Genomic DNA, 144,179 nt, shown 5'->3' with positions numbered 1-144,179 from the left:
TTGGTTTTTAGCCTTAAACTGATCTGGAATTTCCCTTGACACCTCTAAACTATCTAAATTAACTCTATCCTCCTCATTGTCAAATGCCAGGGTGAATAGGATGGCCAATTGGACCAGAACATGAGTCCCTTTCCACTTTTTGGGCAAAACTGGTCAGAGGATGCCCTTTCCACAATACCACCAAAGCCCTGCTTGTGGGTGGTTAAACTGGAGAAATTGCCAGTACTATCCTCAGTCATATCCCATGCTTGGGTATACAAAACCATGGTCCCAAGTTCCTGGAGCCCTTCTTCCCATCTAGAGAGACAGGCAGAGTGGTTTTATGAATCAAGGTGTGAAGCCAGTATGGCTTTGATTTTTCCACCCCTGACTGGAGGGAAAAGAGAAGACAATATACTACAACTTTCACTAAGAGTAGTATTCTGAGAAAGGAGTACCAGGCACTTGAACTCCTTAACTTATTCCTACCTTCTTATCAGAAAGGGCACAGGCACAGTGGATCAGCCAGTGGCACAAGCATAAAAGTTGCTTTTGTTTAGACTCTGGACTTTATATTTGACATTCCACCCAGGCATTTGTATATCACCACCCTTATGGCTTGCTTCAAATTTTCTGTTCTGTCCACCCTGACAACTTTGGGATTATTCTGTATTGGGGCTATTGAAGAATTCTAAGCATCAAATGTTAGGACAGAAGGAGAAGACCCCTTCCCTGCAGGATGTAACATACCCCTGGCAAAATCAGAAATCCTCTCTTACACCAAACTGCTTCAGCCCAGCATCTCTTTTACCCTTCATCAGCTGTCTTCTTGCAGTAACTTTTCATTATTCAGCCTCCACTCTCCAGCAAATGTGTTCTTGTATAAACTCCCCTTATTTATAATATGCCTCCAGCCTTTGTAACCCTGCATGCCTAAGTCAGCCTTTAAATGTTAAATATTACCCATGGGAAGCTGCCAACTCCAAACTTAGACCCCTAGTTCTGAAAACTAGCTAATAAGGACTTTCTTAAACCTTGCCCCTTGACTCCTAAGCCTTAAAAACCCTATCACCCCCACCCCCAGCTACCTTTTCTCTTTCTCTTGAAATGTTGCCTGGGTAGTTATGCTTTTTCCTGAAATTTAAGCTTTTGCTGAAACTCTTTTATGTCACCTCCTTGGTGAATTTGCTGGGTTTGCCTTTCATCAAACTGTACAGTTTGGGCTTTAAACCTTCAGTTACATTTACTACCAATTTGATTGGACTTGTTCCATCCCCAATTTGAAATATTATGACTCTCATTTTTAAATTGGGCCTCAGATCCCTCATCTGTCCTTTGACCAGGGTCACTATTAATTATGCTGGGTTAAAACACAGACTCCAAACCCCCCAAATCTGAAAACCCCCTTTATCCCCCAACTATTGTCTCTTTAATGTGATTTTTTTTTACATTGGCAGGCAGCAGGAAATGAACCTGGGTCTTCGACATGGCAGGTGAGAATTCTGCCACTGAGCCACCATGGTCCACTCTTTAAGCGATTTAAAATCGCTTAAAGAGTCCAAAGTTGGAGTTATTTCTCAGGAATCAGACTTATCATCTGGTTCAGGTACTGGTCCTTTCACTAGGGTATAGTAGGCCTAGCCTTTCTCTGTCATCTGCACGACTGTCTCATTGTCAACAGAACTTGATACTGTCCTTCCCAGAATGGTTGGAGTTTGGGCCACTTCCACAATTTGATGAGGATCCAATTGCCAGGTTGGGGTTGATGGGCAGAAAATTCAAGAGGTGGGATGTGGTCAAGCAAGCCAAGGTGCCTGAGGGATGACCGAGTTGAGGACAAAGCCCATATCTAATTCTTTAAGGAAGAAGTCCTTTGCAAAGTCAGCTACTGGCATGGTTTGTCCTAAGGCAAAATTCTTCTCTGGCCTTGGACCCATAAAACTGAGAAAAAGTTATTTTGCTCCTAACATTCAAAGGAGGGACAGCCATAGGATACATATTCCCATTTACCTACGGAAAAATTGGAAGGAACACAGAGTCACCAAACCCAAGCAGTTTCCAAAACCTATAAGACAAACTTCATTAGATTTTAAAGTCTAAGAGTAATTTATCTTCAGGCTTTAGAAAGCAGTAGCCCCACCCTTTTCAAGGGCCTATACAACAGCCCACCTCTCTCTGAATGTAACCCTGGTATTCTAGTTTGCCACCTGCCAGAATGCAGTATACTAGAAATGGAATTTTTTTTTAAGGGGAATTTAATAAGTTACAATTTGCAGTTCTAAGGCCATGAAAATGTCCCAATTAGAGCAAGTCTATAGAAATGTCCAATCTAAGACATCCAAGGATAGATACCATGATTCAAGAAGGCCATTGAAGTTCTGGGTTTCTCTCTTAAGTGGAAAGGCACATAGTGAACACAGGATTTCTATATAATCTGGAAAGGCACATGGTGAACATGGTGTCATCTGCTAGCTTCCCCTCCAGCTCCCCAGAAGGAAGTATTTTCCTTTTTCATCTCCAGAGGTTGCTGGCTGGTGGGCTCTTTGCTTCATGGTTCTGCAGCATAGTCTGCTCTCTCAGAATCCTGTGGCTTTCTCTCTTGTTGTTTTCTAGCTTTTTCCAAAGTGCTTCTTACACAGGATCTACTTAAAACCAATCAAGATTCACCTGGTATGAGTGGAGACACATCTCCACCTAATCAGGTTTAATACTTACACTTGATTGAGTCACATCTGCATGGAAATAAACTAACTAAAGTTTCCAACGTAGAGTACTGAATAAGGGTTAGAAGAAACTGTTGCTCCCACAAGGTTGATTAGGATTAAAAGATGGCTTTTCTAAGGTACATAAACCTTTTCAAACAGGCACACCTGGGGGAACACTGGGAAGAACACATCCCTCTCAGCTCCTCCTTCTCCAAGCATTGGGACCACACTTGGGCCCTCTGTCATTTTGAGGGCACATGTTCAATCCCTCCATGTGGTGGCAGCCATGCTTTCCCCAATTCCCAAAGAATGTGCTCAACCCTCTCTCCAAGGCCTGGGGCAGCACCACTCCTCCACTGCACAGGTAGAAGGCCCATCCCCGCCATCAGGGAAAGCACACCCTCTCCAATCAACCAGGTGGGTCTGCTCTCCTGGTCCAAGGCCTTCTGACTTCAGACCCCAGCCTTCATAGTTTTTTTTCCTCCAAAACCATTCCCCTTAAATACATCCCTTCCCAGTCCCTTCCCTGCCCCTCCCAGTCCCAATTGGCAGTGACCTTCTTCATACAGTTGCTGCAACACTCTTGCCACCCTTCTATTCAGCAGTTTTGGGTCATGCCCATAAACCAGTCCCATGTGTATTATTAGGTTCCTTCCCAAGAAGCTATTCCCATTCTGGAATATACAGCGGGGGGCTTATTATTTGGTTATCTTCCCAATAGATATCAGCAGGTTTTAAAATGGGGACTTTACTTCCTTCCACTTTTACTCCTGAAACTGTGAGGGAGCTACCAAAAATTCAGTTCCCTTTGCTATATGGGTCACAGAAGATCGAGCTGTCCTAGTGTCCACCAAAAATGTAATTCCTCCCTGATATGGGCCCACCTTTAGATTTATCAAAAGCCCCCAGTGGGCTCTTGAGATGAGGAGGCTTTAATCTCCCTAATTTTTAATATTCATTAGGGGTTGTGTTAGTTAGATTCAGTTGTCAACTTGGCCAGGTGAGCATACCTAATCTTGTTGCTGCGGACATAAGCCAACGGTACGTGAACCTCATCTGTTGCCAATTACATCTGCAGTCGGCTAGGAGGCGTGTCTGCTGCAATGAGTGACGTTTGACTTAATTGGCTGGTGCTTAAATGAGAGATCACAACATAGTCCAGCCTGGCAGCTCGGCATTCCTCATCTCAGTGCTTGCAGCTCAGCCCAGGCCTTTGGAGATACAGAAAGAAGTTACCCCGGGGAAAGTTGTTGGAACCCAGGGGCCTGGAGAGAAGACCAGCAGAGACCATCCTGTGCCTTCCACGTAAGAAAGAACCTCAGTGGAAAGTTAGCTGCCTTTCCTCTGAAGAACCAACAAGATAAATCCCCTTTTATTAAAAGCCAATCCGTCTCTGGTGTGTTGCATTCCGGCAGCTAGCAAACTAGAACAGGGGTATTCTATGGCCTTCTTTCTTTAAATTCAGGCATTCCCTTTTAAAATGACCAGATTTCCCACAGTGACAACATCCTGCTGAGTCTTGTGCCCCCTTCGCTCCTTTATCCCCTTTGGCCCAGACTATTTCACTATTTCACTTCTGCCTCTCTCCTCCTTACTTTATGTCTGATTCTTTCTTGGCCATGTGATCCGCTGTGTATCAATATGATTTTACCTTGTTGTTTCTACTTTCCTCTTCCCTTCTCACAAATGACTATCACCAATGCATGGCAGAAGAACCATTTAGCTAAATGAATTGGTTTTTGGCATTTGGTGAGCAGCCTAGGGAACATCCAGCCAGCGTTTGCATTGGCCCCTCAGCCAAGCCCATTCCTGGCCCATTCCTGTCACTTGTCTCCACCACCAGAGGGTCCAATGGCCATGCAGTCCTGGGAGCCCAGGGGTGGGCCACACATGGTGGAGGGGTTTGGAACTTAGAGGAGGGAGCTGGGCAGGTGCTGAGCCCATGCTCTCAAGACTAACTGGCCCATGTTTAACTGCTGTTCACATGGAACTCTTCTCCACTTCAGTTTTCAATGTTCTAGTTTAAATATTTGCTATTACTACCAAGATCTGCACCTGTGGTGGCTCCACCCAGGCCTGCACCTTAGACTTCAAGACTCACTGCAGCAGCCCTCTTATTCATCACAGCATAGCATCAGTGGGTTTGGGGGGTCTGGGTGGCGCCACGAGATGGTAGCAGCCCATCCTGCTCCCGTCCATCTCATGCATGTCCCAACCGCTGGTGATGGCCATGGCATGGGCCCAACGCTCCAGCACCATTCATTTTCACAGGCCTGACACGGAGCAGTTTTGAACACCCCCTCTCACCTGCTTCCCACCTCCCTCTTATACAACACATCAAAGCAGACAAATAACAGACAAAAGCCCACACCTGCACCAAAGAAGGAATGGGTGATTCTGCATCTAAAATAAAATGTGGAAGCAAAGAAAAGAGACCAATTGGATCTTAAGGGCTGCTATCATCAGTAAAGTTGAATACAGCAAAAACATCACAAGTAAAATACACTCTGAGGCTTTCTTAATAACTTTTTTAGTGGTTGGTCCTTCCATTTATCTTTTTTTTTTTTTTGGATTCTTTCTGAGTGTTAGCCCAAGACCCGTTTACATCCTTGGGCCACAGGACTATCAGGGTCCATCCCTGAATATTTCTCTATTTGGTCTATCAAATTTTGGAGGTATGCAGAGGGTGTTTTGTTTAAGTTCATTTCTCAAAAAAAAAAAAAAACACATAATACCAGAGAAAATTTTATCAGAAAAGATACATCTTTAATTTAACTAAGAATCCTTTGTGTCTCTTTAATCATCCAACCTCTCCTTGGCTCAGCTACTTGCCTAAATCAATCAGAAAGCAGGTATCTTTTCTGCCAACTCAAATAATGTCCACATTATTGCTCAGAAGTAGTTGGCAGGTCCTGTTAAGGGACACCATAACCCTCCTAGGAGTCCAATTCCTGCACTGACACTTTCATAAAGACTGAACTCCTAAAGGAAAATGCTCCCACATCAAGATAGTTTTACTCACCCATTTACTTTACTCTTATTAGTAGTAAGCCTGCAATTCTTGCATTTGGCAAATGGATTTATTATAGAGAAACCCCAATTCTGCATCAAGTGGCCACATTCCACTTTGAAATAGTTCTATTGAACCAAAGGGGCAAAACCAGAAAATTACCAAAATATTAGTAACTCTGGGTAGCTTCAAGTCCCTTTAAAGGACTAAAAATCACTGGAAAGTTTATGCTGTGTTTTTCCTTGAGACCCCTCAAAGGCTTTATTTATGTTCTGAGATTTGGGTATAGCCAATTTTATCACCTGTATAGTGAAGCCTTAAAGATCTCGCATAAAGCCAGTCCTGCCCCATATTTTGGCCAGAATATGTCAGGCAGAACAATGCTTTCTTTTGTCCAAATGTACATTTTTCTTTCCCTTGGTCTGCCAATGTTCCAACATTCTGCCTATGGACTATTCAGGGGAGTGTTCCTGGAGGGGATTTTATATGTACCCCTCCCTTTTTCCCTGGCTGGCCAACTGCCTCTACCCATCCTGCATCTTGTCTAGGTTCCTTTCCCTCAGAACCATTTTACTTCATCTGTCTCCAGCCCCCTTTTACTTATGGAGGTGGTTTGGGGTTCAGCAGTTGCTTGGTGCATCTCAGACACAGACGTTTCACCTCAGACTCATCAGGATCCATCCTGACCACCAAGGCAATACTTAATAATCTTTTTTTTTTTACCTTGGTCTGTGCACAGAGTTGCCTGGTTACTGTGAGGCAGATATCCCCCTTTTCTTCTTTGCAATTGGATTTAAGCATCAGTCTTGGGTCCTTCTGCATGATGGAGGTGGGCCCCCATGGTGGAGTCTGAGACTACTTAGTCAGCAGGCCTTGCCTTCCCTTTGTCTTCCCTGGGAGTCCCCCTCTGGAGACCTGGATTCCAAGTGAGCCCCCAGTTGTTAGAAAGAACATTGAACTTGAAAGAGAATAAGTACTCACCCGATAGTGGAGAAGAAAAGAATTTATTCGTGATCTTACAAGAATTGGCGCCAACCCAAAAAATGGTGGCTGGAGCAGAACAACTAAAAGCAGTGATATTTACCTAATCCATGAGTACCTCCCCTGTTTCTCTGCTGATTGGATACTCCAAATGTCACAGCCTATCCTGATAATCTAACTAATTTGAACTTCCTACCAAAGGTTCCCCCTTTGTTTATGTTTCACATTTTTAATGACCCTGGCCATTAAGGATTTGGTGCCAGTTCTAAACTAGCATCAGAGACCCTCCACTTTCCCTGCTTACCATCATCTTTTGCAAAGGCTAAATTTAGTTTGATTCTTACGTATAATATATTTAATCCTTTAGTTGTCCTTCTCACTATTTCTGCGTTCTCTTTCTTGTACAACTAAATTTCTATTTGTGTTTATCTGCCTGTTCAGTTTATAGTCTCATATCTCCAGATGGTAACAGCAAAGTAGCAAAAATTATTTTTTTAAAAGAGCTTTATTGGAATTGTTTAAGAAAGGAATAGGTGGTTTTATATAAATTTCATATAAATTGGTACTTCAAAAGTAAAAGAGAAAAAGAGAAAAAAAACCTCTCTGAATGGCAAAATTTAAAGCCTTAGTTTGATAATTACTGAAAACAAACCTAGACATTAGAAAGAAACCACTCATGGAATTTTTCTAAGGAGGCAGAAAAGTACAAAAGGACTGCCTCTGGGAAAAGCAAAGGCCTTTTGCAAAGGTCCTGGTCGCAGCTTTTAGTAAAATAAATGTAATTATTGGAAATAGTTAAAGAAAGGCATAAGAACTCTCAAAATCACATCAACGAGGCTTCGTTCTTCCCCAAGACCTAATCATCTAAAGCAGGAATGGTGGGAGGGCTAGATGCAGAAAGATATGGTGAGGTGTGGCTTCAAATTTTTTTTATTGGGCCTGGAGATTAGAACTGATAATCATAAAAATGATACAGAATAGGCTATGTTTGTTATTTATTTTTCAATAATATATTTGCAATGTCAACTGTACTAATCAAATCATTATTAAAATCTAAATAGCCTTGGGATAGGAGTAACTGAGAAAAAAAAACCTGATTAACAAATTTCAGTAAGTAAAATGAAAAGTCTTTGAGAAATATGGAAAAGTTTCCCCGGATTGACGCTTGGGACAAAATAAACAATTGTAGCATATTTTTCAGAACTTGTTGGCCAAGAGTGCTTTTAAAATTATTCATATTTTAAGATATTATGAAAACAAGAAGATTTTCCTCAACTTCCAATAAAATGAATTTTATGATAAATTGTGAATTGAACAAATGTGACTTTATTCTGCTTGGATATGTTCTCCATAAATTTATACTAGCTTGCTAATAAAATAAGCTAGCAGTATAAGTACTTTCTCAATATTCTTCTTAAAAATATACTAACTAGATGGATTAGGTTACATGAACTGGGCAATACATATGATAAATGATGACACTTATAAGTTATAATAAAATAAGAATATGCTAATGTTTCCAACATATTCTATGTAAGAAATCAGTCAAGTTTACTAAGGAATATAAATATATTTTTTATAACTTTGATACCTGGATTTAGAGAAATCTGTCTTATGGTTTCTTGACCATTTGTTACTTCAGTACGTGGAAGAATTCAAATTTGTAATGGCTTTGTTAATGTCAGTCAGTATATTATTGTTAGCAAATGCTGTCATGAATAGAGAACACATAAGCCTTAGCTTCAAAGAATTTATATTCCAGTTAGAATATACATATACTAGGGCATAGTATAAGACAGTAGTAATAGAAGAATAAAAATTCTGGACAAAATTAAAAAGTAGTAGATAAAGAATGACCTAAGAAGACCTCACAGAAATGATGACACTTGTACGACCTTGAATAAGAAAGTAGCAATTAAATAACTACAGCTCTGAATTGATTTTTTAGAAGCCATAACTTGATTTTGTGAACTAATATATTCCTGGTATTATTCAACACTTGGGAATAATGTTGAGAAACATTTGAGTTTTTTTCTGGATATGAATCCATTAAATATAAAAATATATCAAACTTGGGGCTTTTCTGACCTTTGAAGGTAGTGCTGAATTGACTGGAAAGATTTTAGGCGTATTGTAAAGTAATCATTTGTGTGTTCTGAGTATAAAATATAGAACTTCCATTCATTATTTATGTAGAATTTCTGTCTTTTATCCACTTCATTAGTACTGTTGTTGGAAAGAAGTATGCGGGTGTAAAAACTTTGTGAATTTATTATCAAATTTATTTCTGATTATGTGCAGCTTGGATAAATAAAATCTATAGTTAGAATGGATATATAAGGTGCTATAAAGTTTAACAAAATGGATTTTCTTTGTTATAGTCATTGTTGACTACAAGCTCTGAATGGATACAGAAAGTAGTAGAGAGTTGAAGGAAGTGGAATTTTGTTTGTTATAGCCACTGTTGACTTAAAGCTCTGAATGAATATAGAGAACTGTAAAAATGGAATTTATGAAAGTGAATTCTCTCTGTCATAGTCAGTGCTGACAAAATTTAATGTCTGTTTATCATATATTTCAAAAAAAAAAGAAGCTGCTGTGTCAAATCAGGGGTATTAGCTAAGGTTCTCTAGAGAAATAGAATCAGCAGGAGATATCCATAGATAAAAAATTCATAAAAAATGTCTCATGTAACCATGGGAAACTTTAGGGCAGGTCACAAGCTGGCAACTCTGATGAAGGTCCTCAATGAGCTCTCAGGAGAGGCTGGCTGGACAACTGTGGGAATGGAAGAGTCCAAAATCCATATGGCAGGCTGTGAAGCTGGTGGGTCTGATGAAGGGTCTGGATGTACTCCACAGGAGAGGCTTGCTGGCTGCAGAAAGAAGAGTGACTGTCTCTTTTAAATCCTCCTTAAAAGCCTTCTGATGATTAGTTCATGCATCGCTCATTGCAGAATACACTCCCATTAGTTGATTACAAATGTGATCAGCTTCAGATGCAGCCAAGTTGATCATGATTTAAGTCGATGAAATGTCCTTATAGCAACAGATAGGCCAGCATTTGCCTGACCAGACCACCAGCCACCAACACCTGGCCAAGTTGACATATAAACCTGAACATGACAGTCCACCCCTTGTCAATTATACACATGACCTTAAACCATACTTAATCTCTAAATAGAAAAGAGTAGCAGACTCATTTTTTTCCTCATCTAACAATACTCAGCTGTCACATGTACAATAGGAAATGCATTAAATCTCCCCAGAATACTGTGCAAGTCATTGGGGTAATAGTCACTCTTACACTTTATGTCTTACAACTTAAATACTATAACATGAACAAAACAGCATTGCAGTTTTCATTTCTGTAACTGATCATGTGGTTATACTTCATATTGATCACTACCTTCTTCCACTACCCATTCCATGTTCTCTTGACCCTCAGCAAACACTTAAGCTGGCCATGGTTCTTTGCCTGGTAGGGTGACCCGAATCTTCATTCTTGAACTTTCAGAGCCATTGGTAGTCCTGGCTGGATTGGGTTCTTGCAGTTTTCCATTGATTTTAATCACAGGGTATGGTAGTACTAAAAGACACCCTAAGAGATCTCCTATATTCCAAGAAAACTCTTCTTTACCTCCATTGTGTAGTTGCACTCCTATTTTCTCCTGATAGTCAGGGTCAGTCACCCCAGCCAGTAGAGTAATCTGCTTGTCTTGTTGATCCAGTGGCATGAGTAGCCCAAAGTGACTAGGTAGCAGTTGTAGATTCCAGTTCAATGGAATCATTGTTGTTTCTCCTGGTGGAAGCACTCCCCCTTCTGGAGGGATAGGAAGCAAAAATTTTCATAGTGGATCACTAAAGGTAACAGCGAGTGGTGTAACTCCCATTTTCACCCCTTGGTTCCTGGACCTATGTGTCCTGGCTAGGGAGAAACAGTACCACACAGTGGATGCTGGTTCAGTGCAAAATACACATCCTCCTGGAGAACATCACTCCAGCCCTGCAAAGTATTTCAGCCTAGTTGACACCATTATTGAGTTTTCAAAAGGCCATCCCACTGTTCTATCAATCCAGCTGCCTCTGGATGATGAAGAATATGGAAAACCAAAGAATTCCATGAACACATGCAATTCCTGCACTTCATTTGCTGTGAAGTGGGTTCCTTTACTCAGAGGAATGCTGTTCAAAACACCATGACGATGGATAAGACATCCTGTAAGACCACGGACAGTTGTTTTGGCATAAACATTGCATGAATGGAAAGCAAACCCATACTCAGAGTATGTATCTATTCTGGTTAGAACTTATTGCTGCCCCTTCAATGATGGGAGTGGCCCAATGTAATCAACCTGCCACCATTTCACCTGCTTATCACTTCGGGGAATAATGCCATATTGGGGGCTGAATGTGGGTCTCTGCTCTGGCAGATCAGGCACTCAGCAATGGCTGTAGCCAGATCAGTCTTGGTGAGTGGAATCCTTGTTGCTGAGCCCATGCTTAACCTTCATCCCTACTGTTCTGCTTTGCTGGCTGTTGGAATGCAATATACCAGAAATGGAATGGCTTTTAAAATGGGTAATTTAATAAGTTGCTAGTTTATAGATCTAAGGCCAAGAAAATGTCCCAATTACAACAAGTCTATAGAAATGTCCAATCAAAGGTATCCAGGGAAAGATACCTTGGTTCAAGAAGGCTAATAAAGTTCAGGGTTTCTCTCTCAAGTGAGAAGGCACGTGGCAAACACAGTCAGTTTCTCTCTCATCTGGAAAGGCACATGGTGAACACAATCAGGTTCCTCTCTCATCTGGAAGGGCACATGGTGAATACAGCATCACCTGCTAGCTTCTTCTCCTGGCTTCCTGTTTCACGAAGCTCCCCAGGAGGCATTTTCCTTCATCTCCAAAGGTCGCTGGCTGGTGGACTCTGCTTCTCATTGTTATGTCATTCTGCTCTGCTCTCTCTGAATCTCTTTCATTTTCCAAAATGCTTCCTCTTTTATAGGACTCCAGAAACTTATCAAGACCCATACAAATAAGCGGAGACATGTCATCACCTAATCCAGTTTAACAACCACTCTTGATTAAATCACATCTCCAGGGAGATAATCTGATTACAGTTTCAAACATACAATATTGAATAGGGATTATTCTGCCTTTATGAAATGGGATTTAGATTAAAACATGGTTTTTCTAGGGGACATACATTCTTTCAAACCAGCACATTCCACCCTCTGGACCCTACAAAAGACATGTTTTCCCCATATACAAAATGCGTTCATTCTGTAACAATATCAGAGAAACTTAAACCATTTCAGTAGCAATATACATGTAATACAAACTTAGAAATGTACAAACTCTTATCAAAGTTACTTACAGGCATGGTCTGTTGTAAGGCAAAATTATCCTCTGGCTTTGGATCTTTAAAAACTCAAAACAAATTATTTGCTGCCAACATATAAAAGAGGAACATTCATAGGATACATATTCCCATTTCCATAGGGAAGAAGGAGCACAGGGGTCAGCTGACACATACAGTTTTGAAAACCTGCAAGACAAAGTCCATTAGATTTCAAAGTTTGAGAATCATTTATTTTCAGGGCTTCTGAAAGCTGCAGTCCCACCCTTTCCAAGGGCCTATGCAGAGGTCTGCCTCGCTCTAAATGCAAAGTTGGGGTACATTGGGGAGACCACCTTTTTCTCGGCTCCACCCTCTCCAAGCATCAGGGCTGCACTTGGGCTCTCTACCATCTCTGGGGCATACGTTCAAATCCACCATGTGGTGGCAGCCAGGCTCTCCCAAAATGCCAAGGAATGTGCTTCACCCTCTCCAAGGCCTGAGGTGGCATGAGTCTTCCACTGCAATGAGGTGGAAGGCCCATCGTCTGCCTTTGGAACAAACTCACCCTCTTCACAGGCTTAGGTGGGTCTGCTCTCTTGGCTGGAGGCTTCTTGACTTCAGATCTCAGTCTTCATGGTTTTGCCTCTGAAGTTATTTTTCCTTCCATGTGTCCCTTCTCTGAATGCCCCAGTTCAGACTGGCAGCAGCTCTGTTTATACAGGTCCCACAGCACTCTCATTGGCTTTCTATGCAGTAGCCTTGAATCATGCCCATCAGACATAAGGAATTTCCACAAATCCTTCCTGGATAACTCCATGTCCGATCCTGGCTTTCTCTGAGATGGCTGACTGGTTCCACATTTGGTCAACTCCTCACGTGGGGCACCTTTTTCTGGGGTCTTCCTTCCTGGAGGCCCAGAATTTTTCAGAACTTCAATTTCTGGTTTCATTGTACTGAAGAGTTCAGTTCTTAACTTACCTCTCTCCTGTTGCATTTCTCTGTAAGCTGTGAGGAGAAACCAGGCTGCATTTTCCACATTTAACTTGGAACTCTCTTCTGCTAAATATCCAAGTTCATGGCTTTTAAAATCAGCCTTCCAGCCAAAGCCACTAGTCAATTTTTCCAGATTATCTGCCATTTTAAAGTAAGGCTCATCTTCCTTCCAGTCTGTAATAACACATACATCATTCTATCTAGGGCTTTATGTGAAGAGTCTTTAGAGTCCACATTTCTACCAAAAGTCTCTTCGAAGCATTCTAGGTCTTCTCTATTAAGCTTCTCACAATTCTTCCAGATTTTTCCCCTTATTCATTTAAAAAGCTGTTTCAACATGTTTGGCATTTGCAAACCACAGCAGCACCCCACTCCTAAGGTATCAAAATCTGTTCTAGTTTGCTAGCTGCTTAAATGCAATATACCAGAAATGGAATGGCTTTTAAAATGGGGAATTTAATAAGTTGCTAGTTTACAATTCTAAGGCCAAGAAAATGTCCCAATTACAACAAGTCTATAGAAATGTCCAATCAAAGGCATCCAGGGAGAGATACCTTGGTTCAAGATGGCTGATGAAATTCAGGGTTTCTCTCAAGTGAGAAAGCACATGGAGCACACAGTCACAGTTTCTCTTTCATCTGGAAAGGCACATGGTGAACACAATCAGAGTTCCTCTGTCATCTGGAAGGGCACATGTTGAATACGGTGTCATCTGCTAGCTTCTTCTCCTGGCTTCCTGTTTCACGAAGCTCTCCTGGAAGCATTTTCCTTCATCTCTGTAGGAGCCAAAGGGTTAACAGAAAACCTGCAGAATTTATTGGGAGTGACTGGCTTCAAATTGGCCTTGAGGAGGTCTGCTGCAAACAGCAAGCTCCCAGCTGTGAACCTTATCTGGGGAGGAAGGGGAGGAACAGGTATGCAAACAGACTTGCTTTGTTCCTACTTTCACACACGAAGTTTGGAATGTTCCCTTTTTGCTACCCAGATATCCAGGAAGCTAGATTGAAAATAATCAGCAAAAAAGCTATGAGAAATGATATAAAATAAAGCAGCTGGAGCTCTTCGGGGCTGCAGTCATCTTGTCTGTCTTCTGTGTGTGTCTGTGTGACTCATTCCGCAGGAAGTGTCTGCGTCCGTGTCTTTTATTTCACAGGGGTTGCTGAAAGACTGCAACAATCTCCAAAGGTCGCTGGCTGGTGGGCTCTGCTTCTCATTGTTATGTCATTCTGCTCTGCTCTCTCTGAATCTCTTTCATTCTCCAATATTCTTCCTCTTTTATAGGACTCCAGAAACTTATCAAGACACCCCCAAATGGGTGGAGACTGTCCTCGCCTAATCCAGTTTAACAACCACTCTTGATTAAATCATATCTCCAGGGTGATGATCTGATTATTTTCAAACATGCAGTATTGAATAGGGATTATTATGCCTTTATGAAATGGGATTTAGATTAAAACATGGCTTTTCTAGGGGAGATAAAAAATACTTTCAAACCAGCACACCTACCATCATGACCACTTTGTTCATGAACTCATTGGCAATGAAGGAGTTGCTGGGGAAAGAGGCTGACTGGTATCCACAGAACTGGTCATTTATCCACTTGATTATTAAAAGCATTCTCTGCTGAAGTCACCCTCTGGTGCACATTCACATGTGACACAAATATCTTCATGTTTCAAACCCAGTTAGAAAGGTCTTTCCCAAGGCCTCGTTGTCACCAATTTTCCAATCAAGCTCTTTTCAAGTCCCTGACCATCCAACCAAACCATTAGCAACAGCCCATGATTCAGTATACAAATGCACCTCTGGGCAGTTCTACTCCCAAGCAAAATGAACACCCAGGTGCACCAATAGAGGTTCTGCCTACTGGGAGGATTTCCCCTCACCAATATCCTTCAGGGACATCCCAGAAAGGAGTTAAAGTGCTGCAGCTCTCTGCTTTGGGGTGTTACCTGGATATCATGCAAAACCACCTGTAAATCAGGTCTGTGTTTTCTCCTCAGTCAGTATATTCACTCTAAGAAACTCTCCAAGAAGCCATATCTCTGGTGTGAGAAAGAGAAGGTAATGTGGCAGGAGTGCAGACCATAGGCATTTGGGCCACTTCCAAATGTAACCTGCCTTCAGAACCTGGTTTGGCCCTATCTCATACATGCCATTTCCATTTTATGATGAAGTGCAGCTGTGCACCCCCAGCTTTATGGCTTGGTGGGTCAGACAACACCCAGCTCATGATAGGCAACTCAGGTCCCATGGTACATTGGTGGCTCATGGTTAGGCATTCATTTTCTACCAAGGCCCAATAGCAGGCCAAAGCTATTTCTCATAAGGAGAGTAGTTATCTTCACCAAATGGTAAGGCTTTGCTCCAAAATCCTAAGGGTCTGCATCGTGGTTCTCCTATAGGGTCCTGACAAAGGCTGCAGACAGCATCTCTATTTGCCACTGACACTTCCAGCAGCATTGCCTCTGGTGGATCATATGGTCCAAGTGGCACAGCAGCTTGTATAGCAGCCTGGACCTGTCACAGAGCCTCCTTTTGTTCAGGTGTCTACTCAAAATGAGCTGCTTTTCTGATCATTCAATAAATGGGTTAGAGTAGCACACCCAAATGAGGAATATGTTGTTGCCAAAATCCAAAGAGACCAACTAAGTGTTGTGCCTCTTTCTATTGGTCATAAGAAAGGCCAGATGCAGCAAATTATCCTTCACATTAGAAGGAATATCTCAACATGCCCCACACCACTGGACACCTAGAAATTTCACTGAGGTGGAGGGCCTCTATAGTTTTCTTGGATTTATCTCTTATCCTCTGACATGCAAATGCCTTACCAATAAGTCTAGCATAGTTGCTACTTCTCGCTCACTAGGTCCAATCAACAAGATATCATCAATTTAATGGACTATGGTGATGTCTTGTGGGAAGGAAAAAAGACCAAGATCCCTGCGGACAAGATTTTGACTAGGGCTGAAGAGTTGATATACCCCTGAGGTAGGGCATTGAAAGTGTATTGTTAACCTTGCCAGCTGAAAATAAACTGTTTCTGGTGATCCTTACTAACTAAAGCTATTGAGAAAAAAGCATTTTCCAGGTCAATAGCTGTATACCAGGTACCAGGGGATGTACTGATTTGCTCAAGCAATGATACCACATCTGGAATAACAGCTGCAACTGGAGTTACCACCTTGTTGAGCTTATGATAATCCCCTGTCATTCTCCAAGACCCATCTGTTTTCTGCACAGGTTAAATAGGAGGGTTGAATGTGGATGTGGTGGGAATCACCACTCCTGCATTCTTGAAATCTTTAAGAGTAGCAGTAATATCTGCAGTCCCTCCAGGAATCACATATTGCTTCTGATTTAATATTTTGCTAAGTAGGGACAGTTCTAATTGCTTTCATTTGGCCTTTCCTATCATAATAACCCTCACCTCATGAGTTAGAGAGCCAATGTGAGGATTCTGCCTGTTTCTCTGTATGTCTATTCCAATTATGCAGTCTGAAACTGAGGAAATAACTGCAGAATAGGTCTGGGGGTCCACTGGACCCAATGTGAGATGGACCTGAGCTCAAACTCCATTGATCACCTGACGACGATAAGCCGACACTCTGACTGGTGGATCAGAGTGATATTTTAGGTCCCCAGGAATTAATGTCACTTCTGAACCAGTGTCTAGTAATCCCTGAAATATATGATCATTTCCTTTTTCCCGATGTGCAGTTACCCTGGTAAAAGGCCATCAGACTCCTTGGGGAAGGCTTCAAGGAAGATTAACAGTATAAATTTGTGGCAGTGTAACAGGGTCCTTCTCAAAAGGACCTGGCTCTGGGTCTGTAAACTGTCTCAAGTCTGGAAATTGATTAAGAGGCTGTGACGCTTTGTTTTTTTTAATTCAAGATAGTCTTCTGTTCACATGACCTTGAATGCTTTTGCTAATACAGCTCAAACAAGAATTTAGTAGACTGCCCATTAATTACACTTCTAGGTACGCCGGATGATCTAGCCAACACCACAAGTCTCTGGCATTGACTCCTGCTTTGAGTCTGCTGTCTGTTATGATAGCCACGTCCACTTTGTCTTTGGCAATTAAGTGCTGCCACCTGGCTTCTGCCAACTCGGGATCCGATCATCCCCACTGTGCTTAAGGACTCCAGTTCAGTGGCAGCAATTCCCACAGTAATATCTGGCCTACAGAGAGAGACAAATACAGAGCTCTTCAGGGATGATGGCGCTAGTCTCAAATTTATTTCTCACAATTCTGGTAAAAGGTGCATCCTCCAGACATTTCTGGGGTGTATGAGCAGGCTTTCCATGATAAATCCACTTTAACATTGCAATCTTTCTAAGCCATTGGGTCCCCTCATCTACATTATACCAGGGCAGTTCTGGCATTTCAACCTCACATAGTATAGGACATCTTTTGGTCCATGTTTCAGCCAACCATCCAAAAAAACTCTTAATGACTTTTTAACCCCTTGAGCTATAACATTTAATGCAGAATCTCTGCTTAGTGGACCCATATCAATAAATTCAGTCTGATCCAGCTTTATAGTCCTCCCACCATTATCCCACACCCTTAAAATCCATTGCCACACATATCCCCCTGATTTCTGCCTAGATAAATTGGAAAATCCATGCAGTTCTTTTGGAGTATAATGTACCTCCTCATGGGTAACACTTTGTACCTTACCTTTTGGAGCCTGTTGGGACTTTAGTCCAGTTATAGGTCTGGATGGCCAACTCCTCAGGGAAGGCTAGAGGTGGGGTGGCTATGTTCTCAGGGCAGCCCATTACAGGGTTATCTAGAAAAAACTCAGCATGATCTAGAGTTTCAACCTCTCCACCACCATCATTATCGTTACACCCCATTTTTCAGTGTTCTACTCCTTTACATTCAATGCCCTCACTTTAAATGGCACACACCACATAAGATTGAGATTTCAGTTTATGTTGCTACTCTAACGATGAGATTCTTGGTCTGATTTTCAGATATCTCAAGTCTGAAGTTACAGGAAATAAGATTTTTCTTCAGAGCACTCATGGAAATGTTTAAATCTGTCATATGGCACTTAAGTTTCTCATTTGAAACCTTAAGCTCATCCCTTTCCCTCATCAATGTATACAACATAACAATAATCAACCAACATCTCCATAGCTCCTATTTCCACAAAACTCCATAAAGTGTCAAAAACATGAGGCCCGAGAGCCTAACTTCATATAAGTGAAGCATTAGAAGAATCCAATGGTGATATTTTGACTATCTCTTTGGCCAACTCACTCCATGGATTGGCAGTGTCATTCTGATTATAGGAATCAGAGTCTTTAGTGCCTTTGAGTCTAGTCAGAGCATAAAACCAATCATAAAAACTCATTTTTAAGATTCTGTTTCTTAAGAACCACTCCCGGTACCAAGCTGTATTAGCTAGGGTTCTCCAGAAAAACAGAATCTACAGGAGATACCCATAGATATAAAATTCATAAAAGTGCCTCCCATAACCATGGGAATGTAAAGTCCAAAGTCTGTAGGGCAGGCCACAAGCTAGCAACTCTGATGAAGGTCCTCAATGAACTCTCAGGAGGGTCTGGCTGGACAACCATGGGAATGGAAGAGTCAAAATGCATAGGGCAGTTTATGAAGCCGGCAGCTCCAATGAAGTGTCTGGATGAGCCCCACAGGAGAAGTTTGCAAGCTGCAGAAGGAAGATTGAATGTCTCTTCTGAATCCCCTGTAAAAGCCTTCCAGTGATAAAATTAAGCGTGACTTATTGCAGAAGAAACTCCCTTTAGCTGATTACAAATGCAGTCAACTTTGGATGCAGCCAATATGGTCGTGATTTAAATCCATGAAATCTCCTCATAGCAACAGACAGGTCAGCGCTTACTTAACCAGACAACAGGGCACCATCACCTGGCCAAGTTGACACATGAAACTGACCATGCCACTGGGTAGTCATACAAAACTAATGTTTAGTTTTCTCCCTGTTAAAATAACATCAAGGGCTGGCCATGATGGTTCAGCAGGGAGAGTTGTTGCCTGCCATGCCAGAGACCCAGGCTCGATTCCCAATGCCTGCCCATGCAAAACAAACAAACAAACAAACAAACAAACAAAAACATCGAGTGTTAGTATGCTCTTAATGTAATGCTTATTGAAAAAATTTTCCTTAATCATCTGAGTACTTGGTCTAGAAAACAGATTTTACAGAAGAATAATAGTCTTATTAATGCTCATGTTGGCCTTCTCATCCTTTATTTCAGAAAACAAGTCTTCTCTCCGTTAAGGGAAAAGCTGTTGCAAATGATTTGTTCTCTTTTACCTTGTAAGAGTAACACGTTAAAGTAGTTTAAGCTATTGCATAGGAGGTGTTTGGGAAGTATTACAGTGGTTAAAAGGTATTTTCTATCCCGTTGATAGTTAAATTTGTATAATTAAAACATTGTTCATATATTTAGAGACAGTATAAAATTTCTAAAAAATTGACAATGCTCTCACTGTCCACGTTACACCTGTATGCTAATATGTATGATGTTAAACAATGGTATGATGTTAGTCGTAGATTTAGTTATTTTTAGATAGCTTCAGATTGTAGAAGCAACCAAATTTTCAATTTCACTGATTTGCTTGAATACTTCTATAAAAGTATATGTAGTTAACTATACATCAGAGTTTCATCTGTAGGAAAGAAAGACTTTAAAAAAAAGGTAGAGCAAATATACAAATTGTTTTTTGTCTGTTAATTACCCTAACTCTGGTAAACATGTAAATGTAAACCAGTACAAAACCTTTGCTGTGGTTTATTACTATAAAACAACTGCCCTTTGTATTATTTTCTGAAAGTAGCTTCATTTAAAAATGCTTATAAAAGCTAGAGCTTAGATTTTAACCTTTAGCTGTTATCCTTAAATTCTGAAATGCTTTGCTCTTTGTATAACCTACTAGTTCCCAGAAACTTTAAGTATCTGTGTGGCACTAAGACTCAGATTTAGTTCTCCAGCTCCGAAAGTCAGCATCAGTCCACATAGTAACAGTTAAAAAAAACTGAAAAAAGTCAAACTCTGATTAGAAATGTGATGAAACTGATCTGCTTAAACTAAGTTAAACCAATATACAAGGTAAAAAAATAAGATTGTATTTTAAAGCTTTAAACTTTTGCATGAGAGAAAAGTAAAAATGTTTATTTTGTCAAAAATTTAAATTTTCTGTAGCACATTAGCTAATTTAATCTGTCTAGTTAGTGAATTTAAATAACTTAATTCAGTTTTATTTTATATAGAACCTGGAATAAAGAATAAAATCTTAATTTTCTGTACTAGTTTTAACATAATGAATCTCAGAGTTTTTGGGTCAGAAAATGGAGGAGTGTTTGCAAGGCCTTTTGAGGAACTGCGAAAAATAGAATTACTGAACTTCCCAACCTGGAGAACTCCTGACATTTTCTTAAGCAAGAGTGGCTCTAAATTTAATAGGCCAAGGCCTCAATCTTGAGGTTTGCCCTTATGAAACTTAGTTCTGTAAGAGCAAACTGAACTTACTTATGATTAGTGCCTAATGATCATCTTCAGAAAATCTCTTGTTGCTCAAATGTGGTGTCTCTTACCCAAACACTGAACTTCCCCCCATGTGGGCCATAATTTCCAGGGGTGTGTGCCGGGTCCTGGCATCATGGAACACAGCTGGCACTAGCATTGTGGGACCTAACTGGTCGTTGCATCATGGGACATAATTGGCCCTGGCATCATGGGATATTAACTGACCCTGGCATTATGGGATATAAGTTCCAAAGATGAGCCTGGCTCTATCATCATGGATTAGTTGACCAAAAGAGAGAAAAGAAATAGAGTTTAAATGCCTAACAGATTTCAAATCAAGTTGATAAGTCATTCTGGAGGTTATTCTTATGCAAGTTTCAGCCAGATACTATGAATTGTCAAAGTATGGACAACACCAACCAACAGTATTCCTGGAAACCCTGAAAGATATCCTCCCTCTAAAATTTTTATTTATTATGTTTGTTTCTCAGAGACTAGAAACCTCCAGATTGGTCCAATGTCAGAGACGTTCTGAAATTCAGAAATATTGGACTCTCCAAGAACAACAACTGGTTTCATCATTTCAATTCTCTGCACCTTAATGACAATACCCCTGTTCAGCTTTGAAGCAGTTAAATTATCATCACCAAGATATCCCACAAGATTGAGAGATACTTATCAAATGAGAGGTAGGAATTTTAACCAAAAAATTAGGATTTGAGGGATGATTTTGATTACTGAATCTTATTCCTTTTTACTTTCTGGGATATTGGAATACACGGGGAAATGCCTGAAATCCCTAAACTGTAATTCAGATGCCCTGATACTTGAAATGATTGTAAAAGCCCTTATCTTGTGACTTTGTGACTGTAAGAGCTGCTATTCACTTTATCTGGTCACTTCCTTGTAGGGCAAATTCTCTAATGCTAATGAGGTATTTGAAGTCAGCCACTAACTTGCTTTAGCTAGTTAGACATTTGTAAATCATACCAGCTAGACTCTACTATTGAAAAATAACTTATATCTCTTCCTTTCTGCTTACACCTTTACTATTGAAGTGATCGCTGTGCCTCCCTTCCTTTCAACTTATGTTCTCCTATAGAAATGATAACGATAATACTGTCTCCTTTTCTGCTTTGAGCTGTTATTTGAAATGACTTCATCTCCCTTTGCTAAAATCATTAAAAACTTTGAACCCCATAAACTCAGGGAGACAGAATTTACATCACTAGAATCACATTGATTCTCCCACTATGTGGCTAGAAATAAACTCTTTTTATCTTTTAAATGTTGGTGATCATGAATTGGCTATTGAGCATATCAAACAAAAGAATTCACAACCTTTGTCTTCCAAATTAAATGGAGGAGTCTGGTTTCTCCTCACAGCTTATAGTGAAATGTGACAGGAAGAGATAAGCTGAGAACTGAACTCTTGGGTACAAAGAAACCAGAAATTGATGTTCTGGAAAATTCTGGGCTTCCAGAAAGGGAGACCCCAGAGAAAAGTGTCCCACGTGAGGATTTAACCAAATGTGAAACCAGTCAACCATTTCCCAGAAAGCCAGAGTTGGACACAGAGTTATTCATAAAGGATTTGTGGAAACTCCTTATATCTGATGGGCATGATCTGAAGCTACTGCACAGGAAGCCAATGAGAGTGTTGTGGGATCTGTATAAAGAGAACCACTACCAGTCAGGACTAAGAGAAACAGAGAAGGGACACATGAGAGGAAAAATAACTTCAGAGACAAAGCCATGGAAGCTGGGGTCTGAAGTCACGAAGCCTCAGGCCAGGAAAGCAGACCCACCCAAGCATGTGGAGAGGGTGATTTTGCCGCAGAGGATGGGCCTTCCACCTCATTGCAGTGGAAGAGTCATGCCATCTCAGGCCATGGAGAGAGTGAAGCACATTTCTTGGGGTTTGGAGAAAGCATGGTTGACAATACATGGAGGTGTTGAGTGTGTGCCCCAGAGATGGCAGAGAGCCCAGGTGCAGGCCTGATCCTTGGGGAGGGTGGAGCTGAGAAAAAGAAGGTCTCCCCAATGTCCCCAAAGGTTGTGGTCAGAGAGAGGCAGGCCTCTGTGTAGGCCCATGGAAAGGTTGGGACTGCCACTTTCTAAAGCTCTGAAGATAAATGACTCTCAGACTTTGAGATCTAATGGACTTTGCCCTGCAAGCTTTTCAATTTCTCTCTATGGAAATGGGTATATATATCCTATGACTCTTCCTCCTTTGTATGTTGGCAGCAAATAAATTGTTTGAGTTTCACAGGTCCAGAGCCAGAGGAAAATTTTGCATTAGAAAATATCATGCCTGTAACTATCTTTGATGAGAACTTGTACTGTTTTTGACTTTGTATTAGCATTGTTACTGAAATGCTCTAAAGTGTTCTGATATTGTGATGGAATGAATGTATTTTGTACATAGGGAAAATATATCTTTTTTAGTGTCCAGAGGGTAGAATGTGCTGGTTTGAAAGGATTTATATACCCTAGAAAATACATGTTTTAATCCTAATCCCATTTTGTAAAGACAGCCATTTCTTTTAATCCCTATTTAGTACTGTATGCTAGAAATTTTAATTAGGTTATCTCCTTGGAGATCTGACTCAATCAAACTTGCTTAGGTGGAGACGTGTCTCCATCTGTTCCAGGTGGGTCTTGATTACTTTACTGGAATCCTTTAAAAGAGGAAGCATTTTGGAGAAGTCTTCAGAATGGCATAGCCACAAGAATCAGAGAGTCTACCAGCCAATGACTTTTGGAGATGAAGAAGCAAAATGCCTCCCAAGGAGATTCATGAAACAAGAGGCCTGGAGAGAAAACCAGCAGATGCTGCCATGTTTGCCATGTGCCTTTCTACTTGAGAGAGAAACCCTGAACTTCATCAACCTTTTTGAATCAAGATATCTTTACCTGGATGCCTTAGATTGGACATTTCTATAGATTTGCTTTAATTGGGACATTTTCATGGCCTTAGAACTATAAACTTGTAACATTAACTTTCCCCTTTTAAAATCCATTTCTTTTCTAGTATATTACATTCTGCCAGCTAGCAAACTAGAACATCTGGTAACAGCTTCCCTGGCAAAAAAGGAATTAATTTAGAAATCTTTAATGGAAGCAGAAGTGGATATTTCACAAACACGTAAACATTAAATAATGCACTCAAAAAACAAATGGTTTAAAGGGGAAATCACAACAAAAATTAGGGAATAACTTGAGAATGAAAAGGAAAATACCACATACTGAAATTTGTAGGATGTATCAAAGATAATGTTGAGTGTTAATTTTATAGCACTAAATTCTTATACCAAAAAAAGAGAGATTTCACATCAAATACTTAAAGTCAATACTGGAAGCACTAGAAAGAGAAGACCAAACTAAATGCAAAGCAAACACAAGAAAGGAAATAATAAAGATTTGAATGGAGATAAATGAGAAAGAGAATAAAGAAACAATAGAGGCAATCGATGAAATAAAAAAGTTGATTCTTTGAAAAATCAATAAAATGAGAAAACTTTAACTACGCTGTCAAAGAAATAAAAGAGCGGACACAAATACAAAAATCAGAAATCAAAATAGAAAAATTACTACTGATCCCAGTGAAATAAGGACTATATGAGGATGTTATGAACAAATATATACCAACAAATTAAACAACTGAGATGAAATGGGCAAATAACCAGAAACACATTAACTACTTACAGTAACTTCAGAAGAAATAGAAGATCTAACACATTGCTGACTAGCAAATAGATTTAAGCAGATATCAAAACTTCCAAAGTAAAGCCTAGGACCACATTGACTTCACTGGTGAATTTTACCAAACATTTCAAGAAATGACACACCATCCCTGATCATGCTCATTCCTGAATGCATTCTATAAGGTCAATATCACCTTACTACCAAAGCCAAGTAAAGATATCACAAGAAAAGAACATTATGGGCCAATAATTCTTATGACTATAGATACAACCATGATATTTATGACAAACAAAAATAAATAAATAAAAACTCATCAAAAATAGAAAATATTTGTCATTGAAGAATGTTATCTTTAGGTAAAAGAATATCCTACAGAATAGGAGAAATTATTTGGAAATCATACATCTGATAAAGGTATAATATTTACAGCATGTAAAGAAAACTTTCAGCACAAAAACATAAAGATAAACAAACCAATTTAAAAATAAGCAAAGGACTTCAATAGACATTTCTCCATAGACAATGTACATTGATGAAAATGCATATGAAAACATGTTATACATCATTGGCATCTAGGGATAAGCAAATCAAAACCACAAATATTTTGGATCATATTCCAGGATATAAACCAAATGTTTGGTTACAAAGGAGGTTTCAATAAATTTAAAAAGATCAAAACTATACAAAATTCTTTATTGGATCATAGTGAAGTGAAGCTGGAACTCAATAATAGGAGGAGGGCTGGGAATGCACAGATACATGGAGGTTAAAAAAACACTCTTATAAAACAAGTGGGTCAAGGAAGAAATTACAAAAGATATCAATAAAAATCTCTAGGCAAATTAAAATGAGAACACAACACATCAAAATTTATGGGCTAAAAATCCCAGAAAAGGAAGCAGGGCAAAATGGTGGCAAAGAGAAGTGTGGAATTTAGTTTGCCCTCTGGAACAGCTGGTAAAAAGCCAGGAACTGGACAGAAAAACTGCTGGAGGGAACATCAGTGACTTGACACACATGGTACACCATTCTAGGATTGGGGAATGGCTGAGATCCCACATAGAACTGTAGGTCTCCCAAGCTACAGAGGCTGGCATCCCTCCCCTATGGGCATAGCAGACTAGATCCCTGAGGGGAAAGGAAACTTTTCTAGAAGCAAGGAGTTAGCTAAACCAAGCTCAAATTGCTGAATTAATTAACAAATTCTGAATCTTGAAAACAGGCCCCAAGGACAGATAAACCTGGCATAAGAATTAAAGGAACCAGGAGTTGAAGCCCTGGAAAATAGTAGGTGGGACAAATAGAAAACAAAAAAAGAGTCTTTTTTGTTTTGCAGCTGAAATACTGGAAAATGGCTGGTCCCCAAGAAAAGAGGACACATAAAGTCTGGGAACACATAGAGCCTCATACCAACTCCAGCTCTTGTTCCACAAACCCAAGAAGCAGAAGTCTAGTTCTGAAAAGGCTTTTTTCCCCAACTTTTTAATCACTCATTAGATAGAACTCTGAGCTCTCAGGCTCCAGTACTGTCCCAAGCAAAGGCAGAATGAAGGCATTTCTGAGAGACAAAGTAAAGAGCCAAGTGGACTATTCCCTAAAGGATGTATTTTCCCTAAGAAAAAAGGGTAGGGCTCAGCTCAAGAGGAGGCCCTCCCTCAGGGAATTCAAGCCCCAGGGGCTGGAAAACAGAAGCAATGAAAGCCTGACAACTACTTCAGCATCAGTCTCAACCACATACCTGTCAGGGAGAGGCTTCTGAAATTAAAGGCACCTTATCACTTTATGCTGGTGGGAAGTTGTGGACAGAAATCACCACATGCTGGGCAGGACAGGTAAAGCACAGAGTCCAGATGTTTCATAAGAAATGCTGACAACCTGCTGATAACCTTCAAGATAACCTCACATTGGCTATCTCTCCTCCTGAGATGTGGGCCTGTCTGGTCTGGGAAAATCTAACTGGGGTCTATAATATCCAAAGAGACCCTCCTCAAAATAAAGGCCCATACAGGCAGGGCAAGAAACAAAAAAACAAGAGCTGAAAAATTTGGATCAGTTAAACGGAACCTATGCTACAGATCTAGAATAAATTGAATTGAATTCCAAAAACAGATAGAGACAAAGCCACCCAACAAGAAAACCCTAGGTAGAAGAGTGAAAACAACCTTCAGAATAAAGTAATTAAGGAAATAAAATGCCTAGACAGCAGCAAAAATAATGTCATACCATGAGATTAAAAAAATATGGCTCAGTCAAAGGAAAAAAACAACAGTTCAAATGAGATACAGGAGTTGAAAAACAAATTAAATATGTTTGAACAAACATGCAAAGTCTTATCAAAAACAAATCAATGAGTTCAGGGAGGATATAAAGAAGACACTGGGTGGCTGTAAAGAAGAACTTGAAAGTTTGAAAAAACAAATAACAGTACTTATGGGAATGAAAGATACAATAGAAGAGATGGTAAAACAATGGAGACCTGCAACAAAAAAGTTGAAGAGGCAGAATAAAGTATTAATGGACTAAAGGATATAGGATACCTGAAATCTGCCACACAAAAATACAGGGAACAGTATGGAAAAATATGTGCAGGTGTCAGGGAACTGAACGACAACATGAAGTGCATGAATATATATGTTATGCATGTCCAAGAAGGAGAAGAGAAGGCAGAAGGGCCAGGAAGATTAATGGCAGAACTAAGCACAGAAAATTTCCCATTTCTTATGAAAGACAAAAAATTTACGGATTGAAAAAGAGCAGCATATGCAGAACAGATTAGATCACAATAGACCTATTCCAAGACACTTACAAATTAAATTGTCAAATGTGAAAGGCAAAGAGAATCTTGAAAGAAGGAAGAAGAAAGAAATTATTCATATACAGTAGAAGCTCAGTAAGACTGTTGATTTCTCAGAAGATACTTTGGAGGTTAAAAGGCAGTGATATGATATACTTCAGATGATTTTTTAAAATTTTTATTGTATAACATAACATATATACAAAGCAAAGAAATAAAAAACAATAGTTTTCAAAGCACTCTTCAACAAGTAGTTACAGGACAGATCCCAGAGTTTGTCATGGCATATGAAGTGATCCTCTCAGAGTTTTCCTTCTAGCTGCCACAGAATATAAGAGCCTAGAAGGCATATATGTATTTTAGTCATCACAATCGACTTTTATCTCTTTTGTGAAAAATAATATATACACAAAAATGCAATAAATTTCAAAGCACAGCATCACAATTAGTTGTAGAACAGATTTCAGAATTTGACATGGGTTACGATTCCATAATTTTAGGTTTTTACTTCTTGCTGCTCTAAGATACTGGAGACTAAAAGATATCAATATAAAGATTCAGCAATTATATACATTTGTTAAATCTTATCTTCTATGTATAACTCCACCATCACCTTTGATCTTTCTATCCCTCTCTTTAGGGGAGTTTGGGTTAAGGCAATTCTAAATTTTTCACGTTGGAAGAGTCTGTCAATAATATGGGATAGGGAGATGGAATTATCTGATGCTCTGGAGAGGCTGGGCCCTCTAGGTTTCAGGACTTACCTTGTCCAGGGACTCATCTGGAGGTTGTAGGTTTATGGAAAGCTACTCAAGTGCGTGGAACCCTTGTGGAATCATATATTGCTCTAGGTGTTCTTTAGGGTTGGATGGAATGGTCCTCATTGGGGTTTAGCATATTATAATGGGTGGCAATATCTAACTGAAGCTTGGGTAAAAGCAACCTCTAGCATAGTCTCTCAACTCTACTTGAACTCTTTGTGCCATTGATACTTCATTAGTTATATTCTTTTCCCCTTTTTGGCCAGGATGGAATTGTTGATCTCATGGTGCCAGGGCCATATTCACACCTCTGAGTCATCTCCCACATTGCTAGGGAGACTTTCACCCCTGGATGCCATGTCTACATAGGGAAGAGGGCAATGATTTCACTTGCAGTGTTGGGCTTAGAGAGAGTGAGGCCACATCTGAGCAACAAAAGAGGTCCTCCAGAAGTAATTATTAGGCATACCTATAGGTAGGCTAAGCTTCTCCACTACCTGCATAAGCTTCACAATAGTAAGTCTCAAGATTGACCTATTGATTTGGGTGTCCCTAAAGTATGACAAAGTATCAGGGGATTCCCTGATGGTAAAGTTTTATGGTTCCATATTTTTTCTCCCATCCCTCAAGGGACATTGCCAATACTTTTGATTATCTTCTTAATATGCTCTAGGATGTATCCAGGCATTACATTAAGCTATACAGGATGAAAGGACCTGCTTGTTATTCTGGGCTCCCTGCATTTCCATCATTCAAATGAGGTATACAGATAGGTTAGAGTACATGTTACAGAAAATTTAGGTCTAGACAAATAAAACTTTCTTCCTTCAGTCTTAAAGAGTATGTGTGTTTCTAAAATACAGACAATGCCTTCTTTACCTCTGGGTTCTGATCACTTTAACACCAAAAATGATTGTCTTCATTCTTATCTCTAAATATCAGGTTATATATATATACCTATACCTATACCTATACTTACATCTACATCTACATTATATCTATATCTACATCTATATCTATAGATGTAGATATAGATGTAGATATATATAGAGAGATATATAACAGCCTCTCAAAATACAGAAATAATAGTTACCACTCCAGACTGAATGCATCTGCTAGAAAAGCTTACAATCTAGGCCCCTGTTTTCTTATAAGCATTTTCTAAAGGAGAACATACCATAAATGTTCCTTTCTTTCTGGCTTATTTTGCCTCACCAAATGTCCCACGCATTCATTCACATCATTGCATGCCTATGACTTTGTTCCTTTTAGTAGCAGCACAACATTTGTTCATAAGTATACACTATTGTTCACCAATCTACTTCCTATTCAGGGCATGCTTCAGCCATCTGCATTCATCAGCCATCACGCACAGTACCCAAAATCCACTGTCCATGAGCACACTCAATTTTAGATAATGTCATTGTTCCGAAGAGAAAGAAAATCAATAAACACGCCCTCATCAGACTGGAAATCTAAACCTTCTCTTAACTCTCGTCCCTCCCCCTATTATTTACCTCTGCTGTTGCTGTAGTAGTTCTGATATTTTCCTTTTAAACATTGCCTATAGCATGCAATAGCAGTTCTCCCCCTGTACCCCAGATCTAAACACTCTTTGTACATGAATCATATCTTTGAGGTAGTTCTTGCAAGAACTAATTTATATTTCTAGTATTAATCATGGGGACTCATAGGTCTATAAAACCCCTTTCAATCTAGCTTGTCTTCAATATAGTAATATTACTTATAGACCCACTAAAGAACCACCTTCACTTCTATCTATTCCCTTACATTGGAGTTCAACCTCAGTAGCTAACCATTCACCCATTTCTAGCTTCTATGTATCTCTAATCCCCTAAACTTTGTATTATAAGCCTCTGATTTTACCATCACCATGGTCATTAAAGGGAAATCATACAGTATCTATTCTTTTGTTCCTGGCTTATTTCACTCAGCATTATGTTCTCAAGGCTCATCCATCTTGTTATGTGCTTCAGCACATCATTTCATCTTACTGCTACATAATATTTCATCATATGTATCTACCAGATTTTATTAATCCACTCGTCTGTTTATGGGCATTTAGTTTGTTTCCATCTTTTGACAATTGTGAATAATGCTGCTATGAACATTAGCGTGCAAATGTCTGTTTGTGTCATTGCTTTCAGCTCTTTTGGGTATATAACAAGAAGTGCTATTGCTGGGACATAGGGCAACTCAATATTTAGTTTCCTAAGGAACCACCAAACTGTCTTCCACAGTAGTTGCACCATTGTACATTTGTAACGGCAGTGCGTAAGTGTCCCAATTTCTCCATATTCTGTCCAACATTTATAATTTCCTGTTTAATGGCACCCATTCTTCTACGTGTGAGGTGGGATTTCATTGTAGTCTTGATCTGTGCTTCCCCTATAGCCAATGAAAATGGACATCTCTTCATGTGCTTTTGAGCCATCTGTATTTCCTCTTCAGAAAAACACCTATTCATATCTTTAGCCCATTTTATAATTGGATTGCTTGTTCTTTTGTTCTTGAGTTGTATGATCTTTTTGTATATACAGGAAATCAAACCTTTCTCAGATATTTGATTTCCAAATATTTTCTCCGATTGAATTGGCTGCCTCTTCACCTTTTCTGAGTCTTTTGAAGTGCAGAAGCATTTGATATTCAGGAGTTCCCATTTATCTATTTTTTCTTTTGATTTTTGTGCTTTGGGTGTAAAGTTTAGCAAGCTACTTCCTATTTCTCATTCTTGAAGATGGTTCCCCACATTTTCTTCTAGAAGCTTTATGGTACTAGTTCTTATATTTGGGTGTATGAACCCCTTTGAATTAATTTTTGTGTAGGGTGTAAGATAGGGGTCCTCTTTCATTCTTTGGGCTATTGATATCCAGTTCTTCCATGCCCATTTATTAAAAAGGCTGTTTTGTCCCAGTTCAGAGCATTTGCGTGCCCTGTCAAAAATTAGTTGACCATAGATTTGGTGGTCTATTTCTGCCCTCTTGATTCAATTACATTGATCAAAGCTTCTGTTTGTGCCAGTACCATGCTCGTTTTATCACTGTGGCTTTATAATAGGTTTTAAAGTCAGGGAATGTTAATCCTCCCACTTTGTTCTTTTTAAGGATGCTTTTAGCTGCTTGGGGTCTCTTTCCCTTCCAGATGAATTTGGTAACTATCTGTTCCAAACCTCCAAAGCAAGTTTTTGGTGTTTTGATTGGTACTGTGATGAATCTAAAGATCAATTTGGGGAGAATTGACATCTTAACTATATTTAGCCTTCCAATCCATGAGCAGGGAATGTCTTTCAACCTATTTGGATCTTCTTTGATTTCTTTTAGTGATGTTATATAGTTTTCTGTGTACAAGTCCTTCACATTCCTAGTTAAGTTCATTCCTAAGTACTTGATTCTTTTAGTTCCTGTTTTGAATGGTACCTTTCCTTAACTGACTCCACAGTTAGGTCATTGCTTATGTATAGAAACAATACTGATTTTCACACATTAATTTTATATCCTGCCATCTTGCTGAATTTATTTATTGGCTGAAGCAATTTTGCTGCAGATTTCTCAGGGCTTATCAAGTATAGTATCAAGTCAACTGCAAATAATGAACGTTTTACTTCTTCCTTTCCAATTTGGCTGCCTTTTACTTCTTTGTCCTACCTGAATGCTCTCGCTAGAACTTCTAGCACAATGTTGAATAATAGTGGTGACAGTGGGCATCCTTGTCTCATTCCTGATCTTGAGGGGAAAGATTTCAGTCTCTTTCCATTAAATATGATGCTTGCTACCAGTTTTTCATATATTCTTATTGTCATATTGAGGTAGTTACCTTTGATTCTTATCTTTTGAAGTGTTTTTATCAGAAAAGGATGTGGAATTTTGTCAAATGCGTTTTCAGCATCAATTGAGATGATCATGTGTCTTTTCCCTTTCAGTTTGTTAACGTGCTGTATTACATTAATTGATTTTCTTACATAGAACCATACTTCTATTCCTGGTATAAACTCCACTTGGTAGTGGTTTATAATTATTTTAATGTGTTGTTGGATGTTGGATTTAATTTGCTAATATTTTGTTGAGAATTTTTGCATCTATGTTCATTAGGGAGATTAGCTTGTAGTTTTCTTTTCTAATAGCATCTTTATCCACTTTTGGTATTAAAGTGTTGTTAGCTTCATAAAGTGAGTTTGGTAGTGTTCCCTTTCCTCAATTCTTTGGAAAATTTTGAGCAGGCTTGGTGTTAGTTCTTTTGGAAATGTTTGATATAATTCCCCTGTAAAGCCATTTGGCCCTGGGCTTCTCTTTGTAGGAAAATTTTTGATGACTGTTGAATCTGTTTACTTGTGACTGATTTGTTGAGATCTTCTATTTCTTCCCGAGTCAGTGTACATTGTTTGTGTGTTTCCAGGAATTTGTCCATCTCATCTAAGTTGTCTACTTCATTGCATATAGTTTTACATTGTGTTTTCTAATGACTTCTTTTATTTCTTCAGGGTCTGTGGTTACACATCCCTTCTCATTTCTGATTTTGTTTATTTGCATCCTCTCTCTTTTTTTCTTTGTCAGTTTTGTTAGTGGTCATCAGTTTTTATCATTTACTCAAAGGGCCAACTGTTGGTTTTATTGATTCTTTCTATTGCTCTTTTTTTCCCCCATTCATTTAACTCTGCATTGATCTTTGTTATTTCTCTTCCATTTGTTTGGGGTTAGTTTGCTGTTCTTTCTCAAGTTCCTTCAGGTGAGCAGTTAAATCCTTGATTTTTGCTCTTTCTTTTTTTTCGAGTGATAGAAGCATTTAGCAAAGTAAATTTTCCTCTCAGCACAGCCTTTACCATATACCATAAATTCTGATACATTTGTTCTCATTTTCATTCATCTCCAGATAGCTACTCATTTCTCTAGCGATTTCTTCTTTAGCCCATTGATTGTTTAAGAGTGTGTTATTTAATCTCCATATATTTGCGAATGTTCTTATTCTTTAGTGGTTAGTGAGATATAGCTTCGTTCCATTGTGACAAGAGAAAGTGCTTTGAATAATTTCAATGTTTTTAAATTTATAAAGACCTGCTCTGTTCCGCAGCATATGATCTATCCTGGAGAAAGTTCCATCAGCACATGTTTGGGGTGCAATGACCTATATAGATCTGTTAGATCTAATTCATTTATCAGGTTGTTTAACTTCTCTGTTTCCTCATTGATTTTCTGTCTGGTTGTTCTATCTATAGAGGAGAGTGTTGTATTGAGGTTTCCTACTATTATTGTTGAAACATCTATCTCTCCCTTCAGTTTTGCAAATGTCTGTCTCATATACTTTGGAGCTCCTTGATTGGGAGCATAAACATTTACGATTGTTATATGTTCTTGATGAGTTGTCCCTTTAATTAATATATAGTGTCCTTTTTTTCCCTGTTATGATGTCTTTACATTTAATGTCTATTTTGTCTGATATTAGTACAGCTATTCCTGCTTTCTTCTAGTTATAACTTGTATGGAAAATCTTTCCCCATCCTTTTATTTTCAATCTATTTGTATTCTTGCATCTAAGATGAGTCTCTTGTAAGCAGCATATAGCTGGATTATATTTCTTAATCTATTCTGCCAATATGTATCTTTTAACTGTTAAGTTTAGTCCATTAACATTCAAAGTTAGTATTGAAAAAGCAATTCTTGAATCCACCATCTCATCTTTTTTATTTTATTTGTCAGAGCTATATATTCTTTTTTTTATTTTTATTTATTTATTTATTTTTTTATTAACGGAAAGAAAGAAAAAAAAGAAATTAACACAACATTTAGAAATCATACCGTTCTACATATGCACTCAGTAATTCTTAACATCATCACATAGATGCATGATCATCGTTTCTTAGTACATTTGCATCGGTTTAGAGGAACTAGGGGTGTGAGGGCGATCTGGCTGCGACATCTGTCACCCCATTGATCGCCAGGGTTGATTCGGCTGATCTGGCTGGCTAGGCGGGTGTCCCCTTCCTCCCTCACCGCTCCATGTGCGTCCCTCCCAAAGCTGCGCGCTCGGTGGAAGAGGACGACCTTCCCTGCTAGAGGAAGACCGTTCTTCGGTCAAGGGTATACGAGTAGCTGCGCTCCCCTGCTAGAACCTCCAAACAAGCTCTCAAGAGCTATATATTCTTTTTCCTCTTTCTCTTTTTATCCTTTATGTTACCCTTCCTGGCACTCTTCAATTCTGTACCCTCTTCCAGACCTCCCTCTCCTGTTGTTTTCTTTTTTTTTTTTTTTCAACTGGCAAAGCTCACTTTAGTATTTCTTGTAGGGCTAATCTCTTGTTGACAAATTCTTTCAGGATTTGTTTCTCTTTGAAAATTTTCATCTCTCCCTCAGTTTTGAAGGACAATTTGGGATGGGTACAGAATTCTTAGCTGGAAGTCTTTCTCTTTCAGGATCATAAATATATCATTTTAGATCACTGCCTTCTCACCTCCTTGGTACCAGTTGAGTAGTCTGAACTCAGTCTTATGTGGTTTCCCTTGCATGCAGTAGATTGTTTTTCTCTTGCCACTTTCAGCATCTTCTCCCTCTCTTCAACCTTAGACAAATTGATTAGTATGTGTCTTGGGGAAAGCCTGTTTGGATTTCTTCTGTTGGAGTTGGTTGGGCTTCTTTGACTTGTATATTTATGTCCTTTATAAGGTTTGGGATGTTTTCCCTCCTTAGACACTCAACTATTCTTTCTAACCCCTCACACCTCTCTTCTTCTGGGACACAAATGACTCATATTTGTGCACTTTCTTTTGTCCATCATTTCCCTGAGATCCAATTCAATTTTCCCATCTTTTATGCCATTTGCTATTTTGAGTGTTTGAAATCAGTTATCCTGTTCTTCTGACTCTTCAAATCTGATGTTGTGTCTCTAGTATGTTTTTTATTTTGTCAACAAAATCTTTAATCTCTGTGATATCTGCTTTTCTTACTCATTCTTTCAAATTCCTCTTTGTGTTCTTGTATTGTCTTCTTGTTCTCCTTTATGTCCTTAGCCATCCCACCTATTTTATTTTGTAAAGGTATATGAACACTTTTTATTAGTTCTTCTAACATCTGGTCTCCTTGGGGCTTTAATTTGGTCATTAGTTTGGGCTATATCTGTCTGCACTGTGATATGCTTGGTGATCTTCTGTTGTCTTCATTGCATATAAATATCTTGATTGATTTCCTTTAGAAGTTGATTTCCTTTAGTAGTCTAAAGCCTTGTGTTAGCAGGATGGAGGTGTAGCAGGATGCAGGTTATGGGGCAGGCACAACAGTGTGGTGATATATTACATTGCTGATATAGGCACAGCTTGGGGATGTTATACTGGTGTTTGTGAACATTGGTACCCTGTGGCCAGAGAGGATGTAGCTCTGCGGGTACACAGTCTTGGGGGTGCATCCCTGGTGTGTGCTGGTCTAGGGTGTGAACCTCTTTTTTGCACATGTGCAGAGCTATGGCAGCAGGTTTGTGTTATGCTTACATGGGCTGGGGGAAGATGTGCTTTCCCAGATCTGTGGGGCATGACTGAGGGCTGTGCTCATATGTGGGTCTAGGAGTGCCGTAAACTTATGTTCCCAGAGCTGAAGGGTGTGACTGGGGGCCAAGCACATGCGTGGGTTTAGGCATGCCATAAACTAATGCTCAGAACTTGCAGAGGTGTTGCACGAAGCTATGCAACACTATGGGCTGGTGGTGGGTGTAGCCTGTTTATGTAGGTAAGTGTCCACAACCTTTATGTGCTGGTGACAGACTTCAGGGAGCAGGGAGTGGGAGGTAGTGATTGGGAGGGGTGCAGGAGAGGTGGGTTAGGTTGCACTTACAGTGGCATGTTTGGGTGAGCACACATGCTGGGGGTTGATTCGTTGGGGGTGCTTGGAGCATGGGCAGTGGGAATGGGTGATGGGGTTCAGGTGCATGGGGTGTGAGTTGAGTCACGGGTCATGGGGTACATTGGTGAAGGTAGTGCATTCAAGGAATGCAGCTTGGCTTACTTCCTAGTCCCTGTCTCCCTATCTGTGCACTCCTGTGGACTCTGGGCTTCCACATTAGGCACCTGTTCTCTGTTTCTAAGGTGCTTGGTTTTGCAACCAGGACCACTGTGCTGGTTTGAAAGGATTTATGTACCCTAGAAAAGCCATGTTTTAATCCTAATCAATCTTGTGGAAGCAATGATTTCTTCTAATCCCTATTCAGCACTATAGTTCGGAAACTTGGTTAGGTTATCTCCATGGAGATAAGACTCAATCAATTGTGGGTATTAAACTTTATTAGATGGAGACATGTCTGACCATTATGCATGGCTCTTGAATAGTTCACTGGAATCCTATAAAAGAGAAGACAGTTTAGAGAGAGTTCCTTTTGAGAATGGGGGAGAGCCACAGTAGCATGACAGAAGGACAAGAGAATCATACCATCCACCAGCCAGTGACCTTTGGAGAAAAAAGAGGAAAACACCTCCTGGGGAGCTTCATGAAGCAAGAGACCTGGAGAGAAACCTAGCAGATGCCACCATGTTTGACATGTGCCGTTTTCTGAGAAACAAATGCTGAACGTCATTGGCCTTCTGGAAGCAAGGTACTTACCCTGGTTGTCTGAGCTTGGACATTTTTATAGACTTACTTTAATTGGGACATTTTCCCAGACTTAGAACTGTAAACTAGCAACTTATTAAGTTCCCCTTTTTAAAAGTCATTCTCTTTCTGGTATATCATATTTTGGCAGCTAGCAAACTGGAACACATGCCCTATGTGGTGCAAAAGACTCTCGCAGGTCAGTTGAACTCTTGAACCACCATCTCAGTAGCCCTCCCATCCCTTCTCAACTTTTCCTTGGAGCAAGGCTGAGCTCAATCTACCCTATTCTACCATATTCCTTGGACTTTTAACCCTTATATACTATAGATTTTGAAAGAAAAAACTACCAACCAAGAATTATATACCAAGCAAGACTGTACTTTGTAAACAAGGGGGGTGAAGACTTGTCAATGAAAATATTAAAATGAAAAATGAAACAGGAGGTAGATTAACATATTTTAAGACAAACAGTGTGCCAGTTTAAATCTGTTTTGTACCCCAGAAAAGCCATGTTCTTTAATCTTCTTTCAATATTGCTGGGTGAAATCTCCTTGATTATCATGGAGAGGTGGCCCACTCAGTTGTGGATGGTAACTTTTGATTACATGGTTTCCATGGAGATAGGTCTCCACTCATTCAAGGTGTGATTGCTTACTGGAGCCCTTTAAACGGGAACAATTTTGGAAAAAGCTTTCAAGCCAATGCAGCAAAAGGCCTTTGAAGATGAAGAAGGAAAACACCCCTGGGGGAGCTTCATGAAGCAAGAACCAAGGAGAGAAAGTTAGCAGACATTGCCATGTACCCTTGCAGCTGAGAGAGAAACTCTGAACTTCATGGTCTTCCTTTGAGTGAAGTTAACGTTTTGCTGGTGCCTTAATTTGGACATTTTCATAGCTTTGTCTTAATTTGGATATTTTCACAGACTTAGAACTGTGAAATTGCACCTTAATAATTTCCCCCTTTTTAAAAGCTGTCTGTTTGTGATGTATCACATTCTGGCAGCCTGCAAGCTAGAACAGAATTTAGTACCAGAGAAGTGGGGTACTGTGCTTTGCAAATACTAAACATGTTGGAATGCTTTTTTTTTAAGTGGATAACAGTAAGATTCTGGAAGAGTTGTGAGGAGCATTATAGAGAAGACCTAGAATGCTTTGAAGAGACTGTTGGTAGAAATGTGGACTCTAAACATTGCTCTGACAAAGCTCTAGACAAAAATGAGGCGTGTTATTGTAATCTGGAAGGAAGGCAGCCCTTGTTTTAAAGTTGCAGAAAATTTATCAAAATTGACTGCTGGTTTTAGATGGAAGGCAGATTTTTAAATCCATGAACTTAGATATTTAGCAGAAAAGATTTCCAAATTAAGCGTGGAAAGTACAGCCTATTTCTCCTTGAGCTTATAGCAAAATGTGACAGGAAAGAGATAAACTGAGAACTGAACTCTTGGATATAAAGAAAGCAGAAATTGATGGTCTTGAAAATTCTGTGCTTCCAGAAAGGGAGACCAAAGATTATAGTGCCCCATGTGAGGATTTAACCAGATTTGGAACCAGTCAGCCATTTTAGAAAAAGCCAGGATTGGAGACAGAGTTATCCAGGAAGGATTTGTGAAAAGTCCTTTTGTTTAATGGACATGATCTTTGCCTACTAAATAGAAAGCCAACAAGAATGCTGTGGGATCTGTACAAACAGAACCACTGCCAGTGTGGACAAATAGACTCAGAAAAGCAACAAAGTGAAAGCGAAATGTCTTCAGAGGCAGAACCATGGAAACTAAGTTCTGAAGTCAAGAAATCTCAGGCCAGGAGATCCGACTCATACACATACTTGGGGAGGGTGAGTTTGTCCCAAAAACAGAAGGTGGGCCTTTCGTTGCATTACACTGGAGGTACACTCAGGTCTTAGAGAGTGTGGAGCACATTCTTGGGGGATTGGGGAGAGCCTGGTTACCACCACATTGTTGTTGAGGGGTTGAGCATGTGCCCTGGAGACAGCAGAGAGCCTGGGTGTGGTCCCAATGCTTGGAGAGGTAGAGCTGAGAAAACATTGTCTCCCCAATGTCCCCCAAGTTTGCATTCAGAGAGAGGCAGGCCGCTGCATGGGCTATTGGAAAGAGCACAACAGATGCTTTCTAAAGCCCCAAAGATAAATGATTCTCAAACATTGAAATCTAATGGTGTTTGCCCTGCAGGTTTCCAGAACTGTTTGGGTTCTGTGATGCTTGAGTTCCTTCCAATTTCCCTCTGTGGAAATGGGAACATGAATCCTATGACTGCTCCTCCTTTGTATGTTGGCAACAATTAACTTTGTTTTGAATTTTACAGGTCCAGAGGCAGAGGAGAATTTTTACCTTATGGACCATACTTGTAGCTGACTTTGATGAGATTTTGTACTGTTTCTGATTTTTTAAAATCTTTTTTATTATATAGTATAGCATATATACAAAGCAAAAAATAAAAAAAAAGCAATAACTTTCACAACACCCTTCAGCAAGTGGTTACAGAACAGATCCCAGAGTTTGTCATGGGCTACCATACTGTCCTCTCATATATTTTCCTTCTAGCTGCTCCAGAATATAGGGGGCTAGAGGGCTTAGATATTTTTTATCATCATAATTGACCTTTTCTTCTTTTTTTGGTGAAAAGTAACATATATACAAAAAAGCTAAAAATTTCAAAGCACAGCACCACAATTAGTTGTAGAACATATTTCAGACTTTAACATGGGCTACAATTTCACAATTTTAAGTTTTTACTTCTAGCTTCTCTAAAATGCTTGAGACTAAAAAAGATATCAATTTAATGATTCCATATTCATATTCATTTGTTAAATACTATCTTCTCTATATAACTCCACCCTCACCTTTGATCTTTTCATCCTTCTCTTTAGGGGTGTTTAGGTTATGGCAATTCTAAATTTCTGATGTTGGAAGGGTCTGTCACGAATAAGGGGTAGGGAGATGGAACTACCTGATTTTCTGGAGAGGCTGGGCTAAGTTTCAGGATGTGTCTGGACTAGGGACCCATCTGGAGATTTTAGGTTTCTGGAAAGTTACTCTAGTGCCTGGAACCCTTGTGGAATCTTATATATTGCCCTAGGTGTTCTTCAGGATTGGCTGGAATGGTCCTGGTTGGGGGTTGACAGGTTATGATCAGTAGCAAGTCCTACCTGAAGCTTGCATAAGAGCAACCTCAGAGTAGCCTCTCAACTGTACTTGAACCCTCTCTGACACCAATACTTTATTACACTTCTTTTGCCCCTTTTGGTCAGGATGAAATTGTTGATCCCATGGTGCCAGGTCTGGATTTATCCCTGGGTAATCTCCCACATCTCCAGAGAGACTTTCACCTCTGGATTTCATCTCCCACATAAGGGGGAGGGCAATGATTTCACTTGCAGAGTTGGGCTTAGAGAGGCTGAGGCCACATCTGAGAGACAGCAGAAGCCCTCCAGAAGTAACTCTTAGCCATGCCTATAAGTAGTTTAAACTTCTCTGCTACCTACATATGCTTCACAAAAGTAAACCTCATGATCAAAGGCATAGCCTATTGATATGGATGTCCCTAAAGTTTGACACAATATCAGGGGATTCCCTGATGGTAAGTTTTAACAGATCCATATTTTGTCCCTCCTTCTGGGAACTTTGCCAATACTTTTAGATTATCTGCTTAATATAATCTAGAATGCTTCCAGGCATTGAAATACTCTACAAAGGATTAAAGGACCTCTTTTTTATTCTGTGCTTCCTGTGTTTCAATTGTTTAAATGAGTTATACAGATAGGTTGAATTAGATTATGTACTACAGAAAATTTCAGTTCGAGATGAAATAAATCTTTCTTCTATTGGTCTCAAACAGCATGTGCAGTTCTAAAATACAGTCAGTGTCTTCCTTACTCCTATATTCTGAATTGCTTTAACCCTAACCTGTTCAGCTTTGTTCTTATCTCTAAATATCAGGTTACATACATAATACAGCCTCTCAAATTCTAGAAATATTAATCACCACTCTGGACTTAATGTGTCTGCTCTAAAAGCTTACAGTCTAGGCCCCTGTTTCCTTATAAGTATTTTCTAAAGGTGACCATACCACTGCTGTTCTGTTTCTGATTTTGTATTGTATTTATATTATTACTGAAGTGCTTTAAGGATTTCTGATGTTGTGATGGAATGAGCGTGTTTTGCATTTGGAAAAAACATGTCTTTTGGGGGTCCAAAGGATGAAATGTGCCAGTTTGAATCTGTTGTGTACCCCAGAAGAGCCTTGTCCTTCAATCCTCATTCAATATTTCTGTGTGTAACACTGTTTTTGATTCCTTCCATGGAGATTTGACCCACCCAATTGTGGCTGGTAACTTTTGATAAGATAGTTTCCATGGAGATGCATCTCCACTGATTCAAGGTGGGGTTGCTTACTAGAGCCCTTTAAAAGAGCACCATTTTGAAAAAAGCTTTAGAGACCACACAGCTAAAAACATTTGAGGATGAAGAAGGAAAATGCCCCTGGGGGAGTTTCATGAAACAAGAAGCAAGGAGAAAAAGTGAGCAGACTTTGCCATGTGCCCTTTCAGCTGAGAGAGAAACCCCAAACTTCAATGGCATTTTTGAGTAAAGATAACCTCTTGTTGGTGTCTTAATTTAGACATTTTCATAGCCTTGCCTTAATTTGGACACTTTCATGGCTCACAGATGCCACCATGTTCTCCATGTGCCTTTCCAGTTGAGAGAGAAACTTTTATCATCATCAGTCTTCTTGAATGAGGTACTTTCCCTGGATACCTTAGATGGAACATTTTTATAGCTTTGCTTTAATTTGGACATTTTCATGGCCCTATAATGTGTAAACTTGCAGCTTATTAACTCCCTTTTAAAAAAGCTGTTCTGTTTCTCTTATACCACATTCTGGTAGCTTGCAAACTAGAACAGACTTTGGAACTGTGGAAGAGGGGTACCTCTGAAGTTTGCAAATACCAAACATGTTGGAATGGCTTTTTAAATGGATAAGGGGAAGATTCTGGAGGAGTTGTGAGAATATTTACAGAGAAGGCCTAGAATGCTTTCAAGAGACTATTGGTAGAAATGTGGACTCTAAAGATACTTTTGATAGGGCTGTAGACAGAGATGAGGCACGTGTTATTTTAAACTGGAGGGAAGGTGGTCCTTGTCTAAAAATTGCAGATAATCTGAAAAAATTGACTAGTGGCTTTGGCTGGAAGGCAGAGTTTAAAAGCCATGAACTTGGATATTTAACAGAAGAGATTTCAAAATGAAATGTGGAAAGCACAGTCTGGTTTCTCCTTTCAGCTTATATTGAAATGTGACAGGAAAGAGATAAGCTGAGAACTGAACTCTTGGGAAAAAGAAACCAGAAATTGATGTTCTGGAAAACTCTGGGCTTCCATGTAAGGAGACCCCAGAGCATGGTGCCCCATGGGAGGATTTGGCCAAATGTGGAACCAGTCAACCTTTCAGAGAAAGCTAGAATTGGAGATGGAGTTTTCCAGGAAAGAGTTGTGAAAACTCCTTATGTCTGATGGTCATGATCCAAGATTATTACATGGAAAGCCATCCAGAGTATTGTGGGATCTGTATAAACAGAACCACTGCCAGTTTGGACTGAGATGGACAGAAAAGGGACCCATTGGAGGAAAAATAACTTCAGAGGCAGAACTATGGAAGCTAAAGTCTAAAGTCAAGAAAATTTGGGCCAGGAAACCAGACCCAGCCAAGCCCTTGGAGAAGGTGAGTTTGCCCCAAAGGCAAGGGATGGGCCTTCCACCTCATTGCAGTGGGAAAGTCCTACCACCTTAGACCTTGTAGAGGATGCAGTAGATTCCTTAGGGATTGGGGAAAGCCTGGCTGCCACCACATGGAAGGGATGAGCATTTTTCCCAGAGAAGGCAGGGAGCTCAGGTATGGCCCTGATGGTTGGAGAGGGTGGAGCAGAGAAAAAGGTGGTCTCCCCAATGTCTCCCAAGGTTGTATTTTGAGAGAGGCAGACCACTGCATAAGCCCTTGGAAAGGGTGCGACTGCTGCTTTCTAAAGCCCTGAAGATAAATGACTCTCAAACTTTGAAATCTATTGGACTTTGCCCTGTGGGTTTTCAAAACAGCTTAGATCTGATGACCCTTGTGATACATCCATTTTCTCCCTGTACAATGGGAATATTTATCCTATGAGTGTTTCTCCTTTGTATGTTGACAGCAAAAAACTTGTTCTGAGTTTTACAGGTCCAGAGCCAGAGGACAATTTTGTCTTAGGAGAGCCCAAACCTATAGTTGGCTTTGATGAGATTTTTTTTACTGCTTCTGACTTTGTATGTATTTGTATTGTTACTGAAATGCATCTTTTTGATAATGTTATGGAATGAATGTATTTTGCATTTGGTGTTGAAAGGGTGGAAAGTACTGGTTTGAATCTGTGGTGGACCACTGAAAAAGCCAAGTCCTTTAATCTTCATTCAGTATTGCTGGATGGGAGCATTTTGATTATTCCCATGGAGATGTGACCCACCCAATAGTGGGTGGTAACTTCTGATTAGATTATTTCCATCGAGGTGTGTCTCTACCCATTCAAGGTGGGGTTGCTTACTGGAGCCCTGTAAGAGGGAACCACTTTGAAAAGAGCTACAGAGCCTATGCAGCCAGAGATCTTCAGAGATGAAGAGGTAATAAAACCACAGAGAACTTCATGAAACAGGGCACCTGGAGAGAAAGCTAGCAGACACCTCCATGTTTGCCATGTGCCTTTCCAGTTAAGAGAGAAACCCTAAATGCCATTAGCCTTCTTGAACCAAGGTATCTTTCCCCAGATTTCTTAGATAGGACATTTCTATATCCTGCTTTAATTTGAATATTTTCATGGCCTTAGAGTTGTAAACTTGCAACTTATTAAATTTCACCTTTTAAAAGCTGTTCTGTTTCTTGTATATTGCAATCCAGCATCTAGCAAACTAGAACATAGACATTGGCCTGTCAGTAGTCAAGATATTTTTTCAGGATGTCTTAGTTTGGACATTTTTCTGACCTTAGAACTGTAAACTCATCATATAATAAATTTCTTTTATAAAAGCCATTCCATTTCTGGTATATTGCATTCTGGCAGCTTTAGCAAACCAATACACTAGATAAATTAAATAATTAAGAAGCTAAAAGTTATAAAATCTGCTCACTGTTTATGAGGGGTATTGGTAGGTGAAGATGTTAAAGGTATCACCTGTGTAGATGGCAGAGTGATAATATGGGTTCATTCAAACTGAGACAATTTTGAGAGGGAAAGGTCATGCTATTATTAATTTCAAGGAGATAACAAAACAGGATTCTGCTAGGCACATCAGAACAGATTATGTGTGCCTGGAGTAAGGATAAGTTAGTACAAACAGCTGAACTAATCAAGGTGTTTGAAATAAGTAATACTAAAGATTTTACTGAAGAAAAGTTATTATGTGAGACCCTTGGATTTTTTCACTAATGTGAATGTCTATGTTTTTACAGTATTTATGCATTAACCTGACCATACTGAAACCATACATAAATACTTATTTATGCCCAAATATGCACTGTTATTTACAATTTTGTTTCCTTTTCCAGTGAAGAAAACTTCTTCACTTGTGCAAAGTTTGAACAAAGAGGAAATTATCTTATATCATATATTTTATGATAAAGTTATTACTATTGGGTTTTCTTCTCATGATAATAGCATTTTATTCTTAGAAGTTGGTGGGATATAACTAATTATTCTTAATTATGTCATTTCTAGGTATTTTTGAACCTAGGTTAATAATCTTTTATTTATAAAGTATCTCCTAATGTTCTACAGAAATTAGTTATTTTAAACGTGTTAGTACTGGGCCTTTGATTTGTTAACATTGAAGTTAGTTTACACTCCTGGTATCCCAGATTTGGTGAAATTAATATTTTGTAAAGAGTTCAAATAAAACAATTTTCTAGTGTGTGTATCCAAATTTGTAATAAAATCAACTTCACATTTTAAAATTCCAGCTATTTGCTTGCTTGTTGAATATATGCCAATTGAGAGTTATAATTTTGAGTATATTTGTGTTTAGGCTTGTGCCATAGGAAAACATTACTTAAAACTTTGACCATCATTAACAATATTAACATATCAATAGAAATTGTATCTTATATACTAAATATCAAAAGATATTCTAAATCAGACACCTGAATAATTAACTGGATCAGTCTACTTAATTGGCATAAAGCAAAGATTCTAATATATAGTGTACTTTAAACACAGATATGTAAGAAAGTGATTTAACATTAATTTGAACAAAGTCCTAGAAAGCCTATGTAAAGATTAATTTGTTGAGTTGCGTTAGGAATATATCAGTCATTTCAAAACTATAGGAGACATTTTTATGCTGGCATACTTTCCATTCATATGTTCTTTGTGTTCTTTTCAATATTTCTTTGCCAATTCTAATATAGAGGTAAAAAAAATAGTTGGAATTTTCACAATACTGAATAGAGTATCTTCTCTTAACAACACTGATGATTTATTGTTTGGTGTCATTGATCTAGTATTCAAGAAACAATAGAAAACTTTACACATAAATTTATGAATTTCTTAAACAGGTGTTTTAATATTGGGAAATAGCTTGCTCATTTAGAATACTGTAGAAAAGCAAATGAAATCAATGAGAATGGAAAGTGTTTTAAACATTTTTGAATGACAGAATTAAAATATTGTTTCCCCTGGTTCATAGGAATAAGACAGTTTTAAAATGTAGTTGTTTTTTTTTAGTAAGTAGGCAGAAAGTTTATTAGATACACATGTTAGAACAGATGTGGGCACTCTCACAAGAAAGGAAAGATGAAGGAAAAGAGACATTAGGCAATGTAGAGCAATTTGCTTTTTAAAATTTTTTATTGCTATATATTATATATTCATATGTTATATAATCATCCAAAGTACACAATCAATGGTTCACAATATCATCATATAGATGTGCATTTATCACCACAATTGAGTTTTCTGTGTGTGAAAAGTAACATATATACAAAAAAGCAATAAATTTCAAAGAATATCATGACAATTAATTGTAGAACAGATTTCAGAGTTTGGTATGCGTTGCAATTCTGGAATTTTGGGTTTTTACTTCTATCTGCTGTAAAATACTGGAGACTAAAAGAAATATCAATATGATTCAGGAATCATACTCATTTGTTAAACACTACCTTCTCTGTATAATTTCACCATCACCTTTGATCTTTCTCCCACATTTTAGGGGTATTTGGGCTATGCCCCTTCTAACTTTTTCATGTTGGAAGGGGCTGTCAATATTATGGAATAAGGGGATGGAACTGGTTGATGTTCTGGAGAGGTTGGCCCCTCTGTATTTCAAGACTTATCTGGTCCAGGGACCCATCTGGAAGCTGTAGGTTTCTGGAAAGCTACCCTAGTGCATGGAACATTTGTAGAATCTTATATAATGCCCTACATGTTCTTTAGGATTTGTAGAAATTGTTTTGATTGTGGTTTGGCAAGCTATGGTAGGTAGAAATGTCTAACTGAAGTTTGCATAAGAGTGACCTCCAGAGTAGCCTCTCAACTCTATTTGAACTCTCTCAGCCACTGACATATTATTTGTTACACTTCTTTTCCCCCTTTTGGTCAGGATGGCATTGTTGATCACACAGTGACAGGACTAGGCTCACCCATGGGAGTCATCTCTCATGCTGCCAGAGAGACTTGTACCCCTGGATGTCATGTCCCACAGAGGGGGGAGGGTAATGATTTCACTTCCAGAGGTAGTATTTAGAGATAAGTCTGAAACTTATCAGGTCACGAAACTCAAGAACATAGGAAAACAAGAACATTAAGAATACAAAATAATTTCCTTGAATATATTTTTCTATCCAAAACATTACCACTTTCCCAATACTCCAAAGATATTCAATAAATCATTTTAAGGCAAAAGGGCACAGATCAGAACCATAGTAAAATTAACCCCCAACAAGTGGAGAACACAAGTCACATCTCTCTCATGGGAACAGTGGTAAAGGCAAAAGAATATCCAAACCACCCAAATCTCAGCCTGCAGTTTTGTCTTATGTGAATGTGAATGGGTGGAGTTTCCATGTTGCTTTACAGAACAATTCCATCTGGTAAGGTCCAGGCATTGGGTGAAGATGAAGAGTGCAACATAAGAAGTCATTTTGCACAATGCCTTGGTCCTCTGACCAATGCACTAGGTTTGAAAGCTGACGTCCAGTTTCAGGCTGGCAGTTCTTCAGCAAGTCTCTTCTCACCCATACTTTAAGTCTTCTGTGCCTATCACACAGGGAAGAGCTCAGGAGGGCTCTCACCATAGCAATACTTTGCTATGGGATCCCTATAGGTATTCTCATGTTACACACTCTGGGGCAAGGTCTGCATTAGGCCAAACACAATTCAAAATGATCTTCCATTGCCATGAAGAGGTTCTGGAATGCCATAGCTGTCCAGATGAGGAAGCATTTCAAGAGAAGTTGCTTGTTGGGTTGCAGGCAGGAGGAGACACAGTACTTGTAGGTGTTGCAGCAGCCGTTGGTCAAGCAGCCATCACAGTAGTATTGCCTTGTGCTAGGCATATTGAAATAACAGCAGCCATTCACTAGAAAATCCTTCCTTTCACAAACATGTCCTAGCTCATCCAAGATTAGGTGCTTCACCTGAATGGAATTATGGGACTGATTGTCTGGTTGACTGCTGTTGCCCAAATTAAACTGTATTTTTCCAGGGAATGGACTGATTATGGTCTTGAATCTGGTGGAGATTCTGATCTCTCACTGCTCTCTCCTCCTGCTTGAAGGTGATGGTAAGGAAGTAGATGAGTAAGAGCCCAAAGTCCAGGGTGAGCACCCACCTCTTCTGCAGAAGCTGTTGCCACACCATGACAACCAGATTCACCATCATGGCATGGAGCAGGGCAGGCCTGCTGTCTGGGCTGCATGGCCCCTACACTCCCAACCCAGACATTTGCGTTTCTCGATCAGCTTTCTTATTCCCATTCCCTTTCCTTGTTCTGGGCTTCCTCTCACACTCCCCTCTCTCCAGGATGGTTCCTGGGGGTAAACAGTGCATTTGTGTAGCTCACTTGGATCCACCCTTCTCCACAGTTGACTCACTCAGGTGGGGGACATTTGGCCCCAGATGGTTTGGCTGCCACCGTGTTTCCCATAAATGGGTAAACTGAGGTAGTTTGTCTGTCCAGGGCATGGGGCCTACTGATCATAATTAACTATCCTTGTTCCAGGGCTCCTTCGTGGGTTTTTTTCCTCTCCCCTCTCTCGTTGTTCTAGCCAGCCTCAAATTCCCCTTCAGAGAGTTCTCACTTCTTAATCCTAAGGGTTGCTGAAGGATGAGGGTCTGTTTTCTGTAACTGCTTCCTGCTTATGAGAGGGTGTAGGCCCTGCCTCATGGGGCATAGAACTTTCTGGATAGGTTATTTAGGCTAAGAGGGGGAGGAGCCCAGAGGGGCAGTTGGAATGGCTGAAATTTTTCACATCAGCATTGGTTTGATGTGAAAGTTTTCTAGTTTGGAAGAAATAAACTGGTGAGAAGTGTAAAAATGCAAGGCCTAACAGGTGAGGCAAGAGGTGTGGAATTTAGTTCATCCCCCAGAGCAGGTAGTAAACAACTTGGGACAGTACAGAGCAACTGTTGGGAGAACATCAGTGACTGGATACACAGGGTCCACCAGTCTGTACCAGGTGGAATGGCTGAAAGCCCACATGTAACTTCAAGTCCCCCAAGCCATGGAGGCCAGTGTCACTCTCCCACAGGTATGGTAGGGCTTACCTTAACTAAGCTCTGAATGCAGAATTAATGATCAAATACTGACTACTGTAAACAATCCCCCACACAGACAAACCTTGAATAAGTGCTAAAGGAAGTGGGCAATTCTACCCCTGCAGAGAGGAGGCAGGGCTTATGGAAAAAGAACCAAACAAAACCGGAGTCTTTTTGAGTTGGACTGCACAAAATACTGGACAAGGGTCTGACACCAAGAAAAGAGGACACATAGAGCTTAAAGATACATAGAGCCATGTAGCAATTCAAGCTCTTGATTGGCAAACATGAGGGGCTGAGGTCTGGCTCTGCAAAGACTTTTTGCTTTTTTAAAAAAAGTTCTTAACAGCTCATTGGATTGAACAGCAAGCACACTCAGGCACTGCCCAAGGCAAGGGAGGAACTAAGGCTTGTCTGAGAAACAAAGTTCACAGTTCGCAATGGATGTAGGTGGCCTAAGGGTACAATGACTGAAGAATGGAAGGGGGCAACTCTGGTATATACATAAAACAGACTATTGAGTGGCAATAAAAAGGAATGAAGTTGTGAGGCATGCAACCAGGTGAACGAACGTTAGGACTGTATGTTGAATGAAATGTCAGAAACAAAAAGCAAACTATTATCATGCCTCACTCACATGGACTAACTATATTAATAAACTTGGTGAATTGGAGTCAAGATCATGGGTTATCAGGTTGGAGCCTGATGAAAAGGGTCTTAGACTGTAAGCTCTTACAGCAGTCACATACATTCAGGAGTGATAACTGATATTTCTAAATTCTGAGATTCTGAACTGCTTGCATATAACCTGGTCATTTCCAGAAACTTCAGGTGTCGATATGACACCTGAGTCTCAGAATTAGAGCTCAGAAGCTATGAACATCAGCGGTATCCCATATAGGGACTGTCTAAAAAGGTGAAAAAGGGATCAGACTTTGACTAGAGATATGAATGAAGCTGATCTGAATTGGGCTAGGGTAGATTAGAACACAGGGTAAAGGATAATATCATCCATATTTTGGAGCTTCAACTTCTGTGTGAGACCAAAGGGAGAGGTGTTTAATTGGTGCAAAATTTATATTTTGGGGGGCACATTACCTAATTTAACTCATATGGTTAGTGTAGTTGAACACCATGGTCATATAGAATCATTAGGGCCTGCGATTTCATTGGTTTGTCCAGATTAGTGTGATGCCCTGATATGTCCCAGAGTAATTTGGGCAGTGAATAAAGAAGTATTTGCACAGTTTCCTTGAGGGACTATGGAGGAAGGAGGAAATATTCAACTTCCCCACTTGGAGAAATTCTGATATTCTCACAAGCAATAAGGACAAGCAGTTCAATGAACCGAGTCCTTGATCTTGGTGTCCACCCCTATGAAACTTATTCCAGGTAAGGACAGGCTAAGCCTACTTAAAATTTTGCTTGAGAGTCACCCTCAAATCACCTCTTTTGTTGCTCAGCTGTGGCCTCTCTCTAATCCATCTCAGCAGGTGAAATTGCTGTCTTCCTTTGTAAGTCTGATGTAACTACTAGGGGTGTTAATTTCTCTGGCAATGTGGGGCAGATCTCCCACAGTGAGCCCAGACCTGGCACCATGGGATTGAGAAAGCTTTCTTGACCAAAGGAGAGAACAGAGAAATGAGACTAAAGAATCAGCAGCTGGGATATTTCAAACTAGGTTGATAGTTTATCCTTGATGTTTTTCTTATGCATTATACAGATATCCCTTTTTAGTTTATGGTGAATTTGAGTGGCTGGAGGGAAGTATGTGAAACTGTTGAGCTGTATTCCAGTAGCATTGATTTTTGAAGATGATTGGATAATGATGCTGTTTTTGTAATGTGACTGAATGTTTGTGAAAACCTTGTGTCTGATGCTCCTTTTATCCAGGGTATGGACAGATGAACAAAAAATATGGATAAAAATAAACATAGGGGGGATAAGGAGTAAAATAAACTGGGTAGATTGAAACAATAGTGGTCAATGACAGGGAGGGGTATGGGGTATCAGAGGTATCAGTTTTTAATCTTTTCTTTTTATTTCTTTTCCTGGAATTTTGCAAATGTTCTAAAAATGATCATGGTGATGAATAAACAAATACATGATAATATTGTGAGCCATTGATTGTACACCATGTATGGACTGTATGTGCGTGGAGTTTTCAATAAAAATATTAAAAAATAAATGTCAACAAGTGGGGAGTATGGGGTAGGGATATGGATTCTATGTAGAAGAAACAGAAATGTCTCTATATAGATTATGGTGGTTAAGACATGTCTACTTACTTAGCTTGGATTGTTTCATGTGTGAATAAAATTGTTAAAAAATGAACAGAGAGAAACCCATACTAGAGAAAATGTGGAGAAAGAGATTACCTATTCCTTGTTGGTAGGGAAGCTGAGAGATGCATCTCCTCTGGCAGGCAGTGTGGTGGTTCCACTGGAGACTAGGAGTGGGGTTGCCGTATTTTCTTGTAGCCTCATTGCTAGGTACACAACTGGTGGAAGTGAGAATGGAGACATGAATGGACATTTGTACACTGGTGTTTATGGCAGCAGTGTTTGTGATGCAGAATGGATTAAGGTTACTTAAGGGTACAAGGACTGAGGAACGGAAGGGGGAATTGTGGTGTTTACTACAATGGACTGCTGCAAGAAGGAATGAAGTTGTGACACATGGAACTAGGTAAATGAACCTTAAAGACAATATGCTGAATAAAATGTCAGATACAAAAAGACAAATATTATTATGCCACATTCATATGGATTAACTATAATTTACAAACCCAGACAATTGAAGTTGAGAGCATGGGTTATCAGGTTGGAGCATATTGTAAAGTTTCCTAGATTATAAGCTCTTACAGCTATCACATATATTTAGGAGTTGTAACTCATATTTCTTAATTCTGAGATACTGAGCTATTTGTATATAACCTGGTAGTTTCCTGAACCTTCAGGCATTTATATGACAACTATGACTTAGCGTGGGAGTACTGAAGCTATGAAAGTCAGGATTACCCCATTCAGTAACTGCTAAAAAAGTTGAAAAAATGAGCAAACTTCATCTAGACTTATGAATGAAGCTGATCTAGATAAGGCTAAAGTAAATCAGAATACTGGATAAAGGATGATATCATCCATATTTTCAAATTTCAACCTCTGTACGAGACCTAAGGCAGAGATGTTTATTCAGTACAAAATTTGTATTTTGGGTAGCACATTATCTAATTTAACTTGTATGATCGGTTTACTTGAACACCATAATTACTTGGAATCTTGACTAGGGCATGAGATCTTATAGGTTAGTGTGATGGCCCAATATATCTCAGAGTAACTTTGGCAGAAAATAAAAAAAAGTATTTGTAAAGTCCCTTAGGGGATTGGGGAGAAATGAGTAAATATTCATCTTTTCCATTGGGGGAATTCCTGATAGTCTCACAGGCAGTAGGGACAATTCAATAGTCTGAGCCCTTGATCTTTGCATTTGCCACTATGATGCTTATTCTTGCAAAGGAGAAGCTAAGCTTCCTGATAACTATGCCTAACAGTCACCCCTAGAGAACCTCTTTTGTTGCTCAGATGTGACCTCTCTCTAAGCCAACTTGGAAGGTGAAGCCACTGCTGTCCCCTGTAAGTGAGACATGACTCCCAAGAGTGTCAATCTCCCTGGCAATGTGGGACCTGACTCCTGTGGATGAGCCAGAACCTGGCATCATGAGAATGAGAAAGCCTTCATGACCAAAATGGGGAAAAGAGAAATGGGACAACATAAAATCTCAGTGGCTGAGAGATTTTAAACAGAGTTGAGAGTTAATCCTGGAGGTTAATGTTGTACATTATATAGATATCCCTTTTGGTTTATGGTGTATTGGAGTGGTAAAGGGAAGTATCTGAAGCTGTTGAACTATGTTGTAGTAGCTTAATTCTTGAAGAAGACTGTATAGCTATATAGTTTTTACAATGCAACTGGGTGGTTGTGAAAATCTTCTGTCTGATTCTCCTTTTATCCATGTTATGGATAGATGAGTAGAAATATAAGGATAAAAACAAATAAATAATATGAGAGATAAAGGGTAAAAATTGGGTAGATTGAAATGAGAGGGAAGGGTAAATTGTATTGAATGCATGATATTCTTTTTATTTCTATTTCTGGAGCGATGCAAATGTTCTAAAAATGATCTCATTGAAGAATACACAACTGTGTCATGATATCGTGAGGCATTGATTGTATAATTTGGTTGGACAGTGTGTGGATGTTTGTCAATAAAAGTCTTTGAAAAAAATGCAAAAAGTGATCAGAAGCAACAGTTGGATAGACGTGAGTGGGTGTAGGAGATGTATTAGCCTAGAGAGACTGGGGAAGCAGCGAGAAAATGACCATCTTTTAGTTCTAAATGTGAATTCTAGCTGGATGGCTCATTTCTGCTTAACTGAGGAATAAGAGGGTATATTTGCTGAGTTAAACAGTGCAGGAATGAATTGTAGAAGGGGCTTGATTGATAGGGCTGTGTCTCTAGCTTCTGTGTCTGCCCAGTCATTCCCTTGAGAGACATTAGTATTATTTTTTTGATGGCCAGGTCTATGAATAACCAGTACTTTTTTTGTTGTTGGTAAGAGGTTGGCATTTAAGAGATTGCATATTTTTGGCAGTGTTTAATTGGGGTTCTGCGTTTTGTGAAAAAGGTTTGTTCTTTTTACACTGCATGAACATGCAGGATTATGAAACATATTTGGTGTTGGTATAGAAATCTAGCCTCTTTTGTTTTGTTTTTGATTTCAGGTGAGGGCAATTAATTTTGCTTTTTGAGCTAAAGTCCCCAGGGGCAGGACTTTGGCTTCACTTTAGTTTAACTGACTATGGCATACTTTCCTTCTTTTTTGCTGTGGTTGTTAATGAAGCTACTTTTAGCAATAAAAATATTTGACAAATTACAGCAGAATTTTGTCCTGTTTTCCCTTTACATACTTACTAAGGTTAACTTAATTATAAACTAGAATAAAGTTTGTATATATGCCTTGTTTCTCTTTTAAATTCCTTTTTGTTGAAGATGAAGTTCTGTCTCATAGTTCACCTGAGATACTTTTAGAGAAGCTTTAAAGTCTTGTAACCAACAAGAAAATTTGGTTGTTTAACATTATATAGATTAATATTAGGATATGACATAGACAATGAGAACATTATTGAATTTTTAGGAATTTTATATAATTTAAGAATATATGACAAATTTTAGGTTACAGAAGGAAAGAAAATTTTTAACTTTTGTAATATTTAATATGTTAAATCTATTTTTCAAAATATTTTATCATAAAATATAACATACATACAAAGAAAAGAGAAAAATGAATAGTTTTCAAAGTACACTTCAGCAGGTAGTTATGAAACAGATTTCAGAATTTGTTATGGGTTACCATTCCATTATTTCAGATTTTACCTTCTCACTGCTCCAAAACACTGGAGGCTAAAAGTAATATCAATAGAGTGACTCAGCAGTCATATTCATTTGTTAAATAATATTTTTGCTGTTTTTAAAATTTTTTTATTGTATAGTATAACATATATACAAAGCAAAGAAATAAAAAAGCAATAGTTTTCAAAGCAATCTTCAAAAAGTTGTTACAGGATAGATTCCAGAGTTTGTCATGGGCTGCCTTCCCTCCTGCTGCTCTTGAATTTAGGAGGCTAATGGGCTTAAATACTTTTATATCATCGCAATAAACTTTTTTCCTTTTTTTTGTGAACAATAACAAATATACAAAAAAGCTATAAATTTCTAAGCACAGCACCACAATTAGTTGTAGAACATATTTCAGACTTTGACATGGGTTACAATTTCACAACTTAAGGTTTTTATTTCTAGCTGTTCTAAAATACTGGAGACTAAAAGAGATATCAATTTAATGATTCAGCATCATATTCATTTGTTAAGTCCTATCTTCTATGTATAATTCCATCATCATCTTTGATCTTTCCCTATTTCTCATTGGGGTTGTTTGGGCTGTGGCAATTTTAAATTTTTGATATTGGAAGTGTCTGTCACTAATATGGGGTAGGGAGTTGGAACTATCTGATGTTCTGGAGAGGCCGGGCTAGGTTTCAGGACTTATCTGGACCAGGAACCCATCCGGAGATTGTAGGTTTCTGGAAAGTTACTCTAGTGCCTGGAACCTGTGTGGAATCTTATAAATTTCCCTAGATGTTCTTTAGGATTGGCTGGAATGGTCCTGGTTGCGGGTTGGCAGGTTATGATAGGTAGCAAGGTCTAACTGAAGCTTGTGTGTAAGAACAACCTCCAGAGTAGCCTCTCGACCCTATTTGAACTCTCTCTGCCACTGATACTTTATTACACTTCTTTTCCTCCATTTGATCAGGATGGAATTGTCGATCCCTTGGTGCCAGATCTGGATTCATCCCTGGGGGTCCTCTCTATGTTAAATCTATTTTATTATTGCCTCACATTTACAAGGTGACAGAACAATTCTTTTGTAATTGTTTTTCCTTTAAGAGTGAAAAGACTTTTCTGAAATACAGGATAAGGCCAATGTAAACATTAGCAAGGATATTATTCTGATATATAAAATTTTTATTTCTTAGAATTATCAGATGATTAAGAAAAACATTTTATAATTTTTTATTAAGAGCAGACTAGCAATTTACATTATTTTAACAGAGAAACAATTAACTATTAGCTTTGTATTAATACACAGTTTTACACAAGAACTTTCTTAAAAGGTTATTATAAATAGGGTTATTAAATTTTGGTTAGTACTGACCATAGTAGAGAGAATTTATATTTATACTAGGAATATGTTAGTATATAAAATTAACACCTCACGAGACTGTGCTCTGAGGCTTGGAGGCCAGTGAGTCCTTATAGTTATGGGGACTATTTTGGAGCAGCAATAAATGAGCAGGAAAGTCCTTGCAGGAAAATGGCAGTTCAGGGCAGAGTGGTTTCAGTGTTAATTAAGAAATTAATAAGCATATATCTCATGTTGCATGTCACCTGGGGCTCCTCTAAGTTGGTCAGAGCCATATACGGACTTGGGCACCCTCAGTGTTTTTCATTTCTGTGAGCAAGGCTCTGTTGGCCGTGCACTCCCCTTCAGGAGATAGTGCACTTCCCAGGCTCAAAGCCCATGTTGATGGCACTTGGGGAAAGACCCCAGTGGGTCTTGATGTTGAGGGTTATTCTGAGGTCTTTGGCACCCTCTTTGCCAGTGGCCTTATGATTTGTCGTTTAAGCGAGGCTCTTGATGCTTGGAGCCATCATTTTGCTGATCTTAATAAAAAAGGGTGCCCTTGACACTGACTGCAATAAAATGAGCTTGTTCCTTGGTCTTTTGCTAACCTCGCTTTGTAATCTCCCCCTCCTTGGACTTGCCTTAATTGCCAAAAATGGAAAAGACAGTTTCCAATAAGTCATTAGTGGGAGTTTACAGGCCCATGGAGAGCTTTTGTAGCTTTCTCCAAATGTTAGGGGCAGATTAGTTGATGAAATGGATATCTAGCAAAATTTGACTTTCCTGGAAATCTAAGCTTACATTAGTAATCCTCTGGGCTTCCATGAGCCTGAAAGAGGCCTGAGTTTTTCTTTTTCTCCTGAGTGATCTCTCTTAGTTTAGTAAAATTAACTGCATTTGTGGTACATTTTTCATGCCTTTTAATAAACAGTTATTTTTCCTTTAAGGCAATTGAGATATGGGCATAATATAGGCTACATTCTCTATGAGGTCCTTGTATTGATAGAGATCTATGAATATTTGGGTATATGGATTTTTGACTACTTTCCCTGTATTTTACAGGCTGAAGGATGGTATTGTAATTGGAAGTAACATTAGAGAGCTATGCTTTCCCATCTTTTAGTTTTTATTGATAGTTGGCATTTCAAGTTTTCTCTGAAATAGGAAAAAAGGAGGAGTCTTATTAGTACCAGTGTGACCATGTAGCATCCCAACATGTTTCAGAGCTGTGTATTTTCCTCTCCAATTGCCCAATCATTTGGGCACACAGGGATTAAAAACTCACTGTTCTGCCAGGGACAGCTAGCTAGTGGGTCTTTGCCAGGGGTACTGGGGAGCCAACCATCGTGTGAGGGATCAGCTGGAGCACAGATTGCCAGAGGGAGAAATATGTTTATTTGTGGGTGTTAGAAAAGAAAGGCTAGTTGAAGCAATAAAAGCAGGTTAAGTGACATTGTTTTGAAGGATGATATGACAGGCATTATCTTCTGCCCATGGAAAGCAATGCATTTTTCTGTACAGTTTAGTATAGGAAGGCTGAGAAGGGGTAAAAGGTTAGAAACATGAAGTCCAGGGAAAAAAAATTATAAAAATCTGGATTAAGCTGAATGCACTGCATACTGAATATGGATGCCAGATTTAAAAACAAACGAGCAGAAACAAGATGTCCTATTAAATTTGAATTTCAAGTAAACAGTGATTCTTTTTTAGTGTACATATGTCCCATGCAACATTTGTGACATATTTACAATTAAATTTATTTGTGATTTACCTAAAATACAAATTTAATGATAGCCTGTATTTTTTCTGCTAACTCTCATTTTAAGGAAATGAAAAAAAGAGTCTATAAAATTGACAGTCTATCATTTTCTCTGAAGGTAGCAACATCACCTCCTAAACTGTAGAAATATATGCAGTTCAAATTAACTTGCATCAAAATACCCTGTTCAAATGGAATGCAATTAATTCTGATATCGATTTAGCAATGCCACTTTCTTTGAAAACTTCCATGGATTTTTTATTCATAGAAATACATTTTTCCCATTCTTCCTTTATGTTTATTTCTCTCTCTCTCTCTGTCTCTCTGTTTAATTGCAAGCATAACATTTATTGTGAATAGATTTTAGGGAAAGCATAATGGTGCCCCAACAGTTGACAATATTCTTAAGAACAGAAAAGTAGTGTGTGTCTATGGGTTGAAATCCATTTTCACTTTGAGTGTTTTTAGGAGGAAAATACTCCTACATTTCCAGGCCTGATGAAAAACTCAGAAATGATCATTCTTGGTTGAATAAATCTGTAATCATATACTACTCAAGTTTTTCTTCCAATTGTATGTGGCTTGAGACTTACCTTTATTCCAGAGTCAATTAACTAGCAAGAACTTTTGAGGCCATGAAAGGAACTAGTCTTATTGATCATTCACTGGGTATCATGTACCATGATATCTGTTTTGCATCTGCCTTCACCGAATCTGACTTCATATTTGTGAGGTAGATATTATTAGCCTCATTTTAAAAAATAAAGAAACCACATCTCAGAGAGCTAAGGTAAACTTCTTCAAGGTAGCTTGGCATAGTAAAATAGTAGAATTGGATTTTGAGACTGGGTAATTATTAGGCATTCACTTATGTTTTCTGGTTAATCTATTGCCCTGATTTTCTAAGGGGAGTGATATTGCCCCTTAGAGCACATTTGGTAATGTCTGAAAACATTCTTGATAGCTACTAATGTGGGATGTGGGGGAGGGTGTTCTGATGACATCTATTAGATAGAAGCCAGAGATGCTGCTAAAATCCCTACAGTACACAAAACAGTTCCACAACAAAGAATTACCAGCTCCTAAATGTGGATGATGCAGAAACTGAGAATCCCTGTTGTAGAGTGCAGAACTGTACCAGATGCTATAGTGAAGCACATTTATGGTAAACTTTAAAAAGTCCCTTCCAACTATCTAGTTTATCCCAATGTAAAACAGATAAGTTAGTGAATTCACCATCACTCTACATATTCAAATGCAGGCTGGATGAATACCAGTGAGGCCTGTTGTTGGGGGAGGGTTCCCATTGGATGATAGGTTGGAATACATGAGCTCTAAGCTCCTTTCCAACACTACTATTCTCATTTTTTCATGTTAGGCCACCTGAACTAAAATAATTTAAAATGAGTAAAAAAGAACATTAACCATTCCATTATTCACATCAAACATGTAGATTATCAATATTTTGATAATGCTCTGTACCAAATGTACCACAATAATAGAATTTTATCCTCTGTTTAGCTTGAGTTGCAAAGTCTAGCTTATTGTCTATTTAAGTCTGTATAATATGAGTTTTCATATCTATGGCATTTTATATTGCGTCCCTTATAAAATGTATTCAGTGTTCATGTCTATGGCATTTTATATTGAGTCTTTATAAAATGTATTCAGTAAAATCATTTAAACTTAAAAAAAAGTCAGCAGGCAATCCTGGGATGTTCTTCCCTGGGAGATGTTTAGATTTATGTTCCCAAGGTGGGGGCCCTTGCCCCGCATGAGAGAAGTCTAAGACAATGATTCAGGGAGCACATTTGTCCTCTAGGTTTCCTTTCTCCTGAGGGCTGAAAATGAGAGCATAATTAAGAATAGAAGCTTTATATTTGGCTGAAATGGGTTTTAATGGAATTTAAACAAGGACTTTGAAGGGGGGGCTACTAAAAGAGGACTATTCAAAATATTTGCCTCCTTTCATGAAGAGTCATGAGGAAGAAGTTCTTGACAGTTTTCCTGGGCATAACATAATTTGAAAGAGCCCTTCATGGGCTTGTCTTGAGAAAAGGCCATAAAAACTGTATGTAAGGAAGTTTATCCCACTTTCCCATCTTCTGACAAAAGAGATGTAATTGTAAGATAGGGTAATAGTTGACTGTCCTATTTGTGGGCCAACATTGACCATTCTCCAGATGATATTACAACTAAGCAGTATTGCAGGAGTATATGTTTTATTTTAGCTTTGCAGCAGGAAGATCATCCCAATTTAATAGCAGGCAGCTCAATGGACTGTCAGCCTGAATACTGGAGGCACCACCCATTTTATTTAATGGTTAAGAAATGCAAATTGACTTACTTCCAATATGCCTGGGGTTTTTAAAGCTTTTTTATTGTATAATTTAATATATGCACAAAAGAAAGAAAGGAAAAAGCAATAGTTTTCAAAAGCACTCTTCAACAAGTAGTTACAGGACAGATCCCAGAGTTTGTCATAGGCTACCAGACCATCTAGCAGTTCCAGAATATAGGAGACTAGAAGTAATACATATTTTCTTAGCATTACAATAACTTTTTTCTTGTTTGTGAAAAATACTATACATAAAAAAAACTTCTGTTCTCAAAGAGTAAGTGTGGTTCTAAAATATAGACAATGTCTTCCTTCCCATTGTATTTTGAATTACCTTAATCCTGATCTGATTGGCTTTATTCTTATCTCTAAATACCAGATTATAGATATCTAAAACATCCTATCAAAATCCAGAAATAATATTATCACTCTGGACTCAATGTGTCTAGGTCCCTGTTTTCTTATAAGCATTTTCTAAAGGAGATCATGCAGTAACTGTTCTTGCATTTCTGGCTTAATTTGCCTCACCAAATGTCCCACAGGTTCATTCACATCACTGCATGCCTCACAACTTCATTCTTTTTTGTAGCAGCACAATATTTGATAATGTGGATCTGCCTCAATTCACCAATGTACTCCTCAGTCAGTGCATCTTTCTGCCACTTGCATTCATTGGGCATCAAGTATAAAACCCAAAGTCCACAGTTCATCAACACTCTTGAATTTAGGTAATTCAATTGTTCCTGAGAGAAAGATAACCAATAAACACACCCTCACCAAATAAGAACTCTATACCTCCCCTTAACTCTTGTCATCACCCCATTATTTACCCCTGCTCTTGCTGTGGTACTGCTGATGTTTTCTTATTAAATATAGCCCATAGCATGCAATAGCAGTTTTCCTCCTGTACTGTGGACTTAAACACTCTTTGTAGATGAATAATATCTTTGGAGTAGTTCTTGCAAGAACTTATTTATATTTCTAGTGTTAATCAATGGGACACATAAGTCTATACAACCCCTTTCAATCATGTTCACCTTCACTATGGTAATGTTACTTATACAACCACCCTCACATCTATCTATTCCCTTACATTTGAGTTCAAACTCATTAGCTAACCATTAACCCATCTCTAGTTTCTATGTATCTCTAAGTCCTCTATATTCTGTATTATAAGCCTTTGATTTTACCTTCACTGTGGTCATAAAAGTGGAATCATACAGTTTCTATCCTCTTGTATCTGACTTATTTAACTCAGTATTATGTCTTCAGGTGCCATCCATCTTGTCCTGTGCTTCATGACATAATTTTGTCTTACTGCTGCATAACATTCCATCATATGTATATGCCACATTTTGTTAACCCATTTGTCTGTTAATGAGCATTTGGATTGTTTACATCTTTTGGCAATTGTGAATAATGCTGCAATGAACATCAGTATGCAGGGAATCCCCTGATACTGTGTCAAACCTTAGGCATACCAAAATCAATAGGTCATGCCCTCAATTATGAGGCTTACTCTTGTGAAACTTCTGTAGGTAGGAGAGAGGCTTAGACTACCTGTAGGCATGCCTAAGCATTACTGTTGGAAGACCTCTGTTGTTGCTCAGATGTGGCCTCAGTCTCTCTAAGCCCAACTCTGCAAGTGAAATCATTGCCTTCCAGGGGTGAAAGTCTTCCTGGTGACATGAGAGATGATTCCCAGGGATGAATCTAGAACTGGCACCATGTGATCAACAACTACATCCTGACCAAAAGGAAGAAAAGAAATGTAATTAATAAAGTATCAGTGGCAGAGACAGTTCAAATAGAGTCAAAAGACTACTCTGGAGGTTGCTGCTATGCAAGTTTCAGGTAGACCTTGCTACCTATCATAACCCATCAACCCCCAACCAGGACCATTGCAGCCAATCCCAAAGAACACCAAGGGCAATATATAAGATTCCACAAGTGTTCCAGACACTAGAATAATTTTCCAGAAACCTACAACCTCCAGATGGGTCCTTGGTTCAGATGAGTCATGAAACCTAGCCCAGCCTCCCCAGAGCATCAGATCATTCCCTCTCCCTACTCCATATTAGTGACAAACACTTTTAATGTCAAAAATTTAGAATTGCCATAGCCCAAACAATCCCAAAGAGGGGTATGGAAAAATTAAAGATGATGGTGGAATTATACATAGAAGATAGGACTTAACAAATGAATATGAATGCTGAATCATTAAATTGATTTCTCTTTTAGTCTCCAGTATTTTAGAGCAGCTAGAAGTAAAAAATAATTTCAAAAAACTGAAATTGTAATCCATGTCAAAGTCCAAAATATGTTTTACAACTGATTGTGCTGTGCTTTGAAATTTATAGCTTTTTTGTAAATATGTTATTGTTCACAAAAAAAGAAGGAAAAAAAGCCGACCGTGATGATAAAAAATATTTGAGCCCTCTAGCTTCCTGTATTCTGGAGCAGCTAGAAGGAAAACTAAGAAAAATCATATGGTAGCCCATGACAAATTCTGGGATCTATCCTGTAACCACTTTTTGAAGAGTGCTTTGAAAACTGTTGCTTTATTATTTCTTTGCTTTGTATATATATTATACAATACAATAAAAAAGTTTTTAAAAAAGCACATGAAGAGGTAGAATGCTCACCTTCCACGTGGGAGACCCAGGTTCGATATCCAGACCATGCACCCACCCCCCCAAAAAAAGCACATGAAAAGATGTTCATTTTCATAGGCTATAAAGGAAATGCAGATCAAGACCACAATGAGATACCGCCTCACACCTATAAGAATGGCTGCTATTAAATAAACAGGAAACTATAAATGTTGGAGAAGATGTGGAGAAACTGGGACACTTATCCACTCTTGGTGGGAATGTATAATGGTGCATCCACTATGAAAGACTGTTTGGTGGTTCCATAGGAAACTAAATATTGAGTAGTTCTATGACCCAGCAATAGAACTACTTGGTATATACCCAGAAGAGCTGAAAGCAATGACACAAACAGAAATTTGCATGCTGATGGTCATGGTAGCATTATTCGCAATCACCAAAAGATGAAAACAAACCAAATGTCCATCAACAGGCAAGTGGGGCAACAAAATGCGATATATACATACAATGGAATATTATGCAGCAGTAAGACGAAATGACGTCATGAAGTACATGACAAGATAAATGAGCCTTGAAGATACAATGCTGAGTAAAATAATCCAGACACAAAATGATAGGCACTTTATGATTTCACTTTTATGACCAGCATGAAGATATAATCAGAGGCTTATAATACAGAATATAGGAGACTTAGAAATACATAGAAGCTAGAGATGAGTGAACAGTTAGCTAATGAGGTTGAAGTCCAATGTAAGGGAATAGATAGAAGTGAACGGGGTTCTCTGGTTGGTCTATAACAAAAATATTAACATTTTGAAGATAATAGGATGGAAAGGGGTTGTATAGACACACATGTCCCACTGATTAACACTAGAAATGTGAATTAGCACTTGCAAAATTTTTTTCAAAGATATCATTCATGTACAAACAGTGTTTAGGTCCAGGGTACAGGGAAAAAACACCTACTGCATGCTATGGGCTATGTTCAAAAGGAAAAAAGCAACACTACAACACCAACAGCAGAGGTAAATAATGGGGAGAGGGACAAGAGTTAAGAGAAGATTTAGATTTAAATTTGGTGAGGGTGTATTTACTGGTTTTCCTTCTCTTGGGAACAATGAAATTATCTAAAATTGAGACTGTTGATGGACTGCGGACTTTGGGCACTATACATGAAGACTGATGAAAGCAGGTGGTTGAAGGCTGCACTGACTGAGAAATAGACTGGCAAATGATGGCATATACTTATGAAAGAAGGTTGCAGAGCTACAAAAAGGAACAAAGTCATAAGGCACACAACAATATGAATGAACATGTGGAACATTGGAAAGATTTTAGTTTTGAGTCTGTAAAGAATGGACTTATTTATTTAAGATAATCTTGTGTATTAGTTAGGGTTCTCTAGAGAAACAATAAACAGGAAACACTCGCAAATATAAAATTCCTAAAAGTATCTCACATAACCATGGGAATGCAGAGTGCAAAATTCACAGGACAGGCTGTGAAACTGATGATTCCAATGGAGAGTCTGGACAAACTCCACAGGAGAGGCTCACTGGCTGAAGCAGGAAGAGAGCCTGTCTCTTTTGAATCCTCCTTGAAAGGCTTCCAGTGATTAGATTAAGCATCACTCATTGCAGAAGACATTCCCCTTAGCTGATTACAAATGGAATCAGCTGTGGATGCAGCTGACATGCTCATGATTTAATTCTATGAAATGTCTCATCACAACAGGCCAGCACTTGCCCAACCAGAAAAACAGGTACCACCACTTGGCCAAGTTGACACATGAACTACTATTACAGCTAAAATTAAAGATGTTGCAGTGAAAATTGTTCTGCATAAAGGTGAGAATGTGATGAGATAATATATTAAATTCCTTAGTTGTCCCTCTCAGATGTATTTCTGTTTCTTGTGTAACTAACTTTCTATTTGTGTCTGTCTGCCTGTTCATTGTATTTTCTCATACCTCTGAATGGTAATCGCAAATTAATGAGGAAAAATCTTAAAGCACACTATTTGAACTGCTTAGAAGTAACTAGGTACTTTATATAATTAAATAAATTGGTACTTCTGCAGTGAAAAGATCAAAAGCTAAAAACCCTCTGAAAGGCAAGATTCAGAAATCTTAGTTTTGCAATTACTGTAAACAAACATGGACTTACACAGAAACTGCCCCTGGAATTTCCCTAAGGCAGCAAAAAACTGCTAAAGGGCTGCCTCTGGAAAAAGCAAAGACCTTTACCTATGGCCCTGGTCATAGCTTTTAGTAAAATAAATCTTATAATTAGAAATAGTTAAAGAACAGCATAGGAACTCCCCAAAGTTCATGGCTCTCACCTAAAACTTTCAAAGTGCTACAAGCCTGATTTATTTCTGTCCACCCTATCCCTGCCCCCCAAGGCCTAACCACGTCAAGCAGTTGAGTAATTATGTACAGTCTGGATAAATAAAAATTATAGGTGGAGTGGATATGGAAGGTGATAGAAAGTTTAATGGAATAGATTTTGTTTGTTATAGTCATTGTTGACTATAAGCGCTGAATGAATGTAGAGAGTTGTAAAGAAGGAGTTTATAAAGTGAATTCAGTCTGTCATAGTCAGTGCTGACCAAAATTTAATGTCTGTTCATCATATATTTCAAAAAATGAAGCTTTTTTGTCAACTGGGTATTCACAGTAAACCAAATTTTAGTTTTTCTTCCTGTTAAAATGATATGGATTTTTAGCCTTTTCTTAATGTAAGATGGCTTTAAAAGTTTTTCCTTAATCACCTGAATACTCTGTCTAGAAAACAAAGATCTTACATGAGAATAACATCCCTGTTAATAGCCTTGGTCTTCCCATCTTTTATTTCAGAAGATATGACTTCTCACTGCTCAAGGACAAACTGTTACAAATAATTGATTGTTTCACCTTCCATAAGTAATGTGCTAAAATAGTTTAGCCTATTGCATAGGGGGTGTTTGAGATGTGCTGCAGTGGTTAAAAGAGATTTTTTAATCTTGTTACTGGTTAAATTTGTATAGGTAAAACAATGTTATTCATATATTTAGAAATTGCACAAAATTCTTGAAAATCTGACAATGTTCTCACTATCCGTGTTATATCCCGATATGAATCTATATAATGATCAGCAATGGTGTGGTGTTGTTAGTATTATTCTTAAAACACTACAGATCATATAAACAACCAAATTATCAGTTGCACTGCTTTGCTATAATATTTCTCTAAAATTATATGTGATCAGTTACACGTCAGAGTTCCATCTGTAACAAGGAAAAACTTCAAAAGAAAGGCAAGACAAACATACGTATATATATATATATCTGTTAATTAACATAACTGGCAAGAATATAAAAGTGAAACAGAACTAAAGCTCTGCTATGGTTTGTTAATAAAAAATAACTGCCTAATGTTTTTATTTGTAAAAGTAGCTTCATACAAAAATGTTTATAAAAATTAAAGCTCAGATTGTAAGCTTTAACTGTTATCTTTAAATTCTAAAATGCTTTACTCTTTGTATAGCCTAGTAGTTCCCTGGAACTTTAAGTGTCTGTATTACCTGAAACTCAAATCTACTTCCCCAGCTCTAAAAGTCCACATGGTTCCATACAGCAAGTGTTAAAAAAAACTGAAAAATATCACACTCTGAGTAAAGATTTGATGAAACTGATCTGGTTAAAGCTAAGGTAAACCAATAAACAAGGTAAAAAATAATATTATCTGTATTTTAAAGCTTTAACTTTAATGTGAGATAAAAAGAAAAATGTTTACTTTATTCAAAATTTAAGTTTTCCATAGCACACTATCTAATTTAGTTAGTCTAATTAGCTAATTTAAACAACTGAATTCAGCCTTATTTGATATAGAATCTGGAATAAGGAAGAAAATCCTAATATTCTGTACAAATTAATGTAATGCAATGATGAATTTCAGAATATTTTACACAGAAAATGGAAGAAAATGTTTGCAAATTCCTTTGAGGGACTGGGAAAAATAGAGCTATTAAACTACTCCACCTGGGGATTTCCTGACATTTTCTTAAGCAAGAGGGGTTCATAATTCAATAACCCAGCACCTCAATTTTCAGGCTTGCCCTTGTGAACCTTATTTCTGTAATAGCAAAAGAAGCCAACCTATAATTAGTGCCTGAGTCATCTCCAGAAAATCTATGCTATTACTCAAATGTGTTCTCACTCTAAGTCAAACTCAGATCTTTCCCCCTATATGGGACATAATTTCCAGGCATGTAAGCTTGACCCTGGCATCAAGAAACATAACTGGCCCTACATTATGGGGCATAACTGGCCCTGGCATTATGAGAGAAGTTCCATAGATGAACCTGGCCCTGGCATCATGTATTAGCTGACCAAAATTGAAAAGAAACAGAGTTTCAATGACTAAGAGAGTTCAAACAGAGTTGACAGGATGTTCTGGAGGTTATTTTTATGCAAGTTTCAACCAGATTGCAAACTGCCACAATATGACAACCCCCAACCAGTACTCTTCCTGGAAACCCTGAAAGATATCCTGTGCACTATAAAATTTTGTTTATTGAGTTAGTGTTTCCAAGAGTTGAAATCTCCAGATTGTTCCAATGCCAGAGAAGCTCTGAAACAGAAATAGCAGACTTTCCAAAAACAATAATCAGTTTCATCATATCATCCCTTTGCCCCTTAGTAACAATGCCCCTTTTCAACTTTGAGTCATTGCCCTGATATCCTTCAAATTGAGAGATTACCAAAGGAGAGGGAGGAATTGTAACTGAGAAATCAAGATTTAAGAGATGATTTTGATTACTAAATCATTACATAAATATTCCTTCTTGCTTTCTGGTATATGGGAGTAGACAAAAGGAAATTCCTGATTTCTGTAAATTGTAATCCAGCTGCCTTGATCTCTGGTAATGATTCTGCCCTTGTGATTGTAAAAACTTTATGACTAACCTTCATTTGTACCCAGTTATACATTTTTTCATCTTTAGAGTATTGTAGTCACTAAAGACAGTCCCTAATGTTAATTAATGAAAGGTCTTGGGTCAGCTCAGAACTAATCCACACCAAGTCCAAAGTAATCTTGTTAACCAACACTTGATCTAACCAAAATGGGCCCACCTGACATCTGCAGCAACTTAGAATTTCATGTACAAGTCACCTATACCTCATTCTGCCATTTTCTTACACACATTCTGCAACTAAGCCTGCAATCAATCTATGCAAGCTCAATAACTAGATCACCTCTAATTACATCACCTGGGGCCACTGTGATCATTATCCTAAACTCTGCCCACGTTTTCTCCTAATCAAACTGTCAGAATTACTGCAGTTCAGGGAAACAGATTTGGGCTGACAGGCCATCTGCTCTCCTACAATGTGTCTGATAATAAATTATTTCACTCTTTGAAACCCTTGTGTCAGGAATTGGTTATTGAGCAGGTTGGGCAAAAGAATCCATGGTCTTTTTCCGGTAATGCTATTTCCATCTCTTGGAAATCATGAATAAATGGCATTGTTTCTAGTAGTGAAAAAGTGGTAATCTACCTACATGTCCACTAGTTAATACATTATGATAGATACCTCTGATGTAATACTATATATCTATTAAAATGATTGTTTAGATGCTTTTTTATTGACATGGAAGAATATTCATAATAATTATGACTGAGAGATATGAACTGTAATTATAAAACCCTATGCATTTATGTGTTAAATTTGGTTAAAATATTTATGCATTCATTTATTGAGCTATATTCATAGAGCTATATGAATAGGAAAAAAACATCTGGAAAGCTGTAGAACAAATGCCAGCAATGGAAATATTGGAAATATTGTAGAAGGGGCAGTTTCTAAATTTGTGTTTGTGCTTGGCATGGCTAACAGAGGTCACATCAAATGGGGTTGAGGAGGAAAAAGATGTTCATTTATGCAGGCATGAGGACTGGGGAGATATCTCAAATCAGCCTCCCCAAAGTAATTGTTAATTGGCTTTTATAACAATGAGAGACAAAGGGAGATAATAATCCTCTTAACAGAGATCTGGGGAATTTCAGTAGTTTATCTTAATTATTTCTTATCCCACAGGATTTATATCCTGTGACACCTGAGAAAGGTGCCTCCCAGTCTTGGGAGATAGATGAACAGCTTTATTCACATCTGATAGTTTCAGACCATACATGATAGCTTACTCACATCTGGGTGCAGACATTCCATTTACATACTGCTCAATTATGAGATGAAGAGGTCCCATTAAAAACCTCCTTCCAGTTTTCAAGTTACAATCAAAGGTGTTTTTCTTAAAAGTTGTTTTAAAGGAGACATTCTAAAATTAATTACAATTTCTAGCTTGCTTACAGTTTTAAGATTATTTTTTAAAATTGCCCTTACAATTTCCCCCTTAAAATTATATTTATTTCTATACTTGGCAATTTGGCCATCTTTCTTTCTAAATAGTTCCTGCTGGATTGGGCATTATCAGTGAAATTTCTGACTTAAAACTTACAGACACTGTTGATTTCCTTTGGGGGAGCATGGATTGCTCTTGTTAGGAGTTCTGGAAGATGAAGAATGTTTCATAGATGTTTGAGTTATAATTTAAGTACATAGAGACAAAAGGCATTTAACTAGAACAAGAATAGATAAAACAATCAGGAAGATTGCATGCACAGTTTGAAGAGTCCATAACCATTATCTTATTCTTGAAAATAGTCAACTGAATAGAAACTAAAATTATTATCAAAAATAGTCATAGTCAGAATTTGATCATTTAGGTGATATAAGAGAGAAAAGATGTTAACAGATCCATCAGGAATAAAGGTATCACATTTTATTTGGGCAATGACATATCTCCCCCCTTGTGATACAATGAGGGTATATAAAGTCATTCTATTCTGCATTCCTACTTTGCATATTAAAATGAGTTCTGCATTTACTGGAGCAATGATAACTATTACTTAATGCATCTACTTTAGCAAATCATTTTTTAACTTTCATAGTTGGGATAAATATTTCAGTACATGATTATCAGATTTATTTGGCTCCAGTAAGGTTGTAACTGGTGCCTGGCTGGCAATGGTGTCACAGAACCCTGTTTCAGGTTCAGGAGTCTTTCTGCTAAAAGAATTTAGATGAATTAGAGGGCAGTAGGGATAAATAGCCAAGTTTGTTAAAGAGAAAGAGAGAGAGTATATGTTTAAGAAGTTAACAGGGATGTGTCCAAGGGAGGGACGTGCACTATATGGATTGGGTCTATCTCATTTTATAGGAGGTTTTGTTGGTTGTATGTTTCCATAGTTACCTTGGCACACCAGATGTTTTCTTTGTGGAGGTTCTCACAGTTACCTTTGGATACCAGGTATCTTCTTTGCTCTAGGAAGAGATAGATGTCCAAATTCATGGTTTACTGTCACATATACAAAATTTGTCTTTAGGCAGATGTTTAATAATCTTTATGAACCTATGCTTTCTGTAATTAACTAAGAATTTGTTTTGGGTTCCTGAAAATTCTGAGCTTCCAGGAAGGGAGACCCCAGAGAATAGTGCTCCACCTGAGGATTTAACCAAATGTGAAAACAGTCAGCCATTTCATTAAAAGCCAGGATTGGAGGTAGAGTTATCCAGGAAGGATTTGTGGAAATTCCTTCTGATTGGCATGATCCTTGCTTACTACATAGAAAGCCAACAAGAGTCTTGTGGGATCTTTATAAATGGAACCACTGCCAGTCTGGACTGCAGGGCTCAGAAAAAGGAGCAAAGTCAAGGCAAAATGTCTTCAGAGGCAGAACCACAGAGGCTGGGATCTGAAGTTAAGAGGCCTCAGGCCAGGAGAGTGGACCCACCCAAGTATTAGGAGAGGGTAAGTTTGCCATGAAGGCAGAGGGTGGGCCTTCCACCTTGGTGCAGTGGAAGAGTTGTACTGCCTCAGGCCTTGGAGAAGGTAGAGCACATTCCTTGGGGATTGGGGAGAGCCTGTCTACCACAGCTTAGAAGGGAGATCTTGATGACCTTTGAAAGTTTTAATATTCTAGGAATGCAATTAAAAACCAAGCTAAACATTTTATGAGAATTTTAAATGAGGAAGTATAAGAGCAGAAAATAAAAACATGAAAAACAGCAAAGCTCCCTAAAATGGTCTTGAAAAGATTCTGTTTTTTTGAAGATAAACAGGATTTTGTTGGTACTTCTCTACTTTAATATGACTTCTCCCTTAACAGGAGTTTTAAACAAATTACAGTGTGCTAAACATCAAAAGATATTTGAACATTGGTATACTTCTGACACCTGGAGGTCAAGTCAAACATCACAGCTAAATTCTTTCCTTTCCTTTCAGTGGGTCTGTTTTCTGCCAATCCATCTCTCCACCATTCATTCAGTCATTCACTCAACAAATATTTGTGGATCCCTAATATGATAAGCACACTTTACTCGATAACTTGACTATGGATGAAAGAAGTAAGAAACTGAGTCTTTTATTGGTATGAAGTTGCTATCTATTTAGGTGAACAAAATAGACCCTGATGGAAAGGCAAATAACCACATCCTGCTGTGGTTGTGAGATGTGTTGACACTCTTACTAAAGAAAATCATCATAATTGTGGGTACTCCAAAGCTAGAAGAGTGACCTTTGTATGGGAAATCAAGAAAGGTTTCCTTCCTGGTGGAAGTGAGCTTTGACTTTCTTGATACCTCAGCTTACTTATCTGTAAAGTAATAATAATCATATTGTTGATACACAGAGCTGGTTTCAGGATTTATTAACAGAGAGTGTTTAAATCATTTAGCATAGCACATGACATAATGTAAGCATGTGGTAAATGTTAATTATTATTATAACAAAACTAAAGATGATCAGGAAAAACTTCATGTACCTTAACTGTCCCCTTAACTTTATTTCAGGAATAATTCTGGTTCAAATTTGAATGACTTCCTTTTAGATGGAGCATAAACACATTGGATCAATACCTGTAGTTAGTTCAGTGAATAAACAAATAAACTGCCAGAAAAGAGAAAATTTTGGCTCTATTTGCAGTTTGATAGACTAACTGGCCAACTCAGTGAAAAGTCAACTCAGTGAAAAAAAATCATTCAAACTAGCCGTTTGCTTGAATAAGCTGGTTGTATGACTGCAATGATCTGTTAGTTCTGTAAATACAGACTCTGGAAACCCCAGTTAGTCAATGCAAAGGCGTCAAATAGGTTGTGTGGCACTACATAAACTGTGTGAGAGTTGACTGCAATTTTATAATTTTTAATTAATTGTTGTATTGTGGGGTTGACACTGTCTTAGAACTTGTATTACTTTCCCAACTCATATTTCGAGGATTTCTGTAAAATGTGGATTTACTACTCTATTTAAGTACAAGGTAGTTAATGCTAAGGCTGTTTAATTTCCCTTTTAATTCCATAAAATGTGAAGCAAGCTAACTGCATTTACAAGCAATTATATGTACAAGGGAGTATTAAAATACCATTTTTCTTTTTGGTTCTACAATTTGATGCAGAAATCACATTTCCTAAAAATATCAATTTGGGTAGTTAAATTGTCACATTCAAGGGTAACATAATCTGTATTATAGTGACTTTTGGCAAAAAAGAATAATATTCTGAGCCAAAAGGAAACCAAGAGCAAAGACCACATAATATTAGGAATGAATGTTTAATCTGAATAAAGGAAGATTTGAGAGAGGACTGGAATGCTGTCTTTAGATATTTGAAGAGATTTCATATACAGCAAGGAGGAGAGTTATTGTATTTGGCTTTGATGGGCAGAGTTTGGTTGAAGTGACAAGGTAACAGATTTTGATTTATCAGAGAGAAGACCTTTCTAACAATTAGGAAGGTTCAAAGTGTAACCATCTACATTAAAAATTTTTCCACTGGACTTCTCTGAGAACTAGATGGATAGATAAACCCTCCCTTGGTGCATCTACTACCACATATACTTTAATCCATTACATATTTTGGCAGTCATATGAAATGGCTGCAAGGATAGTCTCAATAAAAGTGAATGTCTGTGAGGAGAACAAAATCAATAGACTGAGGGTTTGCTCCTATGAAAAATATTTCTGCAAAGGATAAGCTAAGCCTGCTTAAAATTATGCCTAAGAATCACCCCCAGAGAACCTCTTTTGTTGTTCAGATGTGGCCTTTTTCTCTAAGCCTATTCAGCAAGTGAACTCACTGCCCTCTTCCCTATGTGGGACCTGACTCTCGGGGTATAAATCACCCTGGAAACATGGAACAGAACTCCCAGGAATTGACAGGGCTTAACATCAAGAGATTGACCAAAAGGGGAAGAGAGAAATGGGACGAATTAAAGATTCTGTGGCTGAGAGATTTCAAACAAAGTTGAGAGTTTATCCTGAAGGTTATTCTTATGCATGATATAAATATCCATTTTTAGTTTATGTTGTATTGGAGTGACTGAAGGGAAGTACCTGAAACTATTTGAGCTGTGTTCCAGTAGCCTTGATTCTTTTTAGATGATTATGTAACTACGTAGTCTTTACAATGTGACTGTGTAATTGTGAAAACATTGTATCTGATGCATCTTTCATCCAGGCTATGGACAGATGAGTAAAAAAATATGGGTAAAAATAAATAATAGAGGGAGCAAGAGGTAAAATAAATTGGGTAGATTTAAATACCAGTAATCAATGAGATGGAGGGGTAAGGGATAATATGAGATGTATGAGCTTTTTCTTTCTATTTCTTTTTCTAGAGTTATGCAAATGTTCTAAAAATGATCATGGTGATGAATGCAGAACTACATGATGATATATTATGAGCCATAGATTGTACACCATGTGAGGACTGTATGTGTGTGAATATTTGTCAAAAATATTTTTTAAAGTGAATTTCTGAAACTACCATAATTCTGCTAATAGACTCAGAACTTCAAATTTGCAGAAGCTTTTGGAAAGTGCCATGACATATAATTTTCTCCTTAGGGATATCATGAGGGAGGCAAAAATTATCTCCGAACTTTCTTTTCCAAGACTCTATTTTTCTGAGGCCTGGTGATCTGCCAACCCTTCCCTGGACTCTTATTCTGTGTCTCATTCCTAGACTCACCTCAGCATTCACTTAATCCCTGATAAAGTTTAGAGTTGAAGATGGATTACATTTTCTCTCTACTAGAAATGATGGCAAGAGGATCATCTAGAGCTCAAACTTTGAAAATCTAAGTGGAAAAACCTGTAAAACTTAAATGTACTCTAAGAGTGTCCTAGTTTGCTAGCTGCCGAATGTAATATACCAGAAATGGAATGGCTTTTAAAAAGGGGAATTTAATAAGTTGCTAGTTTACAGTTCTAAGGCTGAGAAAATGCCCCAATTAAAACAAGTCTCTAGAAATGTCCAATCTAAGGCATCCAACCAGGGAAAGATACCTTTGTTCAAGAAGGCCAATGAAGTTCAGGGTTCCTCTCTCAAGTGGAAAGGCACATGGCAAACACAGTCAGAGTTTCTCTCTCATCTGGGAAAACACAGGGTAAACACAGTGTCATCTGCTCTTCTCCTGGCTTCCTGTTTCATGAGGCTCCCTGGGAGACATTTTCCTTCTTTATCTCCTAAAGTTGCTGGCTGGTGGACTCTGCTTCTCGTGGCTATGTCATTCTGCTCTGCTCTCTCTGAATCTCCCTCATTCTCCAAAATGTTTCCTTTTATAGGACTCCAGAAACTAATCAAGACCCACCCAAATGAGTGGAGACATCCCTACAGCTAATCCAGCTTAACAACCTCTCTTGATTAAATCACATCAAGATGTGACTCCTTAAGTTACATCTCCAGGGAGATGATCTAATTACGGTTTCAAACATACAGTACTGAATAGGGATTAGAAGAATGATTGCCTTTACAAAATAAGATTAGGATTAAAACATGCCTTTTCTAGTGTACATAGATCCTTTCAAGCCAGCACAGTGAGTGTTGGAATGTGCGGACAGGAGCTATTTTGTAGTGATGACATACGTGTTGGTTAACTCAGTGAGTCTGGTTAATCCCTTTTACTAGGAAGAGGAAAATGTGATTGAGATTCTTACCAAAACAACAATCTTCTTGATTCCCCAAAATATCTTCCCCAATACAATATTTATTTGTGGATTGTCATGATATTTTAAATTTTCTTAAAAAATTATTTTTAAAAATTAATGTTCACATTTAAATGTTGTTTTGAAGGAAACAAACATATTGGTGTACTGAAACTTTGGAATGACATGGCTTGACCCTATTTTTACTCTATTTTCTGCAGAAATCTTCCCCACTGGTTTCCTTAAGGAAAGAATATAAATCCTCAAGATGGGAAGTAACAGCACTAACAGTACAAAAGCAAAGTGCACTGATCTCCAAATCTCATTTCAATACTCCCTCTGTGTAACTACCTGTATCCTCATATTCATCCCTGGTCTTCTGGCTGACAAGAAAAGTAAGATCAATCTCTTTATTGCTGACCTTGCTTATGTGCTGTCCTTACCCCTCCAGATTTACTAGCACATGAGCTACAACTGGCCTTTTCAGAGAGCCCTTTGCCTACTGTGCTTTTACCTGCAGTATCTAAATGCATATGCCAGCACTTGCTTCCTGACTTGCATCAACCTTCAGAGGTGTTTCTTTCTCCTCAAGCCCTTCAGGGAAAGAGACTGGAAATGTAGGCATGATGTGGGCATCAGTGCTGCCATCTCGGCCATTGTGGGGACTGCCTGCTTATCACTTGCCATTCTGAGAAGTGCTGGCTTAGCCAACAGCACTGAGTTCTGCTTTGCTGACTTTCGTCTTAAACACATTAGCATGGCTTCCTCTATTGGCATTTCAACTATAGCTGAATTTTGAGGGTTTATATTGCCTGTTGTTATTATTATGTATTACACGTGGAAGACTAGAAATCTTTACAGGAATTCCATGTTCCCCTGCAGAATACCAAAGAGAGAAAGGCTTTGTGGATGGTACTGATGTATGCAGTGGTGTTCATTATATGTTTCACACCTTACCACTTTAACTTCCCATTTTTTATGATGGTGAAGCAACATGTCTTTTCAAATTGCTCCTTTATTAAGAGTACTCTATGTTTTCACATCATTTCTCTTCATCCTGCAAATCTGAATTGCTGTCTTGATACTGTTGTACATATTTTTCCAGAGGTTACCAACACATTTTATTTTGCTGATCACTGGTTTGTAGCTTTTGAGGACCAACATCTGCCTAAATACCTATAAAATGTCCAATCAATTTCGGTTCTGTAGCAGCCCACATCCTGCACACTGTGTGTGTGACTTCACCCATGTAAAGGCTATTGCCCAATTGTTACAAGAGGCCACAGACCAAGGGAGCATTGTCTTCCCAGCAGTGGTTTCCTTTGGCAAGAAGTTGATTGGTTTAGGCTGCTCTGGTGTGTGGAAACAGGAAGCATTAGGAAACTTGCAGAGACATGGCACTTTTTCTCACAAAGACAGACCCTCAAAGATCCAGAGCATTCGTGCTTGAAAATGGGAGCCCTGTAACTGTTGAGTAGGCCAAAATATAAGGAAGCCACTTTTAAGTAACAATGATAAACACCTTTGTAGATCCCCTATTTGTTCTAGAACTACAAAATTTAATTCAAGAAAAAATATAGGTGCCATGAAAACTTACAAGTTTTATAAAACTAAAATCTAGTTTTCCCTCAATAAATTGTACTTTAGGCAAAACACTCTCAATGCTTCTAAAATAATACTAAAAGGGGTATCTGATTATACAAGATCAATAAAAATTTGAACGTTTATTTGAATTAAAAGGTTAATCTGCAAAATTGGCAATGCAGATTTTAACACATCACAAAAAGTGCACAAAAAAAGTGTGGCATAAAGGACAAAATAATGCTGAGAATTAGTCTAAATAGCTGCTGATTTTAAGAAAACAAAAGGCCTGAAGTCACTATACAAAATATAAAATGCATTAAACACTACCATCCACAGAAAGACTTTATTATTGACTATACTGAAAAATTATTCACATAGTTAATCATATATTGAATTGTAAATGAGTATTATACATGAGCCCCCGTTCAGAAAGGCAATTCCTTGTTGCACTATAAAATATCTAATTACATTGCAAAAAGTATCCTTTGTTGCTATCAGTAAGGAAAACAGTTATTTATATTACTGTAAATACCTGGAAAGCTACAAAAGCTAGCAGAAATAAAAGTTTTTTGTCTTAAAAGTGCTTTCCATGCAGAATGAAGCATTTGCCCCTTGTGATTGAAAGCACTAGTGGGTAGTGTCCTGGGTTGGAGATGCCCCTGAACTTAAGACTCATGGAATTGTGCAGCTCTCCTATTACTGGGATACTATAGTTTCACTGGCCAGTTTTGTCTTTCCAGAACATTGTCCAAAACAGTGTAAAACAGATCAAACTTAGAATGATAAACAGACATAAAATGAAAAAACCATCTACTTCAGTTGGCATTACCTTTGCAATGTCTGTGTTGTAAAAACACCTTTGAAAGAGCCTGTTGGCAAAAGATGGGTCTAAAGATTCAAAATGAATCAGCAGTATTGGATAACAGTATAATTCTCAATTCAGATGCTGCTTCAAGGTTAGGTGCATCTTCAGCAAATGTAACAGGAAAAGGAGGATATGAACTCTATTTTATTAATTGCATCCATTCATGAATCAACCTAAAGTCACTGGATGTGGAGACTCAGGGAGATCTCTGTGGGTTACAGTCTTTAATTGAAGTAATGGCAAAGGAATAGATCTACATAAAAATAAAACCGGAGAGCTGCTGCACCAGCATTAGGAGATGGCCGGGCATGGGGTTCACATTCTGGGTGGCCACCTGCAGGGCAACCTCAATGATCCAGGACTTGTCTGTGATTCTGGCCACGTCATTGCACATCTCCACAATCCCAATAATCCATGTCTGGTGGCCTTCCCCGTACTTGGAGAACTTGATCTTGGCACAGAACCACATGGTCTGCTTGTGGGGAAAGTATATCAGGCCTTCCTTTTGACATCTCTGGGCAGGTCTTGTGCATGATATTGAACATGTTCTCCCAGGCCTTGCTCCTAGTGGCCATCTTTGCCAGGACATGGAGATTGTGGATGACAAATGACACCTTGTTCCTCTGCTGCTTGGCCAGCTTCTGCATGTGGCCTAGAATCCCAAAGTCCATTATGTCAATGGCCACATGGTCATTGAATGTGTGCATGAACCCTGCAGCTGTTCTGTTGAGCCTTGCCATATTCATTATTGCTTAATGGTATGCCAACTGTACATCTTCCTGGGTGACCACTAGTTTAGTTTTATTCCATTTTTTAAGAATGTCCAGCCACTGGTGCTTGGCCATGGCCACCTGTGTGTCCAGGGCTTTGGTAAGAACAAGCACATCTCCCAGCACTGCATTATCTGGCATGATAAACTAGTTGTGCTGTGAGACAGTCATTGTGACTCCCTAAAACAATCCAGAATTTTAATACTGCTTGACCACCTATGACTGATGTCCCAGCTTCCTCTGCTACATCTTTAAAACCCTGTACAATTAAGGGCACCATTTTATCCCTTTCCCTGTCGGTCATCTTGTTGATGATCCTAAGAAGCATGAGCATGCTGTCACATTCTGTGACCCCTATTGTGTAGAAGTCTCTGAAGACATTGGCACAGGTTATTCTGCCCATCATGAAAGGGTTGTCTACCATAGAATAAATGCAGTCTGTGGTCTGCATCAAGGAGAGGCTGCTGTGCCTGAATGGGATGACACATGTGTCCATCCCAATGCTGAGCCTTGGAATAACCACTCCCAGGAAATAGTTCATCTTCTTGAAAGTGGTTCTCTTGCAAGGATTCCAGCACTTTCTGTTAGACATCTTGGGGCACTTTGCAGCCCATGCCCTTCAGCTCAGTGAACCTGGTCAGCTGGAAGCTCTTGTCCAATTCCTGATTTTCTGGGTTAAAGGATTCCCATACTGAAATGGTTCTCAGGTGCACACACATCATGGATGGTTCCTTCCCCTACCTCTCCTAGTCTGTGGGTTTCTTTAGAGATCCACCTGCTTGTCACTGCCTTATTCTTCTTCTCCTTCACCTTCTCCTTCTCCTCCTTCTCTTTCTCCTCCTCCTCCTCCTTCTTCTTTTTCCTCCTCCCCACTCCCCCTCCTCACCCCATCCTCCTCTTCTTCAGGAGATGGTGCTCCCACAATGCATGGAACCAGGTGCCCAGGCAACATTGGAACCAAAGCATCACCACCACCAGACGGGCAGTGGGATGGACAGAACAGGGAACTGGCTGTGCAGGCACAGCATGGAGTAGACACAGACCTGCAAGCCTTGGTCTGGGCCTCAGCCAACCTCTACACCCTACGGGTCTGGACCACAAGCTGTGCAAGCTGGTGTGCTCTTTGTATATTATTTTATGACCTCAGAATTTTGTGATCAATTTTTGCAATATAATGGCTTTGTTTTTCAGTCATGTGTGAGATGCAAGGGCAGTAATTTGGAAATCCATCAAAGGAACAAAGATCTTCAAACTATTTGTTTTGAATTTCTGGATGATTCTGTCATTGTAATAAAATAATTAACTACAATAATACATATGATCTATTCATTTAGCTATGTCATATTTGATTTTTGTAATGGTTTTGAGTACCTTAAAGAAATACTGATCCCTTACATCAATCTTTAAAATTATCCTTTTGGGCAAGGCTCTGGGAAGATGGCAGAATAAGATAGGTCAACTTCATCCCTGCTCCAAAGGAGAGTTAGAGAAGGGGCAGAAGAAAGTCTGGGAGGATAATTCCAGGGTGTAAATGACATGGGAGGGTCTTCTACACCATATAGGGAGGCCCTGGTTGAAAACTCAGAAGAACTGAGATGAAGAGAACTGGAAACCAGTCAGCTAGTGCAAACAGTCTAGTGTGTCCATTTCCAGATAGAGGCGGGGAGCCATCAGGAGTGCACTGACATTGAAACGGGAACAAGAAAGTAGCTCAAGCCATGTTCCTTGAACGTGCTACCCTCACACACACCACTCAGAGTCCACACTCAATGGCTCCACCCATATTACATGCACCTGAATCTTGTCCCCCATACCCTTGCCCCACTCAGGCATGCTAGCTTGTCCTTTCCCTACCCAACTCTCCCACACAAGCACATGCTCTCACCCTGCCCCTCCTGAGACCTGTGTACACATGATAAGCCCCTCAACCTCAACCCCCTCCCTGTTCCCTGAAGGCAGTCACCTATGCATCTGAACTGCAGGCACTTACCTTCATACCCTGTCCATACCTGCACTCAGTGCATACAGTTACACAACCCCATTCGACTGCTTCTGGAGTTCAGCACATGTGTACATCAGCACCTGGCACCCCAGGATGTATGCACATGCATGCCCCCACTAACATCATGCTCCCTCAACTCTGGGCAAGTATTGATCTGTAAATCCAGGACACAGCCACCCCTAGTCCACACAGGCACAGTCCCACACCAAGGGCCTGGAGCTCTGCGCACCTGCACACCAGGGCCATGCCCCCAAACCTGAGAACACCAGGGCCCTGCCCCCCAGATCCATGCACTGGCATAGCCACATCCTCCCTGTCTGGTACCTACATATCTGCACACAGACCTCTTGACCTCTGCACTCCACCCCCAGCCCCACACATAGACAAACTCTTGCCTACCCCACAGCACAAGTACCCTTCTTCAATACAGGTAGGTGCACTTAGGCACATCTGTGCCACATAGTTTCCACCCTGCACAAGTGGGCACCCCTAGGCCATCTAATCCCTGAGCTTGTGGATTGACACTAGGGTCCCACCACTCATCATCACCCACCACTGACACATTTCTCACAACCTCTGTGATCTATGCCCCATACGTACACACTCACACATGCACATCCCTGCCTCCCTGGACCTCTCCCCTTGTGCAAGGACACACCTGCATCCCAAACTCCCTGGGCTCCAACTCTGTGCCCTGTACCCCACATTCTGACACTCATAACCCACATAATTCATGCACCCACCTGCGTCCTGCCCACATACCAGCCCCAGCACATCTGCTCACCTTACCCATCCACCTCCTGCTGTACCCCACTTCTGTGTCACCAAGTCAAAGCCTGCTCCTGCACACCAAGGCTACCTGAGTTACACCTCACAATCATGGCCCTTGTGCCACAAGGCCACAACCCCATGACCTGTACCCCACACTCACAGGCACAAGTGTAGAGTGTTCGACCCATGCGTATACTTGCATCACAAGCTATCACTGGACTGTTGTGGCCCTCCACCTGCCCTCATTCTGCTCTATACCTGTCTGCAAATACAGAGCTTTAGACTATTGAAATAAATTATATCCAAAGTAACTCTATCAAAATATTTACATGCCATAAATACAACAGAAGCTCACTAACCATATGAAGATGCAAACAAATACAGCCCAGTCTAATGACCAAGTTAAAGCACTAAGGGAGACACAGACTTCGGAACAACTAATCAAAGATGTTCATGTAACTCTACTAAATAAAATAAATGGGAAGGTTAATGGCATAAAGTAGACCAAAAAGTCACTAGAAAAGTATAAAGAGTAATTTGAAAGAATAAATAGAAAAATATCAGATATCACAGAGATTAAAGATGCTGTAGACCAAATTAAAAATATATTAAAGACACTTAGCAGCAGATTTGAAGGGGCAGAGGAAGGAATAAGCGAACTAGAGGACAGAACAACTGATTTTGAATACTCAAAACAGCAAATTACAAAAAAAGTTGCAAAAATTTGAATTGGCTCTTAAGGAAATGATGGACAAAATAAAGCATTCAGAAGGAAACATCAGTGTCCCAGAAGGAGAAGAGTAAAAGGCTAGGTAGATTAGTGGAGGACACAATAGTATAAAACTTCCCAACCTGTATAAAAGACATAAATATGCAAATCAAAGAAGCCCAATGAACTCCAAATAGAACAAATTGAAATATGTCTACTTCAAGACACATACTAATCAGTGTGCCACATGTTGAAGAGAAGCAGAAAATCTCAAAGTGGCAAGAGAAAAATAATCTACTATGTACAAAGAAAACCACATAAGATGGAGTTCAGACTACTCAACTGGCACTACAGAGGCAAGAAGACAGTGGTATGATGTATTTAAGATCCTGAATGAGAAAGATTTCTAGCAAAGAATTATGTACCCAGCCAAATTGTCCTTCAAAATAGAGGGAGAGATTAACATTTTCACAAACAACAAAGGCTGAGAGAATATCTCAACAAGAGACTAGTTCTACAAGAAATACTAAAGGGAGTTCTGCTGGCTGAAAAAAAGGAAAGGAGAGGGAGGTCTAGAGGACAGAATTGAAGAGTACCAGGAAGGATGAAAAGAGAAAGAAGGAGAAGAGCATATAGATCTGACAAATAAAATCCAATGTGTAAGTTGGTGGATTCAAGAAATTCTTTTACAATAATAACTTTGAAGGTTAATGGACTAAATCCACCAATTAAAAAATACAGAGTTGTAAAATGCATTAAGAAATATAATCCAGCTACATGCTGCTTACCAGAGACTCATCTTAAACACAAGAATACAAGCAAATTGAAAATGAAAGGATGGAAGAAGATGTTTCATGCAACCTGTAACCAAAGGATGGAAGAAGATGTTTCATGCAACCTGTAACCAAAAGAAAGTAGGAGTAGCTAAACTAATATCAGACAAAATAGACCTTAAATGTAAAGAAAGCACAAGAGACAAAGAAGAACATTATATATTAGTAAAAGGTACAATTAAAGAAGAAGAAATAATCATAAATGTCTATGTTCCCAGTCAAGGAACTCAAAGTACATGAAATAAACATTGGCAAAATTGAAGGAAGTGATAGATGTTTCAACAATAATAGTAGGGGATTGCAATACACCATTCTCCTCTACAGACAACAAACAGACAGAGGATCAACAAGGAAATAGAGAACTTAAACATTTTGATAAATGAATTGGCCCTAACAGACAAATATAGGTTGTTACATCCCAAAATGCCAGTATATACATTCTTCTCTAGTGCTCATGGAACATTCTGCAGGATAGATCACATGCTGGGACACAAAACGGATCTTTATAAATTTTAAAACATTGAAATTATTCAAAACACTTTCTCTGACCACAACAGAGGGAAGCTGGAATTCAATAACCATCAAAGAACAAGAACATTCACAAGTATATGGATATTAAATAACATGCTCTTAAATAATGAGTGGGTCAAAGAATAAATTGCTACAGAAATCAGTAGCTATCTGGAGATGAATGAAAATAAGAACACAACTTCTCAGAACTTATGGGAGGTGGCAAAGGCTGTGCTAAGAGGGAAATTTATTGCCTTAAATGTCTACATTTAAAAAAAGAGCAAAAAAAATAAGGATTTAGCTGCTCACCTGGAGGGACATGAGAAAGAAAGCAAACTAACCTCAAAGAAAATAGAAGAAGAGAAATAACAAAGATTAAATAAGAGGTAAATGAATGGGAGAACAAAAAATAGAAAGAATCAAAGAAACCAAAAGATTTTTCTATGAGAAAATCAATAAAATCGATGGGCACTAGCAAGGTTAACAAAGAAAAAAAGAAAGAGATGTGAATTAAAAAAATCAGAAATGAGAGGAGGACCATTACCTCAGACCCTGAAAAAATAGAAAAAAATAATAAGTAGATACTATAAACTACTATACCTTAACAAACTAGACAACTTAGATTAAATGGACAAATTCCTGGAAACACACAAACAAGCTAGACTGACTCAAGAATAAATAGATGATCTCAACAAACCAATCACAATTAAAGTGATTCAAATAGTCATCAAAAATCATCCTACAAATAAAAGCCCAAGGCCAGATGGCTTCACAGGGAGAATTTTATCAAACTTTTCAAAAAAATTAAGGAAAAAGGAACACTACCTGACTCATTTTATGAAGTTAACATCACTTTAATACCAAAACCAGGTAAAGATCCTGCAAGAAAGGAAAACTAAAAAAAAAGAAAGAAAGAAATCAAAAGACCAATCTTCCTAACAGACATAGATGCCAAAATTCTCAACAAATACTACATATTGAATCCAACAACCCATTAAAATAATTATATACCACGACCAAGTGGGATTTGTACAAGGAGTGCAAGGATGGTTCAAGACAAGTAAATCAGTTAACGTAATAAAGTACATAAATGAAGTGAAAGGGTAAAATCATATGATCATCTCGATTGATGCTGAAAAAAACATTTGACTAAATTCAACATTATTTTCTGATAAAATACATCAAAAGATAGGAATCAAAGGTAACTTCCTCAACTTGGTAAAAGGAATATATGAAAGCACCATAGCCAATATGATACTCAATGGTAAGAGAATGAAAGCTTTCCCCCTTAGATTGAAATAAGACATGGATGTCCTCTGTCACCACTGTTAGTCAGCATTGTACAAGAAGTCCTAGTGAGAGCATCAGGCGGGCAAAAGAAATAAAAGCCATCCAAATAGAAAAGAAAGAAATAAAATTTTCATTATTTGCAGATGAGCCTATTGTGTTCTGGGTTGTCATTGTGTTAGGTACTTTCTCATATAGTATCTCCTCTGACCCTTCTTTAAAACTTATGAAAGTTCCCGGTGACTGCCCATGTTAAAAAAAAAGAGCTTATGGAAGTTTCCATTACAAATGAATAAAATGGAACCTGAGAAAGTTAAGCAGCTTGATTCAGGATGAGCCAAGGTTTGTCCAGTATACACAATATCTGCTTAAATTATTCTGTTTGTGTCGTTACGTTTACTAAGTCAATATTAATTTCCTTGGAATTGTGAATATCTGATGGTTAATTTATGTGTCAACTTAACTAGTTTCTGCTTTCCAGTTGTTTGGTGAAACACTGGTCTACCTCTCTGGAGGCATTCATAGATGGGATAAAATTCAAAATCAGTGATCCTGAAGTAAAGGAGATTTCCCTCTAAAATGTGGGTAAATACTGTATAGTCAGTTGGATGTCCTAAGAGGAATCCAACTGAAAACCAACTGAGGATTTCAGTGATCAAAGGGAATTCTGCCTTAAGACAAAATCCTCCACACCTTCCTGAGTTTTGCACCTAATTCTGACTCAAGAATTCAACATCTCTATCACTGGGACTTCTAGTCTTAAGCCCGTCCTACAGATTCAGACTTGCCTGTTCCCATAATAACCCGAGCCAATAACTTATGCATCCTATTGGGTCTCTTTCTCTGAAGAAGTCTGTCTGATACGAAGAGAAAGACTAAACTTAGTCTTTCTAAGGCAAAGACCATTTCAGCACAATTTGACTGGGATTATCAGAAAAATCTATGGGTTTGGGGGTTGGCATGTCAGACTCCAGGCTATAAGGTATCAAATGATAACACAAGCTTTCCTAACTCTGTCCCAATCTACAGAGCCATTATGAGAGGGGCTATAGGAACCCGAGGTAGTTCATTATTTTCCATAATATGTAATTTAGGACATAATGAAGATCATATGAGCCTCACAAATAGGTGAAAGACAGGAAGTTAGAAAGCCAAGAAAAGATTTTTGGGGGGAGCTTGCCCATACTCCTTCTTAAACATTACTGTATGAAATTCTGAGAAGCTTCTCTGAGCAGAGTTCACAGAATTGCATTAGAAACCAAGAATAGTATACCATCATGAGTGAATGAAAGAAAAGTGTGTGTCCTTCTGGCAATTTTCTTATCTTCAGTTTCAGAGTCATTATGGAGGATTTGAATACCAGCATTCCTCAGGTTCTCAGGTTGGCATTTGATAATTCGAGATTATCCATCATTCTCATCTTTTTTATGCCTGTGATTTAAACAGACTCTTGATGTATATGTAAGAGAAGGGAAGTGGTGGTCTTCAAAATATTCCATTGAACAGCTTGGCAGCAGAAGAGGAATAAGTGACAAATTAAAAAATGAAGTGAAAAGGAACGAAACTTCTAGGGAGGGACAGAGTTCTGGAACAATAATATCATGAAACTGGATTGCTGGTGCTTTACACACATCTATTTGAAGAGAATCTATGAAAAGGGCTTCCAGAATGGCCTGGGGTTAAAGGTAACAATTGTGAGAATGACGATGTAGGCAATCCCTACCCTAAGTAGATGACTTCAAAAGAGCGCCATTTAAAGCTACACAACTTGCTATGATTTTGGAGAAAAGGAGCCTCACTTCTCAATAGTCCTCTCAGTTAGTTTTGAAGAGGTAATGCTTCAAGCACAGGACATGTGGATTAATGAGAAAATTAAATTATGCACTTTTCACTTTAATGTAGAATCTTTAGACTCTTTCTGACATGTGAATCCAAAGGCGAGCATTCCAAATGTAGTGAGAGAGAAAAGGATAAAAACATGCAAGCAACTAACATGCTTTAATTTTTAAGGCTGGTTCATCTTAAATAACGCTAAGGGAAAAGGAGATAATGCTCTGGCTGATGAGATGGCACCTCAAGAAACAATGAGACTATTTTAAGGTATTACAACGAGGAACAATTTGAACAGTTATCCTTACGCTTCTGACAGGGGTCATAATGTGAGACAAAGAAGAGCATTTTGAATCAGTTTTTCGAAATGTCACAAAAATCCCTAAATTCCCTCATGTTTCCACAAGAACCTTTCAGAACAGCATATCTTGATGAAAGACTTGTTCAAATTTTGACTGTTTCAATAAAAATGGGAAGGAATTTTGAGGAATACAAAAATTTTATACAACAATTTATATGATCTTAGACTTTGTTTATGTGGAATTGGTTACACTGTTTACCTTTAGAAAGCTTTATATACAAACATGGAATACAAGTATAACATTTATCATTGATTAAATGGATTATTTGTAAGGAGTGTGCGGTCATTTCCATAAAAAATATTGCATATAACACTCTTGCTTAAAAAGTATAAACCCCTATTATAAAATGCTCCTATGAGAAAAGTTTCTCCTTACATAATTTTACTTACAGCATATTTACCAAGACTGTAATTCGCCAAAAAGTAAGATTACTGTTTTTAATGGAAAATTTAAAACCACATTTCTCTGGATATAGTTTATTTTCAGGTAGTAAACAGTATGGGTGGCATGTTAACTATTTAGAGCTAAAACTGTGACTTTAGTATGCTTAAAATGAAATTTTTTATTCCACGTACAAGCATGCTATTATCTTCTAAGATGCTGAAAGAGTTAATAAACTTCCCAAAGTTTTGAATTTACTAAGAATGAATAATTAAGGTAATTTATAATTCTTAACCACAATTTTATTTCAGGAACAGAAAATTCATTCTTATTTTTCATATAGGTATGTCTTTGTCCAAGTAAATTTCATAGGCAGAATTTTGAATGTAAACAATTGGGAAAATATGGAACAATTTGTTTTACAGTAGCTGAAAATCAAATTGGGTAGTGAGAAGAAGCAAAGTAGCAAAAGTCTAGGAGTTGTAGGTGTTTGACTAGGCCCTTTCTCCCATGTGTGAGTAGCCCTTAACAGATATTCCCTAACAGTAGATTCATAATTGATCGTACACCCAACTTCCAGCAGCTGGATCCACCCTCTAGCAGTTACAAACCTACATGACTGCAGCGGCATTTAACTTTTCACCCTGCCCAATCCCTCAGGTATAAAATATCCTCTCATTGTTCTCTCTGGGGGCTGAAGTCTGACTTCAGACTCCCACTTAGCTGATTTTTGAATAAATCTTTTCACCTGTGGTCAGTTTGTCTCTGAGCCTTTCTTCAAGCCTAACAGTTTGGTGCCAAAACCCAGGAAGGCTTCATTGAGACAAAGTGATCACTGGGGAGCCTCCACCTCACCAATGCCAACCAGGCAAACAACCCCGGACACTGATTCCATGGTCAAGTGAGTCTCAGGATGTCTCTGGATGCCTGTTCCATGGGGAAATCTCCCCCAGTCATTCCATTTCTGAATGGGAACTGTCCTCTTGCCATTCTATTTCTGAAGGGGAGCTGTTCCCTAGCCATTCCATATGTGAACATCCTAACACAAGGTCTGTGATCCTCTCCAGCAGTGGGGAACAGTCACCTAGGCTTGATCCCCCAGCTCTAGGGACACCTGGCCCTGGGATAAGTCACCCATTTTTCTTGGGCTGAGGATAAAGAACATGGGGACATCATTCTCCCCCCTCAACCCCCCACCTGAGGTTCCTAGACTTGCCACTCCTCTGGGGCATCTCAGTCCCCCTCTAGAGGATCCGGTAATCTCATCAAGCCTGTTTCAGTCTCTTGTCTCTGTTCCCCAGGTCTCTAAGACTCACACATCTGTGCACCATGGGCAACAATCATTCCATTTCTCCCAAGGACCACCATTTAGGTTGCTTCTTCTGTAACCTGAAACTCTCTTTACCTGACCAAAGAAGCCTCATTTTTACTCTACAGCAAGCCTGGCCACAATATAAATTAAACAATAACACCCAATGGCCTGAACATGGTACTTTAGACATTCAAGTCCTCCAAGATTTTGAGTACTTTATACAGAACAATGGCAAATGGTCTGAGGTTCCATACATTCTGGCTTCTTTTCTCCCTCCATAACCATCCTTCCTTCTGCCAACCCTCTACCACCTACTAAATTTTGCTCCTCCGTGAACACCCCCACTTCACTTCCCCTTCTTCCAATAAATCAGAAAAATTCTCTGCAGAAAGATCCTTTGTGGAAAAATCATCTTCAGATTCCTGTATGGATTTTGACACTTCTGACTTTGTGCCACCCTCTCCCCACTCCACTCCTCAAACTTGCTTGGAGCTCACCCTTCTTTCTTCACAGTCCTCCTCACCAACACCCCCTCCCTCATCCTTCTCACGACCAGCTACCTGCTTCCGTACCCAACTCACCACTTCTAATGGTGCCTTCTATTCCTCTCCAACTCCCGTCCTCCCACTCCAAGAAGAAGCAGAGACTGACCGAATTGTTTGCATCCATGCACCCTTCTCTCTCACTGATTTAGGCCAAATTGAGAACCATATAAGGTGCTCTTCTGTTGACCTTGCCCGATTTATCAAGAAATTTCAACACTTATCCCACTCTTATGATCGGTATCACCTATCAGAATGTCTATGCCATTCTCTCTATCTCTTCCATCCCCAAAGAGAAAAACCGCATTTGGGTCACAGCCACAGTCACTTCTGAACACACTTCATGCCCCAAATCCTAATCACCATCCAGCTGGGCCCACTGTTGTCCATAATACAGCCCCTAACTGGAGTTACCAATTTAATTCCCTTAACCTCACTCAAATGACTCATTTTCTAGCCTGTATTATTGAAAGTATGAAAAAACGCTGCTCTTAAGGCAGAAACTTATGATTAAATGCCAGAAATCACTAAAAAACCTGATGAAAACCCAACCACTTTCAGAAGCAGTCTCATTGAAACCCTCCTCAAATACAATAATTTAGATACTGATTAGGATATGAGAAAATTATACATAAATACCCATTTCATCTTCCAATACTCTCCAGAAAGGGGAAAAATTTTAAAAGCTCAAGGACAGACCACAACCCCCTCAAAAAGACCTCATTAAGTCAGACTTTAGGGTCTTTAACAATTTGAATGAGGAAAATAAGCAACAAAAATTTGAAAGAGATCAGTTTAAATATACCTTACTTGCAGCCACTATCCAAGACAGCTGAAAAGGAACTGCCATTGCCTCCAGCTATCTTCCACCAGAACCCTCCTTCAACTGTGGCAAAGAGGGACACTTGGCAAAATCTGCCCTAGTCTCCAGGCTCTGCTGGGACCTTGTCCAGCATGTGGAGCTCAGGGTCTTTGGAAGTCAGACTGCCTTCAGGCCTCTGGCCAAAAAACAGGCTCTAACTATCCATAAATGACCAAAACTCCACAAGGCACTAGCCCTGAATCAGGAGTATTCCTCCCAGAACTGCTGGGATTAGCCACTGAAGATTGACACTGCCCAGGATCAGAAGTCCCAATCATCTCCATCATCACCACAGCTGAACTCAGGGTAACAATGGCAGTTGCATGCAGGCTGATCTCTTTCCTTTTACATATGGGGATTACCTGTTTGATCCTATGGGGACACATGGGACCTTAGTCAATCTCTCTATCTCTATTGTGGGGGCTGATGGCTTAGTCTCTAAAGGCCTCACTACCCAGCCACTCCAGTGCATGATAGAAACAATGAGCTTCACTCATGTCTTCCTAGTAGTACCAGCATGTTCTAACCCCTTGTTAGGTTGGGACATATTCACAAAATTTCATTCCACCATTGCCATCCTTATTCTAGACTCTCAAACTGCTACCCTCCTCTTTTTATCCCCACCACCTCTATGGTGATTTGAAAGGATAATGTACCCTAGAAAAGCCATGTTTTAAATCCTGATCCATATTGTGGAGGCAGCCATTTCTTTTGATCCTGATTCAGCACTTCAGGTAGGATACTTGATTAGATTATCTCCAAGGAGATGTGACTCACTGAATTGTGGATATTAAAGTTTGATTAGAGGGAGATGTGACTCCACCAATTCCAGGTGGATCTTGATTAGTTCACTGAATTCCTTTGAAAGAGGGAGCATTTTGGAGCCATGAGTGAGCCATGAAATCACAGCCTACACAGGCAGAAACCTTTGGAGATGAAGAAGGAAAATGTCCGCCAGGGGCACTTCATGAAGCAAGAAGCCTGGAGAGAATGCTAGCAGACATTGTCATGTTTGTCATGTGCTTTCCAGTTGAGAGAGAAACCCTGAACTTCATTGGCCTTGAGTGAAGATAACCTCTTGTTGGTGCCTTAATTTGGACATATTTATAGACTTGCTTTAGATGGGACATTTTCATGACCTTAGAACTGTAAACTTGCACATTATTAAATTCCCTTTTTTAAGAAAGCTGTTTCATTTCTGGTGTGTCACATTCTGGCAGCTAGCAAACCAGAACAACTTCTAACACCCGCGTCCCCAAACTTCCCCCAAGCCTCTCTAACTAATTTAATGTTTTACTGTGAGATACTGAACATCCCTCAAAGGCCATACACCATGCGCTGGTGCAGGTCACTCTGAAATATCCTAACCACTTCCCAAATAAACCCTAATAACTCATCTCCCCCCTAACACTATGGGGGTTGCAACCTATTTCCAGTAAGCTTCTTGCTGCTGGTCTATTATGGCCAACCACCTCCCCATGTAATACCCCAATATCCACAGTAAAAAAAAAAAACCAAAAGGCTCCTACCACCTTATATGAAACCTCAAGTCCATTAATGAAGCAACAATATGCATCATGCCAATAGTCCCCAATCCATATAATCTCCTTTTCTCCATCCCCCAAATACCTCCCACTTCATCATCATAGACCCTAAGACTGCATTTTTTACAACCCCTCTACATCAGTCCTCCCCAAACCTATTTGCCTTCACCTGGACAGGTTCCACTTCCCAAAGTTCCCAAAACCTTACTTGGACAATACTCCCTGAAGGCTTTCAAGACAGCCCTCATATCTTTGGCCAAGCACTTGCTAAAGATCTCTCTATCTTAACTCTGCATCCCTTTACCCTTATATAATATGTTGATGACCATCCTTAGATCTCTCCATTTCCCATACCATCACACTACTCAATTTTCTTGTGGATAAAGGCTATCATGTTTCCCCAAACAAGGGTCAGTTTTTCAAAACAGAATGCTAAAATTTCTCCAGACAGCATCCCTAAATGGCAGCTCATCCTAAATGAGTAGCAATTCTCTATTGGAAATGTCATCATAAATTAAACTCTTTTACCATCAAAGGCAGTAATCAAGCTGACAGAGAAGCTAAGTTCCAAGCCACGCAGAAATTATTCTACACACAGTTATTAACCCTCTCTATGTCACCATCTTCTTATACCCTCAGGAACATCTTTCCTTACCCAAAGAAGGAGCATATCTACAAGCCAGGTGGTTTATAAAAAAATGGCAAAATAATCCTTCCTTCAAAGGAAAGCCTTAATATGCTTACCACCCATCATAACTATTTCCATACCAGCCCCAGAAACCTCTAGTTCAGCTGTTATGTCAGAATCTGGATCACACCCTCTTAACGGAGTTACCAGAAATTTAAAAAAAACTGTGTGGTCTGCCCACAAACTTCACCCCAGGGGCAACCCAAACCCCAGCTTTCTGAACTCTTCAGTCCTGAGGACAAATGCTGGGGCAAAATTGGCAATAGATTTTACACACATGCCGTCAGTCAAAAGGGTAAAGTACTTCCAAATCTTAGTTGACACATTCTCTGGATAGGGAGAAGCTTTTCTCGGCACCTTAGAAAAACCAAACACTGCATTTCTATGCTTATCCAAGAAACGATCCCCTACTTTGGACTGTTTACATTTATACAATCTGACAATAGGCCTGCTTTCACCTCAAAAATCATGCAAGGTATTAGCTCAACACTTGGTGTAACCTGGAACTTACACATTCCCCTTCAGACCCCCACCATCAGGAAAGGTAGAACAAGTAAATTGTCTCATTAAAACCCACCTTTCAAAACTCATGCTCCAAACCCAACTAAAGCATGAATAAAACTATTGCCCCTTGCTCTTATGTGACTCCATTTTATACCCCACAAACCACACCTTCTAAGCCCCTTTGAATTATTGTACAGGTGTCCATATGTGCTAGGAAGCATCCCTGCAACTCTCACCCACAAGAAACTACACGCCCACCATAACCCAAACTTGATGGGTTTTATGGGACATAGCTAACAACTCATTACCTCAGCCTTGCTCAGATGTCCCTCCATAAATGTGGCCTCAAGGGATAGGATCTGCATAAAATCTCTGAACCCTAAGCTTTTACACCCATTTGAACAGGACCACACCTAGTTCTCACAACCTGCACTGCAGCAAACTTTTTAACTTCTCATCTTGGATACATTTTTCCAGGTTAAAACCTGCCCCCAGAGAACAGCAACTAACAACCAGACTCACTCACATACAATCAACAAACTCTCAACCATCACCTAGCTAAACCTGCAAAAAGACAGAGAACTTAAAATATAAATTTGGAATCTTCTGGGTGAGACTCCCCCCTCAACTAGCTGCCTAAATGATATCTATGGCCCAAATTAGCCCAATAAGTCTCTCCCTGCTAGCTTTTCTCTTCCTACTCTCTCTCATCCTTCTGTCAATCCTTGAAAAGCTCTGCCCCTTTACCTGCCCTATGTATAATAACTCCTTTATCTGGTGGCACTCTGCATGAATAACATTTCACACTCATCCCTTCATTCCTTTCTTGAAATAATTTCTGTCAACATCATTTTTCACCCATCTACTATAATCACTCACAACTTTTAAGTTTTATCCTGGACCTCTGGCTACAGGGTGATTTACAGTATTACACACCTTTAGACATCCACTTTTACACTTTCATCCTCTTCCTGTTCACTCTAAGATAAAATGCAAATTCAACCCAGAAATACACTTGTTTACTCGTTAATAACTCCCCTTTCCCTTTGTACAATATGGAACTTACCATGACCATATTACTCCTTTCTCCTAACATACTTGCAAACTTAACTCCAACCAAACCCAATCTGCTATACAACCTGGCTAACCACAGCACATAATTCCTACACTTGCACTCATATTGAATCAGTCCTGACCTCACAAAACCATCCATTTCGTTTCAGTCTCAGAAGAAAGCATGGGGAGACACTGACATGTACATCCATGCTCTCCTGAAAACCATTATGCCAGCCCCCTTCCCCAAGCAATAACCCCCAATCTTTATTCATGTACATCCAAGTTCTTCTGAAAACCATTCCCCTAGATTTCCCCCACCCTCAAGCACACACTGACAGCCTTCTCATCCAAAATTTACAAAAAAATCCATTGAATCTCCTTCAAACCCCAATTCTCCTCTGCTCTATATTCCCACTTCAATATCAGCAATCTAAAATCCCTGATATGTGTCAAAGCCAAAACATCCCAGGACATGTCTTTAGTAGGGTAGATTCCATCACCACAATGCACACCCCGTTTCACACTTTCACACTAAAACCCACAAAGAATGAGTGGGTCAGAGGGTTGTCTCTGTGTACTGTTAGGAATCCTCACCCCTTGAGCTCCCGTTAGCAGCACCAAAAGTCCCCACTACTCCTGACATGAAAATAGCACTTCCCGCCCACTACCGAACCCATCTATAGCATTCCAACTTTCACATTCAACTGTTACACTCATAACCTTCCAGGAGAAAGCTCTCCAAAACTGGATCCTACAATTCTTTGTCTCTCCTTAGAATACATCTGACATCTTCTTTCTCCATGGCCAAAACCTCTACCAGGCTCTCCTTCCTTTCTGGCAGGGAAAATGTTCCATGGTTCATGCTGTGCCTTGCACCAGGCTGACCAGTCATTCTGCTGCCCTCACAGCCATCCTAAAACCAAGAAGGGCCTTAATCATTTCCATCATAGCTTTTTTTTTGTCACAAGTATAGGAGGAGCAATAACAGGATCTCCCACATTAAGATTATCACAGACACAATGTGCAGAACTCTCAAAAACTTACCTGAACTCACAAACAGATTAACAGCAGGTTTAGAAACGCTTAATGCCCGACACCAGTCACTAGCAGAAGCATTCCTACAGAACAGGAGAGCTCTAGATGTCTTCACTGCAGCCCAAGGAGGTGCATGTGCAGAAACTTGTTGCTTCCATGCAAATCAATCCGGCAAGATTCAAGAAGCCGTAAAAGATGTGAAAGGTACAGGCCACACCCTACAAAACAACAGCCTCAGCAGCAAATGGTCTTCATCTTCGTGGCTACTCTCTCTCTTCAGCCCCTTCATCCATGTTATTCCCATCATCATAAGCATCTTAATTTTTGGTCCCTCTGTCCTTAAACTTCTTGCCACCTTTATTTGCAGCACAGTTCTCATCCTTACCCAAGACATGTCTAAAGTGTAATGTCACTCTGAGAATATTGATACCAGCCCTTGGAGAAGAAAACAGATGCTCAAGATGCCAGAACGAGGGAAAACAAAATTTTACTCCACCCCCTAACAGTAGGAAGTAGTCAGAAAAAACAACTTCACCCACTTTCCTTGCCCTCCTCCCTGGCCTGACCCAATCGTCCCTCCCTACACATTTGTCTTTGTTTTTATGTATATAAACCAAGGCTGGAGTTAGGCAAGACCCTCCCCTGTGATGTGACTAGTTCTTCCCACACAGAAGTTGCATAACGGCTAGCCCTTAATGGATATTCCCACACAGCAGTTCCATAATTGATCTTACATCCACCATCCAGCAACTGCCTCTGCCCCCCAGCAATTACAGCCCTGCAGGACTGCAGCAGCATTTACGTTTTCACCTCACCCAGTCCCTTAAGGATAAAAGATCCTCTAAATACTCTACCTAGGGAACTGAAATCTGACTTTAGGCCCCTACCTTACCCGTGCCTGAATAAATCCATTTGCCTGTGATCAGTTTGCCTTTGAGTCTTTCTGCAAGACTAACAGTAAGTGTAGACTAGCAGGCTTCCTGATCTTCTCAAGTATGTTTGTGTGTGTGTGTGGGGAGGTTTCCCAAATGTAGAAATTGCATTGATCTGGGCCTTGCAAGGACAGGAAAGTTTTTAAGTTGTCACTAACTCTAAGTGAAGAATAAGCATTTTGGTTGGAAAACCTAATGAGCCAAGGTAGAAAGGATAAAGGAGTAGAAAGTAATTAAATCCAAATATACAGTTTGGCTAGAAATATAGAGAGTAGTGGTAAATAACGAGGCTATAAAATAGAAGATTCTATAAAATTTATAATTCTATAAAATTAGAATTTGGAAGACTTTGTTAGAGACCATCCAGCTAGTGTAAACAGCCTAAAGCACTCTTTTGGAAACAGAAGCCCAGAGCCCTCAGGAGTACACAGACAGGGAGATCCTGACAAGGAAGCAAGCCAAACTGTATTCCCTGAATGCACCCACCCACCCAATTACTGCTTGAACACCAGCACCCATGTATCTGCACAGACCCCCATCCACCTCACACCATACCTTACATCTGTGTTCCCTATTCCACACACTTCTCCTATGCTTCCAGGCCTGCCTGAGCTGCACCCTACCCCAATGACCTCCACACTGCACATCCACAATCCTGTACCCACAGCCCATGTTCACAGGCACCAGCATAGAATTCCTGCCCTGTGTGAATACCACTGCTAAAACCTGCCATATTTTTGTGCCACATCCCATGCCCAGCATTCCACTCCACATCCATCCTGCAAATACAAAGCTTTAGATTACTGAAGGAAATCAATTTCCAAAATATTTACACGCCTCAAAGGCAAGAAGATCAATAAGCATATCAAGATGCAGAATGCTATAGCCCAGCTTAGTGACCAAATTAAAATCCTGGAGGAGACACAGACATTGGAACAACTTACCAGAGACGTCCATATAACTACTAAATAAAATCAGTGGGATGGCTAATGACAGAAAAGGGACCAAGAAGAAACTAGTAGAGTATTAAGACAAATTTGGAAGAGTAAATTAAAAAAAAAGCAGGTATCACAGAGATTAAAGATGCTGTAGACCAAATCAAAAATATACTAGAGACACACAGCAGCAGATTTGAAGGGGCAGAAGAAAGAATAGTGAACTAGAGGGCAGGACAACTGATTTTGAACACACAAAAGAGTAAATGGCAAAAAAGATGGAAAATTTTGAACTGGATCTCAGGGAAATGATGGACAAAACAATGCACACAAATATAAGAATCACTGGTGTCCAGAAGGAAGAATAAACTGCAAAGGGCTAGAAAGATTAGTTGAGAATACAATGGAGGAAAGCTTTCAAACCCTTATAAAAGACATAAATATGAAAATCAGTGAAGTCCAATGAAATCCAAATAGAGCAACTCCAAATAGGCCTTTCACAAGACACATACTAATCAGTCCGTCAAATGTTGAAGAGAAGCAGAAAATCCTGAAAGTGGCAAGAGAAAAACAATCTACTTCATACAAGGGAAACCACATAAGATTGAGTTTGTACTACACAACTGGCAGTATAAGGGGGAGAAGGAAGTGATATGATATATTTAAGATCCTGAAAGAGAATGAATTCCATCCAAGTACCAGTCAAATTGTCCTTCAAAAGTGAGTGAGAACAAAAAGTGAGAGAGAGATCAAAATTTTAACAAACAAATGCTGAAAGAATTTGTCAAGAAGAGACCAGCCCGACAAGAAATACTAAAAGGAGTTCTGCTGCCTGAACAAAAAGAAAGAAAGGAGAGGGAGGTCTGGAGAAGGGCACAGAATTGAAGAGTACAAGTAAGGGTAACTTAAAGGATTAAAAGAGAAGGACAGAAAATAATATACAGATGTGACAAATAAAATAAAAAAAACAAGATGGTGGATTCAAGAAACACCTTTATAGCAATCACTTTGAATGTTAGTGGACTAAACTCAACAATGAAAAGATGCAGATTGATATAATGGATTAAGAAATACAATCCATCTAAATGCTACTTACAAAAGATGCATCTTAGACACAAGGACAGAAATAGATTGAAAGTTAAAGGATGGAAAAAGATGTTCCATGCAAACGGTAACCAAAAGAAAGCAGGAGTAGCTATAGTAATATCACACAAAATAAATTTTAAAAGTAAAGATATCGTAAGAGACAAAGAAGGACACTATATATTAATAAAAGGAACAATTCACCAAAAAGAAATAACAGACTTAAATGTTTATGTTCCCAATCAAAGAGCTTCAAAGTACATGAGACAGACATTGGCAAGACTGAAGGGAGCAATAGAATTTTCAATAATAGTAGTAGGAGACTTCAGTAGAGAACTCTCCTCTATAAATACAACAACTAGACAGGGGGCCAGCAAGAAAAGAGAGAACTTATACATTTTGATAAATGAATTTGACCTAACAGTCATTTTATACATATACATATATGGTTACAGTCCAAAATACAAGGATATACATTCTTCTCTAGTGATCAGGGAACATTCTCTAGGGTAGATCATATGCCAGGGCACAAGAGAAGTCTTTATGAATTGAGATTATTCATAACACTTTCTTTGACCACAATAGAATGAAACTGGAAGTAAATAACCACCAAAGAATAAGAACATTCACAAATATATGGAGATCAAATAACATAAACTTTATTTAAAAATATTTTTATTCACAAATCTTCATACACACACATTCCATACATGGTGTACAATCCATGCTTCACAATATCATCACACAGTTAGGTATTCATTACCATGATCATTTTTTTTACATTTCCTTCACTTCAGAAAAAAAAAAGGAAAAAGAAAATCTCAAACATACCATACCCCTTATCCTTTTCCCTCTCATTGACCACTAGTATTTCCATCTACCTAATTTATTTTATGCTTTCTCCACCGTATGATTTATTCATTCTTTATACATATTTTTTTACTCATCTGTCCATACCCTAGATAAAAGGAGCAAGAGACACAAGGTTTTCACAATTCCATAGTCACATTGGTAAGGTTATATCATTATACAATTATCTTCAAGAATGAAGGCTACGGGAACACAGCCCAACAGTTTCAGGTTCTTCTTACCAGCCACTCCAATACACCATAAACTAAAAAGGGATATCTATATAATGCATAAGAATAACCTCCAGGATAACTTCTTGACTCTGTTTGAAATCTCTCAGCTACTGAAATGTTATTTTGTCTCATTTCTCTCTTCCCCTTTTTAGTCAAGAAGGCTTTCTCAATCCCTTGATGCTGGATCCTGGTTCATCCCAGGATTTCTGTCCCACATTGCTAGAGAGATTTATACCCCTGGGAGTCATGTCCCTCGTAGTGAGGTCACTGCTGAGTTAGCTTAGAGAAAGAGGTAAAATCTGACCAAGAAAAAAGGAACTCTGGAGGAATAAAACACTCTAACACAATGACTGTATTAAAGAAGAAATTTCTAGAGAAATCAGTAGCTACCTGCAAATGAATGAAAATGAGAACACAACATATCAGAACTCATGGGATGCAGCAAAGGCTGTACTGAGATGGAAATTTTCTTGTCCTAAATGGCTATATTAAAAAATAAGAAAGAGAAAAAAATCAAGGACTTAACTGCTCACCTGGAGGAACTTGAAAGAGAACAAAAAACTAACCCCAATGGGGATAGAAGATGAGAAATAACAAAGACTAAAGCAAAGTTAAATGAATGGGAGAACAAAAGAACAATACAAAGAATCAATAAAACCCAAAGTTGGCTCTTTGAGAAAATCAATAAAATTCATGGACACTAGCAAGGCTGAGAAAGAAATAAAGAGAGCAGAGGCAAATAAAATAAGAAAGGAGAGGGGGATCATTGCAACAGACCCCCCAAAATAAAAACAATTCATAAGAGGACATTATAAACAACTATATGCCTACAAACTAGACTACTTAGATGAAATGGACAAATTCCTGGATACACACAAACAAGCTACACTAGCTCAAGAAGAAATAGAAGGTCTAAACAAACCAATCATAAGTAAAGGCATTCAGTCATTAAAAATCCTCCTACAAATAAAAGCCCAGGGCTGGATGGCTTCACAGGGGAATTTTATCAAACATTACAAAAAGAACTAACACTTATCTTCCTCAATCTTTTCCCAAAAATTGAGGAAAAAGGAATACTATCTAACTCATTCTATGAAGCTAACATCACTTTAATAACAAAAATGGATAAAGATGTTGTAAGAAAGGAAAACTATAGGCCAATCACCCTAATGAATATAAATGCAAAAACTCTTAAAATATGCTAGCAAATCAAATCCACCAGCACATTAAAAAATTATACACCATGAACAAGTGGAGTTTATACCAGTAATGCAGGGATGGCTTAACACAAGAAAATCAATTAATATAATAGAACACATTAACAACTGAATGTGAAAAGAGACACAAGTTGCTACTGATCCTGTCAACTGCTACTGAAAAAGCATCAAACAAAATTCCATATTCTTTTCTGATAAAAACACTTTAAAGGTAGGAATTAAAGGTAACTTCCTCAGTACAATAAAGGTCATATATGACAAACCCAATGCCATCATCGTACTTAATGGAGAGAGGCTGAAAGCTGTTCCCCTAAGATTGGGAAGAAGACATGGATGTCCTCTGTCACCATTATTATTCAACAATGTATTAGAAGATCTACTGAGAGCAACCAGGCAGGAAAAATTAATAAAAGTCATACAATTTGGAAAGGAAGAAGTAAAACTTTTATTATTTTGAAGTGACATAACACTGTACTTGGAAAGTCCTGAGAAATATACAACAAAGTTACTTGTGCTAATAAACAAATTCAGCAAAGTGCCAGATTATAAAATTAATGTGCCAAATCAATAATGTTTCTATACATAAGCAATGACCTAGCTGAGGAGTCAACTGAGGAAAAAATTCCATTCAAAATAGCAAGTAAAAGACTCAGGTATCTAGGAATGAACTTAACTAGGGATGTAAAGGACTTGTACACAGAGAAGTAAATAACATTCTTAAAAGAAATCAAAGAAGATCTAAATAGTTGGAAAAACATTCCCCGTTCATGAAGAGGAATGTTAAATGTAATTAAGATGTAAGTTCTACCAAAATTGATCTGCAGATTCAAAGTAGTATTAAAAAATTCCAACAACCTACTATGAAGACTAGGAAAAATCTAGTCACTGAATTCATCTGCAATGGAGAGAGACCCCAAACAGCTAAAAGCATCCTAAAAAAAAGAAGTATTAATTGGGAAGATTAATACTCCCTGATTTTTGAACTTACTATAAAGCCATAGTGGTAAAAACTATGGTACTGGCACAAATATAGAAATATTGACCAATGGAATCAAATTGAGAGTGCAGAAACAAACCACCAAATCTACGGTAAACTGATCTTTGACAAGGCACCCCAATCCACTAAACCGGGACAAACTAGTATTTTTCAATAATTAGCCATGGAAAAACTGGATATCAATAGCCAGAAAAATGAAAAATGCCCCTTACCATACATGCTATACATAAATTAACTCAAATTCGATCAAACACCTAAATATAAGAATGGGTACATCAAAGCTCCTAGAAGAAAATGTAGGGAAACACCTTCAAGGCATAGTAATAGGAGGTAGCTTCCTAAACTTTACACCCAAAGCACAAGCAACAAAAGAAAAACAGATAAATGGGAACACCTCAAAATCAAATGCTTTTGCATCTCAAACAACTTTGTCAAAAACATGAAGAGGCAGCCAACTTCATGGGAGAAAATATTTGGAAATCACTCATCAGAGAAATGTTTGATATCCTGCATATATAAAGAAATCATACAACTCAACAACAAAAGAACAAGCAACCCAATTATAAAATGGACTGAAGATATGAATAGAAAGTTTTCTAAAGAGCAAATACAGATGGCTAAAAAGTACATGAAGAGATGCTCATTCTCATTAGCTTTAAGAGATATGTAGATCAAGACTACAATGAGATACTACCTCACACCTATAGAATGGTTGCTTGAACAAACAGTAGACTAAAATTGTTGAAGAGGATGTGGAGAAATTAGAACACATGCACTCCTGGTGGGAATGTATAATTATACAACTATAATGAAGGCAATCTGGTGGTTCCTCAGATAATATTAAGTAGTCCTATGTCCTGGCAATATCACTACTCCATATATAGCCAGCAGAGCTGAAAGCAGTGACACAGACATTTGCACACAAATGTTCTTAGTGGCATTATCCACAATCACTAAAAGATGGAAACAATCCAAGTGCTCATCAACAGAGGAATAAAATTTGGTAAATACATACCATGGAATATTATGCAGCATTAAGACAAACTGATGTCCTGAAGCACATGACAAGATGGATGAGCTTTGAGGATATAATGCTGAATGAAATAAGCCTGACACAAAAGGATAGATACTGTATGATTCCACTTTAATGATCATGGTAAAGGTAAAATCAGAGGCTTATAATACAGAATATAGGGGACCTAGAGATACACAGAAGCTTAAGATGGGTGAACAGTTTGCTAATGAGGTTGAATTTAATTAGAAGGCAATATATGTAAGTGCAGGTGTTTCACTAGTGGGTCTATAAGTAATATTACCATATTGAAGGTGAACATGATTAAAAGGGGTTGTATAGACTCATGTGTCCCACCAATTACTACTACAAATATAAATAAGTTCCTCCATGAACTATTGCAAAGGTATGAGTATTGCACAAAGAGTGTGTAATTTGGGGATATAGTGGAAAAAATATTATCGCATCCTATGTACTATGCTTAACAGGAAAATATCAACAGTATCACAGCAATACCAGGAGTACATAATGGGAGAATGGACAAGAGTTAGGGGGAGATTTGGGTTTTTAATTTGGTGAGGGTGTTTTTATTAGTTATTTTTCTCTTGGGGACAGTGAAATTATCTAAAATTGAGAGTGTTGATGGACTATTGTCTTTGGACATTGTACATGAAGCCCAGTAGATGAAAGTGGCTGAAAGATGCACTGACTGAGAAGTAGATTGGCAAATGATGGTGTAAACATATGATCAAACAAGGTGCTACTTCAAAATGGAACAAATTTGTGAAGCATGCAAAGATGTGAACGAAACTTTGGGGCATTTGATGAGACAAAATAGGCCAGAAACAAAAGAGCAAATATTGTATGATCTTATTTAGGAAATACTTATAAGAAATCTGGTACCTGGGTTTAAGCACTTATAGCAATAACATTTAGTCCAGAGGGGTAATGTCATTTCTGGATCTTAAGGGTATGTTTTATGTATGTTTAACCTGGTATTTAAGTAAGACTGAAGCCAATTGGGTCCAGATTAAGGTAATTCAGAATACAGGGGTAAGGAAGACACTACTTGTATTTTACAATTTCACCTTCTTAAGGTAGGTGACTAAAGGAAGAAAGTTTTGTTATGTCCAGAACCTAAATTTTCTGTAGCACATAATCTAACTCAACTCGTTTGGATAGATCATTTAAACAGTCCAAACACAGGGAGCCTGAATAAGAGTGAGAGCCTTTAATCCTGTATAGTTTAATGTAATGCCTGTATAATCCCAAATTATATTATGCAGATATTCAAAAAGTATTGGCAGAGTCCCTTGAAAGAAGGGACAAAAATATGCTACTATTAGACTTTGCCACTAGGGAAACCCTGGATACTGTACCAAACATTATGGACACCGAAATCGAGAGGCCAAGCCTGTAATCTTTAGGCTTGCGCTTGTGAATCTTATCTATGTAGTGGAGAAGCTTTGCCTACCTACAGGTATGCTTAAGACTCACCTCTGGAGGACCTCTTTTGTTGCTCAGATGTGGCCTTTCTCTTTCTAAGCCCAACTCTGCAAGTGAAATGATTGCCCTCCCCTCTATGTGAGACATGACATACAGGGATGAAAGTCTCCCTGGTGGTGTGGGTTATAATTCCCAGGGATGAGCCTGACTCTGGCACCATGGGATCAACAATGCCTTCCTGACAAAAAGAGAGGAAAGATGTGTAACAAGTAAGGTATCAGTGGCTGAGAGAGTTCAAATAGATTCGAGAGGCTACACTGGAGATCACTTTTATGCATGTTTATGTTAGATCTTGCTACTTATCATAACTTGCCAAAACTCAACCGAATACATTCTAGCCAATCATAGAGAAAATCTAGGGCATTGTATAAGATTCTACAAAGTTTCCATGCACTAGGGTCACTTTCCAAAACCTACAACCTCCAGCTGGGTCCCTGGACCAGATAAGTCCTGAAATGCAGAGTGGCCAGCCCTTCCAGAACATGAAATAGTTCCATCCCCCTATCCCATATTATTGACAGCCTCTTCCATCATGAAAAAGTTAGAATGGGCATAGCCCAAACACTCCTAAAGAGTGGGAGAAAGATCAAAGATGCTTGTGGTGTTATGCAGAGAATGTTGTGTTTAAGAAATTAGAATGAGTGCTGATTCATTATCCTGCTATTTCTTTTAGCTTCAAGTACATTAGAGCAGCAAGCAATAAAAATCTAAAATTGTGGAATTGTAACCTATACCAAACTCTGAAATCTGTTTTACAACTAATTATTGTGATATGCTTTGAAATTTGCTTTTATGTATGTATGTTATTTAAAGAGAAAGGAGGAGTATGACAAAGAAGATATGATTTAACAAATGAGTATGACTGCTGAATCATTGTATTGATAGTTCTGCTGGTCTCCAGTGTCTTGGAGCAGCTAGAAGAAAAAATAAAACACCATGGAACTGTAACCCATACCAAACTTTAAAATCTGTTCTATAACCACTTTTTAAAATACACTTGGAACTTTGTTACTTTTTTGTATAAGTATTTCACAATTAAAAAATAACATTAAAAACAAGATAACAGCTAACATAATAAAAATCAACAAAGATGAAAAAGTGCCTCTTTGAAAGGAATAGTCATGCCTTTATTTGCTATCCACATGGAAACATATTGCTCTATGGAGATGTGAATGAACATCTCTCTTTACAGGAAGGTAATCAACAACTGAATGGGTTTTACACTTACTCCTCAGCAATGGATCCAATCTTTTCACCTTCTCTTGACAAAACTTGAATAAAATTTAACAGGCAGGCAATTGAATTATCTAAATATTTAAAACTGTACAGGAGAAAACTATGACCCTGAGTTTATTTAGAAAATATTCACCATTTGAATAAAATAGACCAAAAGGGTGAGGCTTATTAGTATGAGTTATGAGAATTAATGTCATTATAACTTGAAATAATTATGAGACTTGCCTTTCCTCTTCTTAATAATAAAAATATTCAGATTAACATCCTAATGCCAAAAATATTATGAGAATCACAGACAACACACATTTATACCTTGAACTATTGGGTTCCAACATATTTCAAAAACTTGAGAATTTAAGGTTATGTGATAATGACATTTTTGCTTAGATTTCTGTGATTGTACAATCTGATACGTGATTTTATATATTAGCACTCATTGAGAAAATATGTTATTGTATTTGTTCATTAAAATCAGCTATGCCATGATCTCCCTAATGTTATTGTTGTATATATAACCTGTCACCACTTCACTTCATATATTTAATTTAATTATTAATAAAGGATCACACACAAGGATCCAGTTTCTCAGTTCTAAATTTTAGATGTATCTTATTTTACCAAAGTAAAGTTATAGGTATGGACATCAATTGTGAATTGAATCTTATTATAAATGTGTAATAGAAAATATTTTTAAAATCCTTGTGGGTGAAACTCCTTTTTAAAAGATTTTTATCAGGAAATCTTCACACACATACAGTACATCCAAAGTATTCAATCAATGATTCATAATATCATCAAATAGATGTGTATTCATCACCATGATCATTTTTAGAACATTTACATCACTCCAGAAAAAGAAATAAAATGAAAAAAGAAAATATTCATACATCTCATACCCCTTATCCCTTCCTCTCATTGACCACTAGTATGTCAATCTACTCAATTGTTTTTACCCCTCATCCTCCTTATTATTTGTTTATTTTTCCTTACTTTTTTACTCATCTGTCCATAGTCTGTGTGAAAGGTGCAGCAGACACAAGGTTTTCAAAATTATATGGTCACATTGTAAAAGCTATATAGTTATATCATCTTCAAGAATCAAGGTTATTGGAACAGCTCAAGAGTTTCAGGTGCTTCCCTCTAGCCACTCCAATGCACCATAAACTATAATGGGATATCTATATAATGCATAAGAATAACCTCGAGGATGACCTCTCGACTCTGAAATCTCTCAGCCACTGAAATTTATTTTGCCTCATTTCTCTTTTGCCGTTTTTGATCAAAAAGACTTTCTCAATCCCATGATGCTGGGTCCTGGTTCATCCCTGGGAATCTTTGTATCACATAGTGAGGAGGGCAGTGAGTTCACCTGCTGAGTTGGCTTAGAGAGAGAGACCACACATGAATAAAAAAAGAGGTTCTTTGGTCATGACCCTTAGACATAATTATAAGTAGCATAACTTATAACTCACATATGTCTCACAACTTCAGTCTTCTTTTTTAAATATTTTTATTGAGAAATATCCAAACATGTACAATCCAACTATATCATACAGTCAATGGCTCACAATATCATTACGTATTTTTGTATTGCTCACCATGATCATTTTTATAACATTTGAATAACCCCAGGAAAAGAAATAAAAAGAAAAAGACTCATGGATCTAATATCTCTTACCTGTCCCTCTCATTGACCCATAGTATTTCAATTTACCAAAATTTTACCCTTTATCTCCCCTTATTACTTATTTATTTTATCTTTATTTTTTTACTTATCTGTCCATAATCCTGTATACAAGGAGAATCAGCCACAATGTTTTCACAATCACACAGTCACATTGTAAAAGCTATATAGTTACACAGTCTTCTTCAAGAATTAAGGCTACTGCAACACAGTTCAACAGTTTCAGGTACTTCCCTCTAGTCACTCCAATGCATCATAAACTAAAAAGGGATATCTATATAATGCATAGGAATAACCTTCAGGATAACTTCATGACTGTTTGAAATCTCCTGGCACTGAGACTATACTTTCTCATTTCTCTCTTCCTCCTGTTTGGTCTAGAAGGCTTTCTCATCCCCATGATGCTGGTCAGCACCTACATTGCCTGGGAGATTTATACCCCTGGGATTCAAATCCCACATAGGGAGGAGGAGAGTCAGTTCGCCTGCCTAGTTGGCTTACAGAGAGAGACCATATCTGAGCATCAAAAGGTTCTCTGGAGGTGACCCTTAGGCATAATTATCAGTAGGTTTAGCTTCTCTTTTGTAGGAATAAGCTCCATAGAGGTGAGCCCCAAGATTGAAGGCTCAGCCTATTGAAATGGTTGTCTTCACTGCTTGTGAGAATTTCAGAAAATCCTCAGATGGCGAAGTTTAACATCTCCTCTTTTCTCCTGAGACCCCCAAGGAGATGTTGCAAATACTTTTTAATTCTCTGCCCAAATTACACTGGCATATATCAGTGCATCACACTAATCTGTACAAACCAACAAGTTCTCATGCCCTATTCAAGTTTCCATGCAATTATGATGCTCAAATAAACTGCTCCTACAAATTAAATTAGATAATGTGCTACACAAAATATAAATTTTGCACCAAATAAACATCTCTCCCTTTGGTCTCACAGAGAGTTTGAAGTTCGAAAATATGGGCCATATCATCCTTTATCCGGTAATTTTATTTACCTTAGTCTTATCCCAGACTGTTTACAATAGGCCCCAACCTAATAACACATGTTATCAACTTCAGTTCACACAGTTTTTATATGATAGTTATCCATATGAGTGAGCATGATAATATCTGCCTTTTTGTTTCTGACATTTTATTCAACATACTGTCCTTAAGTTTCATTCACCTAGTTGCATGCCTCACTGCTTCATTCCTTCCTACAGCTGCTCATTAGTCCACTATATGTAAACATACACATGCCCTTTCTGTTCCTCCGTCATTGTACACATAAGTCACCTCCAGCTATTATACCCTTAAGTCACCTTCATCCATTGCTACCATAAACACCAGTGTGGAAATGTCCATTCATGCCCTCACTCTCAATTCTTCCAGGTATATAACTAGCAATGGGGTTGCAAGATCTTATGGCTACTCCTAGGTAAATCTTTTTTAATACAAATCATTCCCAATGGAAATTTGCAACTTAAAGTTTCTTATATTCTGTTCCCTTAAAATGAGATAAACTAGTGTTTTAAAAATCATTGATTACATTATAAATTATATAGATGAACTTTTTTTTTCTTTACAAGTTTGGAAATTTGCAAAATGTTTTATTTGTCTCTTTATTGGAAATAGTAATTGCTTATCATTAACAAATACAGAATATCATTTAACAGAAGGGGGAAAACAAGCTAAACTCTAGGTGCTGTGATATCCTCCAAGAATTTGAATTTTATGGAGTTGTATTCTGTAAGAATGATCATGTAGTCTTTGTGCCGGAATGGTTTAAAAATTATTTTATATGAATATTTCTAAATTATACTTTTTCTTACCCACTTAAGAAGTTTATGTTAAACAAGGAGGCAAGGTATATGAAAGCACTAATCCAAATTTAGAGGACCAGGATCCTAATTTTAGGTCTGCCATTGATAAACAATGTGACATTAGGCAAGAGAAACATATTGAACTCCCAAATAAAGTCATCAGGATAATCTGAGGCCTATAGATCAGCAAAAAATTGCAAGCCATACTACAAAAGAGGAAGATATGGCCCAGTCTTCTTTAATTTCATAAGAACAAATTAAAACATTGAAGGAGAAACAGAATTTGGAACAACTAATCAAAGATGTTGGAACAAATCTAAATCAATTCAAGGAGATGAAAGTAAGTATAGCTAATGATATAAAGAATACTAAGAAGATACTGTGTGAATATACAGAAAAATTTGAAAGTATAAAAAGAAACATAACAGAAATCATGAGAATGAAAAGCACAATAGATGAGATTAAAAATACAGTAGAGACATCCAACAACAAATTTGAACAGGCAGAAGTAAGAATCTGTGAGTTAGAAGAGAGGGCAATTGAAAGTATACAGTCAGAAAAATAGATAGGGAAAAGAATGGAAAAAATTAACAGGGAATTGAATGATAGCATGAAATATGCAACCATATGTGTCATGGGTATTCCAGAAGGAGAGGAGAAGGGAATGAAACAGAAAACATATTTAAAAGAATACTGGCCAAAAATTTTCCAACTATTAGGAAAGATAAACATATACATTTAAAAAACTGATATATTCCAAACAGAAAAAAATTGTAATAAGACATAATCTGAGACATACTATAACAATGTCACATACCAAAGGTAAAGAGAATCTTGATAGCAGCAAGAGAGAAGGGATCCATTACATACAAGGGAACTGTAATAAGATTAATTTCCAAATTCTTATGATATTTAAGGTCCTGAAAAAGAAAAACTGCCAGCCAGAAATTGTTTACCCAGAAGGACTATCCTTCAAAAATGAGGGAAAGTTAAAAATTTTCACAGATGTTACAGAAACTGAAAGTTTTCAACAAGATATCTGCCCTACAAGAAATACTAAAGGAAGTTCAGCAGGCAGAAAGAGGGAGATGGACCAGACAGGCTTGGAAAAGAGAGTAGAAATTAAGATCAACAGTAAAGGTAACTAAAAGTGTAAAAAGAGAAACTAAAAATATATAACATATGAAAACCAAAGGATAAAATGGTTGAAGTGAGGTCTACTCTTACAATCATAATATTGAATGTTAATGGATTAAATTCTCCAATCAAAAGACACAAATTAGTGACTGGAAGAAAAAGTAGGATCAAACTACATTGTGTCTATAAGCTATTCCCTTAGGCACAAAGATGTAAATACATCTAAAGTGAAAGGATGGAAAATGACACTCCACACAAAGTTTAACCAGGAAAAGAGCTGGTGTAGCTACATTAATATTGGACAAAATATACTCTAAAAACTGTTTTGAGAGGCAAAGAAGGACACTATATATTAGTAGAAATGGCAATCCAGCAAGAAGAAATAACAATCATAAATACTTATTCATCAAACTTGTGTGCCCCAAAATACATGAGGCAAACACTGGCAAAACTGAAGGGAGAAATAGATATCTTCACAATGATAGTTGGACATTTCAGTGCACTACCTCATCAATAGATAGAACATCTAGACATAGGATCAATAAGGAAACAAAGAACTTGAATAATATATAAATGAACTAGACCCAACAGACATATGCAGAACATTACTCCCAAAACATTCTTCTCAAGCACTCATGTATGATTCTCCAGGATTAATCACATGTTGGGCCACAAAAGAAGTCTCAATAAATTTTAAAAGTTGAAATTATATACGGCATTTTCTCTGACCATAAGGGAATGAAACTGGAAATCAGTATCATGCAGAGAACTGGAAAATTCACAAATATATGGAGACTAAACAACACACTCTTAAACAATTTGTGGGTCAAAGAAGAAATTGTAAGGGAAATGAATAAACATCTTGAGACAAATGAAAATGAAAACACATTATATCAAAAGTATGGGATGCATTGGCAGCAGTGCTAAGAGGGAAATTCGTATCGCTAAAGATGTACATTATAAAATAAGAAAGTACTAAAGACAAAGACTCTCTTCACTTTTGGGGAAAGTAGAAAAAGAACAGTAAAGATTCCTGACAAAAAGCAGAAGGAAATAAATACCAAAGATTAGAGCAGAAATAAATGAAATTGAGAATAAAAAACAACAGAGAGAATGGAGACAACCAACTTTAGTTCTTTGAGAATATCAATAAAATAGATAAACCCTCAGCGAGATTGACAGAGAAAAAAGTGAAGTCATGCAAATAAATAAAATAAGAAATGAGAAGGGTACATTAATACTGACAACACAGAAATAATAAAAAAAAAAAAGATTATGAATGGATACCAGAGCAACTTATGCCAAAAATTAGGCAATTTAGATGAAATGGATGAATTCCTAGAAAGACAAACTACACTGACTCTAGAAGATATAGAAGATCTCCTCAGACCAAATACAAATAAAGGGATTGAGGTGGTCATCAAAAGCTTGGGATGATGATGGGTCATCATCCCAAGAAAGAAAATCTTGGGATTTTCCAAGAAAATTTGTCCTCATAGGAGGACATATCTCAATAAAACTGCTTTAAATAACATTATGCTAAGTGAAAGAAACCAGACACAAATAGTACATGTAATACAATTCCAATTGCATATAACATAAATATAAATAAATCTATAGAGACAATTAGATTAGTCATTATGTAAAGTTGGGGAAGGATAGAAGAATAAAGTGGTGACTGCTAAGGGTGTGGGGTTTTGTTTTTGGAGTAATGAAAATGTTCTAAAAATAAATCTGATGATGAATGCAAACTCTGTGATTATACTAGAAGCCATTGATTCTACACATTGTTTGGATTATATGGTATTGAATATGTCTTAATAAAACTGCTTTGGAAAAAAGCTGCCAGTTGATTCCCATCATACTTATAATACAAGCCAGGTGCTGTATCACAACCGAGAAGTTTTCCATGATTGTTCATCTGCCTGCCTTTCAGAACTAATATCCAATCATCTTCCCTCCCTTGCCTACTCTATTTCAGATCTTGTTTGAACTCCTCAACCCCACCTCCACTTCAAGACCTTTGAAGTTGCTTTTCCCTTTGCCTGAAATGATTTTATTGCAAATTTTACATGATTAACTCATTTTCAGTCTCATTCTCAGTTTCAATGACAGTTCAACACTAAGTCTTCCTTTGGTATACTAATTTAAATTAATCTACTTTTTCCTTATTCTTTCACAGGACCCCGTACCTTTCCTACATAGCCTTAAAATATTTTGTAATTACAATCAAATATATATTTATATCATTCCTTTATCTTCCATGTGGGAGGCATTTCTCTCTTGCTTACTACTCTATCCCCAATATCTAGCACTATGCATGGAACATAGTAGATACTCAATAATGTTTGTGAATGAATAACTGTCTGAATGACTCCATCAATCAACATATATTACACTTGTAAGAAATAAGGAAAGCGTGAGAGCACAGGTGTGAGAATTCCCATTCCAAAACACATCCTCTGTGTTTCATCCCCATTGCTAATTACAAGACCACTTACGACAAGAAATTCTATCTAAAGAACATGTTTTCTTCCTTAACACAGTGGTCTGCCATATTTTTGTGCAATCCCACTGCTCAGGTCCTCTGAGGACTTACTTGCTGTAGGATTTATTAATTCAAATTACCCATGCTACCTCATTAGTTAGCTATTCAGCCATGTATAATGTACTAAGTTTTCATTAAAGAAAAAACCACTCAAAAACAAATAAGTAGGCAGCATTTTGTGTGTACTTTTGAAGAAATGAATTCATTGAATAATAAGGAACAAGGTTAGGGGCCCTGTGACCTAGACTTTTCTGTTATAAATAATGGCAAAGAGGTTTCAATTGCTATCTTTTCCTATATAGCATGCGATGGTTAGGTTCATGTGTCAACATGACTGGGTGATAGTGCCCAGTTATCTGGGCAAGCAAGCACTGGCCTAACCATTACTGCAAGGACACTTCATGGATAGTTAATGAACTAGAAGGCTGATTTATAAAATCATCAGTCTGTTGCTTACATCTGTGACTGACTATATCTGTGATTAACTGAGTGTACTCCACAATGACTTAATCCAATCTGCTGGATTTAACCCAGTCAGTTGAAAACTTGTAAGGGGGGAAAGAGAAATTTTACTTCTTCAGTCAGCCAAACAGGCTCTCCTGGAGAGTTCGTTGATGACCGTCATTGCAGTTGCCAGCAATGGCCTGCCCATGGAATCTGGACTCATGCATCCCCAGAGCTGTGGGAGGCACTTTTTAAAATCTCATATTTACAGATATCTCCTGTTGGCTCTGTTTCTCTAAAGAACCTTGACTAATACAGCTTGGTACTGAGAGTGTTCCTCATGAAACAGAATCCTAAAAATGGGTTTTTACAATAGTTTATAAACTATTATACTCAAAGGCACTAATTACTCTATTTCCAGTAATCAAGATGGCACTGTGAGATCATGGCTTGAGTTGGCAACACATACATGCAAAATATCAGTATTTTATTCTTCTAATCATACTCTTATTTGAGGCAAGGCTCTAGGTGACAGATTTTTTGACACCTTAACAGAGGCCTGTGGAGTTTAGAGGTATGATGATGTTGGCTGGTTGTTCTTAGATATGCTGGATACATTTGTGAGAAAAAGGGATGATCTGAAGGATTTGCACTTATGACTTAAATTTTGTATGAAAGACGTAAAAGTTTCTGTGTATTCTCTGAAAGAAAATCTTATTTCTTGTGGTCACAGACTAGAGATCTCTGAATACCATACCCGGAGCTTCACTGTGTGAGTAGCATATTTACAGCATAAATTAAATTCTCAACCTTGCTGGGTGTCTGCTGTTAAAATAAGTGTTTTGATCATAAAATAATAGGATCCTGAAATTTGAGATGGAGGCATATGGGTTGATAATGATGGCAGTTGGGGGTATGGAAATCCTGGATTCTGATGAACCTTTACTAGATAGAACTGTAATAGCTGTCCTGAGGAAATAGTTGTCACACCTCCAACATGCCCTGAGGAAACAGCTAGCGGACTTCCAGCCTACCTTTAGGAAACAGCTTCCCAGCCTTCAGTCCACCCTGAGGAGTCTGCCATCCGACCTCCATCTAAAGAGATGAGCCCTTCAGTGCCTGTTTAACCTGTAACCACCTCCCATGGGGGAAAAAGCCTTCAAAACTCTCTCTGAAGAGATTAACCCTGTTTCACCTGATGAAACTTCCATATAATTTCTTGAAGTAATTGGTTTGAAAGACACTTCTAATTCTTTACATGATGCAACACCACCACCCCTCTTTTCTTCAAAGCCTATAAGTAGACTAATATACCAACAGGCCCTGTTCTAGTACGCTAGCTGCCAGAATGCATCATACCAGAAATGGAAGGCTTCTAAAAAGGGGAATTTAATAAGCTGCAAGTTAACAGTTTTTGGTTTTTAGGTGGAAATATCCCAATTAAAACAAGCCTATAGAAACGTCCAACCAAAGACATCCAGGGAATGATACCTTGGTTCAAAAAGGCCGATGAAGTTCAGAGTTTCTCTCTCAAGTGAGAAGGCACATGGCAGACAAAGTCAGGGTTTCTTTCTTGGCTGAAAGGGCACATGGTAAACACAGCATCATCTGCTAACTTCCTCTTCTGGCTTCCTGTTTCATCAAGCTCCCCAGGAGATGTTTTCCTTCTTCATCTCCAAAGCACTGGCTGGCGGACTCTCTGCTTTGTGGTGCTGCAGCATTCTCTGCTCTCTCTGAATCTCCTTGCTTTCTCTCTTGTTGTTCTCTTTTATAGGACTTCAGTAAACTAATCAAGATCCACCCAAAGGGGTGAAGACACATCTCCACCTAATCCAGTTTAACAACCACTCTTGATTTAGTTACATCTCCAGGGAGATTACCTAATTACAGATTCAAGCATACAATACTGACTAGGGACCAGACAAAATGGCTGCCTTTACAAAATGGGATTAGGATTAAAACACGGCTTTTCTAAGGTACATACATCCTTTAAAACTGGCACAGGCCCCAAAAGGTGAGGTATAAAGTGTGACCTATACTCCAAAGAACTGCATGAGTTTCCAATTTATACAGACAGAAATCAGAGAAATATGTGTGGAAATGGATATTAAGTGTGTGGGATGATGGTGGAAGAAATATAAAGTTAGATCAGGCTGAATTTATTGATATGGAACCACTAAGCAGAGATTCTGCATTCAATGTTGTAGCTTGAGGGGTTAGAAAGGTCATTAAAAGTTTGTTTGGGTAGTTGGCTGAAGCATGGATCAAAAGGTGGCTGACATTACCTAGATCAAAATGCCAGAACTGCCCTGGTGTAATGTAGGTGAGGGGATCCAAAGGCTCAAATATTGGAATTTAAGAATGGATTTATCATGGAAGACTTGCTCACAAACACCAGAAATGTCCAGAGTCCACACCCTTTACCAGTACTTTGAAGAAGAAATTTGTGAGAATAGTTCCATTGTCACTAAAGAGCTCTGTAGTTGCCTTCTCTGTATGTCAGATATTAGTGTGGGAACTGCTGTCAATGAGCTGGAATCCTTAAACACAATGTCAGTGATCGGACCCTGAATTGTCAGAAGCCACATGTAAATAGTTACTCACCATAGACAAGGTGGGCATGTCTCCCATAATGGACAGCAGATTCAAAGCAGCGGTCAAAATAATCTGTGTCACAGAGACTGGTGGCTTTGACTAGTAAATCATGGGGTACCTAGAAGTAAAATAGATGGGCAGTCTACTAATTTTTTTCAAAGAGAGAAAGAGTTTATTACTAGGCACATAGTAGAAGAGCAGATGGCCTAGGGGCCCAAAATCTCCCCAAACTACAGTAATTCTGATTCTACTAATTCATTTTTGAACTGTTTAAGCAGAAGAGTTGTGGGTCAAGAGAATGGAAGTTTAACTTGAATTACAACAACAGTGTCACAGCCCCTTAATCAATACTCAGACATGAGTCAATTTACAGACTCAGAGCCCCTTGAATGAAGGGAAAAGCAGTTCCCCTTGTGGAAAGGCACTGTTACATTGTGCAAAATTTACACTGTAAGTTTTCTTCCCAGCCTTCCCCAAGGAGACCTACAGCCTTTAACCAGAGTAAGCTGCATTGGGGAAAAGGAAATAATCAGATATTTTGCAGATTAATAGGCAATGTCTCAGAAGTGATACTAATTCCAGGAGACCTAAAATGTCAGTCTAGTTGACCAGTCAGAGTAGGGGCTTATACAGATCAGATGATCAATGGAGTTTTAGCTCAAGTCTGTCTCATAGTACATTGTAACAGGTAATTACAGAACAGATTTCAGAGTCTCATATGAGCTACTATTCCACAATTCTAAGTGTCTCCTTCTAGCTGCTTCAAGACACAGCAGACCAAAAGAAATATCAATGTAATGATTCAGAAGTCATACTCATTTGTTAAATCCTATCTTCTCTGTTATAACTCTTCCTTCTTCTTTGATCCTTCTCCCAATCTTTAGGGGTATTTTGGCTCTGCCTATCTAAATTTTTTCATGTTGGGAGGGGCTATTGATAATATGGGAAATGAAACTAGTTGATGTTCTTGGACAGGCTGGCCCCTCTCAATTTCAGGATTTATCTGACCTAGGAACCTTCCATCTGGAGATTGTAGGTTTCTGGAAAGAAATCTTAGTACAAGAAATGTTTGTAGAATCTCAAATAGAGCCCTAGGTGTTCTTTAGGGTTAACAAGAATGGTTTTAAGTTGGGGTTTGGCAAACTGTGTTAATTAACAATATTTAGCTGAAGTGTGTGTAAGAGTATCCTCCAAGATAGCCTCTCAACTCTACTTGAACTCTATTACCCACTGATAGCTTAATTTGTTACATTTTTTCCTCATTTTTTGTCAGGAAGACATTGTTGATCTCATGGTGCCAGGGCCAGGCTCATCCCTGGGAGTCATGCCCCATGTTGCCAGGGAGATTTTCACCCCTGGATAGTCATGTCCCACGTATGGGGAAGGTAATGATTTTCCTTGCAGAGTTGAGCTTAAAGAAAAATAAGCCACATTAGAGCAACAAAAGATTTTCTGGAAGTAATTCTTAGGCATAACTACAGGTAGGCTTAGGATCTCTGCTACAGAAATAAGCTTCACAAAAGGAAGCCCCAAGATAAAGGGTTTAGCCTATTGACTTGGGAACCCTTAATATTTGAGACTGCATCAGGCATTTCCCCAGTGGTAAAACTTAACAGTTCCATATTTTTTCTCCTGTTGCTCAAGGGACTTTGTCAGTACTTTTAAATAACGGTCCAACATACACTGGGATGTATCCAGGTGTTACCCTAAGATATACAGGATTACAAGCCCTCATTCCCAATGTGGGGCTCCATGCACTTGGGTTGTTTAAATGAGCTCTCCAGGCAGGTTGAGTTAGATTATGTGTCACAAAAAATTTAGGTTTTAGACAAAATAAACCTCTTTCTTTAGTCTCATTTAGTAGATGAAGTTCTAGAATATGGACAATGCTATCCTTACTCCTGTGATCTTATTTACCTTAATCCCAACCCAATTGGCTTTGTTCTTATCTCTAATTGAAGCCTGATCTCTTGTTTGGTTTCTTTAACACTTGTTGTAGGTAGCAATGCTGACTTTCAGAGGTGCAGAATTCCAGCTCTGAGTCTTAGGTGTCACACATATAGCTAAAGTTTCAGGGAGATACGAGGTTATACACAGCACAGCATCTCAAAATCTAGAAATAACATTTACAATTCCAGACTAAATGTGACTGGTCTAAGAGCTTACTCTAGGCCCCAATTTTCTTATAGTTATCTTCTAATAGGGACCATACAATAATAGTTTCTGGCTTATTTTATACCTCATGATTTCCCCAAGGTTCACTCCCCTCATTGCATACCTTCTGACTTTATTCCTTTCTGCAGCCACACAATATTCCATCATATGTATAGACCATAGTTCTCAATTCTATATTTCAATGTATCCTTCAGCCCCCTCCATCCACTGGGCATCATGTATAATATCCAATGTCAACAATACATGTCTCACATTATCTTCACTTAACTGTACAATTATTAACACTCTCAATTTAAGACGATTTTCATTGCTCCCAAGAGAAAACCAATAAACACACCCTCACCAAATAGAAAGTCCAAACCTCCCCTTAACTTTTGTCCTATCCCCCATTATTTACCTCTGGTTTTGCTTTGGTACTGTTGATGTCTTCCTGTTAAACATAGACCATAACATGTAACAGTAGTTTTCCCCCATACTTATCAATTATTGATTCTTTGTACAAGATTCATATCTTTGAAGTTGTTCATTCAAGAACTTGTTTATATTTGTAGTGTTCATAGGTGTGATCCATGGCTCCATACAACCCCTTTCAATCATGTTCACCTTCAATATGACAATGTTATTGTCAAACCCACTAATGAACTAACAGCCTTCACTTCTGGGCATTCCCTTAGGTTTAAGTCCAACCTCATTAGCTAACCATTCACTCATCTCTATCTTCTGTGCCTTTCTAGGTCTCTCAATTCTAATTATATGCCTCTGAGTTTACCTTTACCAAGGTCATAATAGCAAATGAATACAATTTTCATCTTTTTGTATCTGGTTTATTTCACGCAGCATTAGGTTCATCTATCCCGTCATATGCTTCAGAATGCATTTTGTCTTACTGCTGTATAATATTCCATCATATGTATGTACCACCTTTTGTTTATCCACTTGTCTGCTGATGGGCATTTGGACTGTTTCCATGTTTTGGCAATTGTGAATACTGCTGCTATGTACATCAGTGTGAAACATCTATTTGTGTCACTGTTTCAGTGCTTCTAGGTATACACCTGGTAGTGGTATTGTCAGGTCATAGGGCAACTCGATATTTAGTTTTCTATGGAACCACCAAACTGCTCTCCATAGTGGCTGCACCATTACACATTCCCACCAGCAGGGCATAAGTGTTCCAATTTCTCCACATCTTCTCCAACATTTGTAGTCTCCTCTTTGTTTAATAACTGCCATTCTTATAGGTGTGAAATGATATCTCATTGTAGTGTTGATTTCAATTTCTCTCATAGCAAATGAAAAAAAGAGCTTTTCCTCATGGGCATTTTAGCCATCTGTATTTGCTTTTCAGTAAAATGTCTATTAATATCTTTAGCCCATTTCATGATTGGGTTGTTTGTTCTTTTGTTAAGCTGTATGATTTCTTTATGTACAGAGGATATCAAACCTTTGTCTGATCTGTGATTTCCAAGTATTTTCTCCCATTGAATTGGTTGCATCTTCACATTATTGACAAAGTCCTTTCAGGCACAGAAATATTTGATTTTGCGGAGCTCCCATTTACTTATTTTTCTTTCCTTTCTTGTGGTTTGGGTGCAAAGATTAGGAAACAACCTCTTATTACTAGGTCTTGAGAATGTTTCTACATGTTTTCTTCCATGAGTTTTATGGTACTAGCTCATACACTTAGTTCTTTGATCCACTTTGAGCTAATTTGTGTATAGGGTGTAAGGTAAGGGTTATGGCCAATTGATTCTTCATGAGGATGCCAAGTCCACTTAATGGGGAAAGCATAATCTCTTCAACAAATGGTGCAGGAAAAACGTGTATCCATATGCAAACGAATGAAATAGGACATGCTTCTCACAAAATACACAAAAATCAGCTTTTAATGGATCTAAGAGCTGAGTAGAAGAACCAGGGCACTAAAACTCCTAGAAGAAAACATAGGGAATCATCTTCAGGACCTTGTCTTAGGCAATGGATTTTTAGACTTTTCATCAAAAGCATGAGCAACAAAATTAAAAAAAGTAGATAAATGAGACCGCAAAAAATTAAGAACTTTTGTGTACCCAACGACTGGATAATGAAAGTAAAGAGAAACATACAAAAAGGGAGAAAATATCTGCAAAGTTCATACCTGATAAGGGTTTAATATCTGGTAGTTGTAAAATATGTCACAATTCAAAAGCAAAAAGACAAAACAAACAGCAATTAAAAAACAGGCAAGTGATTTGAATAAATAGTTCTACAATTACATATACAAATTACCAAAAAAAAGCACATGACTATTGCTCAATCTCATTAGCTATTAGAGAAATGCAAATCACAACCATAATGAGGTCCCGTTTCAAACCCACTGATGCTTTTTTCTTTTTTAAAGCTAAATAACAGGTGCTAGAGAGGTTGTGGAGAAATAGGAAGATTTTTTCACTGTTGATGGAAATGTAAAACAGTGCAACCATTATGGAAACAATTTGTTGGTTCCTCAAATTTATTTATAGAATTGCCATATCACCTGATTATCCCAGTTCTAGATACATACCCAAAAGAAGTGAAGGAGGGGCCTCAAATAGATACCTGCACACCTATGTTCATTGTAGTATGTTTCACAATTGCCAAAAGTGTCTATCAAAAGATTAGTGGATAGTGTGGGCCACGGTGGCTCAGCAGGCAGAGTTCTCGTCTGCCATGCCAGAGACCTGGATTTGATTCTCAGTCCCTGTCCATGCAAAAAAAAAATGAGTGGATAAACAAAATGTTGTACATACATACAATGGAATATTCTGCAGTTATGAAAAGGATTGCATGTTCATGCAACAACATGCAAAACATGGATGAACCTTGAAAACATCATGTACATGATTTAAACCAGACAAAATAGGATGGATATTGAGAGATCTTACTGATTTGAAATACTTAGGAAAAGCAAATTCATGGAGTCTGAAACTAGAATACAGGTACCAGGGCTGAAGCAATGTTAAGGAATAGGGATTTTATTCTTAATTGCTACAGAATTTCTGCCTGGGGTTATGGAAAAGTTTTGTTAATTGATGATGTTGGTGTTTGCACAGCATTGTGAATGTAATTAACACCAGATTTATATATCTGAATGTGGTTTAAAGGAAATTTTTACATTGCATATATGTTACCAAAATAAATTTTTAAAGACAATAAATATGTGCTCTATTAATTAGTTAAATTAGTTGTAAATTTCAAATAAGCTTAGTTTTATATTCCATTATTTAAAAATATTTTTATTAACAAATCTTTATACTCATACAGTGCATACATGGTATACAATCAATGGCTCAGGATACTGTTGCATAGTTGTGTATTCATCACCACAATCATTTTCAGAACATTTTCATAACTCCAGAAAAAGAAACTAAAGAACAGAAAAATCTTATACAGTGAAATTGTAAAAGCTATATCATTATACAATCATCTTCAAGAATCAAGGCTACTGGAACACAGCTTACTTCCCTCCAGCCACTCTAATACACCATAAACTAAAAATGAATATCTATATGATGAATAAGAATAACCTTCAGGATAAACTCTCGACTCTTAGCCACTGAGACTTTATTTTGTTTCATTTCTCTCTTCCTCCTTGTGGTCAAGAAGGCTTTCTCAATCCCTTGATGGTAGGTCCTGGTGAATCCCTGGGGTTCTGTCCCACATTTCCAGAGAGTTATACCCCTGGGAGTCATGTCCTACATAGGGGGAGGGCAGTGATTTCACATGCTAAGTTGGCTTAGAGAGCGAGGTAACATCTAAGCAACAAAATGGATTCTCTGGGAGTGACTCTTAGGCACAATTATAAGTAGGCATAGCTGATCCTTTGCAGGAATAAGTTTCAAAGGGGTGAACCCCAATATTAAGGGGTCAGCCTATTGATTTGGTAGTCCCCACTGCTTGCAAGAATATCAGGAATTTTCCAAATGGGGAAGTTGAATATTTCCTCCTTTTTCCTTAGTTCCCCAAGGGGACTTTGCAAATGCTTCTTTATTCATTGCCAGTTACTCTGGGATATATCTGGGCATCACCATAACCTGAACAAACCAACAAGATGTCACACCCCATTCAAGATTTCAATTCCAATAATTTTTACTCAGAAATCTTTATAACTTTTCTTGGAAAAAAAAAGGAAATGAAAGTGGAAAATTACAAAATTTAACAAGATTACTAGAGCATACTATGGACAATTTTACACCAATAGATTATATGTTACATAGAGTCGACATAGAAAAATTCCTAGGAACACAAAAATAATCTAAAGTGACACAAGAATAAATAGAAAATCTCAACAGACCAAAAACAAGTAAAGAAATTGAATCAGTAATCACAAACCTCTCAAAAGCCCTTCAAAAAGTTTTGGACCAGATGGCTTCCCTCATGAATTTTACCAAACATTCTAAGAAGAAATGACACTTATCCTGTTAAAATTTTTCCAAAAAATTTGAAGAAGGAACACTTCCTAACTCATTCTATGGCACCAGCATTACCCTGTTACCAATGCCAGATAAAAACATCACAAGAAAAGAAAATTACAACCAATATCTCTTCTAAAAATAGATGTAAAATCCTCAACACAATATGAGCAAACCAAATCAAATGGCAAATAAAAGAATGTTCCATAATCAAGTGTCATCTCTCCCAGGTATGCAATGGTGTTGCAACAAAAGAAGATCACTTTATGCAATACATCAATTTAATAGAAAGAAGGAAAGAAAACATATGATCATCTCAATTGATGCATAGAACACATTTGGGAAAACCCAGCACCCCATCTTGAAAAAAGCATTACAAAATTTAGGAATAGATGGGAACTTTCTAATCAGGAAAAACTGCATGTATCAGTTATGGTTCTCTAGGGCAACAGAGCCAACAAGAGATATCTGTAAATAGTATGCAACTTGATGAAAGTGTCTAATCCAACTGGGGAAATGTGTGAGTCCAAATTCCATAGGGCAAGCTGAAAGTTGCCACTCCAATGAAGGTCTTTGATGAATTCCCCAGAAGAGGCTGGCTGGCTGAACTAGACACAAATTTTTTCCTTCTGACTGCGAAAGCTATCACCTCCACCTCAAAGCTTTCAGCTGATTGAACATCTATCATTGCTGAAGACAATCCCCTTAGCTGACTGCAAATGTAATCAGCCATAGATGCAATCAATCTGCTGATGATTTAAGTACACAAAATGTCCTCCTAGCAACTGGTAGGCCAGTGCTTACTTGACCAGACAACTGGGCACCATCACGTGGCCAAAATGACACATGAACTTAACCATCACACTGCCTACATGAAAGGCCCATAGCTAACATCATGCTCAAGTGAAAGACTGAAAGATTTTTTTCCTTTCTAGGGTAAGGAATAAGACAAGGATCCACACAGTCACCACTGTGTCATTCTCCTTGAATTCTAGCCTGAAAAATTAAGTAAGAAAAATAAATAAAAGACTTGCAAAATGGAAAGGATAAAGTAAAACTATCTCTATTCACAGATGGCATGATCCTATACATAGAAAATCATAAAAACACCACTAGAAAGCTACTAAAAGATAATAAATGAATCCAACAAGATTGTGAGCTACAAGATAAATATTTAAAAAATCAGTTGTTTCTATAACCAGCAATGAACAATCTCAACATGAATTTAAGAAACAATTTCTCTTTCAATAATATCTAAAGCAATAAATTATCTAAAAGTAATTTTTCCCAAAGCTGAGAAAGATTTGTATGCTATAAACTGCAAAACATTGCTGAATGTAATTAAAGAAGACCAAAAATAAATGGAAATATATGTTGTGTTCATGGATTGGAAGACTTTCAATAAACTGTCAATACTACCTAAAGCAATCTATAGATTCAGAAATGCCAGATAAAAACATCACAAGAAAAGAAAATTACAACCAATATCCCTTCTAAAAATAGATGTAAAATCCTCAACACAGTATGAGCAAACCAAATCAAATGGAAAAGCCAATACTTATATTCACATGGAAGAGCAAGGGGGGCCTGAGAGCTACACCAATCTTCAGGAACAGAGTCGGAGTTCTTACAATTCCTTATTTCTAAATCTATTAAAAACCTACAGAAATTGAAACAGTGTGATACCAGTAGAAGCATGAATATGTAGACAAATGGAATAAATCAGATAAATCATTACATTTATAGCAAACTCAATTTTTAAATTATATTGATTTTTATTAGAGAAACTGTACATTTACAGAAAAATCATTCAGAAATGACAGAGTTCCCACATTCCTCCCCACATACACATGCAGTTTTCACTATTATTTACACTTTGCATTAGTGTGGTATTGCTGTTACAATTGATGAAACAATATTACCATAATTATATTATTAACTGTAGTACATCGTTTACACTAGGTTCACTGTGTAGCAGTTGCATGATTTTTAAAAACAGCTATTCTGATAACACATATACAAGTTGTAATATACCATTACAACCGCTTTCAAACATACAGTTCACTGATGTTTATTATGTTCACAATGTGGGCTACCATCACTACCATCCATTACCAAAACTTTTCCATCATGCCAAACAAAACTTTCTACCAATTAAGCACTAACTTCCCATTCTCTACCCCCACGCTGGACCTGGTCATCTGTATTCTAATGGTCTGATCTCGTGAATTTGGAAACTCTATTTCATAACAGTGAGATTTTACAATATTTGACATGTTGTGTCTGGCTTACTTCACTAAATATGTCTTCAGTTTATCCATGTTGTCACATGTTTCAGAAATTCATTTCTTTGGAAAAAATAATGTTCCCTTGTATGTATATACTACATTTTAAAATTCATCCATCTTTTGATGGAACATGTGCTTCTTCCATGTTTTTGCAACTATAACAATGCTGCAATGAACATTAGTGTGTAAATATCAGTTTGAGTCCTTCCTTCATTTCCACTGGGTATATACCTAGAAGTGGGATTACTTGGTTATGTGGTAATTCTGTATTTAACGTTCTGAGGAACAACCAAACTATTTTCCACAGAGGCTGCACCATTTTACATTCTCACCAGCAAAGAATGAGTGTTCCTCTTTCTTTCTCCACATCCTAGCCAATACTTGTCATTTCCCAAATTCTTAATAGTAGTTATTCTAAGGGATGTGGAACAGTATTTCATTGTGGCTTTGATTTGCATTGCCCTAATGACTAATGACGTTTAGCATCTTTTCTTGTGCTTATTGGTCATTTGTATAGCTTCTTGGAGAAATGTTTATTCAAGGATTTTACCTATTTTTTTTTAATATTGGTTTGTACTTTTGCTGTTGAGTTGTAGGATTTAAAAAATATATATTCTGCATATTTAACCATTATCAGATATATGGTTTCTATATATATTCTCCCATTATGGAAGTTTTTCCTTTTACTTTCATGATAACGTCCTTTGAAGCACAAAATATTTCATTTTGATGAAATCTCATTTATCACTGAGATGATTCTCTTTGTCTCTAATGTGTATAAAAATTAATTGAATAATCACTTTGGGGAGGCAGACTAGGGAAAGAAATCTTCTCTAACCTCTCACCAGCATAAACAGACTTTTCTTCCTCAGCCTGGTTGGTTTGTCTGTGTATTTTAGCGGCATCAAACCACAGACCCAGATTTGGGAGTGCCCCATATGCAATGCCATTCATTTTCCAGGCTCTCCAGGGAAATCCAAAATATGAAAACTTGTTTTGCACATAGTCTGTGAAGCTACAATCAGACAATAGACCTGGCTAAAGGAGCTTCCCTTTGACATGTGCCTCTGTTCAGACTGTTGTTCCCTTGTTAAAAGCTCTAGCTGTCTTTGAGGCAGGGCAAAATGGAAAGAACTACAGACAATGAGTCCTGGGCTCGGCTCTTTTTCCGGTTCCTCTATAAAAAGGTGTTATATTGGATTATCTCTGACATCACTTCCAACTCCACAGTCTTTGAAATTTATCAAATCTTTCAGGTTTTTCCCCTGTTGCATCCTCTGGGTTTGTTTGTTTTGGAATGGCTTTCCACCTGGGGGCGAGTTTTCCAGCAACACATAGAACCAGAGGCAAACAGTCCCCATGATCTCCCATCATCCAGGTTAGGCCACAGTCCCTGCAAATTTCGCACCAGAGCTGTGAAATTCCAAGTTTGATGCATAACCCTGGATTACATCTACAGCTGTGATCTTCTCCCCGCCCCCTCATACTCTTGTTAACTCTTGCAGACTCTTCCTTTCTGTTTCAGGATTTATACTCTCTGTAGATGAAAACTCCACAGTATCTCCAGATTGGCACCTTCTTCTTTCAAGCATTCCTTTGAATCAAAGCCTGTGGTTTGGGGGCTTGTCTACATGAGCAACGACAGAAACTAAAGAAGATATATATAATTAGTTCTAATGTATGACCCATTTAAAATAGCTTATAAAGTGCTAAGCTATTAGGGTATGGGTAATGACTTCTGGTATGCTATTCAATTTTATGAAGTTGAAATTGTGAGTATGAGATTCTCTAGATGTTTTTTTCTCATTTGTTGAATAGTGATAATAAGACCTGCTTCATTCACCTTACAGAGAGGTTGTGGATGCTCACCTGAGTTAATGGTGTAAACACAATTTGAAAAGTATGCAATATTGTGCTCTACGTATAGTAAATGTTTTGCATGTTTGCCAATGGTTATAAAATAAATCATTGCTGTTGTTTTAAAAATATTTTAAAGGGACTGTCTTAAACCCTATTGTGTATGTTGGAAGTCACAGCTAACTCTGGCCATAGCAAATAATCACTAATTGGGACACTTAATAAAGGAATCATTTCAGCTGCAGAAGACAGCTAACCTCTCTGTAAGGATCTCGGCAAATTCACACAGTTACTGATAGGAGGAAAGTTTTGGCTCTCAGAAACACAGATTTTGGATTTCCAAACTTTTCAGTGTAGAGCTCTTTCAGAACTACCAAGTTGTGGAGCAAGGGCCACCAAAGGCCTCATACCAGTACCTCTTCTGCCTTCCTTAAGTACTTGAAAATCTTCCAAGTAAGCCTTTGTGTGTGTATGTGTGTGTGTGTGTGTGTGTGCGTGCACACACATGCACAGTAATGTTTATGCCTTTGTTTAAAGCCTTGATGTAGATTCTAATGAACTGATAATCCTTACCTAAAATAAATGTTAAATAAAGATTTGTGGAATAAGTTGAAATAAGAATCTGTTTTGGTGGGTAAGGTACTTTTGGTCATTACCAACTCAGGGTAAATTACAAAGCTGAGGTTAGAACAGAAGGGCACTAGTAGCTTAATGAGGAGAGAGGAGAATAGATAAAAGTTTGTATATTAAAGAAAAAGGAAACCATATTTTACTAGCCATACCAAAGTCCCAGTATTCGTTTCTGAAACCAGCCTAAGCAGATAATTTGCCCCAAATGAGAGTCTTTGTGTACCCAAAAGAAAGTAGGCTTGAAGTAAATGTTTATTTCTGTTTTTTTTCCCAGGGGGGAGGTGAGTATGGAGAACAGTGAAAAGACCCTGACTTTATTTTCTAAAAATTTCTCTCCATTTCTATTGTGGCTTATTAAGGGAAATGGATTTTCTATCAGGGTAACTGTAACCATTAAGGCAATTTTTCTTGGATTTCTGAAGCTTAATTTTCAGGAATACATAAAGTTTATCATCATGGAATTTATGTGATTCTTCATTACTCAGGAATAAAATTTTCTTTGGAGATACTTCACTCAAAATTTCAGATATTTTAAAATTGATATTTAAGGCACTTAGAAGATTTAACATTCAGGCCTCTCATATCCTCCTTTAGAGATCTCGGTAATTTGATTACTCAGAGTTCTCTAATAACACGCTTGAACACCTGAGAAACAGAATTTGAAGCATTGTAGCTTCTCAAATTGCAGTCAGGTCTTTGTGTGCTCACTCTATTACTAATTTAAAATCAAAGAGGTCATTGTTTGTGCGTTAATCTGCCTGTCAAGATTAAAGATTGTTTAGTGGCTATGATAGAGGAAAAAAGTGATATAAATGCAGGTAGTGATGAGTGCTTTTAGAGAACATTTTCAAGGGGTTCCACATAAAGGATTAAAACATATGAAGTCAAGCTTTTGGTTTGGGGAAAGTGGCTAAACTTCCTTTGTTCAATTTTGTGTGTGTTTGGGGGTGACATTTCAACATAAATTGAGTTTAGTTCATAGACTTTTGCGACCTGGCAGACATCATTTTTCATTTATCTATTAAAATGATTTCTCCAGATTTCTGGAGTGGGTAATGGTAAAGGGAAAAGACAAGGGTAGAATAAAACAGCTAGGACATGGCCATCACAATGGTTAACCAGTCCTATTGGAGGGACCAAATAGTCTGCAAAATGGGGAAATATGTGTCCCTTCTACCCTCCAAATCATAATCGTCCTTCATCTTTCAAAGACCCTATCAAATTTACCTATGTCCAACACAACATATTTCACTTGGTCCAATCTCTTAGGCCTGGAAATTATCTATCTTTATTGGTAGTTTTCACTATATTTTTCAAAGTTTACTCCTGTGTTAGATTGAATAATGCACCCCAGCAAAAAATATATTCTTAATCTTAATCCATGTTACTGTGACTGTGAACCCATGTGTAAATAAGACCTTTCAATAATGTTATTATAAGTTAATGCATGGCCAAATTGAATCAAGGTGTGTCTTAATTTGTATTACTGGAGATTTTATAAAGAGAGAAAATTCAGACACAGCTAAGTCAGAAGACATAGAAGCAATAAGTCAATACAAGACACGGGAGGAGACCAAGAACATAGCCAGGTGGCAGAGGCAGAGATGCAAATCAAGGAACATCAAGGACTGCAGCAATCTGTCACCAGGATGATGCAGCCTCCAACTGAAAGCATGACCTTGGTGATGCATTAGAGACTTCTCACCTCTAAAACCTTGAGCCAATAAATTCCTGCTGTTTAAGAAAACCTATTCTGTGATATTTGTCATAGGAGCTCTGGCAACTAAAAAAACTCTCCTTCCCAATTAGACAATAGGTAAGCTTCTGGACAGCACAGACTAGGAATCCTCACAGCCTTTAATAAATCCATTTATAACTTGTTGATTAACTAAATGACTGAAGAAGACAATGTGTTCTCAAGAATTGTTTTAAAATGATGAATTTTTTGAGTGGCAGGCCCCAGAGTGCAGGGTGTGTATTTTTCCCAATGGTTTGCACGCCAACCTGCATGATTTAAACTTTGATGTGTGGCAAGGACTTGCTTTGCCCACCCTATCCAATTTACTCATGGTGTCAAAAATGGGGACAGTTTAGCCCAGCAGCATAATCTTTAACTATCCGGATTTTATCATTGCCGTGCTTCTCTGGTAAAATTAATATCCAGTAAATGCCCAAACTTATACTTTTTTCATTAACACTAAATACTAATGAGTTTTAAGTGTCTGATCACATATATTCACTTCAATTGTGCTAGTTATTCTTGTAGGGGATTTTTGTTTTAAACCCAAGGAAGTGATGCTACATCCTGTTTTTGCCTGTGGTTTATGAATAACAAGCAAAGTTCACTGCTCTACCAAGCAAGTGAGTCTGTCACTTAAAACAAGTAAGATATTTGATTCAGGTTCTTTCTATGTATTTACCCACTTAATTGTGAGGAATGCAGAATGCAAGCCATACTGAAGCCACGAGACTTAGAGTAAAGCAAAAGAAAACATTTCTGCAATTTTCACTACTCAGGAACAGGCTGTCATCCTAACAGTGTTGCAAGGACAATGAATATTAACCATCACATTGATAATAGTGTTAAAATATAGACAAATTAAGAATCTCTGCCTCAAAGCATCCATAAGGCTATTATTGATGTCTTAGAGGGTTTGGATTAAATTAGTCAATCATGTCTTTATTGAATCCTGACCTTTATACTAATATTAATAATAGATCCATTTTTGAACACTTACTATATATTTATTACTGTACTTGATGCTTTATAAATATTATGTTATTCAATTTCTATATTACCAGCCCCTTTTAAAAATAAGAAAATGGACTTAGAGATGTTAAGTATTTTGCTTAAAATCACACAGCCAATAAAGTTGGTAGCAGCCCATTTTACAGACCTCTGTCCCTAACTATTATGTGTACTCTCAACTGTGCATTAAGATCCAGGTAGAATTCAAAGCAGCACAAAGCAAGATTCCTGCTCTCTAAAAGCTTATATGCTACCTGGGTAGGCATGACTCACAGCCAGAAACAATTAAAGAGAGAATAATAAGTACTCAGTTGCAGGGCTCTAATTTTATGTGCTATTTGCCTCCAGATAGTCTAGCTCTGTCCAAGGGTCTACTCAAAACCATGGGGATGAAATTTGAGCTGTTTAACTGCATTGAAAAGTCACCTGAGATTAGAAAAGGCAAAAGGAAAGCCATCAACATTTATTGACCACCTACTACTGTACAAGTACACAATTTCATTCAAATCTACAATAACCTTTGTGAGGGCGTATTTTAAAAAGGAGGACATTAGATTCAAAGAAGTTAATTACCCAGAAAATTTCAGCATGAAGTAGTGAAACTGAAAATTGGACCTGGATGTATCTGATTCCAAAATTTTACAGCGGGAAGAACATGAACATGGAGCCTCACTATTCCCATCAGTAAAATTGGGCTGATAATAATATCAACCACCGTATACTTTTTATAACATTGAATCACAGTTAGAATATCTATCTATTCAATTATTTTTCAGTCTTTCATATAAGGTTGTTTTTGAGGTATATGAGTTGATTTATGAACAGTATCTAGGAATAGAGTAGGTAATTGATAAATGAAAGTTATTGCCATTTCTATTAGTGCAATGCATCAAGAAGAGCATTTTCAGGGATGCATTGATTCTACAGCATTTGGATCCCTACATCTTTTAAAGCATTAAAGATGAAAAGCGCTGAAACAAATTTTGTGAGGATTGTTGGTTACGTATATACAGAGATATTTATAAATGATTTTTTTGCAGGTAAAATTCCCAAAGGAGTAACAAACCAGTCAGATATTGATTTAACATGTCTCATTTCAAATTGGTGCTGTCAATAACGCTTAATTCTACTGCATTGCGTTAGCTGTTTATAGTAGTATTTACTGCCTTAGAACTTAAGTGCTTTATAATAGACAAATATTGAGTGTAATACTGCAACCTTAGGAAGGAAAGAGTTTGTATAACTCCATTCAGAATTTCTTCGTGGCAGTGGAAGAGAAAACTAACCCACTATTACTTGCAGTGGGCATTGGTCCCAGGGAAAAAAAGGAATTCTCTATAGGCCTTCTCAGTTATCACTGTGCCATAAAACATGGGAATGCTACAATGAAGCTACACACAAGTTACAGAATAAATCATTGTCAAGTTTTCCTTAAAATAGTGAATAATCATGTGTGACACAACCTCACTATTAAATAAATTGAGTCATAGAGTTAGAAAAGCATCTATTTCTCAATTATTTTCCATAATTCAGGTTTTATCAAAATATCCTGTCTGGTTTTAGTCAATAGCACATCTTTAACACTTGCTAATTTCTCCTTTTAGCAAAAAAAAAAGCAGGTTCTTTATGCTCAGAGCCCTGGGCAGGCACCAGTGTCTGGAGAGAATTTTTAACTCCAATGTTTTTTTTACACCACATTTATTTTACAGTTACCTTCTATTTGTGGTAAATGATATTGATTTTCCACTAGTGGTAGTTAAAATTAAACTTACTTTTAAAAGGCATAAGTCAATGCAGAGAAAAAGGAACTAAATGACAGCCCATGGTAACCAGATGTGCCAGAAATCAAGAAGGTGATATGAAGTGTGAGAAACTCAAAAAAGACTTTATCATCCACAGAAAAGAAGACTTAAGCTCAAGAGAATAAGAAAGATAGATTTTTAAAATGTCTGTGAATATCAGATTAAACTCAGAATTATATAAGCAACAGAGGTCCAGGTTGTTTAACTTAAATTAACTATTTTTTTGAATGTAGCCAAACTCATTTTATGTGCTTTTTCTGCAGCAAAACATATGGATGCACATCATCTGAGAAATATATGTTCATTGCTTATTTACCTCCCTAGAGACAACTTTCTACCACCTAAGCATTTGGCCATTCTGGGTAAGTGACGACACATAAGCACACACGGACACTACATATATACACATATCAAGCATACACATTACACCCCACTCTACCTCTGTACATTATACACTTGTACGTGTGTATGTGTATCAGAAGTGGAGTGGGACATGGGATGTGTGCATGGTAAGAAAATGGATATGGAGGAAATGATGCTAAATATAAGATGAGCCCATGGAAATCTACACCATTCATTGACTTTTGCAGAGACAGCAATGTATAACAGCAATCCTAATGGATAATATTCATTGAGTGTATACAATGTGCCAGGTACCATTCTGGGCACTGAAAATACAAACTGAAGAATAAGATGTGTTCCCTATCCTCAAGGCCCCAATAGGTAATAAAGAAAAGTGGACTTAAATTTAATGAGATTTTATAGAAAACAACCTGAATGGAATGCCACATTCTTGGTAGTAACTTTGGAACCAAGAGAGTTACATTAATTCTTTGGGTTTACAAAAACCTCACTTGAGCATCATCATTCACTGGAAATTACTAATCAAGCAATGTGAAGCCATCTGTTGAATTAGGCAGTTGGAACACATTGAATTGCCCCAATATCTTCATTTTAAAGGCCTCATATATGTTGGGTACTCATCTTCAGACAAATAAGTCATAGCTGCAGTAGCCTCACCTTAACTCAGTCAAGGCCCTAAAGATTTGAGAACAGAGACTTTAGAATCAAGAAGGCTTAAGACTGATTCCTGCCTTCATCATTCATAAACTGTACAGCCTTTAAATTCTTAGACTTGATTTCCTTATCTAAAAATGTGACTATTACTAATAACAGTATAGTAATGAAATATGAATTTCAGGATTTTTATTAGATAAGGTACTTAGCATATGTCTTACAAAAAACACTTGATAAACTGTGAATTTGTTATTATCATTAAACAGCATTTCCAAAAGTAAGTTTCTATGAACACTGGTTTGAGAGCTAGTCCCCCAAAATAAATGAAGAAACACTGCTTTTGTTTTCTAGAAGGGCTTTGCAAATAAATGTTTTTGGGAAATTTTGCTCCCTCCTTTGGGAGATTCACAATGCAATTAGCATAATAAAGCCTTTGTGCAGTTCTGTAGTAAAAAAAAAAATCTGCTAAAATTTGTCTTACAAACCCAGGGTCTTAGAAGCAAACAGAATTTGTCTCAGATAGTTCAAATAAAGATAGTCTAATGAAGCAGCTACTAACCAATCCATGGAAAGGATAACAACCAACAAGGGATGTTGAAGTACCCAGAGACTAAGGACAAGCTATATCATTAAGGTTAAATGGATAAGGGCAGTTAATAGTGTTTTCTTACCCTTCTCTGACTGGCAACTCCTGATGATTCTTCAAGACAGTTCAGATATCATTTCATAAGCAAAGCCTTCAATTCTCTTCCCCTAAACCTCCTTTCTCTTGTAGGTACCTCTCATTGGCCAGGCAATGAAGTCCTCAGAGGTCAGTTTTCAGGGGCAAATAGAGCAAGGCAGAAATGTCAGGAGAATTGATAGACGTGGGATGTCAAACAGAACAACTAGCATCCTTTTAAAATAAAGTCGTGGAACATTCATAACATTCTAGCTTTCTATTAAACATACTTGAAGAAGTATCGTTAGAGGGCAACACTCTGCTTTAAGAATCTGCATTGTCATCCAGGTGACACTGTAGTGAAATATTATCAGGAACCTTGGACTCAGTAAATGATATTGAAGGATAGCCCTTATGTGTTAAATAAAACCAAAAGGTTTTAAAACTATTAAATAAGTGTTTTCTAATTTTCATAGTAAATGTACATATTTGCATAAGGAAAATGTGGAGGAATAAATCCCAAACATGGACAAGTTGCCCAACTTCTCAACGCCTTCGGTATTTCACCTCTAAATTATGCATGTTAGTAACTCCCGCATGGGGAGTGAAAGTTCTCTGCAAACTGTAAAGCGCTTTAATGAGGGCTCTTAAGTCCCAAATAACTCTCTACACAAAGATTGCATCTATGGTTGGTGCATGGCTGGCTGTTTCTTCGTATCAAACCTGACTCTTGAAAGCTTATGGAGTATGTCCTAAAATCCTGGTGGACATTTTTTCAGCTGCAATTTTCATACAGCAGAAGCGAATAGATGAAGAAAAAGGGAGAAGAGAATAGACTCAAGCCTAACATTCATAATTCCACAAAATTGGTTCTACTTTTTTGGTTTTAATGCAATATCTAATATTTATTGAGCATTTACTAATTGTGGGAAATTGATTTTTTATATATTAACTCATTAAATTCTCACAACCTTGAGTTAGCTATTATTAACACCCACATTTTCCAGATGAAACTAAGGCACAGAGTGGTTAAATTAATTGCCCAAGGTTAAACAGCTAATAAGTGAATTACATGAACATAAAATTTTTTTCAATGCTTAGAATAATACTTCAGAGTAAATATTATTATGCTATTTTTATATTACATTTTGTTTTATTGTGGCAATATATATATATATATATATATATATATATATATATATATAACATATTTTCCCATTTTAACCATATTTAAGTGGACGATTCAGTGGTGTTACTGCATTTACAATGTTGTGCTACCATCCAAAAAATCCATTACTAAAACTTTTTCACCACCCAAAAAAGAAATTCTGTAAACGTTAATAACTACATAGTGCCTCTTCTCCAGCCCCTAGAAACCTCTAATCTGCTTTATGTTTTGATTAATTTGCTTATCCTAGATATTTCAAATAAGGTAAATTATACAATGATTCTCTTTTTGTGTTTACCTTGTTTCACTCAGCATAATGTTTTCAAGGTTTGTCCATTTTGCAGCCTGTACCATCATTCCATTTTTATGGCTGAATAATATTCCATCATATGTATACACCACTATTCATTTATTCATTATTCGGTTGATGAACCTGAGGGTCAGTTCCACATTTTGGTTATTGTAAATAATGCAGGTGTGAACATCGATGTACAAATATCTGAGTCACTGCTTTTCAATCTCTGAGGAGTGGTTTGCCCAAGTTGTATGGTAATTCTATGTTTAACTTTTTAGGAAGCAGCAAACCTTTGTTGTTGTACTATTGTACATACCAACCAGCAATGCACCAGGATTCCAATTTTACCACATTATTGTCAACATTGGTTATTTTCAGTGTATTTAAATAATAGCTTTTCTAGTGTGTGTGAAGTGCTATAACGTTTTTTATTTCCATTTCCTAGTGAATGATGATGTTGAGCATATTTTCACACGTTTACTGAGCTATTTGTCCATCTTGTTTGGAGAAATGTCCATTCAAGTTCATTGCCATTTTATAAACTGGATTGTTTTCTTATTCTTGTTGAGTTGTAGGAGTTCTTTATATATTCTGGATATTAAACCCTTATGAGGCATGTGATTTGCAACTCATTTTCCCCATTATGTAGGTTGTATTTCCATTTTCCTGATAATACCCTTTAATGTTCAAAAATTTTAACTTTCATGAAGAAAAATTCTGTTTTTCCTTTGATGCTTGTGCTCTTGGTGTCATATCTAAGAATCTAATGTCAAATCTAAAGTGATGAAAGTTTTTTTTTTTATATTACTTCCAAAACTTTAAAATTTTAGGCTCTTATATTTAGGTCTTTGATCCTACTTGATTTAAATTTTCTATATGGTGTTAAGTGCGAGTCCAATTTTATTCATTTGTATGTGGATATCCACTTATCCCAGCACCGTTTGCTGAAGAAACTATCCATTTCCCATTCAGTAGATGTGGGCCTTTTGTCAAAAAGCAATTTTCTTAAGGTACCTATACTATTATCAAATAAATAGGCATTAAGACAGTCATAAGGGGAAAATAAGGACACTATGTGCAGATAAAGTGCCAATTTATCAAAAAGATGTAACATTTATAAGTATATATGCACCTAAGAGCAGAGCTCCAAAATATATGAAACAAATATTGACAATTTAAAGGGAGAAATAGATGGATCTATATTAATAGTGGGAGACATCAACAAACCATTTTCAATAATGGTTAGGACATCTAGACAGGAGAGCAATTGTATCAGTTAGGGTTCTCTAGAGAAACAGAATCAACAGGGAACACTCGCAAACATAAAATTTATAAAAGTGTCTGATGTGACCGTGGGAACATAGAGTCCAAGATCCTCAGGGCAGGCTATGAAGCCGACGATTCTGATAGAGGGTCTGGACGAACTCCACAAGAGAGGCTCACGAGCCCAGACACGAAGATTAACAGTATAAATTTGTGGCAGTGTAACAGGGTTCTCCCCCAAAGGGACCTGGCCTCCCCTTCATTCAAGGGGTTCTGAGTCTGTAAACTTTCAAGTCTGGAAACCGATTAAGGGGCCATGACTCTGTGTTTTTGTAATTCAGGTTAGACTTTTGTTCACTTGACCTAGAATGCTTTTGTTTATACAGCTCGAACAAGAATTTAGTAGACTGCCCTTCTATTGTATTTCTAGGTACCCCATGATTTACTAGCCAATGCCACAAATCTCTGCGAGTCATATAATTGTGACACCTGCTTTGAGTTTACTGTATATCATAATAGCCACGTCTACCCTGTCTTTGACGATTAAGTGCTGCCACCCGGCTTCTGCCAACTCGGGATCCCATCATCCCCATTGTGTTTAAGGATTCCAGCTCAGTGACAGCAGCTCCTACAGTAATATCTAACCTACAGAGAAGTGCAAACACAGAGCTCTTCAGGGATGATGGGGCTAATCTCACAAATTTATTTCTCACTGTTCTGGTAAAAGGTGCATCCTCTAGACATTCATCGGGTGTAAGAGCAGGCTTTGCATGATAAATCCACTCAAACATTCCAATCTCTCTAAGCCTCTGGATCCCCTCATCTACATTATACCAGGGCAATTCTGACATTTCAACCTCAGGTAATGTCGGCCACCTTTTGATCCATGTTTCAGCCAACCATCCAAACAAACTGTTCATACCTTTCTTAACCCCTCGAGCTATAACACTGAATGCAGAATCTCTGCTTAGTGGGCCCATATCAATAAATTCAGCCTGATCCAGCCTTATATTCCTCCCACCATTATCCCACACCCTTAAAATCCATTGCCACACATATTCCTCTGATTTCTGTCAATATAAATTGGAAAACTCCAATTTATATAAGGGAAAGAAAAACAAATGAAAAACTAAGTTGAGCAGAAGAAAGGAAATGACAAATATTACAGCAGATAAATGAAATAAAGAATTTAAAAAGTGTAATGAATCAATAAAATGAAAGAGAGGCATTATTTCTGACCTCACAAAAATAAAAAGAATTATAAAAGGACCTTATGTGAGTTCGATTCCCGGTGCCTGCCCACACACACACACACACACACACACACAAAGAAAGAAAGAAAAAGAAAAGAAAAAAAGGACATTATGAAAAATTGTACACTAGAATGTTAGATAATCTAGATAAACTGGACAAATCCTAAAGCACATAAGCAATACACACTGAATCAAGAAGAAATACTATGCTTCAACTAACCAATAACAATCAAAGAGATTAAACCAATAATCAAAAACATCCCAATAAAGAAAAGTCTAGGACCAGATGGCTTCACTGGTGCATTTTACCAAACATTACAAGAAGAATTAACACCAATATTACTCAAAATTTCAAAAATTTGCAAAAGAGGGATTACTTCCTAATTCATTACATGAGACCAGAGTTTTAGTTTCTTAGGCTTCTCAAGCAAATGCAGTGAAAGGGTTGGCTTAAACAATGGCCATTTATTAGTTCCCAATTTTCAGGTTAAAATAAAGTAAAAAATCAAGGAATCGTTAAGGTCATACTTTCTCCCCAAAACATCTGGAGCTGGCTGTCAGTGATGTTGTCTCTTGTGTCACATGCCAAGGCACATGGTGGCATTGCCTGATCTTTCCCTTCTCTTCTGGGTTCCATTGATTTCAATTTTTGACTGTCTTCTCTGGCTTTTTCTTAATCCTTTTGAATTTTATTATTTTATAAAGGTATCTAGTAACAGGATTAAGATCAATCCTGGTTGAGATGGGACACATTTAACTGGGAGTAACCTCATCAAAAGGTCCTAAATACAATGGGTTCACATAAAGGATTGGATTAAATTTAAGAAGATGTTTTTCTGGGGTAGATACAGCATCAAACCATCACACAAGCATAACCATAATACTGAAGATGCATTAATATACCACAAGTAAAGAAAATTGCAGACTAGAATCACTCAATGAATGTAGATGCAAAAATCCACAACAGAATTATCATAGCATAACCAACCGCACAATAAAATAATTACAATCTATGATCAAGTGGGATTTACCCCAGGTGTGCAAAGATGTTTTAAAATAGGAGAATCAATGTGATACACCACATTAACATAACAGAAGAAAAAAAACACATGATCATCTCAATTGAAGCAGAAAGGGAATTTGATAAAACCAGCACCACTTGTTGATAAAAATGTTTACAAAACTAGGAATATAATGTAATTTGCTAAGGTAATTCAGTTTGCTAATGCTGCCAGAATGCAATCTACCAGAAATAGATTGACTTTTACAAAGGGTATTTATCACATTACAAATTTAGAGTTCTAAGGCCATGAAAATGTCCAAATTAGGCATCAATGAAAGGATGCCTTCACTCAAAAAAGACTGATCACATCTGGGGTTTCTATATCAAATGGGGAGGCATAAGACAATGTCTGCTGGTCCTGTTCTCCTGAGTTCATTTCAAAAATGGATTTCTCAGATTCTGTGGGTTCTCCTGGATTCTGTTGAGGTATTTTCTTTCTCCAAGTGTCTGTCAGTTTTCTCTTAGCTTTTCTGGGACAAACTCTGCATTTCACTTTTTAGCTTAGCATCTCCTGAGGCATTTTCTGTCTTCAAGTGTCCAGAGTGTCTCCAAAGTATCTCCCTCTTAAAGGATTCTCGTAAATGGGTAAAGACCCACTGTGAATAGGTGCTGTTATATCTCCATAGAAACAACCTAATCACAGGATCCCACCCAACAATAGGTCTGCCTGTAGAAGATTGGATTAAAAGAACATGGCTTTTTAACTACTTTTTCCCATTATCAAACTGCAATTTCTATTCTCCTCTGATTTCTGCTAAATTCTAGCTTCTTTCTGTGCCATTCTCTTTATAAAGCCTCCAGTAATATGGATTAAGATTTGCTCTAATTCCATTTGCCATGCCTGAACATATTTTAAAAGAATACTTGTAAATAGAATATAAATAAATTAAAATGCAAGGGAACAGATTAAAGTTAAGAATGTCTGACATTGAGTTACATAATTCAAACAACCAAATTATGTACTGCAGCTCAGAAACTGTTATATTTCAGACCCAAACATGAATTCATTAATAACTATTTAGTATACTACTGCCACTTTGGCCAAGGAAAAGCACCATATTTCCAAAAAATGCTGGAGATAATCAGAGTTGATGAGAACAGCTTACATTGACTCTTAAACAAATATTAGGAGCTGAATGCCTCTGCTCTTGAAGAAATACAATAATATTCTCCTTTTTCAATAGCTTTCTAATGATCAACTTCTCCAAACCTGTCATCATGGCCTTATTTGTCAGGCTGTATATGATGGGATTAAGGGAAGGAGGCAATCAAATATAGAAAGCAGATAGGATGAGATCAGTGAATGATGTAGACCCCAAAATGGGTTTCAGGTAAGAAATGAAAGCAGTAGAGAAGAAAAGTGCAACACCTGCCAGGTGTGGGAGGCAAGTGGAATAGGCTTTTGCCTGTCCTTGCACAGAGAGGATCTTTCTGATAGTGGAGAAGATATAGATGTATGAGACTAGGATGAAGATAAAACAGCATAAATCAAGTACTGCATTAATGAAAATGAGCAAAATTTCTGTAGTTATATGCTCTGAACAAGAAACAGTTAGCAACTGGGGAATATCACAGAAAAACTGTTGAGTCCACAAAAGGATAAAGAAAAGGTACCTACTGTATGTAGAAGGGACACAATCCACTGCTGGACCAAGACATGACTGTCATCCTTACACATGTACCCCTGTTCATGATGATTCCATAGTGCAGGGGATGGCAAATTGCAGCATAGTGGTCAATGGACATTACTGTGAGGAGGAACAACTCTGCAGCTGCTGAAAAAACCACCATAAATACGTAAGTAACACACTCAAATAGTGAAATGGAGTTGTTAGTTAATGAGTTAACAACAGTTTTTGGTACAACTGCAGAAATGAGGCAAAGATCAGACAAGAAGTACATAGGTGTGTGGAGGCGTGTGTGTCCACAGAGGTTACAGTGATGATCAGGCAATTCCCCATCAAGGCCATTAGGTATATAAGTATAAACATTGAAGGTTGCATGGGCCAAAAAACCCAAGAGAAGAAATTCTGTCAACACTGAAGTATTGTTCATTCTTTAAATTCTGCATTAATAAAGAAAAATAAAGTGTTATTGAAGCTAAAAAAAAGAACATGGCTTTTCTGAGATACATAACAGTTTCGGACCTGAACATTCCACCCTCTGGATCTGCAAAAGATATGTTCTTTACATGAAGAAAACATTCATTCTGTCACAATATCACAAAAGTCTTATACCATTTCAGTAACAATACAGAAATGACACCACATCCAAATAATACTAAATTTCATCAAAATCAGCTACTGGCCTGGCCTGTCCTAAGGCAAAATTATCCTCTGGCTGTGGACCTATTAAATACAACATAAGTTATCTGCTGTCAATCTACAAAGGAGGAACAGTCATAGGATAAACATTCCCATTTCCATAGGGAGAAAAGAAAACAGGGGTCATTGGACCAAAACAGTTCTGAAAACCTGCAGGACATACGTCGTTAGATTTTAAGGTCTGAAAGTCATTTATAGCCTAATGTTTATCCTTGGGGCTTGAGAGAGCCACAGCCCCACCCTTTCTAATAGCTTACACAGTGGCCCTGTTCTCTTCAAACAATGGAATGAGAGTTGCAACATTGAGGAGCATTGGGGAGACCACTTTGTTCTTGGCCTCACCCTTCTCAAGCATCTCAGTGGAACTTGGACTTTCAACCATCTCCAGAGCACATGCACATCCCCTTCAGAACACTAAGGTGATGGCCAGGCTTTCTTCAATCCCTGAGAAATGTGCTCCACCCTCTGTGAGGACTGAGGTGGCAACACTTTTCCATCTGTCCTCTGCCTCTGGGACAAACTCACCTTCTCCAAATGCAAGGGTAGTCCCACTCTCATGGCCTGGAATTACCTGATTCCAGACCTTAGCTTTCATGTTTCTGCCTCTGAAATTCTTTTTCCTTCAATTTGTTCCCTTTCTGCCCATTTTAGTCCAGACTGGCAGTGGTTCCACTTATACAGATCCCACAACAAGATCTTGTCAGGTTTAAATGCAATATACAGGTATCCCAACCATCAGACAATAGTGCTATCCACAGATTATTTCTGAATAAGTCCATCTCTAATCTTGGTTTATGCTGAAATGGCTGGCTGGTTCCATGTTTGGTTACATGCTCACATGGGGCACTATTCTCTGGGGATTCACTTTCTGGAATCCCAGAAGTTTCCAGTTCATCAATTTCTGTTTTTTTTTTTTTTTTTGCACCTGAAAGCTCAATTCTCAGTGTATCCATTTCCTGTTGCATTTTATTATAAGATTCAAGGAGAATTAAGGCTTCATTTTCCATATTTAGCTTGGAAAACTCTTCTGCGAAGTATCCTAGCTCATCACTTTCAAACTCTGCCTTCCATCCAAAATCAGAACTCAATTTTGTCAAATTCTCTGTCACTGTAAGCAAAGATCACTTTTCTTCTGGTTTGCAATGAAACATTCATCATTTCTGTCTAAGACCTCATCTGAAGTATCTTTAGAGTCCATATTTCAACCAAAAGCTTCTTCAAAGCAGTCTAAGATTTCTCTATCAAACTGTTCACAATTCTTCCAGGATCATCTCCTTATCTATTTCCAAAGCTGTTCCAGCAGTTTTTTTTTTTTTTGTATTTGCAAATCACAGCACCCCTCTCCTCTGGTACCAAAATTTGTTTTGGTTTGCTAATGCTCTAAGAATTCAATGTAACAAAAATGGATTGGCTTTTACAAATGGTATTTATTGCATTAAAAATTTAAAGTTCTAAGGTGATGAAAAGGTCCAAATTAAAGTGTCAACAAGATGATACCTTCACTGAAGAAAAGCTGATCATGTCCAGGGTCTTTCTGTCACATGGGAAGGCACATGACAACATCTGCTTGTCCTTTTTGCACCTGTGTTTGTTTAAAAAATGGCTCTCTCAACTCTTCTGTGTCCTCCTGGATTTTGGGGGGGCATATTCCTCCTTCAAGCATCTGTGGGTCCTCTTAGCTTCTCTGGGGCAAACTCTGGATTTCATCTATTAGTTTAGCAGCTCCCGGGCATTTTCTGTCTCCATACATCTGTGCTTTCTCCAAAATATCACCCTCTTGACTCTGGTAAGTGAATTAAGACACACTCTGAATGGGTGGGGACACATTTGCATGGAAATGACCTAATCATCGGGTCTCACCCAAGAATAGGCCTGCCACCACAAGACTGGATTAAAAGAAAATGAATTTTCTGGGATATATAACAGTTTCAAACCATAATTCTTCAATACGATAAAGAGCAGACTGGAAAAACCCAGAAATCACATCATTAACTTGGTGAAGGATTGAAGCTTTCCCTCTAAAATCAGGAAATAAGACTGCAAAGTTCAATATAACACTGTGATTCAACATTTTATTGGAAGTTACACCCAGAGCAATTAGGTAAGAAAAAGAAAGAAAAGTTACCAAGGTTGGAAAGGAAGAGGTAAAACTTTCTCTATTTACAGATGACATGCACTTATATTTTTAGAAAATACTGAACAATCCATGACAAAGCTACTAGAACTATTAAACAAATTCAGCAATGTGGCATGATATAAGTTCAACACACAAAAATTTGTAGTTATCTATATATTATTAATGAACAATTAGAACAGTAAATTAAGAAAAACATTTCTTTCATAATAGCTATGAAAAGAATCAAAATCTAGCAATAAATTAAACCAAGGACCTCAAAGAACTTGTTTACCAAAGCCAAAATATTTCTGAGAAAAATTATGGAAGACCTAAATAAATGGAAGGACATTCCAGGTTCATGGATTGGTAGATAAAATAGCATTAAGATATCAAATCTGTCCAAAGCAATTCACGGATTCAATACAATCCCAATCAAAACTAAAACATCCTTATTTGCAGAAGTGAAAAAGCCAATCATTAAAAGAATATGGAAGGATAAAGGGTCCTATATAACCAAAACTATCCTGAATATGATGATTAAAGTTAGAAGACTAACACTTCCTGATTTGAAAACCTATTACAAAGCTGTACTGATCAAAGTAGCATCATACTGGCAAAGGGGCTGACATACACACCAAAGGAATCAAAGTGAGATTTCACAAATAGACCCTCATAGCTATGGCTGACTGCTTTTTTGACAGGGATACCAAGTTCACTCAATGGAATAATAACAGTCTCTGCAATAAGTTGTTTTATGAAAAGTGGTTATGCATATGCAAAAGTTAACAGGTAACCGAGGTCTACTATTTCCTAGTTCTTTCAGGATTTACATTCACTGTGACAACTGGAAAAGGTGCCCCCAAGTCTAGGGAGATAGATGAAAAGCTTATTAATCTGGGGCAATAGATGAAAGCTTATTCAAATCTGTGCGCAGTCTTTACATTTACATAATGCTCCTTTGTGAGGTTAAGAGCGCTCATTCACAGCTTGTTTCCAGCTTTAAAGTTACATTTAAAAGCTGCTTTAAAGGGAACATCTAAAAGGTACTGTTACAATTTCCAGCTTGCTTACAGTTTTAAGACTACATTTTAAAAGTTACTGTTGCAGCACAGGTGTGCCTCTGAGTAGAGGGATTTAGTCACCTGGCAGAGTGCAAATTCCCATAGGGTGACAGAGGATTTCCCATAATGGGAGACAACAGTCCACAGCTGTGGAGAACAGCCAAATTGCAAAATATGTTTGGAATTTCACAGCTTTGGGGTAAATTTTGTGAAGGTTATAGTCTAACCTTGGAACAGTGAGGTGAGCATGAGAAATATGTACCTTTGTGTGACTGGAACTCCATGAAGGAAAGAAATAAGGGCTTGGGAAGGAGACACTTTCCAAACAGATAATAAACACCTGCTTCAACAACTTGTACAATAGTTGATCATTTCCTAGTCAGACAATTAAATATGCACAGTTTTCTTTTGAATTGCCTCAAGGCGTAAATCACAGTGACAAAAAATATGAGAATCAGCAAGTCAAAGAGATTCAATATTCTTCAAGGAAAACTGAGTGCAGTTACCTCTCACCATCCTTTTAAACACTCAAGTCAATTATTTCCCATTATTATATTGACACTCTCTATGTCATCATCTTGTACTTTTTTTAGTCCAAATTTCCTTCTTTAACCCTCAGATACAAATCTGTATCCCCATTCCCTCAGAGAAGCTGATCAGACTAGTGTATACCATGGCTCGGATTGTTGGTCAACCCAGCTATGCTCCCATAATCTTCTTGTGCGTTGACACCATCCTTTGAACTTTGACTGGAGGAGCACTCTGAATCATGTAGGAGTTTGCTGGCCTATGTGCTATGCCTGAGTCTCTCTCTTTACCACCTTTGCACTCTATGATAAATTGGTACACTCTGAATCCAGCTGCTTAAACCTTGATTTTGTAATTACTGAAAATAAACCTGGATTTTGGAAAGAAACTGTCCCTGCAATTTCTCTGGGGCTGTGGAAGTGCTGCCTTGGGAAAAGTGAAGGAAATTTTTCAAACTGCCTGGGTCATAGCTTTATGTTAAAGGGATCTAACAGTTGGAATTAATGTTTTTCTCTTACAGAGCAGGTTCCATTCTATCTGTCTCACCTATCCCTGTCTTCAGGTCCTCTTTAAAACTTTTGCCAAATGTAAATAAACCAGCTTAAGGAGGAAGGGCTCAGTGCAGAAAGATGGGGGAGATATGGACATGTTTTAAAATTTCAATTCAAAGTAAAAGGGAATCCAGTCACCCGCTGGGGCCCCCCTGTCCCACTCATTACTCTGAGAGAGGCTTTGTTGCCTGTGGCAATTACAAGACAGAATATTTTTTACCCCAGGTCTTGGATTATGCATTCACAGGGCTTAAATAATGTTTTCAATAGTTGGATGTTTCCTTAGACACCTCCTACTTTGCCATCAGGATTCTTGGTCTGTTCAGGGACCTAATTTAGAGCTCACATTTATATGACATCAGACTCCCACCTCTCATAAGGCATAGTTTTTCCATAACATTCTATACTGTCTAGAGAACAACCCAAATGCCTTTAAAGTCTACATTCAGGGATGATTTCTCCTGCCTATATTAAGGGGTTTCCTATCCTGTGCTCATATACTAACAAGCCCCAGGGAAACCCAGGCATTGGTGGATGTTTGGGGGGGCCCAGAGATTGCGTGGCCTGGCTGGTCAAACCAACCCAGAGTGCTGGGTCTAGGACAAGGCCCAAGGCTTGAGCCTCTTATATGGGCTCAGTTGGCAGCCTACTGTGAAGACTCCCACTCACAAAGCTTTTTGTAAAAGCTTAATCAGGAGACTTCTGTGAAGACTCCCACTTCTCATTAATACCCCTCCTTTTCTATCTTTTTTTCTCTCTCCTAAGCAGAGACACAACCAGCAGAACAGCAAAGCATGGGTAATTCTCTTTCTATTCCTACTGACTCTCCACTTGGATGCTTCCTGAAATACTGGGACACTTTCCAGCTAGATGGCCTAAAGAGAAATAAACTAACTTTATTCTGCAACACAGCTTATCCTGAGTATCAGCTAGACAATAGAGAAGTTTGGTAAAAAATATGGCACCCTTAGGCTTGACACCATACTGCAACTAGACCCCTTTTACGGGAGTCAAGGGAAGTGAACTGAACATACAGGTCTTCATGGTCCTTTACCAAAATCTTAATTTGTAAGGGGCCCATGCCTGTGTTACACCTATGCCTTTGATGATACTCAGGTGGACATTCTAGATGTTCCCCTCTTAAGCTCACCACCTGCTAGCATGAGATCCCCTCCTGCAGATCCCAAGGCTGCCCCCTCACTGGTCCATGAGGCTGCCAAGCACCCTCCTACTGGCTTAGTAGATCACCATCTCCCACCTTACCAATCCTCCAGCTCTCCACGGGGGCAAGGTAGCCTCATTAGAATTACCTAGAGTGGGAACTGCTAACACCCTCCTCCCAACAGAACTTCTCCCTTTCTGGGAGATGGCAAATGGAGATGCTGTGAGCATCTGGGTAAATGTGCCATTTTCTATGACTAACATAGCCCAATCTAAATAAAAATTAGGTAGCTTTTCAGAAGACCTGGCCAAATTCACAAAGGAATACCAGTCACTTTCACCCTCCTTTGACCTTACCTGGGGAGACATTCAATGTATCATATCCACCTGCTGCAGCTCAGAGGTAAAACTGTGCATGTGGACAGAAGCCCAAGCCCTTGCAGTTAATCTAGCAGCAGCCTAGCCAA

At 38.1% G+C, this 144,179-nt stretch overlaps 3 pseudogenes; 1 reads left to right on the top strand and 2 right to left on the bottom strand.

Moving 5' to 3' along the window:
- Positions 1-46,680: 46,680 nt before the first annotated feature.
- LOC143671931 (SREBP regulating gene protein pseudogene) lies at positions 46,681-47,298 on the bottom strand (annotated as a pseudogene).
- Positions 47,299-73,923: 26,625 nt separating this feature from the next.
- Positions 73,924-143,865, top strand: LOC143671930 (putative P2Y purinoceptor 10; annotated as a pseudogene).
- LOC143670956 (selenide, water dikinase 1 pseudogene) lies at positions 76,358-77,518 on the bottom strand (annotated as a pseudogene).
- Positions 143,866-144,179: the final 314 nt, after the last annotated feature.

This window comes from Tamandua tetradactyla, chromosome X (genome assembly GCF_023851605.1).
Source record: "Tamandua tetradactyla isolate mTamTet1 chromosome X, mTamTet1.pri, whole genome shotgun sequence".
In the NCBI taxonomy this organism is placed as follows: domain Eukaryota; kingdom Metazoa; phylum Chordata; class Mammalia; order Pilosa; family Myrmecophagidae; genus Tamandua; species Tamandua tetradactyla.
Note: the sequence above shows the minus strand (reverse complement) of the source record. Positions and strands in the feature narration are given on the sequence as shown.